Source organism: Balaenoptera borealis (assembly GCF_965194805.1).
Source record: "Balaenoptera borealis genome assembly, chromosome: 8".
Taxonomy (NCBI): Eukaryota; Metazoa; Chordata; class Mammalia; order Artiodactyla; family Balaenopteridae; genus Balaenoptera; species Balaenoptera borealis.
The window spans coordinates 119,882,322-120,022,083 of NC_138865.1; the positions used below are offsets into that span (position 1 = coordinate 119,882,322).

Below are 139,762 nucleotides of genomic sequence, written 5' to 3' on the forward strand. Positions count from 1 at the left end.
GAAAGCAACCTAAATGTCCATCGACAGAGGCATAGATAAAGAAGATGTGGTACATATATACAGTGGAATATTACTCAACCATAAGAAGGAATGAGATAATGCCATTTGCAGCAACATGGATGGACATAGAGATTATCATACTAAGTGAAGTAAGTCAGACAATTATACCACTCATATATGGAACATAATTTTTTAAAAAGACACAAATTAACTTAATTACAAAGCAGAAACAGACTTACAGATATCGAAAACAAATTTATGGTTACCAAAGGGGAAACATGGGGGTGGGGGGCGTGTATAAATCAGGAGCTTGGGATGACCATACACACACCACTATATATAAGACAGATAACCAACAAGGACCTGCTGTACAGCACAGGGAACTCTACTCAATATTCTGTGATAACCTGTAAGAGAAAAGAATCTAAAAAAGAATGAATATATATATATATGTACAACTGAATCATTTGCTATACACCTGAAACTAACACAACATTGTAAATCAACTTTACTCAAATAAAATTAAAATTTTAAAAAGGCAAAAAACATGAGATTGAAGTTGGTAGATGCTAATATGTAAAGCATGAGTTTAGGGCAAAGGTCAGCAAACTAAAGCCCACTGTCTCCTTCTGTAAATAAAATCTTCTTACAACACACACACTCACAAAAGAAATCACTTCTTTTGCTCATCCGTAAGAAGCAACTCCGCCTCTGTTACAGTTTTATCATGAGGTTGCAGCAATTCAGTCACATCTTCAGGCTCCACTTCTCATTCTAGTTCTCCTGCTGTTTCCACCACATCTGCAGTGACTTCCTCCACTAAGGTCTTGAACCCCTCAAAGTCATCCATGAAGGCTGGAATCGACTTCTTCCAAACTCTTGTTAATGTTGATATTATGACCTCTTCCCATGCACCACGAATGTTCTTAACTATATCTAGAAGGGTGAATCCTTTCCAGAATATTTTCAGTTAACTTTGCCCAGATCCATCAGAGGAATCAGTATTTATGGCAGCAGTGGCCTTACAAAACGTATTTCTTCAATAATAAGACTTGAGAAATTCCTCCTTGATCCGTGGGCTGCAGAATGGATGTCGTGTTAGCAGGCCTGGAAACATCACTGATCTCACTGCCCATCTCCATCAGAGCTCTTGGGTGACCAGGTGCATCGTCAATGAGCAGGAATATTTTGAAGGGAATCTTTTTTTCTGAGCAGTAGGTCTCAACAGTGGGCTTGAAATATTCAGTGAACCATGTAGTAAACGGATGTGCTGTCATCAGGCCTTGTTGTTCCATTTACAGAGCACAGGCAGAGTAGACTTAGCATAATTCTTATACGCCCTTGGACTCCGGGAATGGTAAATGAGCACTGACTTCAACTTAAAGTCGCCAGCTGCATTAGCCCCTAATGAGAGAGTCAGCCTGTCCTTTGAAGCCAGGCATTGACTTCTCCTCTCTGGCTATGAAAGTCCTGGATGGTGTCTTCTTCCAATAGAAGGCGGTTTCAGCTACATTGAAAATCTGTTGCGTAGTGTAGCACCTTCATGAATGATCTCAGCTAGATCTTCTGGATAACTTGCTGTAGCTTCTCCATCAGCACTTACTGCTTCACCTGGCACTTCGACGTTACGAGACGGCTTCTTTCCTTAAACCTCTTCAGCCAACGTCTGTCAGCTTCAAAATTTTCTTCTGCAGCTTCCTCGCCTCTCTCAGCCTTCATAGAATTGAAGAGAGTTAGGACCTTGCTCTGGATGAGACTTTGGCTTAAGGGAACGTTGGGCTGGTCTGATCTTCTATCCAGGCCACTCGAACTTCCTCCATACCAGCAATAAGGCTGTTTTGCTTTCCTATCATTCGTGTCTTCACTGGAGCAACACTTTTAATTTCCTTCAAGGACTTTCCTTTGTCTTCACACCTTGGCAAACTGTTTAGTACAAGAGGCCCAGCTTTAGGCCTATCTCAGCTCTTGACATGCCCTCCTCACCAAGCTTTCTCATTTCTAGCTTTTGATTTAAAGTGAGAGACGTGCAATTCTTCCTTTCTCTTGAACGCTTGGAGGTCATGGTAGGGTTATTAATTGGCCTAATTTCAATACTGTTGTGTGTCAGGGCAAAGGAAGGCCCTAGGAGGGGGAGAGAGAGACAGGGAACAGCCGGTCGGTGGGCCAGCCAGAACACACCCATTGATCAATTCAGTTCACCGTCTTATGGGGGGCCGTTCATGGCCCCCCAAACAATTACGATAGTAACCCCGAAGGTCACAGATCACCATAATGGATATAATATTAATGAAAAAGTTTGAAATACGGTGAAAATTCCCCAGATGTGACACAGAGACACAAAATGAGCAAATGTTGTTGGAAAAAAGGCACCAACAGACTTGCTTGACTCAGGGTCGCCACAGACCTTCAGTTTGTAAAAAACACAATATCTGCAAAGTGCAATAAAGTGAAGCGCAATAAACCAAGGTTTGCCTGTGTTTGTGTCCATAGTTTACTTCAATTTTCTTTGTTTTTTTCCCTAATGTCCTCCTCTGTCCCAGGACCCCACCCAGCATTTAGTTGTCACGTCTCCTAGGGCTCCTCTGGGCTGGCATGTTTTCTCAGACTTTCCGTATTTTTGATGACCTTGACAATTTTGAGGAGATTGCTCAGGGATTTTGTAGAATGTTTTCAGCTGGGGTTTGTCTGGTGTTTTTCTTGTGGTTGGACTTGGTGGTGGGTTTGGGAGGAAGACCCCAGAGGGGAGGTGCCCGCCTCATGCCATCATACCAGGGGTGCAGGCCATCCCCAGGGCTCATCACTGCTGGTGTTGACCTTGATCACTGGCTGAGGTCGTGTTTGCCAGGGTCCGCCCCATCCCCACCTCCATGAAGTTCCTCTTTTTCTCCCTCCCTGTAGAGCCCTCTTTATAAGGAGGTCACTGGGCACAGCCCACGCTCAAGGATGGTGGGTCGGGCTCCACCCCCTGGAGGGCGAGCATCCACATAAATCCTTTGGAATTCTCCTGCAGGGAGATTTGTCTCTTGTCCACCATTTGTCTATTTATTCGATCATGTATTTATATGAGTACTGGCTCACGGATATTCATGTTATCCTTTGGGCCATCATCCAATCCAACTTTGTTTATTCTGTCCCAGCTCCAGTTGTTACAGCTTCAGCCATTGGGAACTGTGCCAGTCACATCCTGTGTCCCCCTGATGACCCCATGGTCGTGCTTCTGTGGTTCCTGTGGGTTTTTTTTACTTTTACTTTCTAGCACGACAAGATGCTCCGGGCTTATCCCGGCCATTTCCTGCCCCAGCCCTAGAATCAGCCATCTCCCGCAGAAGCCCTGGTCCTTGCATTGGAGAATGGTGTTAGAAACCAAGATCTGGGCGCTGGGGTGCTCGGGGCTGCTGGGAGCTATTTGTCACTTCCAGTCTCTCTCAGCTGATGGAGCAAGGAAACTGTGTGTATCCTACGCTGGGCTGTGTTTACACATAATTATAGGTATTCTCCATGCAGTCGTCTGTAGGAAGCCAAACCTGGGTGCGTACCGCATCTCCAGCTCTGAGCCACTGCCACGCGGATCATTCAAGCACCTCCCCTGCTGGCCTGTCCCTCCCACTCCAGCAGCCACACGCCAGGCCCCCCCACACCCACCCCACGGCACGGTTCAGTTCCAGTGTAGACGTACAGCAACATCAGATATCAGAGCTGTCAGCCCGCAGCCCCGGAAACAGCTTTATCAACTTAAGCGCGGCCTCACACAGTGCGTTTCATCTCTAATTTTACAAACCCCACTCGTCTCCAAAGCCGCTGTCTCAGTGGCTGTTCCCTCCACCCTTTCAGTGAGGTTGATTCAGGAAGGTTGTTCTGCCGCCGTCTGCACGCCGTCCTGGGATTCTCCCAAGCTCCTAAGTAATTTTCTTTATTTGCATACAATAAGGCTCCCTGTTTGTTCAGTAAAATCCTGTGGGTTTGGACAAGTTTGCAGTGTCATGTACCCACCAGTAGTCTCATACAGAATGGTTTCACTGCCCTAAAAATCCTGCATCTCACCTACTCGCTCCCCACTGGAACCCCTGGCAACCACTGATCTGTTTACCATCTCTATTGTGACGCCTTTTACAGAGCGTTGCATAAATGGAATCATGTAGTATATAGCCTTTTCTCTTTCTTAGGTTTTTTCACTTAGCAATACGGATTTATAATTCCTCCCTGTCTTTTCGTGGCTTGACAGCTCATTTCTTTTTTATTGTTAAGAGTGTTCCCTCTGTCTGGATGGACCTCAATCTGCTTGTCCATTCACCTACTGAAGGACATCTTGGTCGCTTCCAGTTTTCGGCAATGATGAATAAAGCTGCTGTAAACGTTTGTGTGCCAGTTTGGGGGTAGACATATGTTTTCAAATCAGTTGTGTAAACACAGGGCTGCAGTCACCGGATGATGTCAAGCTTTGTAAGAAACTGCCAAACTGCCTTCCAAAGCAGCCCTCCCCAGCCCTCTGGAGAGGAGGTGAAGTGCTGGGGGGACCCTTCCCTGACGCCCCTGCCGTGGTCAGCCTCTCCCCTTTCTGAGCTCTCAAATGGCCTTGGGCACCTAAAGAGTTTGGGCCCACCGCCCAGCCCCTACCCCACCTCCCTGAGGTCTCGGCAGCAGACGGAAAGGGAGGTCCACAGGCATCTCTGCCGGGCTGCTCCACCCCAGCACCTGGGGCCCCACCTGCTCCACTGGGCAACCTGGGCTCCGAGCAGGCGGCAGGGCGGGCTCACAATTGCTCCTCTCCTGGCAGGAGCGCCGCCTAGAAGCCGGGGCCCGGGGTTCCACTGCTCAAGCTGAACCCGGGCGGTCACCTCCTCTCCTGGCCTCAGTTTCTTACCTGAGCAATGGGGCTGCTCATCTTTGGTAAGATCATTACTCTGCTCTGAGCCTTCACAGCACGTGCTCACTACCGTTCTCACCCATCCATAGAAGGGAGACTGAGGCCCAGGAGGGAAATGTTTTGTCCACCCGTCTCCAGCCGGTGTTGGACCCCGGGCCTGGCCTCCTGAGTCTCATGCCTCCCCGGCTGGCCCCGGCTGGGCACTGGCAGCTGCTGGTGTGAGAAGGGCAGGAGGACGGAGGCCCGACTTTGGTGGCTACCCAGAGACCTGTCCCTCCCCAGCCAGAGCAGGCCTCTCAAAGCTACATCGGGACCAGCCCCCGGGGGGCAGGGCGGTCAGGAAAGCCTCTGTCAAGCGCGTTGATCCTGGGCCCCTCTGGGCTGTGGGTCTGGACTCACTAGATGCCCCTGACTGACCTCTGCCTTGTGAAGACGGGAACCAACCACAGCCCCACAGGCGGAAGCAGCCTTTTCCAGCCCCGCTGGGTGCTGAGCGCCTAGCTGCACAGGCTTTGGGTCGTAGTGTCCGCGGCACTCCTGCCAGGTTAGCGCAGGGCCCCAGGTGTCCAGGCAGGGAGGGCCTGGGGGTCAGGCTCGGGGACAGCTGGGCCAGGTCGTCCAGCAGGGGGGCGGGATAGGGATGTCCAGGCGCTCCTGGATTCAGACCCAGGGGCCCTAGTGGGGTAGAAAGCTCCTCAGGGTGGGGCTTGGGCCTGATGAGTGTCATCCGTGAATGACTGCACGAAGTCCCCTCCCCGGGATTCCCAAATGCCCAGGGCTTGGCCGCCCATCCGGGCAGCTCTGACCTGCTCTTGGATTTTCACCTTCAAGGACACGATGGTGCTGACCTTCCTGGTCCGCCGGCCTGGAACCGGGCCCACAGCCCTGGCCTCCTCCAGACGTGGCCGCAGGCCACAGCTCCGAGGGCTCCAGCCCCCGCCAGGTCTGCGCCTCTGTGCAACAGTCCCTTCGCACGGAAGTGAAACAGGAAGTGGCGACTTCGGAGCATTTTCTGGATGACCAAGGTCTTGCACACCTCATCACAACGGCTCTGGGAGGTGGAGACGCCTGTCCTCGTGGTGCGGACGCGGAAACTGAGGCCCAGAGACGGCAGGACCCGCCCCACCTCCCGGCCCAGGCTGAGCGCACAGTAGGCCCCTGCTGCCCAGCCCACCCCGGGCATCCATACTAAGCACCCGTGCCGCCCTCCCTTCTCCCACCCCAACCTTCTGATTTAATCAGCTTGGGGGAGGCGGCCTGGGCATCAGGATTCCGTGAGGCTCCTGGTGATTCTATGTGTAGGGCATCGGGACCCACTGCAGCGCGGGCTGCAGGGATGGGAGGGACAAGGGACCGGAGGGACCAGGGTGGGCTTTGCCCCGGCACTTCCAGCAGGGGGCAGTGCCGCCTCGCACCTGGGGCAGCTTGGCCCCGAAGCTTCTGTTCTGAGGCACCCAGCGCACCCTTCTACAGGGGTCCCTCGTAACAGGGGCGGAGGGCTGGGCTGGGCCCCGTCAGAACTCAGAACTCCTCCCAGGGGCTCTGTCTGCATCAGGGAGGCCGCCCCGGGGCTGCAGCCCCCTCCCAGCCTCCTGTGGGTTGTCCGGGGATCCATGTAGAAGGCTTCTGCGGCTGGGCGGGGTCGGGGGGATGAAATGGCCAGTGCACTCTGACACTGAGTCCTCGAGGTCACCGGCAGTCGGGACGCCTCCCCTAGGGACAGGACAGATGCGAAGTCCACAGGCAGCCGGCTGGCCGTCCCCCTCGTGGACCCAGGCACACTGGCACGTACTAGGGCAGCAGCCTCTCCTTGTCCTGGCTGGGGAGCCCCCGCGTTTGGGGGCAGATGGGACTGTGTGGGTAGCAGGGGCTGAGGACTGAAACCGTGACAAGTCCCCTCTCCCTAACCCTCCACATTCCGGTCACTTCCTGCCTGAGGTCTCAACTCCCCTGACCACCTCTGCAGGGTTCTCGTCACTCTGGGTACGGCAGCCCTCGGGCCCAGCGATGACACCTACTCTTCTTCTGTCCTCTGTATCCTCTGCTGGGCATCGGGGCCTCACTGGGGGGCTCACCCCATCTTCCCAGGATGTCCCCCCCATTTCCCACACATGCCCTTTCTCCAATCACACTGCCTGCTTGCTGATGGCAGGGCCAGCCCTTTCCTGTCACTGGGCTCCGGCACCCAGCCCAGAACCTGTTATCCAGGGGTGCTCAGCACGGTTCTGTCCCAAAACCCCCCACCCAAACCTCACCTCTCAGGTTACAACCCCCAAGCCCTGCTGACACATCCTGTCACCACCTGATCCTGCTGGTGATAAACTTATCAGGCCCAGCATCTCTGGTCCAGGGGGACCGCCCTGGGCAGGAGTCACCATGGCAACTGGAGGCAGCAGAGAGGCCAGAAGCCAGGTTGCCAAGCAATGCCCGTAGGCAGCCTGGGTCTCCGCTTGACTGGAGGCTCGCCAGGGGCACAGCTCACCACAAGAAGTCGGGTGTCGGAGCCCTGCCCACCCGGACTCACCCACCTCTCGGCCCCCTCTGCCTACTGGCTCCTTTGCTGCTTCTCCTCAGGGGTAACGTCACCCCAGGTGTGCTCCCTGGAGCCTCTGTCCTGGACAACGTTTGGGGGATGCTGGGCTTGGCTAGGTCATCTCGGTCACTGCCCTGCTCGGCCTGGGAACCCGCGCGGAACCCTCCTCTCCCTGGTCTTCCCGAGACCCCAGTGGCCCCTCCTCGCCCTGCAGCCATCGGAGCCATCCCTCCTCAGGGCCCGCTTACACCTGTGCCCTCGCACCCTGCCCAAGACACCGCTGCAGGATCCACCCGTGGAGGCCGTGCCCAGAGCTGGGCCAGGGTAGCCCGCGGGCCTGGGCATGTGGAAGGCAGGGCAAGGGGCCCTCAGTGGGTGGCAACCCTCCAACTCTCCAGGACCCCCAAGGCTGGCCCACTTTTCAGACCAAGAGGAGGCCCCCACGGCTGGTATTATTTGAGCTTTTATGACAGGAAACCAGAGTGGGCCGGTCCCAGCAAGGCCCGGAGGCCGTGGGAGGCTGTCTCCCTGTGCCCGCCCCTTCCAGGAGGTCCAGGCTGGGCTCTGGTGGGCAAGGCCACGCCCTGACTCTGGGGAGGCCCTCGCAAGCAGCAGCAGACCTGGCAGCGGGTCTTGGCGGCAAGGCCTCAGTGCCCTGTGCTTCCAGCGTCCCGCTGGCACGGCCTGCAGCCCTGGTAGGGACAGGAGCCGCTGAGTTTCTGTGAGGTGGTGTGTGTGCACGTGTGTACGAGCGTTTGTACGTGTGTGAACGCACGTGTCCCCGTGTATACTGTATGTGCACGAGCACATCTAGGGGGGTTACCAGGGGAGCCCCTGCCACTCGGGCCACAGGCCTCGTGGTGAGATTCACGCCCTCCTGCCGGGAGCCACCTTTGCCCTCGGTACCACGTGTCCGGCGCCACCGGGCGGGACTCTGGCCCTCAAGGCTCCCAGCTCCAGGACACCCCGGGGCTCCCTGGAGGGTGCCTGCCGGCTGAAGGTACACAAGAGGGTTCGGGGACCATCGCCAAACTGCAGCCGGGCCCAGCCCAGCCCCCAGACAGCATGGGGACGAGTGGGAGGACAAGGGGTGTCGCTACCTGCTCACGAATGGGGCAGTTCGATGACATCACTCATTCTGTGGCTGTGTGTGAATCTCCCGCCCGTTCAAGCCAGTGTGGACGCCGGGGCTGGGCTCAGCCCACACCTGGCCCCTCGGACGCTGAGGGCAGCCCTCTCGGGAGGCCTCTGGACGGGGCCCAGACACAGAGGCAGGCTCCCGGGAGCTCTGTGATCCGGAGGGGGCCCAGGGCGCAGTCTCACCACCCTGGACAGGCCACCACCGCCGTCCGGGGTGCAGTTGGGACGCCTGGTGTGGACCCGGCCCAGGTCAGGGCGAGGCCGGCAGGCCCTCCCGCTCCAGGGCGGCCGGAAGCCCCCGGCGTGGGTGACTTCCAGACCGACAGGAAAACCCCACCAGCACAAAGGCAAACTGAATGGGGATGTATTTTTAAACACTCATGTTTTGTTTGTTTCTCCTCTCACGTTTGGCTTTGAGTTTCTCTTTTCCACAATTCTAACACCATTGTTCGTGAATCCCCGGCACCTGCGGCCGCGAAGTTTTCGAGAACAATCACGTGGGGAAGTAATTTCACAGTCAGAGTCTCGGGAAGGCCAGCTGGCAACAGGGACAGAACAGAGCAAGGCTTAAAAATTACTCGAAAGGGGAAGAAAACCCTTGAAAGTTTCAGGCCCACCTTCCTGCCCCAGAAAGAAAACATCTACGTGCCGCGGTTTCGTCTGAAGCCCGTGCCCCGTCCCGAGAGCTCCCTCCTCCGCTCCGCCTTGTGTCCCAACGTTGACTCAGAAAGCTTTCACCTCAATCTCTAGAAGCAGAAACAAAACAAGTCCCCCCTCCCCGCCACATCCTCCAAGTATACATGAGGGATAAAATTACATTTGTACAAAAATAGATTTTTTTCTACCTTTCCCGATGCTTTAGACATCTCTTTTCTCTGTATGTGTGTGTCATCCTCTCTAAGTGTGAGCTACGCATCCCGGCTAAGGCATTCTAAGGACTGGGAACGGCTAAACCTGTTTGCACCAAAGCATCTTAAAATAGATGCATCTCCTTGCCACGAGATAATTCATTCGAACCCGGATTTCACCAAAGGAGGGATCCTTACGTACTTGCTTACATGAAGCAAATCTGTAGGAAAATGGGGGGTGGGGGGGGGAGGAAAGTCTTGATTAAAAATAAACAGAGAACGCTGGGAACTGGTACACGTGTGTGGATGGCGAGCAGGTCTGTGCACACAGGGTCTCTGTACAGCATGTACATTGTACGCCACACACCTGCATGGGCAGGGACCGAATTCCGTGATGGGGACAACATCAGCTGATTACCCACTAGCTGCACGTTCCGGCCGGGCCCCCCCAGGGGCCCCCACGGAGGAGGAAGCTCGGCATGGCCTCCAGCACTGGCCACCGGCCTGCCAGCCTGAATCCTTCCGGAACACCGAGAGTGTGGCGCCATCTTCCCCCCCAGGGGACGAGAGGGCCAGGGGCTGACCCGGGAGCCATCTGGGCGGACCTTCCCAGGCAGGCCAGCTTCCAAGGAGACGCCTGACGGGGGACGAGTCGGAGTCTGGCTCTGCCAACACCTTCCAAACCCGGGGCGCGGTCGTCTTCACTCCTCGGCCTCGGGAGCCCCATCTGATGTCCAAGCAGGGAGGGGACGTGCCGGAAGCGCCCAGCAGGCGGGGACGGGCACCGGAATGGCTACTGAGCTGATGTTAGTGCTATCTTTAGAAAATTAAAGATTGTCCCACCAAAATAATAATAATAATAATAATAATTACAAAAAATCACCTTAGTTGAACCAGATTGGTAATACTACTGAAGGTCTGGTTAAATAAAAATCCTACCTCTCTACTGAGTAATGTGCCGTTTCCCCACCATCATCTTTCAAACAAACAGCACTGCATGACAACATCGATGACAGCGGACCGAGGAGAAGACGAAAGGGCAGCCCCAAGAGCCCAAGACGCTGCCGTGCCGGCGGGGCCGCGGAAGGCTGAGCGGCGAGGGGCCAGGGGATTTCTGGCTTTGGGAGGGGGCGGCCTGGGGACCTCAGTGCCTTACGAGCAGCCAGCCCACGAGGCCGACCCCCCAGCAAAGCGCCCATCCTGGGTTCTCCCCACTGGAGCCACCACGTTCCCGAGGGGTCCAGGGGAGCGGGAGGGGGCTGGGTGCGGACAGGGTGCATCTGGCTGCAGAAGGCACCAGGGTGGTGGGCCGGGGGGCGGTCTACGTTCCCAGGGGGAGGGGCTCCCAGAGGGAGGCCCCTGAGGGTGCCGGCGTCCCTCTGCCTGACACAAGCACGCCCCCAAAGACTGCCAAGACTTTCAGGGAGAGTCTGGGAAGAGGGACAACTAGGTAGGCGTGGGCTCGCCCCGTCTCTGCCTCAGATGGTGGACGGGGCTGGGGGTGCCTGTGTGGCAGGGGACTCCTCGCCTGCGCCACCAAGTTAAGGGCGGGGTGGGGTGCCAGAGAAAGGACGTGTTTGTGGAAGCTTCCACACCCTCTGCCCAGGTGCCTCACACTGAGCTCGGGCCAGACTCCGGAGGGCAAAGAATGGACTCCCTCCTCCCTAGAGGCCTGGAGGCCAGCCTCTCCCCTTCCAGCCCCAGGGGCACCCTTGCAGCACCTGGGGGAACAGACCTGGGGGGAGGGCACCCACAGCCCCCACGCCCACCCCCGCTCTGGGGCCTCTCTGGTGGGGAGCGGCGGGAAGAAGACAGGCAGCGCAGAGCATGCCCCTGATGGGCTGAGAAGACAGGACTCCTCCCTAACGCCTACCCCCGGCCCCGGCCCGGCTCAGGCCCCCACGACTGACAAATGCTGGGTTCAGGGAGTACGAGGCGTGAAAATGGAAAGTACTCGGACCAAAGAGACGGCATTACAGTGCAAAAGAGGCCAGTTCAACCTGAGAGACCCCACCCCCGCCCCTGCCCCAGGGGCAGAGGGCCTGCCTGCCTGGGCTGGGTGAAAGGTTCAGGGGCCGGTGCAGGGCTGGGTGGGGTGCCCTCAACCAGAGCAGGTGTTGATGGAGCTCCCACAAAGGGCTCCATCAGCCGGCCAAGACAACAGCCGGGCTGGCTGTCCCCGAGGGGCACCCAGCCCCGGCCCAAGGGTGCTGGCACTCAACGGTTCCTGACCCCAAGAGTCCTCTGGACAGAACAGCCAGCAAAGGGGCCTCTCTACCCAGAGCGCTCCAGAATGGACCATCTGCCCCCTCCCCCGAGCCATGTGCCCACAAGTCCCTCCTTCAACGTGCACAGCTGCCCGAGAACCCTCTGGGGAAAGTGACTCTCCTCTCCTCCCGTCCCTGTGGGCCTCCTTGGTGGTGACCTCTGCCCTTGAGAGGTCAGCAGAGCCCAGGTCGGCATGGCCCCCCCCCCAGTGCTTCCAGGAGGGCCAGAGACCAGGCTAGCCCTCCAGGACTGGGGAGTGGGGTCAGCCTTGGCCCTCTGCACAGACTGGAAGATTTGTGTGGGGGGGGGGGTGTTGGTTACCCAGGGCTGGACAGGACCATGTGGGAGAAGAAGCTGAAACCAGGACAATGCAAAGAGAGAAATGAGGAGGGGTGGGGTGGGGTGGGGTGGGCAGGTGACTCCAGCCCCTGCAGCCTTGAGGTGGCCCCCAAACCCTGCACAGAGGTCAGCTTCTGTTCTGACTGGCTCAGGGACAAAGTTGAAAGTCATCTTTGGAAACGGGTTGCTCACCCTTCATTCTGAGGGGAGACAAGGCTGCTTGCCCCAGAGCCCCTCCCGTCCTCCCAGGGGGCACGTGGGGTCTTTTGCAATGAAATGCCAACCCCCCCCCCCCCGCACCTGTCCCCTCCTCCCGATTGTGGGTGAGGCCGGGCTGGCAGGTTGCCAGCACACACAGGAGGCAGAGGGATCCCTGCAAACAGAGGACCTCGCACGGGATATTTCCAAACCCAGCGACAACAGAACAGTGACGGAACAAAGCCACCCTCTGACCGCTGTAGCTCCGGGGGCGGGGGCCTGAGACCCCGTGAGCCGCCCGGGCTCCCCCGGCGCTCACACCAGTTCCTGCCACTCCGGCTGCCACCCCAGCATGGCCACTGCCCGGTCCAGTCGAGTAGTACTGAAAATAACGAGGGTGGCAGCACATCTCAGGCTTAGCAGTGACAGGCCGCGCCCCCAAGTCCAAACAGCCAGGCAGAGGAGGGGCGGGACAGGCTCGGCTGAGAAGAGCAGCTGGCAGCCGGGCGGGGCGGCCGGACCAGCGGGTGCGAAGGACGGGCCACGGGCCTAAGTCATTTGGTGCGGGGCTTCCAGCATCTCCATGAGGAAGGTGTCGATGGGCGTGTCCCCGATGAGTTTGAAGAAGAAGAGGTGTTCCAGGCACTTGAGGCCGATGGAGCGCAGGGCCGGCAGACGAAGCAGCAGCTTGGCAAACCTGCGGGACAGGAGCCGCGTGAGGGGCGGGCGGGCCCTCCCACCCTCCGTCCTGGCGCCCGGCGGCCCCCTGGGGAAGGGACCAGGCTCACTGCCCCATCCCCGAGGCCGCCCCGGCAGGAGACCTGCCTGAGCTGGGCCTTGGACGGGGAGGGGGGTCTCTCAGGCCGAGCACACAGAGCAGGTCAGGGCCCGGAGGCAGAAGACCCCGAACGGAGACCCCCAGGGTGGAGATCCAGGATGAAGGTCCAGTGGCGAGACAGTGGCCAGGCTGGGGCAGGCTGAACAGGGCTTCGTGGGGAAGTTACAACACGTGGGCTTTCTCCAGTGCAAGAGGGAGCCACAGCAGGATTTTAAGCAGGAAGAAGGGTTACGAGAAGAGATCTGAGTACCAGCAATGCCTCTGGCTGCAGGGGCGCCAAAGGTGAAGCTGCTCCCGAGCTGGGAGCAGGTCTGAGCGCCAACAAGCCCTTCTCAGCAAGGACCAGCCTCCAGGGGGCCCCACGCCAGCGCCCACCTTCCCCAGGAAGAGCTCGGCCAGAGGCACCTGATGCCCAGACAGGGCGAGTGGGAGGGAAGGAGGCTCCTCGGGCCGTGCCCACCCCCTGGGGAGTTTCTGGGGAGGACGCTGGGTGGGGGAGGAACAGGGGAAGACTTTGGGAGCCTCTTGGAAAAGGGACGCCAGGCTTAGTGGCCCCGCTGCCAAGGACAGTTGCTGGGGGGTGGGGTGGGGGGGGGACGGGGCCACATGCCCCTCCAGGGACATCCACATCTGCCCCCCACGCTGTCCCCATCCCACTGCTGCCTGGTCTCTCCACATGACCCTCCAGGGGCCCCAGAGCCTCATTAATTATTAACAGTGTCTGTATTTCAGGGGGAAAAGCCCCGTGCTTGGCTGCAACACTACCCGCGTTTTAAAGGCAGAAACGCAGCTTAGAGGCTGGAACAGGGCCAGAGAACGAGCTGTTTTCTGCTGAGCTGGCGAGATGGGCTAGGGCGGGAAGCCAGGAAAAACAGGCGGGCCTGCCACCCCTCCTCTCATCCTCCTCCTCCTCCGGGAAGTTTCACTCTAAACCAAACCAGATGAGGCTGAGCAAGACAGTTAACCCTGTGTGGCCCGTGTGTGCCAGTTGGCGGGGCGGCCAGCGGGAGAGGGAGGGGGTAGAATCAGGACAACAGATTTGGAAAGCCATGAAGCCACTGATGCTTCCCCCCTCTCCTGGACACCCACGGCGCGCCCGGCACTGTGGACCCAGAAAGGAGACAATTCCAGCCCTTCCGGGGCCCACAGTCGGCCAGGAGAGACGGGCAGGTCTGCAGACCACGGCCATCTACTCTGCATATGCTTATAAACCACCTACTATGTGCTGGCGTCCTTCCCTGCTAGGGGTGAGCACGCCAGGCCCCTGCCTCTAGCGGTTCCCTTTGGCAGGCGGAGGAAAGCACTGACTTTGTTTACGTGCTTTACAGCGACAAGCACCTACTGTGTGCCGGCGCTGGGCCCATCTTTTTGGTGGGGCTACAAGAAAGCGTGAGAGCGTGCCCGCTGAGGCCGGGAGAGCACCTCAATCCCCCACTGCCCTGGATGAAGGCAGGGTGTCGCCTTCTAATTCACAAGAGTGTCTGAAGGGCTGGTGAGGGGGTCCTGCCCCGGGCAGGGGGTCTGCAAAGAGACCCCGAGGTCCGTCCAGGCAGAGGCTGGGCCGAGGCTCACCTTCCTGGCTGCTCGGGGTACTTGTGTTTGCAGTACGCCTCCAGGGACGCGTAGACCTTCTCGCGAAGCGCCTCCACCTCGGCCGGGTTTGAGAGCCCCTTGGAGTCTGTGAGGGAGCAGGGGCCGCAGGTAAGAGCCCCGCCCAGGGAAGCTGCCCCAGGGACCCAGAGCCCCCACTCAGACGAGGCTGCCCTGCGCTCGAGCCCTGGCCCTGCTGCTTGCTGGCCACTTGACCTTGGGCCAGTCCCCTGACCTCCTGCCATTCAGCGGCCCCATCTGTAAAGTGGGATGGGCCTGCCCCCGGGCGGCTCCTGGTTACCATGGCAACCGGGTTGACTCCAGAGGCCTCTGCTGCATTGGGTCTCAGCCCCTTCGAGCCAGATGAAGGCTCCAAACCCTCTTCTACCTGAAACAGTCAGACCCACGCTATGGGGGGCCCTGAAGCCATCCTGAGCCCTGGGACCCTGGCGGCAGGAGCCCAGTCTGGAAGGCTCTGCCTGTGGACGGAGATACCCGACACCAGGGTCACCAAAACCCCCAGGGCCCAGGGGTAAGGCTGAGGAGCACGGGCGGCCCTGGCTCATCTTGGTGAGCTGTCACAGGCCTCTCTGAGGCACTGAGAGCCCCCCGGCCGGGCAAAGCTCTGCTAATAAGCCCCCTGTGCTTCCTCATCTCCTGAGGTTACCCAGCAAGCTGACATTGGACGAGCCTCTCTCTCTCTCCCCACTGCCCCCGGACAGCAGCCATCACTGGGCATCTGGATTTGGGCTCACACAGCCCTGAGGCCGGCCCCAGCCAGGCATGGTCCGTCCTAGTGGCTCGGGGGGCAGAGGCTAGAGCCTCCCTGCTGCTGGTCTGAAGCTGACACAGCCCCTGCGGGCTCAGCCGTGGAACAGGACTGCTGTCCGTTGGCCTCTGAGTCCCAGACCAGGGGGTCCCACACCGGCCCTGCCCTAGCTGTCTGATGTCCCAGTAGGAGCACTGTGGCCCAGCGTGAATGCCATGGTGGCCTGGGGTCCTGGGCACCTTGGGAACATGCCAGGCTCCTCTGCAACTGGGCTCCCCCAGGCCCTGGGGCTCTGCCAGCTCTAGACATCTCCCTTCTGTCCCCAGCAACCCCACGCCTGGGCCCCAACAGGTGAACCAGCGCCAGGAGCCAAGCCGTGCACGACTTCAACGGGGATCCCGCCAGGCAGGGCCGAGACACGTGGCTCAGCCTCCCATGCTGGCAGGGTCACGGGCTCGAGCACAAACCTGGGCAACACACGTCCCTGGCAACGGGCTGTCCCCATGAGCGGACTCCATCTCCACCCCAGCCCGGCCCTCAGCACTGGAGCTGATGGAGGGCCAGGAGTCAGGGCCCGTGACCCCTAGGGCCGTCCCATCCTCCCACCGCCTGGTCAGCTCCCTGCACCTCCCCCTAGAAGCCCTCAGCAGCCCCCAACCTGCCCCCGGTGTCCCCGTCCACCCCCAAAACATCCGGGCTCCAGAACTTCGGCAGCAGAAGCGCGCGAAGAGGCCGTCTCCTCTGGAGCCCAGGATGCCGGTGCGAGTGGGGCCTCGCTTTGGACACAGCGCCCAAAGGCCCGGCCAGAGGCCTCACCAAACCACAGAGGATGAGCTCGGCTGCGCAGGCCTCGTCCGACCTTCACAAGGGCCTTGGGAAGAAGGTGGCATGGCTGTGCCCCCAGCGTAAGAGAGACACCGAGGCTCGGGGAAGGGGCAGGTCGCCGACGCCGCAGCGCCAGTGAGCGGTGGGGCGGGGGTGAGAGCCCGGGGCCTTTAGTCCCCCCGGTGGGCTGACGCCCGGGCCTGACAGCAGGTGAAGCGGTGGGAAGGCCGTACCGGGGTTGAAGAGGACGATGGCGCGCAGGCAGCCCAGCTCCGTCTTGTCCATCTGCATGTCCCGCATCTTGGACACCAGCTCCGTCAGCACCCTGCGGGGGAAGCAGGCAAATGCCGACGTCCAAGTCAGACCCTGCCCCTCACAGGGCCTGCCAGAAAAACCCAAAGGACTCGGGAAGCCCGGTGTGGGCCTGGAGGGCAGCTGAGAAGAGCCAGGAGACCGGGGGAGGGAGCTGCCCAGACAGGGCGGGACAGTCCCCACACCCAGCCTGTCCCATCCCGCCCCGGGGGCTCCACGCCTCTTGCTCAAGAAGGTCTGCGAATGGGATTTTATCCTGGGGGGCCAGAGACTAAAGAGGAACCTCGTGACAGCCGGGGCGAGCCAGGGCCCCGCACGTCCGGGGCAAAGCCCACTGCCACACGCCCCCACGGGGCTGCAGACCAGACACGGCGGCCTGAGGCCGAGGCCTGAGCGACGCATTCCTGCCGCTCTCGAGTCCGCCCGCGGGAAGGCATTTCCCCAGCTCCTGGCTTCCTGGCTCCTTCCTCGCAGCCGGAGCAGGCTCCGTTCCACTTCCCGTCACCAGCCACTTATTACATTCCCATCACCGTCACCTCTCTAGCAGCTGGGACCACAGAACTGTCAGCTGGGTGCGTGAGTGGGGCTGCACTTCTAAACATCCCCCCAGAGGGACGTGCTCTCCAAAGAAGCCGTCTGCGGGCAATAAACCCCGCACTCCGCAGCCCCTTTTGGTGGCACTTCCGTACGTGAGCTTTGTGTTAAAGGCCCTGAAACGTCCTGGGGCAAAGACACATCCCTACAGTGTCTAAACCAGTGCTTGCCCACAGTACGTGGTGCCCCTCTTTTCTACCTGAGCTGTCCCACGGGGCAGCACGACTCCCACATTTATCCCCGGGGGGCTACAGTAGGTGCTTCTGTTGCTCCCCTCTGACTTCAAGGCTCCTGCTCTCGGGGGCTCGCCTGGGACCCCTCCCCCCACCATCCCCACCCCCCAACCCCTGCCCACCGCCCAGCACTGGCCCCCTGGCTGCGTGCCGAGAAGAGGCAGAGGGGCAGAGAGCGGTGTGTCCACGGGGGACACGCCAGAAGCAGCGCTGAGATGCAGCCGGGCTCCCAGGGACAGGGTGCGCGCGGGCTCACAGGGGCTGCGATGCTTTGGTCTCGGCTCGGAAGAGTCTCGGCCGCGTCCGACAGGACAGCACCACGGCACGGTATCTACGGCACAGTCTACCTTTGCATTAAAAATAGGGCAGCTTTCCTTCCCATGGGCAGGACTTTAAAACATATTTGGAGAAAAGCAAACCAAAAACGTCAGCTGCGGCTGTCGGGTATCCCCGGAGGGATTTTAATCTTAGTCCTTGCACTTCTCTGCATCTCCGCAAGTATAACCTTCGTGCACAGGACAAAGGCCAAGCAGGGCACGGCCGTGCGCTGGGCCCCCACCTGTCAAAGATGGCGCCCACCCCCGCGCTGTGGGCGCTATTGCGGTGGACGTGCAGCCCGGTGGCCAGGAGGATGCCGTCCTTCACGGCTATGGAGCGGTGGGAGAAGGAGGCGATGAGCAGCTCGTTCCAGCCTGTGGCGGGGAGAGCACACGGTCACTGCTGGCTCCAGACCCCCGGGCCGCCCTGCCCCCGACCCCCGCTGGGCCCCCCAGAGGCAGCGCTCACCCTCCCAAGCCACGGTTCCCAAAGTGGGCTCCATGAACCCCGAGCCCATGACCATTCCACAGAAGGGAAGTTCCCAAGCACTGACGTTTGGGAAATGCCTCTACAGTGCGTGCAATAAAGGCCCTGAGAAGTCCCGCACAGAGCATGTCCTGTGGCGTAGTTTAACCCAGGCTCCCAAACTAGGGTGCCAGGGAAGTCTCTCTCTGCAAGTGCCAGACACTTGTGCCACGGAGCACAAGGGAGCTCCCAGGACCCTCTCCGGGCGGCCCCGGAGCAGCTGCCGCCAGTCTGGCCCCCACGGCCAACTCCCAGAGACTGACATTTTGCGGATGCCACAAAACAGTAAATTACTGAGCTGAAACAAGGTGTGTTTAGAGCCAAAGGCCGACTCGCCGCTCTCTCTACGTGAGGCCCTGGCGCACACAGAGTAGGTGCAAGGGCTACAGAAAGGAATGGAAACGATTCTGTGAGCAAGTGTTTCGATGACCCTATAAACTGAACAGCGTGAATCATCCCACAAGACCGTCACTAGTGACCGTCACAGCCTCCACTCCCGAGCGCCCTGAAGGTTCTGGGCTGGTAGCTGACAGCATCACAAGGATCATCCCATTTAATCCTGATTCAACCCTACAAAGCAAGCACTGGCCCCACTTTACACAGAGGAAAACTGAGGCCCAGGGAGAGGAAGGGGCTGCCTGGTCAGTGAATCAGAATCCCCTCCAACCCCTGGTCCCAGACTTTCCCAACCCTGCGGGTCTGACGGCTCTGGGTGTTGGGTTTTGTGCCCCAGAGGGAAAACTCCTCTAGGCACGGGCTCTCCCCGCCCCCAGGTTCAGCAGGGAGGGACACCCCGCTGGCCAAACACCAGGGCCGAGGACCAGAGCTCTGCGAGGGGCAGGATCAGCCCCCCAGCGCCTGCCCTACCCTGCCACTCTGCGACCACTCTGCGTCTCTCCCTCCCGTCCCCCACTGAGGCCCGCCCAGCCCCTTCCTACCTCTGACCCGGCTGCCACCTGCCCTCCTGCCCCAAGAGTGGGCCCGGCAGGCGCTGGGCTGGCCCGATGCTCCTGCGGCTCCCAGCACAGGCCCGGAGCACGCAGTCAGCAGGTGCACGCCGCGGGGCCCAGCGCGCACGTATGGACCCGTGGGGCGAGGCTCCCGCCCAGCACCTCCCAGCTGGCCCGTCCCTACTGCCTCTCTGGCACGAGCTTTGCGCCAAGGACCCCAGTGTCCCAGCAGAAACCGGCTTCCACGCGGCACGGCCGTCGTGCCCACTTTCCAGATGAGAGAACGGCCTGGAAGGCGGGCAGCTGCCTCGTCGGGACTCCAAAGCTGCCGCTCCCATCCCCCCACCCCCGCCCCCGGGTCCCAGGATCTCCCTCACAACCTGTTCGGCCGTGGGGTGTGTGCTGAGCACCGAGCGAGCTTTATTTTGCACCAGCTTCGCGCATCGCAAGCCCAGCCTGGGAAAGGGGCTGCGGCCTCAGTGGGGGGAGAAGGCAGAACACACAGACCCCCAAGGGCAGCCCTTGCTGGACATGCTCACCCCTCCCTCTCCACAGGTCCCCTAGATGGCCCTTCACCCCTCTGAGGGCCACTAGGAGAGACCCCACACTGAATCCCTCCTCATGAGGGAGGGGAGGAAAACCCAGGCTGGGGGGGGCAGTGCTGGAGCAGGAGCCCCGGCCCGTGCCCCTTCCCCTGCGGCCTCACACAGCAGGAGGAAGGCCGCGTCCCACCCACGGGGCTCCAAAGCCCCCGCCCCTCTCCTGTCCGCGCCTGCCCAGCCCCCGCCAGGCCCGCCACTCACCTGCCCGCAGCAGGATGACCTGGTCGTCCAGGGGCAGCTCGGAGAAGTGCGGGATCCGCTTGGCCCACTCCACCAGGGTGAAGAGCTGCTTGTCGGCCGCTTGGCAGATGTTGGTGACAGGGTCATTGGGCTGGAGGAAGGGGCACCACAGTGAGCACCGAGCAGAGAACGCGGCCCCAGACCAGGCCCCGCCGCACGCCTTACCCGGCGGTGGCGGCTGAACAACGCCCCCGGTGACACCCACGTCCTATACCCCAGAACCTGCTAATGTGCCACCCTACCCGACAAAGGGAACTCTGCAGACGTGGCCGAGTTAAGGGTTTTGAGATGGGAGGTTACCCTGGAAGAAGTGAAGTGGGTGGACCCAGTGCCATCACGAGGGTCCCTACTGGAGGGGGGAGGAGGTCAGAGCGGAGAGAAGGAGTGAGGACGGAGGCCGAGATGGAGGAGGGATGCCGGCCCCGAAGCCGGAGGAAGGGCCGGGAGCCGAGGAATGCAGGCACCTCCAGAGCAGGGACGGGCCAGGCAGCAGCTTCTCCCCGAGAAGGGCCAGCCCTGCCGATGCCCTGACTTGGCCCAGGGACACTGAGCTCAGACTTCTGACCTCAAGAAGCGTAAGATACTAAAATCTGTGCTGTCTCAGGCACTTGGTTTGTGGTCCCTTGTCCTAGCAGCCACAGGAAGGTCACCATGCTACGACCTACTCAGTCCCCACCGCAGCCCTGGGGGCTGGGGCCGGGTGACCCCGTGTCACAGACCAGACTCGCGGGTGGGTGCCAGCCCCTCTGGTGTTGCTTCTTCCTACCAGACTCGGAGGTGGCACACAGAGAGACGGGGTACATCAGAGGCCCTTCCAGAAAGTTCTAGCCAGAAGGGGACGCCCCGGTCATTCTCAGAGACGAGGAAACCTGGGCGGCCTCAGCGGCACCCTGCTGCTCCCGGCTCCAGCCTGTGGGGCTCGGGTGGAGAACCCTCTGGGCCCAGGGGGCGGGGACCGAGGCCCGTGCACGGGATGTGGAAACCCCTCATTCCAGAAACCACGACGGCCAGGCAGCCCCACGGGGGAGGCCCCCTCGGAAGAGCTTCCCCTGACAGAAACCATCCGCCCTCCGGTGACGCAGCCTAAACAACCCGGCCCCGTGAAGGGCCTGCTGAGGGCTCTCGTGGGAGGCCCGGTGACAAACTGGCACCGAGGCCACCAGGGTGGACAGAGCCAGGCGTGCAGAAAGGGGACCTGGGACCTCGGGGAGAGACGGCAGCCGGGGAGCGTGGCCAGTTGGTCTGCGGACCTCAGGGGGAAGGGGTAGACAGGCAGCAGCCCCTGGACGCCCCCGTTGTCACCCGCGGGTGACAGCCCGCAGCCCGTAGGGCCAGCCCCCAGCCTACACGGCGTCCCCTCCTCCACCTGCTCCCCAACAAACCTCCCAGGAGCGTCAACCGGAAGTCCACACACTCGCTGGGCCCCGGACACCATGTGCCCAGGACACCCTGCGGGCAGCGCCCACCCCATCCCGTCTGATGGACAGCGGCAGCCATGGGCAGAGCCTGGCCCACAAGGGGTCCCGGCTCACACGAGCGAAACACCCAGCAGCTAGCGTGCCAGAGGCCAGGGCCAGGTTCTCGCCGGAGCCACCGCGGCCAGGCTCCACTCCCCGGGGACCGTACCCCTTGCCCTTCCATGCCGCAGGGCAGCCCCTCGAGGTGAGAGCACAAGCCTGATGGTGGGGGGGCATGGGGGAGCCATGCAGGGGGAAGCAGGGGGCGTGGGGAAGACCCGAGGAGAGCCCCAGGGGTCGGGCCTTCTCCCTGGCCACTGGCCAACGGCCCCCTCCGCGCCCTCAAGGGGCCCAAAGCAGGCCCGGGGCACAGGCTGTCACCCTGAGCCACTCCCCAGGCAGGCCGGGGCCTTGTAGGTGAGCACGAAGTCACGCCTAGAGCTGGGGGCAAAGTTTGCCTGCACAGTAGGTGCAGGACTAGGCCTAGGGGGCTCCCCTGGGGGAGGGGTCTCCAGCTCTGCCCTGCTCCGTCCCGCAGGGTGGTCTCCAGCAATTACTTAACTTCTCCGAGACTGGATTCCCACTCAGAGACAAAACAGGCCTCATTCAACGGCAGTTTCTGGAGTTCCAGCCCGTGACTAAGAGGGAGAGACCTTCCCTGTCCTAGGAGGTGACAGCGGGATGCCCAGGCAGAGGCCCGAGGCTGCCCCAGGGCAGAGAGGTGTCGCTGGCGTCGACGGAAGGGGCCTAACGAGCCATCCCCAGAGCGGGACCCAGGCCAACCCAGCGCAAGCTGCAGCACGAGGGCAGACCCTCTGCCCGGCCGGCCCGCCTGCCTGTCCCCTAGACCCCCCTCCACCTACTCTGAATTCGTGGAGAGCGAAGATGGCAGATTTGTTTTCTTCCAAATAACATCCTTACTTGACAAAATTAAAAGCTGGCAGGCCTTGGTTGATCCCCTGACTTTTCTTTCAGGGTTTCGACTCAGTCGTGAAGCCCTCGCAGCCGCCCCACCCCGCACTGGGACTGGAGAGGGGGCGTAGGGTCGGGCCGGACCACAGACCAGACGGACTGCTGAGGATCACAGCCGAGGGGAGTCATTCTACAACGAGAGGCGGCACGCCCAGGAGAGGGCCCGCCTTCCCTGGCACGCAACCCAAGTGGGTGTCTCAGAGGGGCCGTGGTCCTGGGGCATCACAGATGGCGGGGCAGCAGGGCGGCCTGCGACCCCCCACAGATGAGACGGGACCCTCACACTCGGGAGATGGGGGTGGGGGCCACATGAGAGCACCTACGGGCAGGGCAGGGTCCTGTGGAACAGCCTGATGGCAAGGATGGAGAATTAACCCACCACACATGCTGCGGTGTGGCCCCCATGTGCTAGGGGCCGCGAAGAGTAACGTCAGGGGCTCTGAGCCCACAGAACAGGGGCACCAGGGGAGTCAAGAGGGAAAGGGGCTCCGCGAGGAAGTGACACCTCTCTGAGACTGAAGCCTGAGGAGGAGCAGAGGGAGTGGCACATGCAAAGGCCCTGGGGTTGGGGTAGGGAGCTGGACAGGTGTGTCCGGTGCCATCTGGGCCACTGTGAGCCAGGGACAGAATGGAGGGAGCAAGGCCAGGGTGACCTCAGGGCAGGCCACAGGGCTGTGCTCCCACCCTGACCGCACACGGGAGACACAGATGAAGTCTGGACCTAACGCTGCCCGCAAACCTGGGGCAGACACAGAACCCCGGAAACCCGGCTGGACGACGGGCCAGAGACAACACGAAGCTTGAAGGTTACCATGAAGTCCTGGGCTTTGAGCCGAACAACCAAAAACTCACCCACCCGACTGGGGACATTACAGAGGGGGTCTCCCTCCCAGGAGCCCGCCCGGGGCCGCGGTCCCCAGAGCAGGGCGGGTGTGCACTCACCGAGCTGGGGTTCGGCCCCACGTTTGCCTCCACGTACGTCTCGGTCTTGGGTTCGACGGCCAGCTCGGCCTCCAGGATCTTCTCCACTGGCATGTCCTCGCTGGCGCTGCTCGTGGACTCCACCTCGTTCTCAGCCCGGTCTCTGCCCCGCTGCCGTTCCTCCTGCACAGCTGAGGCACGGGGAGGCTGCTTGTCAGCCCGCAGCCCCCGCGGCAGCCCCTCCGCCGCCAGGGCCCGAGCGGCGCGCCCACAAGCTGGCCGGGGCCGGGGAGAAGGACGCTGCTCAGAGCCGGCCAGACTGCGGCCCCCTCCTCTGCCCCAAGCCTGGCCTCCCGGAGGCTGTGCGCTCTGAGAACAGAACACGCCGCCTCTCATTCATTCATTCGCCTATGGGTCACACCAGGACCCGCCCAGGGCCAGGGCAGATGGGCCCCAGCTCTCAGGAAGCTGACGGTTCAACAGGGATCCCAGCGTGGAGTGAGAAGGGCTTTGATGGGCTATGGACTGAGGCAAAGCCAGGAAGGCTTCCCGGATAAAGTGACAATGAAATTGAAGGAACAGGAAAAACAGGGAGAGCAATTCAGGCAGGAGGGGTAGCATGCGTCAAGGCCTAGAACCAGAGCAGAGATGTTACTGATGAAAGGGCCTCTCGTGTCAGCTGGAGAGCAGAACAAGGGGTGCGACTGTGGGGGGCGTGGCCGAGAACAGGGTCCAGTGTGCCCAGGAAAAGGATGGGGTGAGAGGCAGATCTCTGATGGTCCCTTTCTGCTGCGGGGAGGAGAGGGGCTGGGGGAGAGCACAAACTGGGTCAAACCCAGGCTTGAGACGGGACAGCCCGGGCCGGCCGGGCGGGTGCGGGGGTCCAGCACGAGGGTAGAGACTGAGCAGATGCTGCAGTCGGGGGGCAGCCTAGTTTCTGGGAACCCAGGGAGAGAAGCTGATGGGAGGAGGCAGAGAGGGAACGGTTCATTCCAACACGTCCCCGCGGAGACCCACGTGGGAGGAAGGCCGAGGGGACCAGGCACCCCACGGCTGGGCGTTCACAGACCCTCGACTTCACAGCCCATGCAGCTCAAGCCGCCCTTTCCCAAGAGGGGCCGAGACCTCCCTGAGGTCACCCAGCAGGCCCAAGGCGACACTGAACCAGAGCCAGGCTATGGACCCCACCCAGAGCCCCGCAAAGACCCAAGAAGGCTCCCGGGGGCTTCTGCAGCGCCCTCTGCTGACCCTCACACCCCCCCTTCCTCTGCTGGGGACACCAAGGGCCCTGGACCCGGGAAAAGGAGGCCTGGGCGGGGTGGGAGAGGCTGCCCACACAGCACCAGCACGGGGGAGCCCCTGGGCGTATTGGGCCTGTGCCTCCCCAGGGACGCACCAGATGCCACTAAGCGAGGGCCGCAGCACCAGGACGGGGCCCACCACCGCCGCCGGCCGCCCTCCCTTGGTCCTGCTCTGCTGAGACAGAGCAGATGTCCAGACGTCCCCCGACACTCCCAGGGCGCCCACGGCCTCCTCAGGGCCAGCTCCTCAGCCCCCACCCCACACAAGGCTTCCTGGGGCCCCCGGAGACCCCAAGGCGAAGCATGAGCTTGTGCGAGGCGACTTCCCGAGGGCTGCAGTGAAACCTCTGTCACACACTCCCATCCCCACCGAGGGGAAGGGCCTGCACGCAGCCCCCAGCATGGAGCCCAGGGCCGGGTGGAGCTGGGCCCGCCTCTTGGGGCGCACCCCGGTCCACAAGGTTCCTAGTAAGAGATGGGAGATCATCCTGACCTGGGGGGGTCCTGAGGGCCAGGCCCGGGCCCCCCACAGTGCCCAGCGGCACGGGCAGCTCCTCCCCGGCCGGAATCCCAGGGCCCTGAGAACTGGACGGGCACAGCACTGGTCCTCCGGGGGTGGAACAGGAGGTGGCCACGAGCCACCACGCAGCCTGGCTCCCAGACTGCTCCTGCCGGGATGGATCCCACGGTCCAGAGCCACACCTGCACAAGTGTGAAGGCCCTCACGGTCTCTGCCGACCCTGCCACTCACAGGCCAGGCCCTGCCGGAGGGAGGGGACAAGCCCCTGCGCACCCTGCTTGGGCCCGGGCCACGTGGCAGCCACTCTGCCTGCGTCCGCCACACTCTGGACCACAGCACCGAGAGGCTCTGGTCAACGGCCCACTCCCCCGACTCCTAGGGGACCTCAGGGTAGGACGTTCAGATAGAAGACGTGACACAGGCAGGAGGCCGAGCCGGCGGCCCTGGGTCAGCTCCAGCCTAGGAGCTGACTCAGGCCGGCTGACTCCTGGCCCACTGCCCAGCCTCCATCCTGCCCTGCAGATGGGGACTCGGCGAGGGGGCCTCAGGCCCTCCCAGGGATGCCCACCGGGATGGCCAGAGGCTGGTGCCCCTCCTCCATCCAGCCCAATCCCACCTGGATTCCCCTCTCCCTATTTCTGACCCATCCCAGAGTTCTGTCCCCAAAGCCACCTGCAAGCCCCCCTCCCCAGTGAGCCTCAGCCCAGCCTGGCACCCACACCCTCACGCTCCTGGGGGACCCTTGCTCTCAGCGCTCCCTTCTCTTTCCTGGTCTGACTGCTGGGACAGGCCTTCCGGAGGCCGGGCGGGTGCGGCCCCTCGGGGGGGCTTCCCACGTGCCATCACCCTTCTGGGCCTCAGTCGGGGCTTACCCTCCCCTGCAGGAAGTCTGGACCGGGCAAAACACAGTGCCCTGTTCCCGCAGACGCCGCTGTCACAGGACTGCCCCCCGCGTACCTCCAGACCCACCCGCCCTGCCCAGCTCCGGGGCCCGAGCTCGGGGCTGCCTCACCCGGGCCCTCTCACCCTTGGTCTCGGGTGGGTCTTGCACATGCAGGGGACCAGCAGGAGGGAGGAGGGGGTCCGTGGCTCTGGTGCCCGCCCTGCCCGGCCACGGTTCCTGCCCGGCCACGGTTCTCAGCGGCCACTTCCTCCTCAGGCCACAGCTCTAGGGGCTCTGCCAGCCCACCTCCGCTCCGTCCTCCAAGCCTGGGGGTGTGAGGGCTCCCCTCTGTTGCTCCCTGGGGGTCCCCCGGGCCCATGCGATTCCTGGAACACCGCCCACAGCTCTGCAACAGTCCACGTGGACCCCTCTCCGACACGTCGGCCCCGCCAACGACCGTTCAGACCCTCTCCGGGCCACGGGGCTCCCTGAGGGCCGGCCCTGCATCCTTCCCGCATCCACAAATGGCTATTTACGGATGGCCCCTGCCAGGGGCTCCGCTCTCCAAGACCCAAACGCTGACTCGAGTGAGAGACTTTCCATCCGTCTGGCGAGACTCGGGACAGGGGGCTGGCCCACGCTTCAGATCCACCAGCTGGGCCCCGGAGCCAGGCGGGAGGCCTGGAGTCAGAGTTTTTGCAAGCCTGGTGCTTCTGGAAAGTCTGACAGCTGGTGGGGCTGGGTGGGGAGCTCAAGCTGGCCGGCCTGGCTCTGGCCTCTTCCAACACAGCGGATGCTGGGGGGAGCAGGGCACCTCCTCATGTCACCGCCTGCTACAGGGGATGGGGTCACAGACCAGAGAAGAGTGGGCCCGGTGGGCGGCAGCCCCACAGGCTGATCTGGACCAGCATCCGGAGTGTTGGGGACCCAGAACCCTGGCAGGCCAGTGTCCCTGAGACCCTGAGGGTGGGGGTCCCCAGGGTCTGTCCTCTGAACAGAACCCTAAATCCTCAGAGCTGGGACACAGCTGAGAGGCACGTTTTAGCAGGTGGGGAAACTGAGGCCCGGAGCACCAAAGGGGTGCGTGCGGCTGAGCTCTCAGGAGAACAGGCAGCTTAAAGCTACAGGCTCTGCAATCAGACGCTGCTCGGCCCCAACTGCTGTGTGGCCCCGGGTGAGTCCCTGGCCTCTCAGTGCCCCAGCTCCCCCAGCCACGGAGTGACAAGGACAGCACCGGCCTCCAGGCTGGATCCACAGGAGGCGCCCTCGGGACGCTCGCGGCTTCGTCCCCGCGCACGGCCCCCATGACACGGCCCCGTTAAGGGGCTCTCCTCCCCTTCCAGACAGGACGGGGTGGCAGGTGGGGGTCCCTCAGCACTTGCCTCCTGCGTGGGGACATCCAGAATTAATTAGCGAGCGCTCTGCGAAGCACTCTGAAGCCGTGAAGGGCCCGGCGCTCTGAGCAACATCGTTACAAATATTATTGTTTTATTTAAACACGGGGGGGGGGGGGGGGGTGCGGGAGGGAGCCTGGGGATTCATGCTCTGCCAGTTCAACCACCTCGTAGACGTAGCTGTGTTTGACTTACGTCCGCTGGCGCCGGGAAGCCTCGGGTGGGAGGCGTCGGCCAAGACAGGGCCTCGTTACCCTCCCAGCCCCGAGCCACGGGCAGAGGGGCCGGCACGGGGAGGGGACGCTGCCGGGAGGGCAGAGGAGGCTGGGCCCCCGCGCCGGGGATCCCCAGGAAAAGCCCCCGGGGCCGACCCTCCCCCAGCAGCCAAGCATGTGCCTGGGAGAGGCACTCAACGCGCAACATAAGCGGGGTCCCAGGCGTCAGGAGACAGCTGGTGCCGGACGTCCAGGGGAACAGCAGCCCACAGCCAGGGTGGGACTCCCTCCCCACAACCTGCACAGCGCCCACCGCCGCCCTCCCGGCTCCTGGGGCCGGGCAGGAAGCCGTGAGGTGGGAGGGGTGTCTGGGCGGGGGTTGGGGGGGGACCACAGGCCTGCCACCTCCTTTGCTTCGGCACCGCCAGCGGCTGGGCCCTTCCTCCATCCCCTGTATGGCCCCCCGGGGCAGGCAGGACGGGATTTCTCCAAGGATTTCTGGCCCGGCTGCCTCTTTCTCAAGGCTGGAGGGGCATGTCCCTGCCAGAGGTCACAGGGCGAGTTATGTCCCTCGAGCTCGGAGGACACGTCCCTCCTTCCCTTAGGGGGCTCAACTCAGGACAAGCGGCCTGCACACAAGAATGATCACGTGCAACATACACAGGCACGCACACGGGTTCATACACATGCACATGCTGCGGCCCCCACTCTCTGACCCCACCACCCGCCAGGCACGGGGCTGGCACCCGCCACGTTCCCCCAACAGGCCCTTCGGGGAGCCTGCCGACACCCCCATGCACCGCGAGGAAACTGAGGCTCGGAGAGGCAAGGCCACGCGCCCCACATAGACAGGGAGGTGCGGGCACCAGCGGGGCCCTCTCCGCAGCCGGATGCGGGGCCATGCCCGCCTGAGCACACGCATCAGGCGCTGCCGTTTCCACACCCCAGTCCCTCGGAGGCAGGGGACGGGGCGCAGGAAGGAAACGGGGAGAGGCCTTCCTCAGAGACGAAGGAGGAAGCAGAGGCAGGCAGCGGGGTGACCCTCCAGCCTGCTGCTGTCAGGTCTCCCCCCTCAGACGGGAGCATCGGCAGGCCCCCGAGCCCTGCAGCTGCACGCTCAGCGGACAGGCCCGGGCTCAGCCCGGGGAGGGCTGGCCCGCGGGGCACCTCCCACCTGGGCCCCATCAACCCCGGAATGCTGCGGAACGAGCCCCCGGGGGCTGCGTGTGTGCGCACGCCCCTGCCGTTGCCCAACACGAGACGCCGTGGGCCTGCCGCGTCCCTCGTTACCAGCACGGGGCGGGGTGCCCACCGGCCCTCCCTGCGGTCGGCCGGTCCAGGGGCCAGCCTCAAGCCTGTGCCCCACCTGTAACAGGGGTGTGATCACAAGCCTCTCCCAGGGGTCGTGTGGCACCGAGGCCAGTCGGCATGGCCACCCGTGTGGGCCTGGCACCTAGGAGGGCTCAGGCCGGCCCTGGGGGCGGACAAGCCACATCCTGCATGCTCCCGGCCAAGGCTGGGGTGGCACTCCGGGGCCCCGTCCCCCTGGGCCCCACACTGCCCCAACTCATGCTGCCACCAGCCCTGCCACTGCCAGGGAACCCTCCTGGCAGGGGTCGCCCCAGGACAGCAGAGAGGAAGGAGGCTGCCTCAGGACCGAGCCCCCTGCAGGGCCGGCACCGAGGCTGCGCCGGGGCCACCGGTCACTCCTCCCGAGAGCGAGGCAGTGGGCCGGGCCCCGCAGGCGATGGGAAGCACGACGGGCGCTGCCACCCACGCCAGGACAGAGCCTCCTCCCGTGGCCCTAGGGCTCGCGGGCCGCATGGTGGTGAGGAGAGTTTTACGTTGTGTTGGGAGCACGAGAGGGCGGTGTAGGAGGGTCTTGACTGCCTGCTTGTGACTTATAAATCCAGCAGGAGGCAAGGGGGGGGGGGTCCTGATGGCATCAGGTATTTATCTAATGGCCCATAAATCAGGTCTCGAGGGCCGCACTGCCTCGGGATCGCGCCCAGCGCTCCAGATTTATGCACCAGACGGAGAGATGGGCGGCGCGGCTCCGGCCCAGGCAAACGGGAGCAGCCCAGCCCCGCCAGGGCGGCCCTGAGACCTCCGCGAGCGCCCCTCCCCCCTGCACCCCGTTTCTCTACCCGGGAGGTGTGGGAACGGCGTCACAGCACCACGGCTGAGAGTGTGTGCGACAAGGACAGGGTCCCCAAAGAGGCTCCGCACACAGCGGGCGCTCCTAACAGCCCCCGGCGAGCACAGGGGTCAGACCCGCTGCCTCCCCAGCCCCGAGCCTGCAGCTCCACTGCGACAGGAGAGGGGTGTCACCCACTCTCCCCCAGGTCTTGGGGGAACAGGCAGCTGGAGTCTGCCCAAGGCTCATAGGTGGACAGGCTGAGGGGGCCTTAGGAGGGGGTCAGCATTTACGGGAAAGTGGCCTGGGGACCCGTGGACGGTCACTCTCTGGGGCCCCACAGGGCGCCACATCCACTGAGTTTCTCGGCCTCGGCATGCGCTGACCCCGCCAGCTGGGCACGGGGTCTGCCAAACACCCTTCCACTCTTCTGGTGTCAGCTGGACATCTGCCCACCCAAGCCTTGCCTTATGTCCATGGCCGGGCCAGGGACCTACTCTGGGCTCCCACAGTCCCCTGGGCTTCCCCCAAAGCAGCACTGATCACACCTGGGGGGCCCCGCCTGGCTGTCTGACGGTCACTTTCAATGGATGGATGCCCACGGCTCGCTGCTATGTGCCCAGCGCCTGGCGTGGTATCAGGCACCGGGGGTGGTAAGCTCAGCAAGCGAGTGATCTCACTCTATACTGTGGTGCCCACAAGGGAGCCCCGAGCCGTGAGCTGCATGTCAGGGCCCCACCTCCCCTCAGCACACTGGCACCTGGCCCTCTGGCCAGGCTCCACATCTGGATGCGGACTGATCTGCTGCCCACCACACGCTTGCCCCCTGCCCAAGTTTCCATCCTTCAGGAACCACGCTGCACTCACCACCTCCAGGAAGCCCACCCTGACTACAAAGGGTGGCCAGAGGAACCAGGGCTGGGACACAGGCCTCCCCCAGCCAGGCACCTGCTTCCTCTGCCCTCTTGCTGCCCTAAAGGAATAAGATCTGCACTGGAAGCCAGAGGTCCAGGTTCCAGCCCGACGTGTGATCTTGGACAAGCCCTGGACCCTTTGGGCTCAGCTTCTCCACCCAGACAAAGAAGGGTGGGCCAAGGTCTCTATGGAACACGTGCCCTGCTCAGGAGGGCCCGGAGCCCAGGCCGGCCCCTCGCTCACGCTGAAGCCCAGGAGGCACCCCGCCCCTCACCAGCGGCTACCACCGAGCCCCCATCACATCACTGCACTGCACAGGCGGCCTCACGGCCTCAAGGAGCAAATCCTGCAGGACCACACGGCCCAGCTGAGGTTTCGGTTTCTCAGCAAGAACAAGTGGGGCTGAAGAGATAAATAAATGAAAGGAGATGAAAACTGCAGTCCCCACGAGAGGACGGTCCTCGGTGGTGAGACGCCAGCCCGAGACCCCGACAGGAGCCGGTGGGAAGGAGGTGGACAAACACAAGCCACGCGTGGACCATGGGAACAGCCGCAGCGGAGAAGGGACCCCACACAGCACCTCCTAAAGCCACGAGGCCTCAGGCACGGGACACTCAAGCAGGGACGCAGACCAAAACTGAGAGAAGTCACCCAGAATGCAGGAGCCAGCAAACCTGCGCTGGGGAGACCGAGGCCCACAGACGGCAAGGGGCTACGAGGAGCCACCCTGGGCTCGGGCCCAGGTCTGGCTGGACAGCTTGACAATTTCAGCGACCTCAGGGGAGCGGCCTTCCGTGCTACACGCCCCCACCCGCCCCTAATAAATGTTGTCACAACCCAAGGCTGAGGGACCTGCAGCCCGAGTCCCTCTACTGGGAGGACCTGGGGCCGCAAGGCACCCCGGCCAGGTCCGTAGGAGGAAGCACAGCCCAGGACGAGCCGGCGTCCAGCAGGCTTGGGAACGTCCTGATGGTCTCCAGAGCTCCCTGCCCCCACCCCTGAATCAGTGCTGCCCCCGCCCCGGGTCTCCTCGACCGTCCCCTACCGAGCAGGGGGAACAAGGCTCCAGGACCCGCATGCACGCTTTCCCGGGCTCGTTCATTCAGCGCCCGCATCTCCCACCTCCAGCCTTGGCTCTCGCCGTGCTTCTGCCTCTGCCTCTCCCGGAGCCCAGGCACCCGGCCGGGCCCACTACGCCCTTGAAGAGGCTCTGATCAATGTCTGTCCCCAACGGGGCTGGGAGCCGCCAGCAGGAAGGACCGAGAGTGTCTCTTCCGTAATCCCAGAGCCTAGCACACAGCGGGTACTCAGGAAAGATCCGGTAAGTGAGCTCACGGCCCCCGGGGACGTGCTGCCAACAGAGCAGCAGCCGCCTCTGGAGGGAGTGAGCACCCCGTCATCAGAGGTATGCAAAGGAGCTCCGCGAAACTGCCAAGTCCAGAGCCACACCCTGCGCTCCGAGAAGGGAGAGGGCCAGCACCACCTACCTTCGCGCTTCATGCCCATGGCCAGGCACTTCTGGTAGCGGCAGTACTGGCACCGGTTCCGCTGCCGCTTGTCAATCAGGCAGTCCTTGTTGTCCCGGCAGGTGTAGGTCAGGTCCTTGCGCACCGTCCGCTTGAAGAAGCCCTTGCAGCCCTCGCAGCTGTACACCCCGTAGTGCTTGCCTGCAGGCGGGGCGGCCGTGAGCATCCTGCGGCCAACTGGCAGGAGGGGCTCGTCCCGCTGGGGTACGGGAGCCAGCCTGCGAGCGCGGCAGGGCTGCGTCCCGGCCCCGCCGAAGACCTGGACCCCGGGGTCCTCGCCGTCTCCGCGTCTGAGCTGGCGGCCCGAGGAGGTCGGCCGTCCTGCCCCCGGGGCTGCCGGGCTCAGGAGTGGGATGCGAGGAGCCCTTCACCCAGGGCACGGCCCAGAGAGGGGCGCAGCCCTGCTGCCCCCATGCCATCGTCACCACTACAGCTGCCTCGTCTCTGGAAGCCTCAAGGCCACCCTGCCGCTTACCATCTCCCGGACGTGGAAACGCTAGAAGGTCCCGGGTGAGCGGCTCGGAGCTCCGGGCAGCCCCTTGCTGGCCGGGAGCCCCGCCGTCCCACTGCGCCCTCCGTGGCTTACCTGAGGAGCGGTCCCCGCAGATAGCACAGATGTGCTTGGTGAAGGACGCCATGTTCCCTGAGGGGTGGGCCGGGACTTTGAGGACACCGTTGAGGCCCAGCGGGGGCTTGATGTCCTCGCTGCTGCTGACGGGGTTCATGGGCGAGTTGAGCTGGGGGAGGGGGGGAGCCGGGGTCAGCCCTGGCAGGCTGCTGCTGGGCCAGGAAGGTGCTGCCACACACCCCCTTCACAGAGAGAGAAACTGAGGCTCAGAGAGGGGCCTTGCCCACCCCAAGCCACGTGGAGCGGCAGGGCCCAGCCCCGCTGAGCGCCGGCGGATGACTGGCACCACTCAGCCAGGCCGGAGGCCTTCCTGCCCTCAGGGCCCAACCCTCCCGCAGGACCCCAGGCTCGAAGGAGGACCCGCAAGGCCCCTGCTCACACCCTCTGCCCCTCGCCCACCTAAATAAGAACTGCCTGCCATTCCTGGGTGCTCGCCCGACAGGACAGCGAGAGCGCTGGGACCCTCTGGTGAGGCAGGCGCTTCGGGGACTCCCAACCCATAGACGGGCACTGAAGCCTGGTCCCAGCAAGGAAGGAGGAGAGCCAGGGTCCACCGGCAGGCCCCATTGCCCCGGCCTCGGCGGGCAGGGTAGGGGTCTTGGATCGTGTGACCCGAGGAGAGAGGGAGGAGACAGCATCCCTTACACACACACACCCCCCGCTCCATCCCTCCCGCCATCCTGACGCTGCTCCAGGAAGAAGCGTGGGAAACTCACCAGTCACCCTGGCAACAGCTGCCGCGGCTGCAGTGACACAGCAGTTTTGGTTCCGCTGCGCCCACCCCAGCTCTCCCATCAGCGCCAAGGGCCCCGAGGTGCTTCCTGCCGCATCCTGCGCACCAGCCGGTCCCCACAGGCGCCAGGACGCCAGCTGGGCGGCCCCCCAGCACCCCGACTTCTGCAAACCCCTGACAAAGGCGGAAGTCGGGTCCTACGATGTCTCTGGAGGGACAGCAGCTGCCACGCTGCCCCCTGGTAGCCCCAGGCTGGACCCCTCCTGCACAAGGGAACCTCACTCACCCCTCCTTCCTTCCCCGTGGCCCCCAGCCTCCTACTCCCAGCCCCCTTTCTCATGGGACGGGAAGAGCTGGGTGCTCAAAGCACAAACCATCCCAAAGGCTGTTTCACACCAGCCCCAGCGCCTGCAGGGACTCTTCCAGCCCTGGACAGGTCTGGATTCTTCTGCTCAGGTGGGCTGTGGTTCTGTCAGGTCACTTATCCCCAAGGGACTCGGGGGGCGGGGGGGGCTGCAAGGAGGCCGGGAGGCCAGCCCCGGCCACCTGGGGCTGTCAAGATGCAGGACGTGGGGCGAGAGGGCGTCCAGAGGACCCCACTGCACCCAAGAACGCGCACCCCACACCTCCGACCACCCCCACAGGATCTGCAGGCTTCAGGAGCAGCTCCCAGATGAGCCTCAACTAAGCAGGGGCACCGACTGTTTGCTAAGGGCCACTGTGCACGGGATTTGCCACGTGGAAAGCCCCTAGTGAGCAGGGAGAGCTGCCCTCCCCTTTCCAGAGTGGACACGGAGGCTCAGGGAGGTCAGGGGACCAGCAGAGAGCCCACGGGTGCTAAGTGGCCGAGCAGGTGTGAGCTCAGGCCCCTGGGAGCCACAAGCGCTGAGGGGCTCCCTGCACACTGCAGAAGGGACAACCGGGGCCCCAGGGGACGGGCCGGCCCAGAGCCGCTCGGCGATCCCATCCACCAGACCATCCACTGAGCATCCAGCCAGGCGCCCGAGGCCTCGAGGAACACGCCCCGCCCAGCCCGCAGAGCTCGCCCACGGTAGTAGGGGGAACGGCCACAGCTTATCGCGGGATTCTGCCTCCTCTATTCCCTGTGTGACTGTAGGGAAATTATCTAATCGCTCTGGGCCTGACGCTCCTCGCGTAAAAACTGGAGAAAACGTGAGTGCCTCCATTCCAGGGCTGCCATTAGGAAAACGGAGCGATTCACGGGCAGCGCCAACAGCAGAGCTCATGAAGCCAGCCTGGGGCGCAGCAGCCTCTGCATTAGCACTCGGGCTTCCGGGGGCCGCCGCCAGGCCAGCTGGGCCGCGGACAATGGAAGGCGGCGTCCCAGGCAGAGGGGGCAGAGGGCCCCCCCCCCAACCCCCGGAGCAGACGTCTGGAGGTGGGGAAACCAAAGGACTGTTGGGAAAAGGGCAGGAAATCCATGCGGCCGCGAGTGGAGGGTCAGCAGCAGGGGCCGAGGGCAGGTCTCGAGGGGCCACTGAGCGCATGGGGGCACCAGGCGCAGGCTGGAGGCGGGCACGAGGCCTCTCGGGCTGTGGGAGCCCGGCCGCGACTCCACGCAGCTCTGGATCCGCTAGGCGGCACCGAGGAGAGGAACTCGGGCGTTTCCTCTTTCCGTGGTTGCCCAAACCATGCCGGGTGGGTAGGGGCCACCTGTCCTCTCTCCCAGGCCCCCACGTGCAGGCCCTCGGGACTGGCGCCTGCCCTAAGGAAACAGGTAGGCCGCAGCACCAGGGAAGCAGCTGCAGGCAGGATGGATGGAGCCGTCAGCCACGGTCAGTGTCATGGCCAAGCTGGCTCCCAGGCCACACGCTGAGGGCATCCCTGCCCTCCCGGGCTCAGGCTTCCTTCCCGTGGGCACAGCAGTCAGCCCAGAGGCTCTGGGGAGCCCTAGGAGACCCTGCACGTGTGTGAAGATGTAGGCTGGTTGTAGCCCCGTCCTCACCCCAGGCCTGGGGCCACCACTTCCCTTCTCTGCCTCAACTGGTGGGTCCTGGCACGGCCGCCATGGCAAGGCTGAGGGGGGACAGGGGTCGCCCTTCTCCCTCCCTAGCCCCAGGCTGGCGGGCCTTGGACTGGTTCACAGCTCCCAGGACAGAGCGCGGGGCGCCTTGTTCTGCCAGGCACACACACCCACCCACCCACCATGGGCTCAAAGGCCCCCCACCTATGGGGGATGGCTCCCCTCCTGCACCCCGTCCCGTGTCCTAGGAGACCCGGGGCACCAACAGCCCCTTCTGGAGGCCGAAGGCTCCGTGGCGTGCCCAGGATGGGGGCCCCGTCCCATTTCCCCTTTCACATCCTTGGCACGCATTTCAGTTCCCGCGGAGCCTACGGGACTTACTGAAATAACCGCCCGGCTCCACCAGGGCCCCCCAGGTCTCCTCCCCGCCCCTCGCTGCCCCTCTCTTCCACGCCTACCGTGCCCTTCCTTCCCAGCCCACGCTGATAAGGCCCATCACCCACGGTCAGAACGGGGTGGCAGGCCCTTGGCCCCGCTTACCTCCGTCCGCCCATCAAGGCAGGGGGCAAACCCTACGCAGCACCCGTGGCCTGCCGGACGCCCCATCACAGAGGCCTCCCAGCCGTGGTGCCCACAGCAAGGACAGGCAGGGACCATGCAGGTCCTGCTCCAGGAAGGCTCGCCAGCTGGTGAGGCCAGGAGACTGAGGTGCCCACACGTGCCAGGCCCTGCGGACGGGCTCCGGGATGTGGTGGGGAATGCGCCCTGGGCCCTGGGCCGATGGAGCCCCCGAACCAGGGGAGAGGCGGGGCAGCTCGGCAACAGTACCTGAGGTCCGGCCTGGTCCTGCCCAGACCCACCCCCCACCCCCACCGTTTCCATTTCCCTGCAGGGCGGGGTCGAGGAGGAGGCCCTCCCTGACAACAGTAGAAGTCAGAAAGCCTCACTGGTTCCGGGCCTATGACTTCGCGGTTGTGGTTTTGAGGCAGGGGGTGGGGGCATGTCCCCCTCGAACTCCACCCACACTTCCATGAATCTGGGGAACCCCAAGTTTCCAAGGCGAACTGCTGAAGCCTAGAAGCTGAACTCAGAGCCCGGAGCAGGGGTGGAGGCAGGGGTCGGGGGGACTGAGGCCTCCCCAGGAACGGTGGCCAGAGGCCGAGCACGGGGCTCAGACCACGGCTAAACGAACTGCGGCCTGACCGACCTACGGAGGAACAGGCGGACAGCTGACCAGAAGGGCAGCCGTGAACGTCTGGGACACACAGGGTTTGCTCCCCACCCTCACCCCCTCCTAAGCCCCACTCCTGCCCTCATCCCCTCACCAGCCTCAAGGGACCTGCGCTCCCTCGTTCACAAGCAACCTGCATTCAACAAGCACCCACCGTGTGCCAGGAACCTGGCTGTGTGCAGAGAACAACAGAGAACAGGATGGACGTGGCCCCAAACCGCCACTCCCCAGCACCGCCCACCCTTGCCCCCGGACAGGCTACCAGTGCCAAGGGGCACCAGGCTCCCCCAAGGTTGGGGGCGCATCACTGCCACCCTCGGGCCCTGCCCCTGCGCAGCCCTCGCTCCAGGCTCCCCACCCAGGCTCCTGCCGTACGCGTGCCCGCGGGGCGTGCAGGGCAAGCACCAGGCCCGGGGGCCAGCAAGGAGCCTCACGGGGCCCTGGGAGCCGGCAGGTGCCGCCTCTGTCCTGGCTCCCAGGGGACAGGGCGCAGGCCCAGCCCTCGTGTGCCCTCCCGCTGAGCAGCGTCGTCAGGGTGTGGCGGCTGCGTGCTCACAGGAGCGCGGCCAGGCCCAGGAAGGCAGCCAAGACCCCCGCGCCAACACCTCCGGCCTTCTGCCTGCTTCTGGAAGGCCAGGTGACATGAGGGGCCACCCGAGGCCCGAGCTCCTCTGCACCCGTCCTCCAGGCACAAAGGGGCTGATGAGGTGGCCCTGGAAGAGCCAGCAAGATGCTCCACCAAGACCAGCTCTGGAGAGGCCCAGCCGATGGAGCGGGGGAGGGCTGTCCTGCCGGCGGCGGGGCTCAATGGGCAGCAGGGAGCCCACAGGACACGCTGACACAACTAGCTGTGCGGCTCTGGGCCGCAGAGCCTGCGCCCGAGTCCCTCTCTGGCCGCTGTCCTGCGACCCCGGGGAAACAGCTCCCAGAGCTTCCCCCACGCGGCCCTGCTCTACGGGGGCCTCCCTCTACGGGGATGACAGCTGGACCCAGACTTGAACAACGCCCAGAGCAAAGGGGGCCCCACCAATGTCCGAAAGGACAGTTTGAGCCCCAGAAAGAGGGAGGACCCCTGGGATTCAGCAGGTCTCCCAAGCGTCCAGTGAGAAATCCACCAGGAAACCACCAGAGCCAGGAGAGGAGAGGAGAAGCAGGGGTCCTGGGCACTCAGGACAGCTCTGCAGGGGTTCAGACAAGAAGCGCCCAGGGGAGGGCGGGCCAGGCCTCGGGGGTCCCCACGGCAAGAAGTGGCCGAGTCAGGCCCGCCAGGTGCCAGCAGCTTCCTGATCTGGACACAACCCCGAAAGCCAGGCTGTTCAGAGGAGCAACTGGGCAAACACGACCACAGAGACCACCAAGCCCGGCAGATGAGCTGAAGCCACGGTGGGACTCAGGCCTGGCACCCCCGAGGAGGCAGCGTCTGTCCGAGCCTGGGGGTCTGGGCAGGGAGCACTGAGACACCCCGTGTGGGGAAGGGTCCGGGCCTGGGCACAAGAAGGGCAGGCCAGGGGACGAAGGGGCTCCAGGGAGGCGGCTTCAGCCTGAGGACCTAGGAGTCTCCACCCTACAGAGCTCCGAGTCCTAGGGGCAGGTCCCCCCCGCACTGGAGGGGGCCTCGCTGGGACAGAGGGCCGGCGAGGAAGCTTGGTTGCTGACCCCCGAGGGCCACGGGCGCAGGAGTCGGCCAGACCTGAGCTCAAACCCAGGCGAAGGCCGCCTCTCGGACACTGTTTCCAGAGATGAAAGGTAGAAGTGACAGCCCCTGCCTCCCAGGGTCCACAGGACTATGCAGGTAAAGCCAGGCCCCGCCCCTCTGGTCCAGGCCCCGCCCCTGCACTTACCTGGGGGCTGCCGGTGCCGAAGCCCAGGGTGGGTGTGGTGGGCACGGACATGGAGTGGGGGCCCATGGGGGAGCTGATGACCGAGAAGGGCGGGCCCATGCCGTTGATGGGGGAGCTCAGGGTGCTGATGGGCGAGTGCAGCTGTCCCGGGGAGCTGAGCGAGGAGCCGATGCAGGGCCCCAGGGAGGGGTGCAGCGAGGGGGCGGCCATGGAGCCGCGCCCCGTGGGGGAGTTGAGGGAAGAGGAGTTCACCTGGGTGGAGAAGTCTGTAAGACAAGAAGCCACAGGAGGCCAGTCAGGAATCCACACCGACCGGCCTGCTACCCCTCAGGCCACAGCGGCCACACCAGGCCGTGGAATGGCAAGGGACCCCCACTGCAATCCTACGGCCCCCCAGCAACACGAGGCCAGGCCAGGCATGCCCAGAGCTCCCCTCCAAGGCACCAGCCCCACCTGGCCCGACTTTAAGGTTCAGGCCGGGCCCAAGGCAGATGCAGGAAAAGCAGACTGACAGCTGCTCTCAGCTGCCTATCTGGGCAGGGAGGCCAGATGGCTGCCCCTGGAACCCTCAGCACCCCAGGCCTGTCCACCTGTGGAATGCCTGGTGGCCAGGAGTTGCCAGCCCCTCTGCCCATCTACTCAGGGGGTCAAGGTGAAAGTCTGGGGATAATAAAAATAACGAAGGCTGACATTTTCGGAACACCTACTAGGTAGCAGAAACAGTGCACGTCCTCAGCGTAGATGAACGCACGGAGTCAGGAGGTACACGGCGGTCCTATTAACCCATTTTACAGATGGGGAATTGAGGCCCTGTGTTCTTACAGCTGCCCACAGCAGGGCGGGCCCAGCACGCAGCCTGGGCCTGCTCAGGTACCCCAGCAGCGGTGGCCAAGACAACAGGCCCCCAGGCCCTTCTACCTCATGGGGCCCCAAAGAGTACAGCTTCCTGTGTGCCCAGGCCTGGTGGCGTGCGGCCCGGGGCAGGGGAGCTTCCAGGCAGGCCTGGTGGAGGGGGCCCAGGTGTGCACCAAACCTGCACACGGGCAACCCACAGAGGCTGCGACGGTGAGAGGCCGGGACCTCCCACACACCAGCCTTTCATGCCAGGGATTTCAAAGCCCCACCAGGCACTAATTGGGTCTCCCCTCCCTACCCTGAGGGCTCAACAAGAAGCTTCCCCAGGAAGGAGGCTCTCAGGGGGTGAATCCACTGCCCTAGGGCCTGAGCAGACCATGGGGAACACAGAGAGGCCCAAACAAGGCAGCATGAGTCAGAGCTGCAGGCCACAGCTAGTCCAGTCTGGCCTCTGGCAGGGTGTCCTGAGCAAGCCATGCCCCCTCGGTGGGCCTCAGCCTTCCCATCTGCAAAATGGTCTCTCAGGCCCTTCCCACCAGGCCTGCAGTGATCACACATGCTTCTGAGAGGTCGAGCGGGCCACCGGTGTGATCGGGCGGCCCCCGTCCACGTACCCCCAGGTCGTGGGACATGCCCTGCTCGCACCACCCAATAGCCGCAGGAGGACTTCGCTTGCCTGAACCTCGGAGCGGCCGTGCCCTGAGCGTTCCCTGAGCGCCAGGCTTGGAGCAGGAAGAAGCCTTGTTTGTGCATCGCCCCCGAGTCCTCTCACCCACTTTGGTCACCGGTGCAAACTGAGTCTCGGGGACAGGCTGCAGGACACCACTACCAACAGTCAGGGCCGGGTAGACCCGACTCCGGCCAGAGCCGAGCTTCCTCCAGGGCCTTGTGAACTTGTCCATGGAGGTACTGGGCGGTGGCCAGCCCGTGGGGTGTGGTGGTCCCCGCAGGAACATGGGAGGCTCTGCCAACCCTGGGGACCCCCTTCTCTGGGAGCACTTACCCATTTCCATCCTGTAGCCCCCTTGCTTGCCCTCTGAGGGAGGAGGGGTACAGGAAGGGGGCCTGGAATTCCCAGCCAGGGAGTGGGGGCCTGCCTGCCACTGCACCAGCAAAAGGGCCTCATCTGATCCGTCTGAAACCGTCACCACTCACAGAACTGGGAATAAACCATTTCACTGAACTTGAAAGTAAGAGCTTAAAATTCCAGAACCAGATGGCGGCACCTATTGGCAGAGATGGGTACTGCAAACCAGCCCTATGAGTCATTAAGCTCCCTGCACCCACAAGGTCTGGCTGCACATCCTTGACCTCACTGAATGCTTGCGACCCTGTCCACCCACCTGTGACAGACAAGGAAACGGGCACAGGGAAGGTGCAAAAGTTACCCAGGCACACGCCCCAAAACCTGCAGCTGCCCCTGGGCCGAGCAGCCACTGTTCTTTCTACCAGGCTCCTGGGACAGCTGGAATGCCCATTTCACCTGGCCCTCGACCACTCCTGCATGAGGAACCCTGAGTCAGCTGGTCCCTGTCCAAGCCCACTCTGCAGGATGCAGGCTAGCGCTGGCCCCTCCCCTTTCCGCAGTCCCGAGAAGCACGCCTCCGACTTCAGGCGGGGAGGGCAAGGAAAGCAAGATGGACATTACAACATCCCTTTTGCAGACACCTCCACCAGACAGCACAGGGGGCAACTGCTGGGGCTCTCGATCGGACAGGGGTCCCAACCCCAGCAGTGCGTCCAGAAGCCTGAGGGCCTGGCCACCCTAGGGGAGCAGCCCACTTCTCTCCCCAGTCTCTGGGAACGAGATGGGGGTCTGGGGCCAAGAGGGAGATAGCACTCCGGGATTCTCACAGCTTCCTCACCTCCACCTGCTGCCCTGAAATCTTGGGGGGACTGGGGGGCTCTGAATTGGAGGAGAGGACGGGGTGGGGGACTTCTCGGGGGCTGCTCTCCTTAAGGGGCAGAGCGCAGCCGGGAGCGCCAGGGGGCCCAGAGGCCGTCGGGGCCTCTGCTGCGGGCCGGCCACACCTGTGGGGTGGGGGGAGCCGGGCTTTCCGTTCACACAGCTGCTGAAGAGGCTCCCCAGGTCCACGCTGGGCCTACGGGGCCTGAGCTGCTTGCTTATTTGTTTGTTTGCTGCTCCCTGGCAGGAAGGGGTGGGAGAGGCAAGAGAAAGCTTTGGCCGGAAGGAAGGAGGGAGGGAAGTGGCTCCTTAGACTGACAATTACCAGGCTGCACCCCAAAGCTTCTGCAGCCCCTCAAGTCTGGGAACCGTGAGGAGGGCAACAATGAGATGCAGGGAAACTGGGCAAGACAGGAGGAGCCGGGTCCAAGGGCGTGGGGGGCCCCCGGGAAAAGGGGGGAGGCCAGGGGAAGGGGCACCAGCCTCCAGCCTCTCTGCGTGTGGCCCGTCTCCCAAATGCAAAGGTCGCGGCCTGGTTGCATTGGGGCCTGGTTGCATTGCAAGGGGCCCAGCCCCCATCCTCTGCACCCCAGGGTCACGTGTACAGCAACTGCTCCAAACCGGGGACAATGAGCCCCTGGGAGGGGCCCCCCGGCCAAGACCCACCTCAGCGACCCCCGCTGCCCCCAGGCCCCCACTCTGGGCCCTTCCTGTTGACACAGGACATCCACAGCAGACACTTTCCCGGAGCCTGGGTGACAATGGGCAGGGGGTATTTTCTGGAGTCTTCTGGAGTCTGGCCAGGAAGGGAACGTTAGGAGGAAAAGGGAAAAATGCCTAAACACCACCCCCCCCACCCTCCGCTCGCAGAGAGGCCCCGCCCTGCCCTCCACGTGCACGCAGGCTCTGCCTTTTCCGGGCCACTATCTGTCCCCACCCACTGATAAAGAGTAGCTGTGATAAGGCGCTATTCTTGAAGTCATACTTTGGACTCGCAGGGGACTTGTCACCAGCGGTCACCACACGCATATCTGATCCTGGGCTGCAGGACACCAGGCTCAGGCCCAGACCCCACCCTGGGAGCTGCTGACACCCAGCTCTCCCCACCCAAGGAGGCGCAAGGGGCCTCGGAGGGAGGGGCAAAACCCAACTGCCGACTCTCTCCCCCGCCAAGAACCCGGGCCTCGCCAGGCCTGAACCCAGCACCTCACACTGCTTACACCCTCCATGCCCCTGGGGACCAGCAGCAATCCGTGAGACTCAGGACTCCGGGGAAGGAGGCCAGGGCCCGGGAGCTCACAGGGACCTCCAAAAAGAGACAGGCCCCCGTCCAGGCAGGGGGACATCCCGGCAGCCCCAACACAGGCAAAGGGACTTCAAAGAGCTGCCAGATTCAGTTCAGGAAGGCTTGCGTGCAAGAGGTGATGGACAGATCTCTCCCTTGGCACAAAAAGCGTTTCAGGCCATAAAACTGACTCTAAAATGCAAATACCTAGAGGCCAGATAGGGAAGCCACGGAGCAGAGATGGAATGCCCTGGAAAGCTCAGTGCCCAGAGCAGGAGAGCAGTAATCCCCTGGGCCCCCAGAGTATATGGGCGTGAAAAGTTACATTTAGTAAAGTTAAAATAAAGAATGGCGCTTCCCTGGTGGCGCAGTGGTTGAGAGTCTGCCTGCCAACGCAGGGGACACGGGTTCGAGCCCTGGTCTGGGAGGATCCCACATGCCGCGGAGCAACTGGGCCCGTGAGCCACAACTACTGAGCCTGCGCGTCTGGAGCCTGTGCTCCGCAACAAGAGAGGCCGCGATAGTGAGAGGCCCGCGCACCGCGACGAAGAGTGGCCCCCGCTTGCCACAACTAGAGAAAGCCCTCGCACAGAAACGAAGACCCAACACAGCCATAAATAATAAATAAATAAATAAATAAAATTTAAAAAAAAAATAATGTTCTCATGGTAACTGACAAGGGCACAGGCTGCTCCTCGAGGTAGTGAGCTCCCCGTCGTAGCTGTATGCAAGCAGAAACTACAGCCACCGCTCAGGAGTGGCCAACCAGGTGGACCCTGAGGTCCCTCTGAGAGAGGGAAGGGACATTCCCCGCCCCCCCCCCCCCGCCAACAGTCCTGAACTGCACGGGCTCCCTCCAGAATGCCCACCAGGACGCTCCTGCCCCCGCCAGCCCCGGAACCCCCCAGCAGGAAGCCGGGGAACCCCCACCAACTCCTTTCTGGTCTCTGCCAGGCAGCCTGGGAAGGCGTGGGAGGTGGCAGGAAATACCAACCCCACTGAGGCTGCCCGGCCGGCGCGGGGGCGAGCGCCTGGACCTCCAGCCCCTCTTCGGGAGCCAGGGAACCCCCGACTCCCGGAAAGGGGAGCTCAGGGCTCCTCCGCGGCCCTTCTGAACCTACAGGGCCGATCAGGGCAGGGTCCGGGCGGGCCACAGACTGGGGTCGAGGGCCCAGCCAAGCAGGAAGCCCAGCGGAGGGCGGGAGGGGAGGGACAGCCAGTCCAACCGAAGGAGCACGGGGAGGAGTCCCGTGGGGCTGGAGAGAGCGGGGACTTCAGAGGGGGCCGTGCAGGACAGCACGGAGGTGGGAGAGGGGGCCAGGAGGGGCGAGGGGCACAAAGGGGCGAGGGGAGCCCCGAGGGCGCCAGCACCCGACCCTGAGAACGCGCACAAGCATCTCCCCCCCACCCCCAAACCGAAACCCCACCACGGGGGGGCTGGCGGGCCCTCAGGAGCTTCCTGGGACGCCCACCTCCAGACCCCACCTTCCGGAAGGACTGCTTCCCCTGCCGCCCAGGGGAGGGAGAAGTGGCAGCCCGGTGGGGGCTGTGGTGGGACCGAGGCGCGTCGGGGTTTGGGGGAAGCTCGGGGTGGTTGGTGCAGGGGAGGGGTGGGGCAGGAGGCGTCCACCGGCTCCACGGGGTGAGGGGCCTTCGGGAACTGGGGCGGCAGGGGGTGGGGGACAGACGTGCCCCGACATGGGTGTGCCAGCCCTGGTGGGGAAACGCCCACCACTCAGGTTCCCCTTCTGTCAAATGGGTACGCCGACAGCAGAGGCTGCTGTGACAACCCACAGGAGTGGACCCCACGAGCCCGCGAAGGGTAGGGTCCCAGCGCAGGCCGTGTGCCTGCGGAGGGTGGACCTATATCACCTCCAACCCCAGGGGGCGTGGCCAGCTCACTGCCTCTGGCCCAGTGTCAGTTTACAGCTCAGGTGGCCTGGCCTGAAATTTCAGCTCCTCTGGGGTCACCCTGCCCTTTCCCCAACGAATGCCCCCAGCCCCAAATCTCAGCCCCCGCTGAGGAGGACACAGGTCAGCTCAGCCCTTACGCGTGATCAGGAGAAACTCCCGCCTGCCTCCGGCCCTCCCCCAAGAGCCTGGGGCCTCAGGACAGGGTCGCACGGGGAGCCCACCGGGCAGGCAGCCTCAGGGGCCCCTACGGAGAGGCCCCCAGCTGGCCAGAAGGGACCCAGGCCCAGCAGTCCGTCAGCCTGCAGGGACCAGAACTCAGGTCCCAGCTCCACACCAGAGCCCAGGGTGGCCAAGACCTGCCCAGACCCCAGAGGAGGGAGGAGGAGGGGGCAGAGTGAACGAAGACATGCATCTCCTTCACCCCGCCCCCCACTGCTCACAGACGCCCACTGGTCACCCGACAGCGGCTCCACCCCCCCCCACCCCCGGCCGCATGGAGAGCACCAGCTGGCCTCTCCCCAAGTACTGCTTCCTGGCACAGCCCTCCGTGACACAGGCGGGGATGCCCGAGGGGAAGGGGTGAGGAGGGGGCAGGCAGAGTGGACGCCGAGGAACAGGCAGGACACTGCTGGGTGAGGGACAGTCACCACGACTCCACCAACCCCAAGGCTGCTCGGGAGCCCAGAGTGACCGGGGGCTGCAGGCCCGGGGGACAGAGGCTCCACCACCATCGTCACCGTCACCATCATCATCACCGTCACCATCACCACCTGAGGGATCCCTTGCCCTGTTCCCTGCACAGACAAAAGGCTGAAGCCCTAAGAGGCGGATGGTGGCACTGAATGGCTTTTGCCACAAGTGACAAAGGGACGATGTTTCGGGGTTCTGATGGCTGTCCTGAGCCAGCCAGGCTGGTGAGGGGCAGGAGGAGGAACGGGCAGTGGCGGCAGCCGCCCTCACCCAGCACACTCGTACAGCCTGGGGGCACCGTGACTGGAGCCCAGCCGCTGTCAGGGAAGTGGGGAGCACAGCCGGGAGGAAAGGGGGGGCCAGGAGGGGCTCCCTGTGACCAGCCAGCCAGAGTGCCTGGGCCTGAAAGGTCCAGGAGAGAGCTGACGAGTAATGGCGCCAACGCACTGGGGCGCTAGGGCCAGGGTCTTGGCAGGAAGCTGCCCCCCACGCCCACCCTCCAGAAGCTCACGGTCCAAGAGGTCTGCAGCCACAGCCCTCACACCAGGCCCAGCTCGACAGTCAACCAACGTGTCTCCACCACTTTCCCCCGATCCCTGCGGTGGGCGCTGCCACCACCCACGGGGCCAGTGGCACTCGGACAGATGTCCAAGGGGGGCACTACCTGGCGGTACCCTAGGCGCTGAGCTGCACGCGTAACCTTGGGGGAGCACAGCTCCAACCGCCACGGTACAGAGGAGGGTTCTGAGTCCCAGAGCCGCGTCCACTACCTAACTCTCCGCAGCTTACAGAAACACGCTCGGGGAGAGGGGCTCGGGGGGCGCAGGGAACACCCTGGCCGGATCCCCGGGAGGTTGGGGCCGGACTCCTCCGGAACCCTGCTCCTCTGGCCCAGCTCCCTGGCCGCGTCGCGCCCCTCTTCGCCAGGCCACGCCGCGTGCGCCTGGTGCGACAGGAAGAAGCCGCTCACAGCTTCAGGGTAACGGGGACCAGGGCCTGCTGCTGGGACACCTCCCTCCTGGCTCCATCTTGCACCCCACACAGATGCCCTGCAGGCTGGCTCAGGAAGTGTCAACTCCCCCCCTTCCCCGCCCCCTTCCCCGTGACTGTAGGGCCTCCTGGACCTCGGGGCACGGCCGGTTTTTCAAGAGAAGCCAGGTGGCCACAGGCAGAGCCAGTCCCTGGCCGTCCTGTCCCCAGAGGCCTTGGGAAGGTCGGGGGTTGGGGGGGTGTTCAGGGTCAGGACTGGCGATGACTGAGCAGTGCCAACGTGACTCGGAGACCCAACCCAGCGCCGGGCTCCCACTCGGGTGCTGTTTCTCCATCCATCCAGCAGGGTGACCACCCCAGGGTGCAGGGCACAGGGCCACCACCTGGGGCCCCCAAACGTGAGGCCGGTCCTTTTAGGAGAACTCCAAGGCATCTGACTTTACGGAGAGGGTCCCCCACTCTCCCCACCCCAGAGACAACAAGGATTCACGTAGCCTCACCGACTGGACCGCCCACCCATCCCAGGGTCCCAGAGGTGAGAAAGGCCGGCCCAGCCGGCACCAAGGAAAGAGTCAGGAGAACACGGTTGACAGGCAGTGCCCAGCTCAGCCCCATCCAGCAACACTCCCTCCAGCTGGTTCCAGAAAGGAGCGCCTCATAGGAGGGCTGCCGGGTGGAGGCAGCACAGGGCCACCCGCCCAGAAAGATGCCAAGGGACAGAGAGAGAGTCCCCAGAGCTGGTTTCCAACCCCGTGGCCGGAGGCCCTCGGCAGGCCAGCCTGCACCCCTGCGGGGCCGTCCCCTCCCCTGGGCATGGCAGGCAGACCACCCCGATCTACCGCCAGACCACTGGGCCATGCCTCCTGCTCAGTGGCCTAACACGGGCTGCCCGGGGGAGAGGCTGGAGGGGGCAGCAGCCGAACCCCCAGGCCTGCTGGAATCCCCAGGGGGGAGGCACAGGCACAGAAACGGGGGGGGGGGACAAGAGGGACGGGGCCACAGAGCAGCTGGGGAGCCAGCTGCAGTGAACCTGCGTGTGATGCCGTTAGCACCGTGGCCTCTGCAAAATGGAGATCCCCAAACCCACGGCCTGCTGGCGGCCCCGTGGCTTGGGAACACCCCCCCCCACCCCCCGCCCTGACCCCGCAGTGAAATCAGAGCCTCCAGAACACAGAGCTAGGGTCTAACAAGCAGCCCCTGTGTGGCTGCCCCGAGCCAACCTTGATCACAGGGGCTCCGAAAAGCCTGGGGACGTGGGGATGGCTCCGTCCCACCTGCAGAGGAGGAAGGGGCTCAGGGAGGGAGGGGCACACCCCAAGCCAGAGCCAGAGCCGGAGCCGGCGGGCGGGGACCAGGACCCGGCTCTCCACCCTGATGCGCCCGACACACTTCACTCTCACACAGAGCCCCCGCAGCCAGCCTGGGTGGCCGGCAGAGCTCCAGGCCGGACCCGGTGCCAGCAGGCACGCCCACCGTGAGGTCGATGGGCACGGGGCGCCGGGAGCACGCTCACCTCTCCGGGGCCAGGCAGGGGCTCCCGGGCGCCGCAGCCTCCCGTCCAGCAGCACCCCCTGAACCGTCCCCAGCACCTCCAGGGCGCCGGCCCAGGTGGCAGGGGGGTGGGGGGCGGAGAGGGGGGAATTCCTGATGAAAGCCCGCCTGCTCCACGGCAGCCTGGGTGGCGAGGGGGCCCCCGAGCCCGTGGGCTGGCTGAGGCAGTTTCTCTTCAACAGGAAAAGAATGATGCTTGTTTCATTTTGAGCCGCGTCGCTCCGGCTGGCTCAGGGGCCCGCGGCCCGGCTCTGTCGTGGAACGCCTGTGCTTTCCACCCCCGCTACAGCTGTTTTTCTAACTTTCTCGCAGCCCCTGCCGGCGTCGGGAACATGTTTGCAGACACTCAGGCCCAAGTTCGCCGGCACCCCGGCCACCTGTGCTGGAGTCGGGGGGCCCCATGCCAGGCGGCCCACCTGTCCCAGTACTGTGGAGAGATCAGGCCCGCCTCCTCTGGGCCCGGCGCGGGCTGGCCTCTCCCGGGGTGTCCCCAATCCTCCCTGGAGTCGGGGGGCCCCGTGCCCGGCGGCCCACCTGTCCCAGTACTGTGGAGCGGTCAGGGAGAGATCAGGCCCGCCTCCTCTGGGCCCGGCGCGGGCTGGCCTCTCCCGGGGTGTCCCCAATCCTCCCTGGAGTCGGGGGGCCCCGTGCCCGGCGGCCCACCTGTCCCAGTACTGTGGAGCGGTCAGGGAGAGATCAGGGCCCGCCTCCTCTGGGCCCGGCGCGGGCTGGCCTCCCCCGGGGCGTCCCCAATCCTCCCACTGCCCTCCGGGCATCGCCACTTCTCGGATGTGGGCACGGATGCTTGGCACCTCCAGCGTGTGGTCGCCCAGGGCCGCGCAACGGGCGGGGCCGGGCCAAGCCGGAGACCCTGGAGGGCAGAGCGCCAGCCCAGCTCCCGAGCGGCTCACGGCAGGCTCTCGGAGACCCCCGCTGCCGCGCGCCGAGAGCCCGGCCCCTCAGCGTCCTGCCCCGATCAGAGGCTAACCCACACCGCGCCGACTCTGCCGGGTCACCAGGCTGGTGCCGTCGTGTGCGGAGGCACAGATGGCAGGGGCTCTGCAGACAGCAGACAGGACCTCACCCGTGAGACAGACCGAGAACGGGACATCCGCCTGCTGGAGCGGGGCTTCCCCATCTCGGCCGCAGCAGGGGCACCTCCCACTTGGACCAGCACCGCAGCCCCGATCCCACCCGCTCCTGCTAAACGCCCCGCCGGCTCTTCCCTGCTCTGGAGAGGCCCCCTCCCTCAAAGGGCAGCCTCCGGGGGCGGCACGGGGGGACCAGCCTCTGAACCCCCTCGGGCCGTGTCCCCACTGTGCGGGTTCAGCTGGGCGCCCACGGGGCTGGCAGGATTGGTTCCCAAGCTGAGATCCGACTCTGCTACCCCTTGGGGACCTGCTGTGTGACAGGGTCTACCCTTCACTCCCCCACCCAGGCCCCCAGCAAGTGCAGGGACAGGAGAGTGGCTTCCACTCTGCACCAGGAAACGGAGGCCCAGGAGGCCCTAGAACCTCCACCCCCGTCCTCACAAAGCACTAAACCACGTCCCCAGATCTCCGACCTTAAGGCCTCATTCCTGACACACCTTGCGGGGGGAGCGGCCAGGAGGCTGAGAACCTTCTCATCCCACAAGAGGCGCTTTTCAGGGGCTGCTGCGGCAGCAGAGGGGACAAGCCAGCTGACCCCGCAGACGCGAGGGCGGACGTGTAACAGGCAGCACCCGTGACCCGTGACCCCCTGCCCTGAGAACCCAGATGGGGCCTCAGCAAGCACCCGTGGCAGCACCCAGCCCACAGGGCCTCCAGGCAGGAGAGGGATGGACAGACTGGCAGTTGGGAAGTCTCCCCCTGGGCCCGGATGACCATGACCTCCGTCCGCACAGCACCGCCCCCCGGGAGTGACCCACCAGCCCCTTCGTACAGACGAGAGCCTCAAGTGGCCAAGCTCAGATCTGGCTGTGGCCAGGACACAGCCACTGGCTCAGCGTGCCCTTGCCATGGCCGTCCCCTGCACTGGTCACTTGGCAGTATGGCCACTGTCCACTCAGTCACCACCAGAACCTTCCATGGCTCCCCATCACAGCCCCCAAACTCCAAAGCCCGCCCCCCACCTTGTTCCGGCCACCTGGGGCCGGGGCCTCTGCCCTTGCACCGCCGCCTCAGTGCCCCTTCCAGGCCCTCTCGGCCTCACCAACAACCACAAGCAACCCCCAGGGGTGGCCGAGGTCAGGGTCAACGCGGGGAGGGAATCATGGGAAAGTATGTTTCCGCTGCCGGCTCCTGCCCTTGGGAATATATCTGCCGACAGCTTCCAGCAACTATGAACCACGTGCGGTTTTGAACGCAGGATGGGGGCTGGGGCTGGGGGCCGCCCATCGCGCGACCAGCCAGGTGACCGACACGCGCTCCCAGCGGCAGGGCCATGTTGAGGGGCCCCAGTGACCAGACCCGTGCCCAGGGGTGCTGGAGCTCGGTGAGGCCCAGCTTGGAGGGATGGGGCAACACCAAGGCCTAGGGGGACACACCAGGGAGGCAGCAGCCTCCAGCTCTCATGGCTGCCGGAGGGAGGGGTATGCCCCTCAGCACCTGACAAGGAGGAGCGGGGACCCAGAGCCATGCCTTCCAAAGCTCCAAACCCACCCCAATTCCCCACACCCGCACGCAGTCCACAGAGCTGCGTCCCTCCTGGGAACATACCGCCCGCTGGACATCTGGGGAGCCCTTAGCACCTGGCCCCGCGAGTGATCAGCTGTCGCCTGCATCGTCAGAGAGAGGACAGTAGAGTACCACCTCCCTCTGTCAGAGGCCTTGAGTGCAACACCCACGCCTACCCAGACCCAGGAGGGCTGCAGATCCAGGCACGGGAAGACCCCAGACACTAAGAAAGCCAAATGCACTCGAAACAGCAACTCCAGAAACCAAAAAACTTCATGCGTTTGGCTCAAGGAGACGTCCTTGCTCAGAGCCGATTGACTCAATGTTACCCACTACGCTAACATGCCTTTTTGGATGATTTCCCAGAGAAGGAACAATTGGAAAAAGCGAAGAGTGGTAGCAAGAGATGCTAGGTGGGAGACAATGGGGAAAAAAAAAAAATCAACCAACTATCCAGCAGCCAGGTAGGTGCACGTTCCACGCAGAGAAACCCAGAAATACCCTGCTCTCATCTCCTGTGTGTGGCCAGAATAATGGTCCCAATCCCCTGCAGGGAGACGGGCAACATGCCGGGCAGGACACTTAGAACGCCCAGCCCAGCCACCGAATGCCCGCGACGACCCCTCGTCATACTCCCACGGGTTGCAACAACCAAAATGCACCCCTTGTACACATACGCAGCTTCCAGCTGAGAACGCTGGAAAAAAGTCAACACGTTCCCCACTCTCTGTAAGAGCACAGAGCCTGGCCTAACAGCCCGGGATGTTTTCTGTATGAACGTAATTTTAGATGATTTTAAATGTTCTGTCACGTCAAGAGACGAACTGACCTGGAAAATTCTCTTTCCTGCACTCAGTTTATAGACAAGGAAACCAAAACCAAGAGCTGAAGAGGCCTGTCCAGGGCCCTGTGTGTGGGGCTGCCCAGGCCTTGCCCTCGAGGTAGAGCTGCCGGAGGGGGGTGAACGCAGACCCCCACTGACGCCTCCAGAACAGGAAGGCAGAGCCCCCGGTCCAAAACACGTGCCACAGAGCTCTTTGCTGCAGGAGGACGGGGCCTGTGAGGAACCTCGGGCTCAGAGACTCAGACCTGGAGTGAGCCTTCGCGGTCACTCAGGGAGGATGGGGGACGCCGAGCCCAGAGACGCCCAGGGCCGGCCCCAGGACACAAGCACACCCTGGGTGCCCGTCCCTGAAATCCTGACCGAGCAGCACGTGGGCAAGGCTTGTAAAGGGCAGGGTAGGGCAGGCAGCCCCCCAGTCAAGACAGCCCAGCGCCCGCGGCTGCAGTGTTCTCTCGTTTTGGGTCCCAACTCCAACACCAAGTGGTTCCCGGAGACCTGCCAGTGCAGCCTCGCCGGGCGTCCACACCTTCCACACGGCGTGAGGGAGGCCAGGTCACGGCCCCCTCCAGGGAGATGCAGGCGAGGCACCCGAGACGTGGGGGGCTGAACATTCACAAATCACAAAAGACCTTTAAAAGGCCTGGAAGAGCGAGGTGGTCCCGGCTCCCGCCCCGGCTGCCGCGTCTTGTTGGAGGCCCTCCCCTGAACCTCCGTGTGGCCCTGGGAAAGTAACTTCACGTCTCTGGCCTCAGCTTCCCCCAGAACCTGGGCACAGAGGAGCACGTCCTCCTAGGGACGTCGGTGAAGGTCAGTGAGTGACCCACACGAGCCCTGGCACGGGGCAAGCATGAAGAAATGGAGCTCCTTGTAACCAAACGAAGGGAAGTGGCCCGTGAGCTGGGCCAGGAGGGGAATCAGGCGTCGGCCCCCCATCAGCACAACAGGGGGAGACTGGGACCCACTGGGATTCCAGGCTCTTGCCTCCCTGCAGGCCTCCTCCCTGACAAACCCCTCGCCACAGGAACCGGAGCCAAGACCCAGGGGCGAGCCGGGTCCAGGGCCATCTGTCCATCCCGGGCCGGCTCCGGGCGGCCCAAGCCCCGTGCGGCCGCATCGCAGGGTGCCTGTGGCTCCCAGAGCAGACGTTTCCCACACCAGCCCCAGGAGGATGGGCCAGGTCCACCGCATCCTCCAACCAGACAAGTCCCCGCCATCCCCAGCCTCAGTTTCCTCATCTGAAAAGGGGGTGAGCCAGACCCCAAGAGGCCCTCCAGGAAGCCTCAAGGCAAGGAGAGGAAAAGAGCCAGCCCCTTTCCCTTCCCCACCCAAAAACCCGTTGGCCCAGACACCCAGGGCAGGCCAGAGCCCAGCAGCCCTGGCCTCAGGCCGGGGGCAAGAATCAGGCCACCAACCAGATAAGCCGAGCACAGCCGGGCACCCCACGTGCGCCGGGCAGCCGTGACTGGCCCTAGAGGGGCGCACACTGCGGAGACACCCAGCACCGGCCCGGCTCTCCCCACCTGTCCCCCGCATCCCCCCGCCCCGGCACGGTCACTACAAGCACCACACTCTACAGGCAAGACACTGGCACCTCCCAGGCCGTACCGCCCCCAGCGCCCCCCAAGCCCAGCCCTCACCTGCCGGCCACCTGAGGTCTCCCGCCTGCCAGGCCAGGCCACCTCCCGAAAGAGAGGCCAGAAGGTGCAGCCTCACGGCCAGGGCGGGCGAGAGGTCCCACCACGGGGGCGGCCCCATCAGCCCCCGGCCCGCCGGCTCAGGGTCCCACGGCCTGTGGCGATGTCGCACGGTGGACGAGGAAGCAGCAGAAGCCGGCGAGGAAGGAGGCCCGGGAGGGCCGGCGTCTCCGCCAGGCAGCTGGGAATCCGCCAGAACAGCTGAGTTCCCCTTTCCCAGGGCCGCCCGGCCCACCACCCTCACCCGGACACCTGTGACCACAGGCGGCTCCCGCTGCCCGAAGCCAAGTGCTTCTTAGAAGAGAACAGGGACCCCAACCTCGTTTCCTCCACCTGAGAGCAGTCTCAGCCTTCAGATGGCGCGGCGCATGGGACCCTCGCCCAGCCAGGGGCCCAGAAGAGGGGGAGGGCAAGGCCCAGACCGGAGTTCAAATCCACTCCTCCGCTGCCAGCTGCCTGGCTGTGGGCAAGTCAGGAGACCTGGCCGAGCCCACTTCCCCAGCTGCAGGCTGGCGTGAAGGCGCGGGGATGGGGCACGACGGCTCCCCGACCTGCTGCCAGCCGGCACACCCAGGCACGCTCGTTCACCCAGGTGTGCGGGCCCGGCGGGGGTGAGGGGGTAGGCTGGAAGAAGCCCAAGCAGCACTCGTGGGGGCCACAGACCCCCGCCCACCCTCAGGTCCCCACCGCGCCTTCCCCCCTGCTCCCCGACAGGTGCGTCCTGTGCCCTGACGCGCCAGCAGCGAGGGTCCTGCGGGAGGAGCGGCGGCGAAGGCGCAGGCCGAGTCCAAGACGGGGGCACCAGGCCGAGCAGGGGAGAGGCGGCGGTGCAGCAGGGCCTTGACAGCCACTCGGAGCCCCCCAGCCCGGGAAGCAGGGCCTGGGCAGGACTAGACGAGCCCCGGGTGGGGGCTCGGCCTCAGAGCGGGTGTGCAGGAAGTACGGAAGGAAGGAAGCCTTCGTGGCCCCCGGCCACCCTCCAGCCACACAACGGGGTCATTCTCCCGGGGCACAGAATGCCTTTTGTAGCCCGTCAGCCAGCAGCCCAGCCCAGGGCCGGCGGTGGAAGTGAGGGCGCGGGGGGCTGTATCACACGGCCTTCAGCCCTGCTGCTCTCTGGCAGGCAAGTGGGGGGTCCTCAGTCCCTGCCCCCCGGAGGCCTAAGGTCCAACCAACACTGTCCACGTCAGGCTGCAGGGACCGAGGCTGCCCGGGCAGCTCTGAGCCGCACACGCTGCCCGCACACTGCCTGCTCCGTGGCAGCTGGCGGCCAGGCCGGCCCTGGACAGGAGGCAGGCGGGGCCCTCACTTGGGCACATGGAAACCCTGCTGCCCACTCCAGGCCTGGCACTGGCCGTGGGGCAGGGTCGGGGCCCAGGCGGCCTGGCTCCTCCGGCAGGACTCCTACCGAAGGGCCAGGGACTCCCGCCCATGCTGACCAGGCTGACGGCCCAGCAGCAGCCCCCCTCCCTGCCCCCCAGGCGTCTCCAGCGCACCCCACCATCATGCACCCATCCGCTCGCACCGCGCTCTCCACCTGAGACCCAGCTTGCTGTGGGACCCGGGCAGGTCCCTTCCCTCCAGGGGGTCCACCACCCACCCCGCCCTGACCATAAAGGTCCACTCTCGCTAGAACCCACTAAAGTTTGGGGTTCAAGGATGAAGAAGGAAACCCCCAGGGGTCACACTGCAAAGTGGCGGGTGCAGGACTCCCAACTCCAGGGAGGGAGATGGCACATCCTTTCCCACGTTATTTGGCTCAGGTTTCTGCCGTGTGCATGTGTGGTTTTCACGGTAATGACACAGCCTCTGCAGAAGCCTGATTTTAGCCAGACCTTGGCCAGACAGTCCCGAGGCTGCTGCCGCCCTCCTCTGTATTGGCCAGGATTCCTCATTCACTCCTCTTCACAGCTCCGGGCTCCCTGCTTGCGTGGTTCAGGGCCCGGGACCACACCTGGCTAAGCTCACCCGATGGACGGGGGCGTGGTGAGGGCCGGCCTGCAGCGAGGATCACAGCCCAGCCCCAGTCACAGAGGCAAGCCACGCCCACTCAGCTGTGGCTGGTGGTCTGCCGTGACCCCCAGCTCCTTCTCAGCTGCCTGAGGGCCTGGCCAGGCAGCCGAGGGCCTGTGCTCCCAGATCAGGGTGGGGAGGTGCCTGTGAGGTCCCCTGGGCCCCAGCCCCACTGACTCAGTTCACTTGCACCCAACAAGCCTCACGACTTGAGCACTACCGCACCAGGGCAGGAAAGGTGCTCAGCCCCACAGGTGGCAGGCGGGGCCCCCTCTCCAGTCAACAGAGACTTAATCCTGCCTCAGCAGCGCCAGTGCTGGGCCCAGGGCACATCCTGGCCAGCAGCTGGCTCCCAGCCCACCACGCCCCCTCAGCCTCAGGACCCCCAACACCACCCCATGCCCGGACGGTGCCACCTCCTGTGCCGCCACGACGTGGCTCATCGCTGGTAGGGAGACCCAACCTCGGCGCCCTCAGAGAGAGTCCAGCTGACCAGGCACTGGGCCTGTCCCACCAGCTGGGTGGCCTCCGGGGTGGCGACGCAATCTGGGCATGTGACCTACCTGTGTGGTGACAACCGGGGGTCCCCTCGCAGGACTGGGTGTTCAGATGCCCCAGCCCCTGCCACCCCGGCCTCCGTGTGCATACACGAGCCACGTCCATGTGGGCCCCGAGGCCCGCAAGTCTGCGCTGCGCGCTGCCAGGTGCCTCCTGCCCCCCGGGGGTCGCACCAGCCAGGCCCTGCCCGGGGCAGGCCCAGCCAAAGGCGCTCAGGCGAGCACCCAGGACGTGCTAGGCACTAAGCAGAACCCCAAGGAGCAGCATGTGCTGCCTCTGGGTGGACAGAAAAGCGGGGACCCCGGGGCGCTGACCCGCAGGGGCTGAACCAGCTCATGCACACACCTCTTCCCCATCAGTGTTCAGCGACATCACGTCAGTGGCTTCAAGGTGGCCATGGCGGGAGTGTCTACCCAACAGAAAGTAGAAAAAAACCACAGATCACGCCCCCCGCCCCCGAGCCACAGGGCTGCCCCTCTCCCAGCCTCAGCTTCCCCCCAGATGTAACAAGGCGGTTGGCATGTGGCCTGAAAGGTCCCTCCCCTCGCCCCCAGCACCTCTCCATCCCAGAGACCTACTGTTCCTTCTAAGCACAGGGGCCCTGGTCCAGACCCCGCTTCTGGGCCTCCTGGCCAGTCCAGCAACACCCAAGATGTTGGCCCAGGGGTCACCCCTGGCAGACGGGCTCTGGGGCAGCCTCCTCTCCCTCCAGCTGTCCTAGACCTGCCTCAGTGACTACCTCCTGGCCCCCAGGAGCCCTCCCGGCCCCGCTGCGGCCCCCCTGCCTTCCCCAGGCCTCACCCTCGCAGTCAAGGCACTGGAGGCCGGAGCCCGGGCCCTAGCCGGCAGCCCCGGAGCCCAGGCGAAAACAAACACACACACACACACACACACACACACACCACCCAACCCTCAGCTTCCTTCCTCCTCAAGGCCGGCACGAGAGAACAGCAAGCAGGGGCCGGGGGGTGGGCGGAGGCACCAGCCCACTCGGCGACGCTGAGCCCCCGGCACTGCCCCCTGGCTCAGCCAGCGGCCCCCTCCCTCTCGCTCGCATCCCGGTGGGGTGGGGAGCGGGGGGGTGCTGGAGGGGCCGCACAGAGACCAAGGGCCACCGCTGAGGCCGGCAGGGGCGACGAGGGCCCCCTGGCGGGCGCACCAGGACTGCTTTTGGCTCCACCTGCAGCCCCCTGCCCCCCACCAGAAGCACTTGATTCTTCCTGTTTCCCTATACCCAGGAGGCGCCCGAAGGGACGCCCAGGAAGTCAGGGGCTAGTCCGCCGTGAAGCCACCCCCCCTCAATGCCTTGAGCAGGGCCCCCACCCCTGCTGCTGACCGTTACCTTGGAAAAACCCTGAATTCACCCAGGGGTCTCTATCGATCACTCCCACCAAGGCCAGCCCCACACCTCCCTCTCTCAGAGGGGCCCTGGGGCCACCACGGCCAATCTGCCCCACAAGGGTCTCGGCGCCCAGCCCAGCGTCCCCGGACGCCTCCAGTTGGTGTGGCCATCAGCCCCTCTCAGCCCCAGCCCTGGCCCTCAGAGCAGCACGGTCATCCCCTCTGGGTCTTCCCGTCAGGGACACCTCCTCCAGGGAGCCCTCCTCACACCTGCTAGACAGAGCAGGAAGGTCTGGACAGAGCCCCAGCCCTGCAGATGCTAGCTCAGGTCCGAGCCCACCGCCCCAGACGGCAGGTCTGCAGACAGGCCGGGTCAACCTGGACACCCGCCCCCAGCCTGGGCTGGTCACCCGCCCCCGCCCCCGCCCCCGCCAGGCATGCTGCCTCTTCAAAGCCTCTGCAACCTCTGCCCTGCTCCAGCCGCCCCACCTCCCCCAGGACCTCAGTGCCCCAGCCCAGCCTGCAGGCCGCTCCTTCCCTACAGCGGTGCCCACACCGGCCCTCAAGGGCAGGAGCCCTCCCACTTTGCAGAAGCAGCACCTGAGGCTCAGAAGGCACACAGTGCCCGGGTCACAGATCCGACAAGAGGCTCCGCGGGGCTCCGACCCGGCTCTGCCTGACGGGCACCACGCCCCACAGCAGGGCCTCCACGCTCCCACTGCCTCTGGGGCTCTGCTGTCTCTGCCACAAGGGGAGAGCGGGGTGCTGACCCTCAGGAGGAGGTGGGGCTGCTGGCGACCCTGGAACCCCTGCAGCTCTAAGCCCCCCGAACCCCAGGACTGGCGGCCCGGAAGCACCACAGAGGCCTGCACTCTGGCCTCCAACCCCCAAGACCCGGGGGGAGGGGTCTGCAGGTGTTCAGCGGGCCTCGGTGGCCAGCGTTATCCCCAGGCAGACAGGAGCGGGACGGCCCAGGCACAGGAGGGCTGGGGTCTGGCCTGGAGGTGCCCTGGGACAGCGGCATCTGCCCCTTCAAACTGAGCCCACTGCCATGCTTGCCCCCTGGACATCTAGGGACATCGACCCACCCGACCCAGGGGCCTGGACTCCGTGCCCAGCTGCCTCCCCACCTCCTCGTCCTCCTCCCCCCCGCCAGCAGGTTCTCTCCCTCCTGGAAGACAGGCACCTGGGCAGCGTCTGCTCCTTGTGAGGCTCTGACCTGGGCTGCAGGCAGGAGCCCCGCCCACCGCTGCACAGCCCCGGGGGGGGAGGCTGGGTCTCAGAGACCCCAACCCCAGATCTGGGCCTTGTCCCAGCTCCTCCAGGAGGCGCAGGCAGCCCCCGGCCCCCAGTCCCCCGGGCCAGGCCAGCAGCGTGCCCTGTCACGCCCGCCCACGGCCGGGCCCGCGCCTCCCCGGCTCCCAGGCTCCGTGTGACTCACAGGGCCGGCACGCCACCTCCGGCCCCTCCACAGGCGGCTGCCCTGAACACACACGCCACACTTGTCCAGACTTGATGCCGGCGGCCGGCAGGATGGGCCTGGGAACCGGGGAGGGGGCCGGCCAGGCACTGGGCCACAAAGGGGCCCCCAGGAGGGGCCCGGGAAGGTCACACTCCTGGGGGTGACCCAGGAACTGTAGCCCCTGCAGGGCTGGAGCCCGATCCCAAAGACCCCACAGGCCCCGGGGAGCGGTGCAGGGAAGGGCCTGGGAGCTGGGGCCCACACCCTCCTCGAGTCACCAGCCCAGAGATCAGCGTGCCCACCGACCAGGGAGGGCGCTAAGCACCCCCAAACCCAGGCCCGGACCTCTGCCCTCCCCCTGTGAGGCTGAGCTTCACCCTAGGGGCCGGGTAGGCCAACGGGCCCTGGCACCCTACGGGCCACAGGCCTCTGGGTCTCGGGCTCTGGCCGGGGCTACACAGGGAAGCCCACCCCAAGGAGGGTCTTGGCCAGAGCTCTGCTGCTGTTCAGGCCGGGCCCGAGGTCTCAGTCGTCAATCAGGAGTGTCGTGTCACCTCCCGGGAACAAGTGGGGCCGAGAAGGGGTGACGGCCAGGAGGCTGAGGGCCTGCCAGCCGTCAGGGGAGCGCGGCAAACGCCTCTAAGAGGGCGGCCACACCGCAGCTACAAGGGCTGGAGCGGGCCTCCGACACAGAAGGGCCACCGCCCACCCACCATCCGGGGTGGGGCCCTCGTCAGGCTCCCCCGTCGTGCCGCCGCGGCCAGAGAGAAAGGGAGGCCCTGGCCCAGGAGCCCCCAGGAGCGCCCCGTGCCGGGCACCCACCTTGAGGCAGTCTGTGCCCCCTTCGGTCCCCAGACATGGACATCGCTCCCTCAGCAGCAGGAAGCAGGAGGCCCACAGGAAGTGGGGACAGACCCCCGGGGGCAGGGTGAACGGCGGCGGGGTCCGAAGGGGAGATAAAGGCAAGGGGCCCAGGAAGAGCACCGCAGGGACAAGCAGGGAGGACAGGGAACAGCAAACAAGTCCGCGCCTGCTGCGCAAGGGGGTGAGCAGGAGGGCCAGTGAGGCGGGAGAGGGCCGGAACGCGGCCCTGGAGCTGTGTCAGCGGGCCAGTGACCGCCAGCGGCTGCGTCTGCTGACTGACTGCTGGACGGACGTCAGCAGGGCCCCCCCACGCCGGAGGGAAGGCGAGGGGCGAGGGGCCCCACCAAGGCAGGAGCCGGCCTCTCTTCCGGGCACAGGATGGAAGCAAGACAATCCGACTCGAGGAAACAAAACAAAGTCACAGCCAAGGATGGCCTAGCTCTGCCCCTGCACTCGGCTCAAGGGGATTCACAAGGCAGCCGGGAGGGGCCGGGAGGGCCACCTGCGGGCAGGACGTCCACGGGATCCTGGAGGCAGATGGACACACGGTCAGGCTGCGGCACCTCTGGGGTCCAGAGCCCTCGGTGTGCGGGGAACCAGCCTCCCTTCCACAAACCCGGCTCCAGGCTGCCCTCCGGAGCGGAGCGGGGCAAGCACGCGGGGGTCGGAGCTCCCCACCTCTGGCTGCAACCGAGCTCTCGACCGACGCTGGTGAACCACGTCTCAGCCAGCCGGGGAGGCAGGGAGAGCTACACCTCACACCTGCCCCCGGGCACTGCCACAGTCTAGACGGGCATCCACTGCCCCCCGGGGGACAGCTCCACGGGGACGGGGACCAGGGAAGCATGCTCGTTTCCCTGCAGGCCACCAGGAACGGGCCACCTCTTCTCCCTGCTCCACCCTCCAGAGACAGGAGTGTGTGGCCCCTCGGGGGGCGAGAGTGAAACTGCTCGGGGGCTAGGACCCCCCCGCACAGGGACCTGCACACAACCATCACACAGCTACGCCCAGGGCGGCCCGGCTCCCGTGCGCGGCCCCAGCTGACGGAGAGCACGCCTCTCTCCCCATGACGACGGCACCCGTCCCAGAACGCGCCCCTGAAGCAGGCCGGGGTGGCCTGGCACCCACGGTCCCCCTCTCCCCCGCCTCTTCCCGGGGCCCGCACCCTCGGCCCCTCCCTGCCTTGCCCAGAAGGCGTGGCGGCTGCCAGCTTCCTGCTGAGCCGCTCCTAATCCCCAAACGCAGTCAGTGTAAAACCTGCTCGGCACCCAGGGCACCACCGTCCGCCGTGCAGCCCCCATCTGGGAGGGCCGGGTGTGGGGAGGACCATGGGCTTCGACCCCCAGGGTGGCCGGGCGCCCACGGCCCCGCCCAGCCCCCGGCCAGCCCTGCCACACACGCACCTTCTCAGCACCTGCCACCTCCCCAACACCCCCTCCCCCACCCGAGGGGACGGGACAGGTTCCCGGGACACAGGTTGGTCCGGACAGCAGGGGTCCGTGACCTACGAAAACACACACACACACACAGAGAGGACTAGAAAAAGGGAGAACTCAGACTCGCGGGTGAACGTGATACACCTCTGGAGGACGGGGGCTCCCCACTCCCCCAAATCCAGTACAGGTTGGCGATGGGGCATGGGGACAGGGGCCGACACCCCACAACCCCCCGCAAGGCACATAACCCCAGGGCCTTCATCCGCTGTCGGGCTCCGCGTGGTTTAACGATAGGATGCGAAGCACCCAACCTGTGCGGAGGGTAACCCAGACACCCCTGGGAACACCGCTGCCCCTGAACATGCTCCCCAGCCGTGGCAGCCCCGGGCCCAGGCTACAGAGGCCAGCGACACATGTGGACGGGTTAACCGGCCACACACACGGTGAACTTGACGGTGAACTTGACAAAGGCAGAGTCCTGCCTCCTGGGATGAAACAAAGAAACGGATGCACCCCCGGGCCAGGGCTGCGTGAAGAGCAGATCCTGACAGCCCGTGCCCGCGAAGTCTGAGAGGAGCAAAGTGACAGAGGTGAGCCAGGGCTGACGGGGGCCAGCGCTCGCTCCGGGTGCCCCTGAGCGCGGGCGATGCGTGCATTTCACTGCGAGCACACTGTACCCCAGAGCTCGGGGCAAGCTCCAAACGGGGCCTGCCCCACGGGGAGCTCGAAGTGGGGACCCTGCCCCGCTCTGGGCCTCAACCCGACGGCCCTGGAGGGAGGGGCCCCGGGCTACCCCCATTCTCACCTGCTCACTGGTCAGGGGGTGACCAGGACAGGCCGTGACCCCTGCACTGGGGAACGGCCCACAGTGACACCGGGAAGGTAGCCAGCTAGCCTATCAACAAACAACCTGACAGATGACCACCAGTGCCAGCGGAGAGCTTTGAGCGGCCACACTGCCTGGGGGCCCAAGGGAACAGGGGCGGGGCTCCCTGGTCCCACAGCTGGGAAGCAGCAAGCCTGGGGTTCTGTCCCCAACCAGGTCCCAGAGGCTACTCAAAACTGGCCGGGTCCCTGCCCCTCACTAGGCCTACCCCTCGGCCAGGGTCCTCCGGGCCGCCACGAGGACCCCACGGTTCAGGTCAGGAACAGCAGCAGGGGGCCTCCCCGGGACGGACAGAGGGAGTGAGGCCAGGACACACAGACCACGCTCAGCTCAGAGACCAGGCCAGCCTGCCCGCCCAGCCAGCCAGCCTCGGGGAGGTGCGTCCATCCTGCACCCACCCGCTTCAGCCCTCCGTGGGCCCAGAAACCCCAGTGCCCTGCCCCCCTCGAATCCCGTAGCCCACCAGGGCCCCGCTGGGTCCTCAGTGCCTAGACCCCTAATGAGTCTCAGGTACAAGGAGCCAGGCGGGTCCCTCCCCCAAGCGGTCTGGCGCCCCAAGGCCCACGGCTAAACGCCAGCCAGGCAGGGACACTGCCAGCGTTCCCTGAATGCCCAGTGCCCGGGAGCCCACACTGAGCACTTCAGAATGTGTAGCTCGTCCAGCCCTTTCAGAAATTCTACAAGCATCGCTGTCTTTTTACAGAAGCAGAAGTGAAGCTCGGAGACACAAAGTTCAATCTGCCCAAGGCCACCCAGCTGGGTCAGTGCAGGGGAGACAGGGGTCCAAAGCTGCCTGGGCACAAGGTGCGGGGCTGAGGGAGGTGAGCAGAGCGGGCCAGCAGGGGGACAGACAGCGGGCGATGGCGGGATCCTCCACCCCGCAGGGGATGGAGACACCGAGACGGGTAGCGCAGACGGGCGTGAGGACACACGCGGGTCAAGGTGTGTGCACACACACATGCCCTGCCGGGGGCCCAGAAGCCCCTGAATCCCCCACCTGGCAATGCCCTCAGGGGAGTCGGCAGTGCTCAAGGGTTGGGGGGCTGTGGCTGGCACAGGACCCTGGGTGCTGGGTCCAGGGTGTCCAAGAAGCGGTTCTCTCCTCCACCGGCCATGGGAGGGCCTAACCCCCCACCAAAGGCCTCCTTTTCCTCCACCAAAAGAAAGGGGGAGTCTCGCTTGCCACCGGAGACCTCAGTTTTATAGACACTGAAAATCTGTATTCCATTTTTATTTAAAGCATAATAAACACCAAGATGGGCCGTTATCTGTCTACACGCGGAGAGAAAAGGCAGCCAGCAGGCTAACCTTGGGTGGGTGGGACTCAATGGCTGGTTTTGACTTTCTTTGGTTTTGGTAACAGCGTTGCAGGGTGCTTGGGTTTTGTTTTCTCTTTTGGTGGGCGGTGTGGGGGAGATAAAGATTGCTTGACAGAATCTCAGCATTTCCCCCATCAGCCACGTGCACAAACTCTCCCCACCAAAAGCGCTCTCCAGGCCAAACGCGGATTTGATTTCCTCCAGAACCCCACCCGCCCCAGAACCCTTCAAAGGTTCCCCCAACGTGGGCTGGAAGGCGCCCCAGGAGGGCTGGGGGTCCCCTGCCCAGCCCCACACCTGCTCGTCGCCCCACCTGTGTTCTCGGCTATAAGATGAGACGGTTGACCAGCATCACTCGGGCCCGAGCTCTAATGCCAACCCATCCGAGTGGTCGCCGGGCTAACCCTGAGATGAACTGGGGTTGACTCTGGGCCAGGGCCTGCCTGAAGCCTCTGCCAGCAGCCTAGGACCAACCTGCCTCAGCATCCCAACCCCAGAGCTCTAGAAAGGGCCGAGGCCCACCAGGAGACCCCTCAGCCTCCCTCCAAGAAGCTCACCCATCTCCCAGACCAGGACTGGGCCAGGTGAGTGGCCAGATGCCACTGTCATTCTGGAGGCAGGAAGGTCTCCTGGACACCCAGGCCAACGAAGGCCATGAGAGCCACCTCCCGCCCTCCTCCTCGCCAGACCTCGGAGCCCCTGGCCCTCCCCAATCTGAGCCTGCCCACTCTCCACCCCCAGGCTTGGGAACCGAGTCATTTCCAGGCACACCAGCTCTCACCTCTAGGCTTGGACATGCTGTTCCCTGGGCCTGAAACTCCCCCTACACCTCTCTTGGCTCACTCCAACCCCGTTTAAACAACACCTCCTCCAGGAAGCCCTCCTGATTCTCCCAGCCAGAGTAGGGGTGTCTTCTACTGCATACCCTCAACAGGGCACTCACCACACCATAGGGTGTCCCCAGCCCACTTGTCTGAGGCTGCCAAGGTCTGGGGGCTCCGAGGGTGGGAGCCACAACTGGTTCACCAGGCATCCCTGGGGCCTGGCCTAGGGCCTGGCACACAGCAGGCACTGAATAAAGACCAAATGGACAGGGGATGAGATGTGGGAAAGGGCCAGTACAGGCTGCAGGATTCACCACAATCCTTAAGAACCAGCTGAGCAAGCACCAAGTTCCAAAGAGGCCCTAAGGTGCGAGGAGGAGGGAGGGAGGTGGCGCTCGTGGCCATTGTTGGCCTGGGCGCCCAGGAGACCTTCCTGCCTCCAGAATGACAGTGGCAAGCACCAAGTTCCAAAGAGGCCCTAAGGTGCTGACAAGCTGTGCAACCCCAAGCAGGCTGAACAACGCCTCTGAGCCTTTATTTCCTCTTCTACAAAGAGATGTCACATAAGAAGAAAGCGGCCAGGAGACAGTGGACGTGAACGAGTGACCACGAGGCTGGCCTGTCATCCATCCCCACAGGTGGTGAACACAGGTGTCCCACAGCCCACAGATCTGGGTTCGAGTCCTGGCTGCACAACTCCCAGCTGGGGGGTGGGGGGGGGGCCCGCGGGCATCTGACCCAACCCCGCTGGGTCTAAGCATCCTTGTCCTCTGAAAGGGGACAGTGCCCTCGGCTTCGGCTCCCTTCACATATCACGGAGCACTCCCTAGTGGGACGCCTACTCCCCCACTGCCCCCCACTGTGCTGGGGACAGGCAGGTAGTCAAGGCCGGGCCCTGCCAGGGACAACCAGTCCAGAGCCAGAGGCCTTTTCCAGGAACCCAAAGGGCCCAGTCAGTCAGTGATGCAGCAGAAGGAAGGGTACTCTACCTTCCTGTCGGAGACTCCACTTGCCTCCCTCCAGCTATAACCTACAGTAGACTCCTACATCCCTGCAAACCAAGCCCTGGGCTCTCTGTGCACAGCTGGGGGATGGGACAGACCTGCATGCATGCCCACCATGAGGACAGTCACCCCAGCCAGAGGCCCAGGGAGGGCAGCAGACTCACGCAGGGGACCCCTGGCACCGGAGGCACTGAGACCAGGGGCCAAGTCCAGCCCCACCTCCTCCTGACCAAGGACCACAGTAAGCAATGTCACCTCTCTGGGTGCCAACATTCTCATCTGGAAAATGGGCTAATAAAGCCTCCGGACAGGGTTGTTTCGGGACATAAATGGTGTAAGCTGAGCACAGTGCCTGGTGCACAGCAGGCGGGCATCAACCACAGTTCCTGGGACACAGTAGGTACTCAGTAACCGAGAGCCGCCTCGGGGGTCACCGCTCTTCCCATTACTGTCACTCCCAGCCCCAGTGAAGGCGCTAAGTGTCACTGGCTGGAACCTGCGTGGTCCTCCCCACCAGACCACTGAAACTTCCACCTTACCAGAGCCTGGGTCTCCCGACGCACCCTCTGTCCACAGGGCCCTGGCTCAGCGGCTGCCTCGCTGTGTGGCCCAAGCCCAGCCCCTCACCCTCTCGGAGCGTCCACTTCCTCATCCATAAGAGGCTAGTCTCCAGGGCCCCTCCCCTGCTGACGGGCGCCGGGCAGACGCCACAGTCAGGGTGAGGCCTGCCACAGGTTCCTAGAACCCCAGGCCCCACCCCGCAGGGGACCTGGCTGGGGTCTGCAGGAGCGCTGTGCTGGGAAGACGGTCCTGAGCCCCTCTTCTCCTCCTCTTAACCCAGAGAGCCAGATTCCAACCCTCAACCCGCTCCACACCCAAGCTGGCAGAGGTCCCTCAGGGATCAGAGAGGTTGCACAGCTCAGAATGGCAGGGCCAGGACCTGCCACTGGGGGTGGACTTTTCCATTACACCACCTCCTCCCAACCTGACCCAGCAGAATCCTAGAGAGCGTGGCCTTCACTGGCCGGCAGCCTAGACGCCAGTTCCCTGCCAACTGCTGTGTGCCCCCAGCAGGTCACTTGGCCTCTCTGAGCCCCAGTTTCCTCTCTAAACACTGAGCATAAGAACACCCACCCCAGGAGGTTACAGGCAGGGCTCCATGAGCCCCGGAAGTCGAGGGCCTGGAGCACAGTGGATGATCAATGAATCTGCAGCCACCACGGTCACTGGCTGCCCACGCACAGGGCAGCCCCAGGCCCACTTCCCACCGTCTCCCCAAGGTGCGCCGTTCAGTAAAGGGCCCACACCCCCAGTCCAGGGCTGTCCATTGGAGGGCACAGGAGCCAGGACCCTTGGCCACCGCCCTCTGCCACCAGGCTGGTATGTGTCCCCCCCCGGCCAGCGGGACATCCTGGCCCGCTTCCTCCTCTCTCCGCCCCTCCCCTCCCTCCTGCCCAGGAGGCAGCATCGGCACAGAATCCGAGGCCTGGGTTCAAATCCTGCCCTCCACGCCAAAGCCACCTGACTTCCGTAAAATGGGCAGGTCACAAGGATTACGTGGGCCCAGGGTAATGCCACCCTGCCCTGATGTCACGACCTCTGCCCCGCCCAGGTGGCGGTAGGGGAGGGGCGGTCTCTCCTCGTTTCCCCGGGGAGAAAACGGGGAACTGGGCACCCCAAGAGGGAGGCCCCGGCCAGGCCTGGCACCCAGGCTCCTGACACGCGGTCCTGTGACAGCTGGCAGGATGTTGGGAAACCCACAGGCACTTATTTCAACACCGCGGCCGCATCAGCGACCAGTTTCGACACACAGCGGCGCCCAGGGAGGGCCGCGGCCCTCTCGTCCGCCTGCCTGGCCCGACCCAGATGCGGCCCTCGTCCTCAGGGGCGCACAGACAGGCTGGGTCGTTTCGAAGGTGCAGAGGCCGGCCCCGGGCCACCACAGGCCACTGCAGGCCTGCTCTGCCCCAAGCCTCCCGTGGCCCTGAGTTGGCCCAGTGCTCAGCGGACCCACCAGGGGCCAAGCTCGGGGAGATCACGTTCTAGAAAGAGAGAGCACCCCGGGGCCACTCCTCACCAGCCCCGGGAGGCACAGCCGAGTCAGGGAAGGTTCAGCCCGGCCCGCCCAGACCTCACGGTCAGCACACGGGTCCAGCCGAGCCCAGGGCCTGCACGCGGCCTGCATCCCTCGGCTGAATTTTAAGCAAAAACAAGAGGGGCCTGGGATGGCAGCTGCCACTCAAGGGCACCCCTGCTCCCCCAAAATGGTCCCGTTGAGCCCCACCCACAGAAAGAAACTGAGGCCCAGTCAGGGCGAGGGACTCGCCCAAGGCCACACCTGGAGGAGCGGGGGCAGCGGGGACCCCGCTCTGGCGCCACACCTGGCGCCCGCACTGGGCCAGGAGGAGGGGAGGGTTTTAGCTGGGGTGGGGGTCTGAGTCTGAGTTGGGACGGAGTCAACCGTGGAGGTAAATCCCTCTCCACGTGCCCTCTGCCATGCGTCCCTGGGAGGGAGCAGGCGTGCCCAGGGTCCCTCCAGCCGCCGACCCCCGGAGCCGGCCCAGGGCCCCCAGCGCCAGCCGCCCTCCCCCACCCCATCTTCAGCCCGGCGGGCTGAGGTTCCCGGCACAGCCGCCTGCCGTTCAGGCCTGACACGGCCTGGCCCCCGGCCCCCGGGAGACATCCAGGACCAGTCAGTGGAGGGGACGCTGCAGTGACCGCCACCTCCCACAGTGACTGCACCCCTCACCCAGCCACCCAGCCTGGCAGCGCCCCCCCCCCTCGGCAGCACCCTCTCTTAGGACGAGGGGCCCTGCCGTGGTCAGAGCTCCACTGAGCACACCACCCACCAGGTCCTGCCGGGGCCAGCCCTTCCCAACCTGCAGACTTGCCACACCTGGGCCTCCACGCGCCCAACACTCCTACCCGGGTGCCCCCTGCCAGTGGCCAGCACAATGCCCAGCTGGCTCTCAGAGGCAGCTCAGGAGTTACCAGGAAGGGCGACGGGGCCACCACACCACGGTCCCTCTGAAACCCCGACAGGCTCGACACGGCTGGTGGCACCCAGAGAGACACACAATTTCAAATGACTGTACACTCTTCACCAGGTGGGGGGGACCAGGTGCCTTCTGCACACCAGGTGCTGTTCTAGACCTGGGCACGCAGCAGAGAACCCACAGGGGGATGGAGTGCGAACCGGCACAGAAATAAGGAAGGTAATTAGGAGGCACCAGGTGGGGTCGCCCGGTCTGGACACAGTGGCAGGGCAAGGCCGGGGGGAGCAGGCCACGAGGGAGGGAGCCCGGTGCTCCCGGCAGCGGGAACCGCCAGCCAGAGGGGTCTCCTGCCGGGGAGACAGCGGTCTGCCAGGGTTCAAACTCAGGCCCGAGGTCATCAAAACTCAGGCTCCCCCAGGGCCCACCATGGATAGACGTCACCCCACATGCCCTCTGAAGCCTCTGGAGAGGCCCCCGACGGGGACAAACAAGTGGCTGCCCTCCCTGTCCCCACACCAGGAGACCAGGGGCCACACCTGGCTGCATCCCAGCATGTCAGGCAGCAGGATCCCCTCCCCAGGTCCCCGGGAGCCCCAGCCCAGCACCCCGCTGGGTCTTCAGACCCAGCAGGGTCTGGACGCCAGAGAGGGAAGAGAAGCGTGTTATCCACGGTGGGACGCAGCGCCTTGAACACCGTGCTCGCCGCACGCGGAGACACGTGTCTATGCACATACATGTGTACGTGCGTGACTGTGCGTAAACAAGAGGTGTAAGGTCTCAGGTTAAATGGGCCTCGTGCTGGGAGGAGGGGGCCTCGCCCCCGGCCCGCACCTCCTTTTCCACCTCTGAACCGCAAGGCTGCAGGAGACAGCAGGGCAGCTGTGCGATGGTGCCCGCCTGGCCGGAGAGGGAAGAGGACTTCCCGAGGTCACTTGGCCGAGAGGGACCCAGCCGCCCCAGGCTAGACCACAGAGCCAGGCCCGTAACTCCCAAACCCGGGCAGCACCCGAGGGGCGAGGAGACGCTGGGCTGGGCTGGGGGTGTGGGGACCTCACAGGGACAGGGCGACAGGACCCCAGAGGCCCTGGTCCCTCACACCCACACACACGCGTGTGCACCGCCCACGGAACGGAGCCCGATTTCACTCAGAAAGACAGCCAGCGCTCCAAACCTTCCGCTGCCCGGCCCCTCACCCTGCAGGGTGCACGTCTACGCCATCCAAGTACCGGGAGGTCCCCGAGGCAGGGGCCGTCTGGCCCCGGGAGGGAAGCCCCAGGCCCTCGGGGCCGAACTCACCAGAGCCCTGGGATGGCCGGAGTGAGAGCTGCTCCCATCTTCCTGGAAGGGGCCTCGCCTCCTCCTGGGAGCCTGGTCACGCCTCTGTCCAGTCCCCGACCGACCGTCTGCTGAGCCGGTGGGGGCACCGGGCACTGGGAGCCCGGACTGGACAGGCCCACATACCGGCGTGTCCTCCTTCACCGGGAGGAGGCCTCTGCAGGGACAGGGGCACCTGGGGACAGGGCCCAGCGAGAGGTCTCAGCTTAAGGCCTCTCCTCCACCTCCACCCCTCACCCCCATATCTTATGCAAGTGACAAGGGGGGAAAGCAGCCTCCGTAACTGAAGGAGTGAGAACCAGGTGAGAAACGGGCTGGCGCTCCCCAGGCTGAGGGCCTGGGCCTCCTCCAACCCCGGACCCCGGGACTCAAGCCGAGGAAACTCCTGCCGCTGCCCCTCAGACGGTGGAAAGAGTCCCAGGAGACGGAGAAGACCCAGGCCTACACCCGCTGCAGCTGAGCTCGGGCAGCCCAGGCCTGGAGCCCAGCGCTCACACTGGCACCTCCACAGGGTGAACGAGCAGGGCTGTTTAATAACAAATTACAAGCCGGCAGGGAGTGTCTTATCAGCGAGGATCTCCGGCAGGGCCGATCCCGTGGACTGATGTCAGGGAGCTCTGGGAACGATTTAGCTTAATTAGCAGTTCCTGCACGATCAGCAAAAAGCGCTGGCTGAGCCAGGGCCCAGGAACCAGCGGGGCTGCCAGAGCCGGGTTCCTGGGTGACGCCAGAACCAGAGGTGCAAACAGGTTGCCGCGAGGCAGCACTGCGGGCGCTAAGGCCGTCTCCGCCCCTCAGTGGGCGCATGGGCTCCCACGGGCCCACTGCACAGCTGGGCAAGTCGAGGCCCGGGAGACTGCACTCCAGGCAAACACAAAGTCCAGGGCACACCTCAAAGGCCAGCCGAGAGAAGCCCACCACGCCCTCCCCGGCAGGCCGACAGCTTGGCGAAAGTTCACGTCCCGTCTATGAGCAGCTAGCTCCTTTACTGCTCTGTGCCCCCCGCCACAGAGGCCCGAGACCACCACCCAGCCACCCCCTCCAAAGGCATGGAGGCAGCGGGCAGGCCTTGGTCCCAGGGCGCTGCATGGCCTCGGGCAAGGGATCCTCCGCTCCGGGCCTCAGTTCCCCATGTGTCCGTGGACGGCGCCTCCCGGCCCTTCAGACCCCAACACTGTTATCTCCAGGTGCAGCTTCTGGAAGCAAGAAGACCAGGCCAGGCTGGCCCGGCTTGGGACGAGGCCCAAGCCCACTGGTGGGGGACGCTTGATCCCCACCCTCCCACGCCAAGCCCTGCTGCGCTGGCCCCAGGCCGGCCTCACGCTGCCCGAGGGTGCTCAGGGCCGGGGCAGCTGGTGCCGGGGAGGGGGCCGCTCCCTCGGCCCTAGGAGCCCGCCGCCGCCGGGCGCTCTGTCACCGACACCAGAGGTAGCGAGTTCCAGAGGGGCCGGGAGAGCACAGAAGCAGCCCTGCCCTGCGCCCTGCTGAGGAAGCTGGAGCCGGCCGGAGATCATGTGGATTCCCGAGCCCGTGCCAAGGCCCTGCGACCCGGAGGGGCGGCGAGCCATGCAGCGGAGAGGAAGGCCCCCCCCCCCCCATGCGTGAGGGGCACGCGCAGGGGACCACCCAGGCAGCGCCAACGCCGGAGAATCGCCCCCAGGACCGCAGTCCCTCCCTGGCCCGCCTCCCCGCCGGGGCCTGGCGTCTCCCAGCCTCAGTCTCCCTGTGCGACCGGGCACAGCACGGCCCCCAAGGCCTGGCCTGAGAGATGCTGACCAAGTGTCAACCCCACCCCCCAGAAAGGAAGGGGTGCAAGAAGCAGGCGCCAGACAAAATCGTACAGTCTTAAGGCTCAGGCCAAGAGAGAGCCATGCTCCCAGAGGTAACTCGCCTGACCCCTGACCCCCGACCCATCACCTCTGGGCTACCCACGGGCTCACACGGAGGGCCCAGCTTCATCAGTGCTGAGCGTCTGTGTGTGCCTCCCCCCCACCAGCCAAGGCCCCCAGCATGGGACCCGTGCCCCAAGTCGGGCCTGACCCAGGCAAGATGAATGAACGGCGGGGTGGGGGGACTTGTGAATGGAGGGGTGAGTTCTGCCCAAAGCACCTTCCCTTCCATCCATGGAGCGTGCCAACCGCCCCTCCCCAAGTCCGCCCAGCTCCTCGGAGCCACCCCACCAGGGCAGCCACCAAGGTCAGATGTAAAACCGGTCCATCCCAGGCCCACCGAGGGACAGCTGGGCCCCAGTGCCCGCACACAGCACAAGCCACTGGGCCCCCAGCACCCCCGGCAAGGAAGAGCAGGGGGCCTGGCCGCACACAGCACCAGGGCCTGCCATCCGCACCAAGGCCAGCGTGAGACCCACAGAGAGGCCAAAAACGCCCAGTCTCACACCGGAACCGGGTGCAGCTGCGTTTCTCAGACACACCTGCCAAACCCCATTCGCAGGGGCAGGGTCGGCCCACACTCCAAGCGCGCCCAGGGCCAGGACCCAGATGCCTCCTTGGTCACCCGCCCAGGCACCGCTGACCCCCGGGGAGACAGCTGGTGGGGCAGGGGGGTTTCGGCCGGGCACCAGCAGGCCAGTGGCTGTGACCCTGAGTCTCCATCTCTTTGTCTTTAAAGCAGGGGTCCCCGAGAGGACCCTGAGAGATGGCACACGGGGTGGGGGGCTTTCCCGAGGCCCATGTGCAGCCAGCCACGATCATCAGCAGCCCCTGGCCGCGCCCCCGCCCCCCCACCACCAGGAGCTGTCAGCTCGCCCACCTCCTCCCTTCCAGCACCCGGACCCTGGCTACGCCGCCCGTCCAAAATCTCACAGCCTTTACCACGAGACACGCCCCCCAGATGCTGCGGGACTGCCCGCCCCCCACGGGGTGACCCTGGACGGGCACAACCCTCTCCAGCCTCAGTTTCCTCATCTGAGAGGGGAGGGGGCGGAAGGGAGAAAGGACCTGGAGATCCTCAGGTAATGTTCAAAAGCCAAGGCCGCAAACCAGGGCCCAGAGGCCACATCCCAGCTCGTGGACCTCCTGCCCTGCCGGGAGACACGGGTTCCCACCTCACGGCTTCTGCACCCTGGTCTGGAAGGTCTGGGCAAGACACCGGGGACCTCGGAAACTCAGCTCAGCTCAAGACTTAGAAAGATCCATGACATCCCGTCGCTGGAAGAACCTAGAAAAGCAGGCTGGAGGAGGAGGGGGGCGGGGAGAAGACCCATCCGGGAGGGGTGCGCCCCAGCAACCACGCCCATAGCACAGACTGCCGTCTTTCGGGGGGGTTGCCATTCTTTTCTCTGGCTGTGAAGTTCTTAGAAAAGGCTCTTCCCCCCTAAACTGCTAAAGCAAGTGGAGGTGACAAAACGTTACCGCCCGAGGTTTCCGCAAAGGGCGCGACTGTGTTTACCCAAAACTCACGCCACCTGCGTCTGCCCAAAAGACGGCGCCCTGCCCCTCCCACGCACCTGCTGGAAGGTGGGCGCTTCCCCCGGCGCGGGGAGGCCCAGCGGCCCCCCAGAACCCGGTGCTTTCACCGTCAGGAAGGGGCAGCGTGGGGCCGTCCTCCGAGGGCCGTGCTCAGGCGAACGCCGGCTGCTGCCGTGCCAGCCGAGCGTGACCGTGCACTTAGTACCTGGCACAGCCCAGGACGCGGGATCCTGGAGGTGTGCTCACCGCGGCCCCTCCACACGACCCTCTCTGCCCACGTGCGCCGTCGGCGCCTGCCTAGAAACGCTGCCAGCAAGTCACAGAAACGGCGGAGACAGGCGCCCCTGCAGGGTGAGGGGCGAGGAGCCCGCCAGCAGGGCCCCACCCCTGGCCCATTCGGGCTGGGCACTTAGATGGGAAACCAGCGAGCCGTGACATCAGCTGATCCTCTAAACGGACCCCTTCCACCTCTCCCCTCCGGCACGGAAGCGGGTGGGCAGACAAGGCCGGTGCCTCCTGGGCCCAGGGGAGGGGACGCCGCCTCTGAGGCCGGCCCTGCTGCCACCAGGCTGTGCAGGGACAGGGAGCAGCGAGGCCCTGTTGCCCACTCACCACTGAGAGTACACCCATCGCAGGACACGAAGACCCCCGAAGGCTCCCCACCGCAGACAGAGCCCTGCAGGAAATGAGCGCCCAGCAGCTCCGGGAGGGGGACCACACCGCCCCGGACCCGTCAAAGGAAGGCGGTGGGAGGAGGGGCGCTGGCTCTGCGGTCATCTCCGTCCTCCTCTGACCAAGGACAGCAAGCGTTCGCCCAGACCGGGGCTGGGAGCTGGGGAGGGATGGGATGGCTGGGACGGTGGGCGCCTCGGGCCCAAGAAGCGTGGTGTGGGAGCCAGGCTCAGGCGGGGCCGGGGGGCGGGGAGGCAGGGCTTCTGGCGGAGGAGAAGACCCCTCCGCAACTCCCGCTTGGAGCCCTGCCAGCCAGGCTTGGCCACCATCAAGGGCGTCCACCCCGGCCAGGAGCTGCCACGAGAGACGAGTGGCTCAACACAGACCCTGAGGCTCACCCCTGGGGACCTCCGGTCTCTCCTGCTCACGTGGCCCCAGGGCCCCCCGCCCCAGGGAGAGAAGGCAACCCATCTCTGGGAGGCGGCTCTGCGACCTCGAATGCCACCATTTATTCGCTCAGTGCACCCGTGGCCGCAAGCGCTGTGCCGGGTGCTGGGTGCACAGTGGGGACACGGCCAGCTCCACTCCCGCCCTCTGGAAGCTCAGCCGGGCAGGGCTGGCGGAGACCCTGGACCAGCCACCAAAACACGCTGCCTGTGGCAGGAGGGAGAGACGTGGGGCTGCGGGAGCGTCCACGGGGACCACAGCGGGCGCGAGGGGTCCGGGAGATGCCCCGGCCCCGCACAGACCCCTGGCCCCCATACACGAGACGATCCGGACCCACGGGGCGGCAGGTCAGGCAAGCAACACGCGGGGCCGGGGCGGGCGATAGCCCAGGGGCGATGGGGACGCTGAGGCACGAGCGGGGACTGCCACGAGCAGCAGGGACAAGCACAGCCACTTTCCGGAGCCACGTCCCCCCTGACCCCCTCAGGCAGTGGGACAACGTCCAGGAGAGGCAGTGCCGGCCAGGGGCGAGCTCAGGGCTGGGAGGGGGCCAGAGCTGGGGCACGTCACCTGCACCTCTGTCACCTCCACCTTCTGGCCACAGCTGTCCCAGCCCCGCCTGGATGGACTCGGGCTGGAAAGAGCGAGAGGGACGGGGTCGGGGAGAGGGGTAGCAGGGGGTGATGCGAGGAGGGACGACGGGGCCCGACGCGCCGTGACAGCTGGGCAGGTCCTGAAACGGGCCGCTGCGCACAGTGGGTCGCAGGCCCAGACGGCGTCAGGGCCAGCGTGGGGACAGCCGCCCTGCCGCGAGGGAGGCCTCGGTTTCCCCGCCTGTGACGTGAGCTCTCCAAGTTTCCTTCTGGCTCTGAGACCAGGTGCCGGGCCCAGAGAAAGCTCCGGAGTTAATCAGTTGATGAACAAATTAGCAGAATGGTCACCGCATTACTCTGATGAATCAGATGCCAGGACGTATGGCAAAGTCAAGTCTGACCCCGAAAGGCCGCTCGCTCCCATCAGATAAAATCCGAGCGGAGCCTGGAGAGGAGGCGGTGCCCGCACCAGCCTCAAAGGGACCAGGGGGCCGAGCCAGGCACCGCGGGGGCTGCCCTGGCGGGAGGCACCTCACAAACCCTGCCAGGCCTCCTGGCTTCCCAGACCCCCCCGGAGGCGGCTCCCAGACCCCAGACCAGAGCAAAGATGGGGCTCAGCTGGGGCTCTCACAGCCCCGGAGGATGGGCCCCGGTCCCAGCCCAGGACCCCTTGGCCCAGCCTGCCCGACAAGCCCCGTTCAGCGCCCGCCCGGCCTGCCCCCGCCTCGGCCCCCCGCATCCACCATCCCCCAGGCGAAGTCCCAGATCTCGGCCCGGCCCGAGGGCAGCCCCACTCCCAGGGACCCCAGGCCTTGGATGGGGCTACTCCCTCCAGGAGGTCCTGGCCAGAACTCCTCCCTGGGTGGTCCTGGATCCCGGGTTGCCCCCGGACAAGTCAGGCCCTGGGACCGAAGCGGGGGCCCCTCTGCTGCCAAAGACCTTTCAACAGGCTTGAAAGCAGCGTCTGGACGAGTGGTGCTGGGCAGGGCGCGGCACCCACGTCGTCCCCACCGCCTGTCCTCCAGACGAGGAAGCGGGCTCAGGGATGCGAGCTCGAACCCGGCACTTCTGCAAGGCCACAGGGCACACCCGGCCTCACTGTCACAGCGCGATCCCGTGACCAGCGGGGGTGGGAGCGGGGAAGGAACAGCTGCTTCCTGCCAGCTCGGCCCTAGCCCCGACCACACGGGAATCTGCAGCCTGTCACCGGCTCAGGCAGCGGCCAGACGCCGACCCCTCACCCCGCGGCCTGGGCAAGGCCCCCGAGAGCAGCGCGCGGCTCCCAGCCCGGGCCCGGGGACCCTGGGACCACCCCCCCACCCCCACCCCCAGCCAGACAGTGAGAGCAGGGGCTTTAGGTAAGAGCCTGGGGGCTCCTGCCACCTCTGCCTCCTGGGGGGTTAAGTGGCCGTGACAAAACCAGCCCGGATCACGGCTGAAGGACCGGATGCGGCACTCAGCACCGCCAGTCCCACCCCAGCTCAACCGCCTTGCCTGGCTCCTCGCCCCCTCTCCAGCCCGGGACCCCAGGAGGCCCCAGACCCTTCTGCCTGCCCTTGGTGGGGCGACAAGGAGCCTCAGTGCGTGAGCCCCTTCCCTTCACAGGCCAGGCCCACCAGAGCCCCCGGGGCTGCCCTGCCCAGATAGACAGATGGCCTGAAGCAGCCCACGAGGGAAGTGGCCAGGAGGTGGGCCGGGGCACCAAGGGCTGTCACAGGACCTCCCAAACCACGGCTGTGTGTTTGGGGAGGGCGGGGGGTGGACACAGGAGGGGCCGCCTGTCACCTGCCCCCGCCAGGGCTCCACCGCGGCTGGTTCCGACCCCAGAGCCACATGTACCTGCCCTCTCCTGGGATTCAGGCCACAAACGATTACTGGGTTTTTTATTACTTATTCAGCAGAGTGAGTGATGGGTCCTTCTTAACCAATCTTCGGGAAAAATCAAGCCCAGGCCCACGGAGAGAGGGTGGGGGGCCAGCCTCCTCCCCTGGGGTCCCACCCTCCCCAGCCCGGCACCCTCCAGACAAAGGCATACACAGTGTCCCCTGAGAGGGCGCAGAGCCCAGAGGAGAATGAGGACGACGATTTATGGAATTCATTTTCCACGGAGCTGGGGGGCTGGGGGCTGGGCGGATGGGCGGATGGGGGGCTGGGAGCTGGCGACGCGCCGCCGGGCAGGAGCGCCAGAGAGCGAAGAGGGATGAGGAGGAAAGGGAGTGAAGCCAGAAGAAAACAGTGCCCGGGGAGGGGCAGCTTGGGGCGGCAGGCACCCCCTGCATGACTAATTAGCTGGCTACTGGCGAATAATGAGCAGAGGTGCCCTCCAAAACACGAGAGGCCCCAGGGCAGCCCCGACAAGGGAGGCCCATCAAAGCCGCCTGGGCCCTGCAGCCTTCCCAGGCTCTGCGTGGCCTCGGGCAACCACCGCCGGGCCTCAGTTTCCCCAGATGTTCACTGAGACTGGTGGCTTTCAAATCCGGTTCTTAGGCACCTTCATTTAGATGGGGCGGGGGACCCCCAGCCCTGGCCCAAAAGGAACACCTCACCCTCCTCGCCTGTCCCTACGGATGGCCTGGGAGACCCACCCCCACCAAGGCCCCCCGCTCTCTGCTGCAGACCCTGTTTCCTCCTGGGCCTCACCCCAAACTTCTCCTGCACCAGGAGGTGCTCAAACGCTCCCTGAACTGAACGGGCCCCTCTGCCTTGGAAAGGGGGAGGTGACACAAGGCTTAATGAAAATCCCCCCCACGTGGGGTGTGAGCCTCGCGGCGATTCCAGCTTGGCCCACAAGGCTCCCCTGCACCCCTTCTTTCCTTCCGCTTTTCTAAGCTCTAGGGGATGCTGGGACACACACCCCCCCCCCCCCCGCTTCCCTCCCTGAGCCCGCAGCAGTGAATTGTGAACTGCGGGGCTCCTGGCCTTCTGCCCTCATGCACAGCATGCTTTCACACACAGGCCAGGCTCAGTCAGACCTGCCGGCATTCCCAAGGCTGCCACCACCGCCTCGCGGAGACCCCAGCCCTGGCCCAGGCCTGCCCCAGAGCAGCTTGTGTCGGGCAGGGCTGAGCGGTCCTGCCCCATCCTGCTGACAACAAGGGCAGGGAGAGGCAGGGGAGGGAGAGCCGGGGGGCAGCGCTGCTCTACTGAAACAGCACCAAACAGAAGCCTGGAAACCCAGATTCCTGGAGAATTCTCTGGAACTGGACCTTGTTAGCTCCCGCATACAACACGTCCAGGGCTCCCACAGGGTCAAGTCCAGACCCGGCACAGGCCCTCTGGGACCAGCCCAGGCAAGAACCCAGAACTCCCGTTTCACCTCTGGGCCTTTGCAAATGCTGTTCCCCCATCCGTTCCCTTATCTAGACCTGCAGGTTGTTGCCTCTTCCAGGAAGCCTTCCCCCAAGCTCCACCCCAGCCCAGGTTGACGGAAGCCCCTTCACCCTGGACTGCAGCTGCCCACATCCTGCCCGTCGCCCCAACTAGACCCTGAGCCCTCGCCTACCTCCTGCCTGGAAGTGGCCTCCTGCCCAGCTCACAGCTCATCAGGCCAGGACACTTACCAGGTGAGGACACCCAGCCTGGGCTGGACAGCACTTGGAGGTCTGGGCTCTGACCTGGGAAAGCAGTTACTGTTGGCTCCTTCCTTGCACGGGGGCAGGGTGGCCAGCAGCAGCCCTCTTAGAAGTGACACACGGCCTCCCACGGGGACCCCTCTGAAGGACACCCCTCTGAAGGACACAACCCTCGGGTGGGCAGGCGACCAGGGTCTGTCCGCGAAAACACACGCAGGGGTCGCACCTCACTCCCACCACGCGTCCCGAAGGATCCCCAGGCCACACACGGCCCGTCCTCCCGCCCGCCTGCCCGTGTTCCCGGGGCACCGTGGTAACTGCAGCCGCCCCCGGCCTCCTCCTCGGCCGTCACTTCTCCCCGCTGCCCTCGGGGCTGCCACAAGCTGCCGCCACGGTCTCATCCTCTGGTAAGCCAGGTCCCAGGCTGCCAGGGCCAAACTGGTCAACTTACGGAGAAACCACGATTTACACCCCCTTTTCTAGGAACGTGGGCTCCGCCCTGAGGGTGGCCCTCCTTATTTCTGAAACAGGTCCGTGTCCTGGGAGGTGCTGACTAACAGAAACCCGACTTCTGCTTGGGTAGAGCATTCCCTCCCTACACGCCGCTCAGGACCGTGTCCACCGCTGCATCCCTGGGCCTCAGGGGGCCTGGCGGGCGTGGGGTCACCAAGGCCTCAGCAGCGCCCGCCCTCCCCTTGACCCAGCCGTCCCGGGCCTGGCACAACTCCTGTGGACAGACACCCTCCTCCAATCCCACCCCCGGGGCCCAGGAGGAAACCGAGGCCGGGAAGGGCCTGACGTCACGCAGCTGCAGGACAGGGGCTGAGGCGAGACCCAGCTCCGTGCAGGCCTCTCCCCGGCCCCGCAGAGCCCGCTTTTCCCCAGGACGGGGCCGGGGGAGCAGGGAGGAGGGTGCAGGCGCGCCCCGCAGCAGCCGACCCTGGCTGGTTTCTCCTCCCGGGGAGCAGGCCCTCCACTGGGGGCCAGATCCAAACCCGTCCAACTGCACCGGACGACCCAGCGCCGGGCGACTATCTGCTCCATCGCATTACGCAACCTGGCCCCCAGCGAGAGATTGCAACAGGCCGCAGGGCCGCAGATAAGCAGGCGGAGTTGCAGGCTGGGGGGACTGGGGGCGGATTTTTGCTTTGCTTTGTGTCTCGTTTCTGCTCCCCAGCCCGGCTCGGGCCCTGAGGCTGCTGGGTGGGGAAGGAGGCAGGTGAGGGGGCCCTGGGAGACACCCTCTATCAGGTTTGGGGCTGAGCAGGCCCCGGGCGAGGGGAGGCCTTTCCCGGCCGTGTGGGCACACGTGCCGCCGGCCGAGCTGTGACCCTCGCCTCAGCAGGACCCTGATGAGAAAGCCCACCCTCCCCGTCTGAAGCCCAGCGGTGTCTGGTCCAAGAGCCACGAACAGGATCACCCCCGTGCGCCCGGCACGCAGGGCCGTCACTTGGGGGCGGGGAGGGCCCCACTCCCCCCAGCCTCCTCTGTGCACAGGGTCCCCTCCCTCATCAGCTGGGCTGGGGGGCGGGCTTGAAGAGGAGCCCGCCGTGGGGACCCTCGCGCCCCGTGGCCCGCCCACCCGCCAGGGATCTTTTCTCACGCCCAGATGGTGAGCCCAGCCCGAGGCCAGGCCCGGGGACCCCAGACCCCGCCGCCACATGCTCCATCCTCCCAGCGTGAGCCAGACCGTTCCCACCCACCCTACAGAGACCCAGCGAGGCAGCGCTTTATTCTCCCCATTTCAGTGATGAAGAAACCAAGGCTCAGAGTGCTTGAGTAATTTGCCCACGGGCCCCCTGCTCCCCAGTGGGGGCCCCCCCAAAAGCCTGACGCTGCGCCGCCCACTCGGGACCAGCCTACCCAGCCCCACAGGGTTGGGGCAGGGAAGCTGGGCGAAGGTGGGTGGGCCTCCCGAGAAGGCCCCCAGCCCGTCCCAGCCCGCCTGGGGTGGCAGGGAAGGAGCAAAGGCCAGCAGGGTTCATGCACCCCCGGTCACCAGGAAAAGGAGGCCTGGCCTGGGAGAGCTCTGGTGGGCCCCGCTCTGGCTCCCCGTGGGGACACACAACCCTGCCTCTCTTGGGAGGCGTCCAGGTCCAGCAGCCATCCCAGACCTCGTCCCCCAAACCCGGCTGTGGTCAAACCCCCCCCCAAGGGCTTATCTGACACCCTCAGGCTGACACCCTTATCTGATACCCTCAGGCTGACACCCTCACAGGCTCTGCTCCCCTGGGACCAGGGAGCCACAAAGCTTTCCAAAAAATGCAGACTCCAGGGCAGGGCAGAGCCAGGGCCCTGGGAGGAATTCCCCGCACAGCTGCAGGTTGCACAACGGGCCAGGTCTCTACCTGCCTCTGCAGTGTTGCAAGGACCCACCGCCCTTCAGGCTGGAGAAGAGAGCGAGGGCAGAGGCCGGTACTTCCCCCACCCTCAGGGGGGGCAGGGTCCGGGCCTCCCAGACCTTGCAGCACTCAGCCCTGGGCACAGAGGACGCTTTGCAAACCTCTCTGCAGGTAGCCGCCATCCCATCCCTCCTCTCGGGCTCTGCTGGCCCCCGAACTCTGGGCCTGTGCCTCTCCCTTCCCACCCCACCCAAGAAGTGAAGCCCAAACAAGCAAAGATTAACCAAAACTGACAAGCAGTGATTCCCAAGGCTGGCTGAGCCATGAGCACCGTTCACCTTCCCAGCCTCCCGAGGGCAGATCAGGAAACTGAGACTGGGGCGGGGTGGGGGGAGGTGCCCGACATCTTCCTGACCCCGGATGAGGGTCCGGCTGGTCTTCATCATCTGCCTTTCAGTTGCTAGGGCTCCCTGCCCCCTACAAGTCAGACTGGCCGCCTGGCCCAGCTGGGGAGCTCAGATGCCCAGTCCACCAGGCACCGCTCACACTGACCCTGGGGACCCACAGCACAGAGCCTGGGACCTGGGCCTGCACTTCCCCAGGGGAGGATGGACTCCGGGGCAGAAAGAGGCAGAGGGGAGCCAGGCACAGGGGAGGGCTCCTGCCTGCAGGGAGGGGGTGGCCCGGCCCCAGCCCCACCCTGAACCCCAAAGGCCAACCTGGGCAGAAGAAAGGATGCACGCCCCTCCCGCAATCACGGGCCCCGGGCACTCCTGGGACAGAGACCCTGCTCACGCAGCTTCCTGAGAGCAGGGGAGCCGGTCTCTGGGGGGGTCCCTCTGGCCCGAACACCCCATAACACTGAGGCAGGCTTCCCAACTACCAGTGGAGACTTCCTAGTGGCCTCAGTCCCTACGTGCCCGTGCCCATCGCCGGCCCTGGAAGGCCCACGGGCACTGGCAGGGAAGTCAGCGTGCAAAGGTCTGCGGGACTGGAGCCACAGATCAGGGACTCAGATAAGCGTCACCTGAGGAGCGTGGAGGGCCCGGGGCCCGGGGCCAGGTCTGACCCAGACCTGAGACCTCCAGCAACAACAGAGCTCCTGAAGATTTAAATCTCCTGGGAACACACACACACACACACACACACACACACACACACACACACACACACACACACACACACACGTGGAGTTACAGGAAGGACACTGGGGAGCACCTGGCTCGGATGATGACCGCACGTCAGTGTCACCCAGGGGCCGCTGAAAAGCCCCAGTGCCCGGGCCCGGCCCCCAAGGCTGCTGATCTAATTGGTCCAGGCCGTGGCCTGGAGCCCGGCAGTTCTGAAGGCTCCCCTGCTTTCAAAGGAGGGCAAGGCAGAGAGGGTGAGGGTGAGGGTTAGGGTTAGGGTTAGGGCAGCCAGGGTGAGAAGCTCCGACCGGCTCAATTTCACAAATCCCTCAGGCCTTCTCACGCCAGCCTGTTCAAGGAGAGAGGATGCAGAGTAACCCGCGGCGGCGGCGGCGGAAAATTCTGGAGGAGTTACGATGACCACGGACACGGCCTCGTCATTCAGCTCCTGGGGACAGAGCCCAATCCCATGAGCTGCGGGCGCCGGCAGACCCAGGATGGCAACGGCGCGGCACGCACCTCTCCTGCCCCTGGTCTCCCTGCTCGCCATCACTGCACCCCTCCGAGGCCCCAGAACTTCTCCCACTGAGCCCCTGGCGGCCACGATCAGTCAGTCAGAGAGGCCTGCGGGCTGGGGCCTGCGGGCTGGGGCCTGCGGGCTGGGGCCTGCGGGCTGGGGCAGACCTGAGTCCCTGCTCCAGGGGCCTGGTGACCTCTGCTCCCCGAGACGGCACCTCTTGCTCACCCAAGCCCATTCCCTGCAGCACCTGTGGAACACCGCCCCGAACTGCAGACACAGCTTTCTAAGGGCACCCTCAGCGTGGCTTGGAGATGTGTTTGGAACCGTCCGTGAGTCTTTCCAACATGATTAGGGAGACGTCAGGCATCCCAGGTCACAGATGGCTCGGCTCGCCAAACGGGTACACCTAGCCCTGGAAACAAACCACCTTCTAAAGGGACCGGAAGGCTTCAGGGAGAAATGGCCCCTTCCCTTCCCGAGGCCTGGGATCACTGCCCAGAGGGCACCTCAGCCCTCCCACCCTGGGAAGGGGTTGGCGGGAGGGCAGACGACCCGCTGGCCTGGAGTAGGAGGGCTGTACCCAGGCCACCACCTTCAGGAGGACCGCAAGGCCCAGCTGGACACGCTGGGGACACACAGGTTCCAAGAAGCTGACAGGGCATCGCTTAGTAGAGTCTGAATTCTTTTGAACACAAGGGAAGGTCTGCTGAAAGAGGGGAATGTCCAGGGCGGCCACGTGAAGGGAGACCAGCCTAACGCCCCTGCGTGTACACACACGGCAGCACGAACACACGCGCACACACGTGCACACTTGCACACAGGCACACACATGCAGCCCAGGCCGCAAGATCCCCCTCCACTTCTGTCCACCAGGCCCAGGCCTCCCACACCCAGGGCTGTCAGAAATTCCACCTTCTGGGGACCTTCGTGAGCACAATTCCAGCAGCCTTTAAATCCGGCTGAGAAAATAAACATGCCCTCTCCCCAGCAGAGCCGGCTCAGGCCAGTGTCTGCCCTCGTCTCCTCGGGCCCCAGAGTCCTGGCTGTGGGCCCACCCCTCCCAGCCACCCCGGTAGCCCCAGCCCCTCCTGCCAGCGCCAAAGGGGGAATCCGTACCCCAACTCGGCAGACACTGGAGGGCCCCGGCCAGTTCACTCACCCTCCCAGCCCGCGCGCCCGGGGCCCAGCCCGATGGCAGGGGGAGAACCCAGGGCACAAACTGCCCTCTGCCTCCCCGGGTGCAACCAGTGCCCACTGCCCTCTGCCTCCCCGGGTGCAACCAGTGCCCACGCTAGGAAGTGGCGGCCCCGTCCCCCAGGAGACAAGGAAGACGGAGGAGACCATGCTGAGACTGCTGCCCTGGGCCAGGGAAGATGAGCAGATGGGGCAGACATGCCCAAGGCGCTCCAGCCCACGCAGCTGCCCCCGACCCCCGGGACACGCAAACGGAGCGGGCACCTCGCTCTCCCAGAGGACTGCGCCCGACGGCGAGCAGGCCCCGCTCTGCGCCCCATACGACGTGCAGGGGATGCCAGGGACCGACGGAGCCACTCCCCGTGCTGGCCCCGCGCTCGGCCCCCGTCAACCCCATGACACCTGCACCCCGACTCTGTTTCGCAGGGGAAACTGCCGCCGAGTCAGGCGGGAGCTGCAGGACGTGGCCGGGGCACGCGGCCCCCAGCGCCCGCCGGCAGCCGGGGATCAGCGCCGGCCCCGCCAAACGAAAACAAGGGAGGCCCAGCAGAGGGTGGCTGGAGGCTGGGTGGTCCAGACACTTAGCCTCGCACGGTCTGCTCTGGGCGCGCGGCCACCTCTGCCCGCTGCTAGGCAGAGGCGAGGTGGGGAGGGGCAGGGCAGTGCTGCCAAGCCCTGGGCCGCCCGTCTGTGGGCCCGGAGTGGGACCCCTGCGCCCTCCCTGGTGCCCGAGACGCACCCGCGGGCCCTGATGCACCCCTGAGGGCCCTGGCGAGCGGCCACCAGGCCTGGCTGGATCCCCCAGCCCAGCCCCGCCGGGGTGTTCAACCGGCCCGTCAGGAGTGGCAGGGTCCATCCACGTCCAGGCTGCCCCACGGCCCGGGAGGCCTGGGGGCGGCTCACCTGCCCCCTGCCTCGCCACGTACCCATCACACAGCTGGGCAGGCCCAAAGCCCACCGCAGCCCTGGGACCAGGCCCTCGATCCCTCGGCCCTCAAGCCCAGAACACTGTCCCCTGGCTGCACCCAAGCCCCTCACACAAGCCCCTCACACATCACACCCTCCTGCGGGGCCATCGGGGGCTCTAACTCCCCACAAATCAGGCCTCCTGACCAACAGGAAGCCAGACCTCAGCCCCCCAGGCTCTCCCCGTCCTGGCACACGTGCACATGTGCACATGGGCACACAGAGACCAGAGTCTGCCACCCCCCACCCCGCCACATACAGACCAGAACGACCCCACCAACACGCCAGCCACACACACCCCGCCCCCAAGAGGCCGGGGCCACAGCCTCTGCACGGCCTCCACAGACCTCCCCGAGGCCCCCGCGCACCCTCTCTCACAAACCCCACTGGGCGCTGTTCACCTCTCATTCCGATGCTTAAAAATTCATTCACGGCTCCAGATTGGCTATTACACCTCGGCTTTAATTAAAGAGGCCCGCAGGACGGCATTTTAAACAGCAGTGTCATTTTCTCATCGACGAGGCTCCATCATCAAAAAAAAATACTCACACGGGCCTGAAACGGAGCCAGCGCCCCGCCTCCACCCTCTCGGAGCAGGGGACGAAGGTTCAGCTTCAATTTTTAATCCGCTGATGAAATATTCACAGGCCAGGGAGGGGATCACGTTTCCCAAGGTGTAGGATCCCTGCCCTCTCCAGGGGCTCCCCGAGCTGGGAGGACGCCGAGTTTGGGGTGATGAGGTCAAGGCGGGGGCTGGACACCTGCCTGCCCCGCGGCCAGCACCCTCTCATCGCCTGGGCTACAGGCTCTTCCCTCCCCTGCGCCCTGCCCTGGGTGCATCACAAACTCCACTGCTGGCGCGGGGGGGGGGGGGTGGCCTCCGGGGGATGACTCCTTGGAGGGGGACACGGGCCCAAGGTCACCAGCAATGTCCCCCCGGGCCTCCTGGTCCCAGCCCTGCCATGTCAGGACCTCCAGTGCCAGGCCAACCTGCTGCAGGAGAACCAGCTCCGTCCCCAGCACTGCCTGTTCCCTAAGCGAAACATCAGAGGCCCAGCGCCTAACGCCAGCATTTCCTCATGATCAGCCATTTACACCTCAAGGCTGCAAACACTGCTCGTGATGGTTAAGTCGGCTGCCCACCCCGTTTTACAGGCGGGGATACTAAAGCGGAGCGGAGAGGCCCTGGCCGCCCTCCCAGGGCGTCTGCCCACCCTCACCGAGGAGCACAGGAACGGCCAGGTGAGAAAGGCATGTGACACTCGGCCCCTGGCGGTGGCAGCGCAGCCCCTGCCCCCTCACAGAGCCACCGCGCACAGTACAGATGAGGACACGGAGCCGGCGAGAGGGGTCCCAGGACCCTCAGCTCCCTGGAACGCGTCCCCACGTGCAGCGGGGTGGGCGAGGACGCCGGCCCACCTCCTTCCCGCCTGCCTCCGAACAGAGGATGAAAACATTCCAGATGAGCAGCCCCCTGGGTGGCAGGGGTGGTGAACGAGGCCGCCATGCCCGGCCGGGCACCGAGAGCAAGGCCCTTCAATGTCCTGCGCAGGCCACGCGGTGAGCACGGCCAGAGGACACATCCGTGGGCCTGGCATCGTCCATCCTGGGCAGTCGGTCGGGTGCCCTCTGTGCCCTCCGCAGGGGAAGACCCTGGACGGAAACTACGGGCCTCTGAGGAGCACGGCCCCTCCACAGGCAGCCCCGGGGAACCCGCAGCCACCGACCCGCCACCCGTGGGCCTCTGCACCACCAGCTGCGAGACCAGGATGGGCAGCCTCCTCTACAGATGCGGGAACTGAGGCTCAGAGGAGCCGGGGGTCTCTAACGCCAGTGGTGTGTTTGGCCCTCCACCCTGCAGTGCCAGCCCCCCGCCAGGGCTCTAGAAGGCCCCTCCCCTCCCCCCTCCCCCTCCCTCCCCCACCCCCGCAGCACTGGGCAGCGTCCACGCATCCTGCCGTGCGAGCCTGACACTGACCAGCTGCCCAGCCGGCCTGGACAGGTCGTTTAATCAAAGCCTGCGATCAGCACAGCCTCTCCTGAGATCACTGGGCAGATGCACCCGCCCAGCCATCTGGCGCAGCCACTCTTCCTGACCCTGGACCCGCGCGTACCCTGGACAGAGGCGTGGGTCCAGGGCCCGGGGAAGGGGGCCCAGCAGTGCAGGAGGGGGACAGTGTTACGGGCAGAACGCTGGTGTGTGCTGTCAGCCAGCCGCCAGCTGTGTCCCTGCCCGACCCCCTGAGCCAGCTGCACTGCCCGCCTCTGAGCAGCCGTCCTGGGTGGGCACGGCCCAGGAGCTCGGCCGTGGGGGATCACATGCAGAGCTGTGATCGTCGGGTTTACACCCTAGATACACACTCAAAGCGAATATGGCCAAATTCTCAGACACGGAGATACAGGCAGCCTTAGAGGGGACCGAAGACCCCAAACAGCCCAGCATGGGGCCTCCAATGTCGCCAGCCCAGCCTGCCCGCGCTCACCTAGACTCTGGTCCCCGTCCCCTAATGCTCCCTGCACATAACGAGCCCCAGGGACGGAGAGGCCACGGGCCCCAGCCCACCCCCTGTGGCCACCACCCCCAGCTGCAGCAGCCCGACACCAAGAGATACACCCTACTCGGTCCCACAGACCCCGAGACATCAAACCTCATGTGGGCATTGGTGCCACCCGCGGCCCCCGGGTCACGTCCCAGCCCACCAGCACACAGCCCACCAGAGGGGGCTGCTTTTCCCTCACCCCCTCCCTGGCCAGGCTCCTCAACCCCGAGACACCAGCCCCCAACTTCAGAGCCCCCCGGGCAGACAGGCCAGTCCCTGTCTGCTCTCTCCTGCCCCATCAGGGATGCCCCCCACTCCCCACTCACCAAGCCCACCAAGCCCTCCACCCAGGCCAGGGAAGGGGGCCCAGCAGTGCCCAAGCAGGCGTCCGGGCACGGCATCACGGGTGGGGGCAGGCGGCAGCCCCAGGCCCGGCCAGCCCCCTCTCCCGGGAGAGCCTCCATGCAGGCCCTCCTGGGCCGGGGCAGCGCCCAGGGGACCCCCATCCCCACCACGAGTCCAGGGGCAGTGCAGGTCCCTGCCCGGCGGCAGCGCGACACCAAACACCCACCGCCTCAGCACAGGCACTCCCTTCACCGCCTGCGACAGAACCGGGTCTCCGACACGCCTGCCCCCTCCCCGGAGCCTCTCTGCCCGCTGGCGCTCCACCGCAGCTCCCACTGATGCTGGGCGGAGCTGGTGTCCGGGGAGCAGCCCTACGGAGGTCCAGGAGCAGGTGCTCCTGGAGGCTGGGGGGCCAGCGTTCCGGCACCACGCTCAGAATTCTACTCTCACTCGGGGGCTGTGAGCCCCCCACCCAGGTCCCAGCTGCCCCCCGCCCCAGCAGCCAGCATCCCTGGGAGGCGTCCTGGTGGGACTGGACACCTGACAGCGGATGGACCCCAGGACAGGGCGAGGGGCTGGATGTGCAGGAGCGGCCCATCTCAGGAAGACAGGTGAGCACCGGGGGCAGGGGGGTGTCCCACAGACAAGACGGGGTCAACAGTCCCCGATATCAGCACGTGGCTCCCCAGCCATGACCGACCCTGACCTGCAGCGGGGCCCTCCCACGACCGCCCTGAGCTCAGAGGGCGCCCTCACTCCCACGGGGACCTCACTGCCGAGCCCCACCCCTCCACAGATGCTGCGCTCCCCGCACCAGCAAAGGCGGCGCTGACTGCTCTGCTGCCTGTTCCCACCCTCGAGCCCCCGCTCGTGCCGACCAAATGCTGCACCGAGAACGTTCCACGCTCTGACCACAGGCCCCAGATTCCCAAGTCTCTCTCCCAAGACCGGGCGTCAGCGTCCCCGGCTCTTCCAATCTCCACGCGGCCCCGGGTGGCCTCACTGACCACCCGGGACTCCGGCCTCCTCCCCCGCCAAGTCCCCCACAAACAGCACCACCTCTCACCAAACCTCACGGGAACCCCAATTCCCAGAGCTCCCAGCCCTGGCCTGCTGGATGTGGCTTCAACTGCAGCCCAGACCCACCCACTCCCCCATCCCCACAGCCGCCACCTCCTCAGGGACTCAGGACCCCACCCCTACCCCTGGGTCTGGTCTCACCAGCGGCCAGGGCTTCCCTCTGCCGTGGGACAGGCCCAGAGCCCCGCTGGAGCCCACGTGGCTCTGCCTCTCCCGGCACTACCCCTGTCCCACCTCACCGCCATCCAACACCAGCCTCTGCGCTGACCTGCCCAGGCCAGGCTCACTCCCACCTCAGGGCCTTTGCACATGCTGCCCCCGCAGCTGGGAAAGCTCTTCCTTCTCGTCGCTGCTTAACTGCCCCTTCTCATCCTACAGCCTCACCTCAAGCGTCACCCCATGTACCCAGGACTCGGCCATCGTCACCGCAGGCCCCGTGCTCCTCTGGACGTGGGGGTGTGGGGGTCAGAGGGGAGCCCGGCTCTGAACAACCTGGCCACGGAAGGCTCCCCCAGGGCCCTGCTGCTCAGTGGATGGCCCGACACTGCGACAGCCACCCCCCGCCCCCCAGCTCCCCTCCATCCGGGCGGAGGGCGCGCTGTCTGCCCCTGGGACGATGGAGGCACCAGGCTCTGCTTGGGGACAAAGGCAGGCTGACCACCCCGAGCCCACGGTTAATCTCGGCCAACACCATGGCGGGGGGCGGGGCGTCCTCCACCCAGTGATTTACATTTTTATTAAATCACACGGAAAAATCAGACACGTTATTACTTCCCTCAGCCTTTAACTCTTTCTCTGCCCTGCACTGCATGCAACCACCCGACGCGGTCTGTCCCAGGGTGACACCCAGGCTCCCACCCCACCTCCACCTGCCTATCGCCTCCCCAGTGCCGGCCCCTGACCCTCCCCACAGCCAGCCGGGGCTCCTCTTCACAGCACAGGGCCCTCCCCCCAGCACAGGACCCTCCCCCCCCAGCACAGGGCCCTCCCCCCCAGCACAGGACCCTCCCCCCAGCACAGGACCCTCCCCCCAGCACAGGGCCATCCCCCCCCAGCACAGGACCCTCCCCCCCAGCACAGGACCCTCCCCCCCAGCACAGGGCACTCCCCCCCAGCACAGGACCCTCCCCCTCCCAGCACAGGGCCCTCTCCCCAGCACAGGACCCTCCCCCCCAGCACAGGGCCCTCCCCCCCCAGCACAGGGCCCTCCCCCCCCAGCACAGGACCCTCCCCCCCAGCACAGGGCACTCCCCCCCCAGCACAGGGCACTCCCCCCCCAGCACAGGACCCTCCCCCCCCAGCACAGGACCCTCCCCCCCAGCACAGGACCCTCCCCCCCCAGCACAGGGCACTCCCCCCCAGCACAGGGCCCTCCCCCCCCAGCACAGGACCCTCCCCCCCCAGCACAGGGCACTCCCCCCCCAGCACAGGGCCCTCCCCCCAGCACAGGACCCTCCCCCCCAGCACAGGGCCCTCCCCCATAGCCAAGGTCCTCTCCCGGGGCCCAGCTCTGGCCAGTGCAGCCAAGGGGCAGCACATTCCCTGCCTCCCCCAGTGGCCTTGAGTAACGCAAAGCACCTCCCCTTGGCCCTGTCTTCCCCCCTATGACACGGGGTCTCGCAGGCCCAGCTATCACCCCACCCTGACACCATCCCAATGCGGGAGGCCCCGACACCTCCCACCACCCCAGGCTCCGCAAGCCTGCGGGGAGGCGGCAGGGGGCGGGGCAGCAACAGTGGGGGCTCGTCCCTGGGCAGCCCAGCCCTGCCCCCAGCCACGTTCTTCCTTCACCCCCTGCGCTGAAGACCTGGGGAGGGGGCACCAGGAGTTGGGCAGGTCCCACAGCCCCTGGGAACCCCAAAGCCCCAGCGCACGTGCCCCCGTCAGGGGACAGACAGGAGCCCCGCCAGCTAATCGCTCGCAGGATGCACAGGGCCTCAGGAGGAAAGAACAGGCTCGGGTGGCCAAGGGTGACAGTGGGGGGAGCCAAGGCCTCAGCAGCCCGGGGGTCCGTGGGGGTGACAACCACGCGAGACCGGAAGGAGCAGCAGTGGCTGCAGGGCGACCCGGGGAAGGGCGTTCCAAGGCAGGAACAGCATGTGCAAAGGCTGTGAGCAGGGGAAGGGCTGGGAACATTCTCGCAACAGGAAGCAGATCGGTACAGCTGGTCCCCCGGGAGCAGGGATGAGAGCCAGGTCCGGGGCTGGGACTTCACCCTGAGGACCACGGCAGCGTGGGAGGGGCTTAAAGACCACAGCGTGATCAGGGTCAAGCGCTTCAGAACGAGTGAGCAAGCACCTCAAGGAGACCCCGTGTGGCCCGACGCCATCGCATCACTCTGGGTGTCACCCCCACGTGCCCCACCCTGACAAGCCGCCGCCCCCTACTCGCAACACGGTCCTTACAGGGCAGGTGGGGGAAAGACACCATCAGACGCACAAGGCACGGGGCCGTGGGTGTGGGGGAGGCCATCCTAAGGGGGGCATCAAGGAGGGCTTCCCGTAGGAAGGGGCGTCTGAGCACAGCCCGCCAAGCAGGTGCAGCAGCACTGCCCCCAACCCACCATGCGGCACGCTCATCTGTGCCAGGAGTTGACCCAGATTTAGTCATGAATGAACCTGGCCGAGAGTCGAGTCTCTAATTACTTTTCACTTCCCCTCGTCATGCATTATGCATTGACAGCGAGCGGGCAGAGTGAGGGGACAGGAGGAAGAGCACACAGCACAATTAATTTCAGCTTCAATTGTTCTCTCCCGCCTCGCCCTCCCCGCTGGCGGGGGAGAGCCTTTCCTAGCTGATGTGTCACAAACACCTTAAGGGGTCAAGCAGGCGACTGCCGGTGGTGGCAGATGCTGGGGGCACCGTAGGGTGGGGGGACCCCAGAGCTGCTCTCAGACGCTGAATGAAGACCCTGCAGGAAGGGCCAGGCGAGGAACACAACAACAGAGCAACAGAGGTGCATCCCCACCAGACCCAAGCCCGTGGCCCTGGCCCCTGCTTGCTGGAGGCCACTGAGGCAGGGACAATGGCTTCTCAACCCCAGGAGCCAAACCCCCTGGCTGGCCATCTCCATTCTGGCCCCGGGGCATGGCTGGAAGGGCCCTGAGCCTACCAGGTGCCCCCACCGCTGACGGCCCAGGGGACACGAAAATCCCATCTCCAGATTTGACCCAAACTTTCAACATCATTCCCAGCAGCCCCATTCCTTGGGCAGAACCTCAGGTTGTGCAAACATCAGCTCTGGGACCCCAGCGGGAGTCGTTACCCCCACCTGACAGGTAAGGAGACCGAGGCCCCTGCCCAAGGCCCTGCCAAGACTGGGCGCTCACCCCCTGGGGCACATCCACTTCCATTTTCCAGGCAAAGAGGAGCCACCAGATGCTCTACCGGGGCGGAGAGCCCTCCTGCTCAAGCAGCCTAAGCGACAGGCCCCGTGCATGCGAGACCCCAACTCTCCACACGGCCCAGACCCTCCATGGCTGTCATCGCTCCCCTGCTCGCCCCAACTCCACATCCACGGTCTGACGATGGGGCCAGCGCTGACGCTGATGAGGCCTTGAAGCCCAGATCCGTCACTCCCTCCAGGGCGACGGGACAGCAGGCACTGTGGCTGTGGGGTGGAGAGGACCTAACCCCGGGGAGCGTCCCGGAGGAGGCCTAGTATATGCAGACACCTGACAGAGCAGGAAGCTGGAGGGTGAAGGGGCAGCGTGGGCAGGACCCGGAGGAGGCAGCAGGCGTGGCTCCTGAGGACAAAGGGACGCAGGGAGGGCAGAGGAGAGCAGGGCCAGGCGGCAGTGAGAACTCCATCCCGCGGGCACTCGGGAGCCACAGAGGGTGGTGCCCAGGGGAAAGGGCAGTCCAGCAGGGCAGGGAGGCAGGCCAGGAGCCACAGCAGCAGTGGGCCCCGGAGCCCCGAGCTGGCTCCAGCCCCAACCCGGTCTCCTGCCGGGAAGGCAGGCAGGAACCCAGGGCTCGACTTCCCACCTTCACAAAAGAAATCTGGGCCATGGGTGCCCCGGGTCGGGGTTTCTGTCGAGAAATCCGGTCTCCCCCACCCTGCAGCTGCTGAGTCAGGAGCCCGGGGCGGGGGCGGGGGAGACCCAAATCACAACCCCTTCCAGCAGCGCAGGCAGGCAGCTGAGCACGCGGGCGCCCAGCTCCCCCTACCCCCGGGCCAGACGGGAGCTGAGAGAGCCGGCTCCCGCGCCCTCCCGGCCCCAGCACCCCGTCCCCGGGAGGTAAGCCACAGCACCCTCACGTGTCAGCACTGGAAGGGACCCGCTTGGGGCCGGGGACAGGACAGGGTGTACTAGTCCACACTTGGCCAGATCCCCTCCTGGGGCCCGGAGCAGGGACCCTCAGAAGGCAGGGACGTCGGGCTCAGGCCTGGGGACTGTTTCAAGGTGGGGTGGCACTGGAGTCAGGCTGCAGGGACAAAGCATCGGAGCAGGGGCAGGGCGGGCCCGCCAGGCAGAGAGAACAGCGTGCGTGAAGGCTCAGAGGTGGGAACGCAGACGGCGCGGCCCAGCAGGGACCTCTCGGGGCTCTGCTCCGCCCGTGGGGCCCCAGAGGGAGACTGCCAGGTCTGGGGGGAGAGCTGACAGGCCTGAGCACCCCACTCTGGTGGGGCCACGAGGGCCGGCAATGGGCCCGTGAGTGTCGCAGGCAGGAGGGCAGAAGGGAAAGAGGGTGCCGGGGACGTCACATCTGCTGACAGAGCCCCCGCCCGCACCCGGCTTTGGGGAGGAAACGCTCTTTCCCACAGTTTCGAAAGATCCTCTTTGCTTGAAGGAAGAAGCAAACCCGGAATCACACCATTCCACGGCTTGGGGCCGTGCTCGCTGGGGCTGGGGGGCTGGGGGGCTGGTCCCCCGAGCCCACCCACCAGAGAGCCACCCACCTGAACGCACTCCCCTGCCCAGGACACTAAGCAGGGAAAGCCGGTGGGGACTGGACAAGGGACTTAACCCCCCAAGTCCGCGTCAAGGCTGCACCTGGCAATGGCTCTCGCTTCCTGGCCCTGGGAGATTCCTGGGCCCCAGAAGGTTCTGGAACCAGCGGTCCCTGAAACCGCCCCTCCCAGGGAAACACTTCCTCCCAGGGGAGAACGCCCGCATCTCCCCCCATGGCCCAGCCCATCACTGGGTGCCGCAGAGCACTGAGGGGCAGCCTCAGGCCCCCCCCCCCCAGCACCAGAGCAAGAAACTCCTCTCCCCAGCCTGCAGATGAGGACACTGAGGGTCAGGGGGGCCCCCAGCCTCTGCTCTTCCCTGCTCCCAGGCGAGAACTAAAGTTCCGGCCCTCCTTAAGTTCACCCTCACGACCACCCTAGAAGTAAGTGTCATCACCCCATTCCACAGATGACAAAGTCCAGGCTCAGAGAATGAGATGCTGCCCCAGGTCACACAGCTGCAAAGGGCTGAGTGGGGACCCGAACCAGGCACATGAGTCCTCCCCCCGCAGCACGCCAGGGCCACCCAGCCCACACGTGGCTTCCCAGGCTCATAGAAGGAACCCCTCACCAGAGCAATGACAAGGCAGCCCCACCAGCCAGATGGCCCTCTGCCCACGCCACCTCCCCAGGGCAGGGCGGGTAGAAATCCCATAATCTCTAGGGCCTCTCCAGGGAGGAAGCGCCCCCCCCACCCCGGCCTGGGCCATGGAATTCGGTTTTCTGTTCTCTAATCAAGAGATTCCCCACAATCCTGGCAGCCACACGTGCACACACGCCAGACACCTCCAGGATCACCCCAGCCACAGCACTCACGCCAGGAGGAGAGGCCACCTCGGCACAGGACAACAGCCACGGCCGAGTCCGGCTGGGCCAGCCAGGGCAGCAAGGGCCAGAAGAGAGGCCGGGCTGGTTCCTCCCTCAGCGCCCTCCACTGGCCCCTCAAGTCAGAATCCCAGACCTACCAGGTACGTCTGGGCACTGCTGGGGCAGCCCATGCCAGCCTGGGAAGCCCACCCAGCACCTACGGGGTGGCAGAGGGTCCCAGGTACCAGTGGGGCTCAGCAGGACAGAGTCCAGGATCAACCAGCTGCTTGGCACCTGCCTTACTGCCAACAGGTGGAGTGGCGGGCACCTCTGGGTGCAGAGGAGGACGGGGCCAGGCCCCGGCCTTCCCACCCAGCTTGTGTCCTTTGTCCATCCCCACTCACCTTGGCAGCCCTTCCTGACCCGCAGAGCCCTGTGTCCTCAGGTGCCAGCGGCACGCTGGGGTCTCACCCAGACTCACTGGTCCATGTTCTGACATGGACACTATGAGTGCTGATGAGATGGACCTGTCTGCGTGGAAAACATCTGTGTCCCGCGTCCCCATCCCGGCGAGCAGCTCCCCAATGTCAGGACCACGTGGGCCTTCTATTCTGACCTCACAGCCCCTCGCCAAGTGCTCAGGCCCGCAGCAGGTCCGGGATAAACCCTGCCCCTTGGCCACGATGGCTCGGCCCGTCTTGCCCAGCCCCTCCCCACTGAAGGCCTGGGGCAGACAGCAAGATGCAGTGTTCCCAGCTCGGGCTCTGGGGCCCCAGCACCTGCGGGGCCTCGGCAGTGGCACCCTGGTTCTCTGCACCTCAAAATACACGGGACAGGCGGCCCCACGCCCACAATCTATGTGGCCTCGAGGATCTGCTGGGCCTCTGAACCCGGGCCTCACCTGCAAAGGGAGAGTGCAGTGGGCTGGGCACAGGCTGGCACCAGGCCACCTGGTGGACCGCAGCCCACCGGCCCTCCACCTGAACCCCAGCCCCACCCAGGCCTGGGAGCCACGGCGGGCCTGATCCCCAAGGTCAGGGCCCCCAACCGCCAAATGCCAACACAGGGCCCAGCCGTGCCCACGCAGGCAGGCGAGGGTCCCTTCACCCCAGGCCGGGTCGTAAGCCCTTGGGGAGACGCCCCCAACCTGGGGTTTCCACGTCCCCCGCAGCCAGCAGCACCCATCACAGGAAGACCTTGCGGGCCAGCCCCTCCAACACCCCCCCACCCCGTCCCGGAGGCGGGCTTGGCCGACCCCTTGGCACAGCTGGTCCCTCAGAGGGTCGGGCCTGGGCCCGCAGTAGATACAGTCTGAATGAGGCCAAGCCCAGCCCTGCCCTCGGGGCACCCTGCCCAGCCAGTCAGAGGCAGAAACACTGAGTATTTATTTACCCTCATGTCCCTGGCCCACCCCACCCAGCAGATACACCCACACTGGTCACCCTTTCTCCTCTGTCGTGAGGTTTCACCCCCAACCTCAACTTCCAGCGGAGAACCAGGGGAGAATGGGAGGAAACTGAGTCATGAGCTAGGGCACAGCCACTGCCACCACCCACTCCCCACGGCTGGTCCCAGGGGATGGAAAGGGGCCACCCTGCAGAACTCTATACCCGGGGAGAGAGTGAGCTCCCCGCCACCGAGGGTGTGCAAGCCACGCTGCTGAACCGGGGTCTTGCACACACACTTGGCTTCCCCAAGGCCCCAGGCCCGAGCCAGGAAGCCGGGTGTAGACTGGAGGGCGTGGGCCCATCTAACCCAGAGTTGCTAAAAAGAGCCAACGGGGAAGTAAAAATAGGAAATAAAAATAAAATTGCTCCAGCCAGCCCCGGTTGTTTGTGTAGGAAACACGGCATCTCCCGGCCCAGCAGGGCGGGCTCAGCTCTGGGCCCCTCCCGGACGAGGAATGTCTCTCCCCACATCCCCCCTCCTCCCAGGACTTCAGCTGTGCACCCTGGGCAGGAAGTGCCTCAGAGAGGGATCCCTGAGAGCCGCGTTCAAATCTCAGCTCTGCCACTCATCAGCTGTGGGACCCTGGGCAGGGAGCTGGGCCCCCTCCCAGGGCTGCAGACCCCCACCCTGCCCTGCCCGAGGCTCCGGCAACACCGGCCCACCACCCCTCTCTGCCAGGGTCCCCTCCGGGACCCTCCCCATCTGCACGCCGCTCTGCCCCGAGGTGGGCAGTCAGGAGATAAGAGCACCAGACTACCGTGAGGACCAGGCCTGGCCCTCACTGGCCTGGCTCAGAGCTCAATTTCCTTATCACACAATTAGAGGAAGTCTTCCTTCTCATCCTTTCCTGCTGGTCCTTTCCAGGGCTGGCGTTAGGCTCATTCTCACTGAAGTGTGCACGACTGACCCTGGCTTCAAGACCGGCTCGTTCTCCCAGGGTGCAGAACCCCACAGAAGAGAAGGCACCCCAGCCAGAGGGCCAGGCTCCGGCTCACACATCCCACCACCTGCCCCGCGCCGCCCCTGGCAGGCAAGGACCCTCCACCACCCGCTTCGTTCAGGGAGGCACTTGCTGGATCAACGCTCATCGACTGGCCAAGTCTGCCGAGGGCGCCCGCCGAAAGGGCACGGGAGAGCTGCAGGCCGTTAGTGATGCAGCCCAAGCCCGGGCCCGGGGCAGTGGGACACGAGCCGCGGGCGAGCGCCCCCACCCACTGTGTCCCTCTTCAGAGGACCCTTGTCACTCCCGTGGCCCCTTCGGCCCCCACCACTGGGTCTGACATTCGTCTAACCCCTCGCCCAGGCCTGGGAACTGGGGTGAGCCCTTGGGGACCGGCTGGGGAGGTCTGGGGGTGACACGGCTGGTCTGATCCAGCACTGCTCGGCCCCAAACCCCCTCCCACGACAGCCCCAGGTCTTTCTGGAACATCTGCTCTCGGCCCTCCCAATCCTCCGGCCCTCAGGGAAAAACCCCAATTCCCGAGGGGTTCACTTGCCCCTCGGCCCCGCTGCTTCTCACAGGCTCGCACACGTGCACCCTGGCTCCAGAACCCGGCCACAGGAGTGACCCTGCCCGAGCTCTGCGCCCCACGTGGTTCTGGTTCCAAGTCCCCAAGGAGAGTCTAGGGAGGATGGGGTCCCTGAGGGCGGGGGGCAGCACATGCCACTCCCAGTCCTGGCCTTGCTGCCCAGCCCCCTCTGGCCCACAGACCCTCTGAGCTGGCCGGAGAGCCCAAGCTGGGGGTCCCACGGGTGAGAGCACAGGACAAAAGAGCAGACCCTGGGTCCTCTGGCCTCCAGGTCCTGGGGGCCAAGCCCGAGGTCAGGGACGCCAGCAGCCCACCCAACACAGGCGCGTGGGCCAGTGGCCACCAAGCACCGAGCGAGGAGTCCAGACAGCCAGGGATACGACGGGAGTGACGACAGTCATTTCAGAAACCAGGGAGGGGGTGCGTGTGTGCGTGTGCGTGTGCGTGTGCGTGTGCGTGCAGGGCCAGCCACCAAGAGGGGCTGAGGGCCAGCAGGGGAGGGAGGTCCGGGGTAGGCCATCTCCAGAGCCCTGGAGGGATTCCCTGAGACCCCCAGGTCCCTACGAGGCCCGTTCACTCCCCCAAGGCCATGATCTGCCTGCCCCCTCCCCTCGCCCAGGGGCCCGGGCAGAGCGCAAGGCCTGGCCTCGATGCAGGACGGACGTGACGGCCGAGGGGGTGGGGGGCCCTGGCCGCCCCTCCGATAACGAGCTCCACAGCTTATCAGCCACGTGCAGGACCAGCGCGGGCTCGGGAGCCTTCCCCTCCCCCCTCCGGGAGCCGGCCATGAGAGCGTCCCCGCTGCCCAACGCGGAGACACAATAACTGTCCACAAGCAGATAAGTCTCAGCAAAGAGGTGCGGGCAGGGCGGCTGCTGCAGCCGGAAGACGCACGTGGGGAGCACGCCTCTCCCGAGACCTGCAGCCAGCAAGGGCACCGGGAGCTGCGACCTTGCCCCGTGGCCCTGGGACTTGGGGTGGGGAGGGTGCCAGCCGGGGTCGGAGGGGCAGCACCTGGATTGGGGGGTGGTCAGCCTAGAACCAGAGGTGCCCGCGGTCCTGCAGCCAGATCGCACCCCGGCAGAGGAGGCCCTCTGAGCACCACGGCGTTTCCTTTTTATAAATCCCATCCCACGCCAGCCACGGGAGCCAGGAATAAGTCGGCAGGGATCCAACGCCCAGTGGCAGCCTGTCCCAGGCCGGCGGCTGTGCCCGCACGCCTGCCCACCCTTCCAGCCTGGGAGGGAGGCCCAGAGAGGCCTTGGACATCTCGGGCTGTGCTGTGCACTCTGCCTGCATCATCTCCCATACTCTCAGGCACCCAGGCTACCATAAGCCCCATCTACACCTGCGGAACTAAGCTGGGACCGCCAGCCAGGCCGTGGGAACCTAAGGCGCGTGCTCCAGACTGCCCAGCTGCCCGGGCCCAGGTGTCAGGCTGCATCCTACACCAAAGTCCTGATTGCCCCCCCAGACCTTCCTCTAGAGTCTTCCTCATTTGGTAAAAGGCGCATCACCCTTCCTGTGCTCAGGCCAAAGGCCCCAGACCACTTCTGCCTCATTACCACTCCCCTGCCCTGCCCTCTGCCCCCCCCCTTCTCACACAGCAGCACAGCCTCCTACCAAGCACAGGCCAGACGCCACCCTCCCTGGCCCGGGACCCTCCAGTGGCTCCACCTCCCGGGGGCAGAGGTTCCATAGGCTTCTCTGCACTCTCTGATTCCATCTCTACCCTTTCCTCTCACTGGCTCGGCTCCAGCCACACAGGCAGATTCAAGGAACAGTGAGTGGGAGGTCTCAGACAGACAACACTAACATGCGGATCTGAGGACGCAGAAACTGACTTCTCCCAGGCAAACTCCTATGCATCCCTCACAACCCAATTCAGACAGCCCAGCCCACTGAACACCAGGGCAAGCTGATAACCCCTTCTCCTGTGCCCGCCCTGCTTCCAGTAGTCCTCCCACCGCCACACTCACACTGTCCCCTCCCCAACAGTGAAAGCAGGCATGACCACACTTGTCAACCACGAGTGATCTACCCTGACACACATTATCAGCCCCACTTTGCAGATAAGAAAACTGAGGCCCAGAGAGGTTTAAAAACTCTGGCACAAGGTGACACAAGTGGTAGTGTGGCGGCAGTCCATCCCAGTCCCTATGACCCCAGGCACCACTCACCATCTTGGGGGCTTAGCCTCACTCAACGCTGCCTCCCCAGGGACCAGCAGGTCCAGGCGTCCGCAGACAGACAGCCAGTCAGACGGACAGAGGGATGAACAGACGGCTGGCAGGCGGGAGCTTTGCTCTGAACCTCTCGGCCAGGCTTTGATTTCTACCCTCTCGCCCCACCAGCCAAGTTTCAACAAGACGTACTCAGCAGCAGAGGAAGGAACCACGTCTCGACACAGGCAGTCATCTGGGTCTGAGGACCCCCCCATGCTGCATCCGGGCACTGAATCCAAGGGACACCCAGGTCCCGTCCAGCAGCAGGTGGCAGCTGCATCTAAAGCACACAGAGCAGAGAGGGTGGGAGGCTCAGCCCTGGACAGGGACACCCAGGGTTGGAACCCTGGCCTCAGGCTCCCCGAGGGCTTCCAGCTGCCAGCTGGGCCCAGGGATCCTCCAGGGCAGGGTCTCTGTCGATGGCGCCAGGCTCTCCCTGCTCCACGCCCAGGAATCAGCACCAGGGTAGACACACAGCAGGACTTCCCTCCCTTGAAAGTTGGGACGGACCCCCAGAAGAAGGGTGATTCAAACAATGATGCCTTTCAAAGTCACTTTGCAATGGGTGGGCTCCCCCCACAACGTTTCTGAAGTGGAGGGGGTGGGGGAGACATTTGCAGAAAGCACTAATTCAGTCAACAAACGCTTTCTGAGGCTGGTGCCGCGCCTGGTGCTATGCGCTCGGCAGCCAACTAGACCTGTGAGCCAAGCCCACTGATGGGCAGGGGCGCTCCGCGGTCTCAGGCCCCGCGGGGAAAGCGCCGCGCCCGACTGGCGGTGTCTGCCAAGGGTCCCGGCGTGGAGCGGCGGCATGTCAGCCCTGTACTTCCCACCTCCGACTCGGCCCAACATCCTTCCTTCCATTTCACAAATGAGGAAACCGAGATAAACAGGGAGGAAGTAACGTGCTCCAAGTCACAAAGTTCATGTGGCAGAGCCGGAAGGTTCAGGCCAGGGGCTCTGAGCGGGCCACCCATCCCCCGTCAGCAGTCTGCAGGGATCAGCCTCTTGGGGGCAGAGCCTGGCGCCCCGACCTTTGCCCAGGGAGACAGAACAGGGAAGGGGGAAGGCCCTGGCTCTCCTCCCTGCTGTCCGCACCCCTCCAGCTGGACCCAGGAAGGTGGCCACCAGCGCTGTCCCGCCCCGCCCCAGGCTGTGGCCCGCCTCGCCACCGTCTGAGCTCAGAGTAGCCTGGCACTCACTGCCCAAGGCTCCCACCTCCTAGCCCTCCTCCTGACCTTGATCCTGGGCAGAAAGTCCAGGCTCAGAGGTGGGGCGGGGGCAGCTCCGCCACCTCCTGTGGACTCTGGCCCCAGTAAGAGCCATTTTTCTCAATCCAGGCAAGGAGGGGGTGAATTGAGGAACCATCAGACAGCCCAGCACTCCTGCAGGAGGCTCCACGAGGTGGAGGCAGGGGCACTTCGGGGATGGACCAAAGGATGTGGGGACACACAGGCGGGTGGGGAAAGGACCCCCAGCAGCTCCACCCAGAGAGGGGCCCAACTCTGGCCACTGCCCCCAGGAGCCGGAGCTCCGAGCTGGGGTAAGAACACAAGGTGGGCCAGCGTGGGCCATGCTCCAGACCAGGACATCCCAGGGCCCGGGAAGCAGAGGGGACATCGGGTCCGCAGAAAACGGCTCGGGGGGCTGCCTGCCGCCAGGCTGGGGGTGGCCAGGTCGCAGCCAGGCCCACTCCCAGTCTTACCTCCCCCCAAGGTTAATCACTCCCAGAGCAGCTGACCACACCCCTCACGCTCACATGGGTCCTCACCAGCACAGACCGGTAACCAGCCAGCAAGGGGCCAGCCAGAGGAGCCTGGCAGCGCAGTCAGATCCTTCTGAAATCCTCCAGGGAGGGCCCTGACCCACTGCCCACCCAACAAACTCTTATTTACCCCGTAAAACCTAACTACAACATCACCTCCTCTTTGAAGCCTCCCTGACTTTCCCAGGCAGTTTACAGGTGGGGCAACTGAGACCCAGAAAGGTAAATTTGCCAGCCCAGGGCCACACGGCCCCCAGCTCAGAGCTGGCACTCATTCATCACACCAGCACGCTTCGAACACGAGAAAGCCAGAGAGCAGGGTGAGCAGTGCTTGATGCGGAGGGAGAGGCTGGAGGGTCACGTGACACTGAGCAGAGGCCCAAGCTCCACACCGGGGCAATGGGGGCCCGCGGAGAATTCCAGGTTGGGGATGTCAGGGCCCAAGGAGAGGAGGGGCCGGCCCGGCCTTGGGTGGTGGCTGGCATGACAGCACCTGCAGCTGCCCTGCCCCCGCTCCGCCCAGCCCCCATCAGTAAGGTTACTCCCCCCCGACACGCTGCTTACCCCCAAACCGTCTCACCATAACACTCCCAGGTGAAAGCCAGAGCTGGACCCGGCAGGACTGACCATACTCCCCACCGCAGCCGACTTCCTAGCTCCCACAGCTCAGCTGCTGTCCCCTCAACGGGGAGGGCACAGAGCCACTTCCTGAGGAGGGGGTCCCCAGCTCTGCCACCCCAACTGCAAGGCCACCAGCTCAGGGGAACAGGGCCGAGGAAGGGAGGAGCAGAGGCCTCTGGCAGCCACAGGGCCCCAGGGAAACCGAGGCCCGTGAGGAGAAGGGACCTGCCCGGGCATGCAGCGAGCTGCTCAGAGAGCCAACTGGACCGTCCACCCCACCCCGGGCTGCAGCCCTGCAGGGGAGGGGCCCTCCTGCCCCCCGGAGGCGGGGGAGGGGTGACCACCAGCCTGCCCAGGTGGGGCAAGACAAGGGGGTTCAGGGGACACCCCAAGAGCTCAACCATACTGGCCTCTCCTGGGAGCAGCAGTGACAGCCTCTGCTGAGGGCACCCCAAAGCCGCTCCAGATGAAGCCAGGTCACGGGGGTACACAGCCAGGGCACCTTGGGCGCATCCTTCAAGCTCCCCGAGACTGAAGCCCTCATCCCCAAAATGTGGACACAACAGCCCCACCCCAGGGCCTGTCCACGTGGAGGGCACTCAGCCCAGGCCACCGCCCTGCCACCGCGGCCCAATGCCGCCCAACGCCTGGCCCGGCCTCTGAGGGCCAAACAGCCAGCAAGGTGGGTTCCCTGGACAGCAGGCCTGCATCTCCTGGAGAGCGGGGGCCGGGCTGGCCCGCCAGCCCCTCGCCAGGGTCCCAGGCGAATCCTCCACGGCTGGGGGGTGAGCTGCCACTGAAGGCGGTCGTGGGTCACCTCCACCCGACTCCTCAACCACGGGCGCTTTCCCGGACGGCTCGGAGCCCACCGTGAGCACTCTCTTGGCTGACCCTCCCGTGTCCCTACGAGGCTGCGTCGTCACCCCGCGTCCGAATGAGAAGCGGCGGAGCTGAACCCAGGTAGCCCGGCACCCAGTCCAGAACTGAGCCCACCACCCCGCACTCCACTCGGCCGGCTCACAGGCGACAGACCGCGCACAGCCTGGCTGGCTCTGGCCGGGAAAAGCACTCAGGCTTCCGGAGGACACGGCCCCGCAGACGGGAGGGAGGGGACCGGGACAGGGACCTCCAGGTAGGGGCTCGGGGCCAGCCGCCCGACGACACCTGCTCCAGAGGGCTGGGCAGAGAGCCTGTGAGCGCAGCGACTCCGGCCACCTGGGCTGTCACCACCTGACCTCTGCCCGGGGCCAGTGCGGACACTTAAGCTAAATTGGTCAATTACGGGATACTTAGATCCCTCCCCGGGGCACCCCAGCCTTCCTCGGTTCTGGGCGGCAGCACCAGGAAGCCAGTTGAATCAGTAACCTCATTACAGCCCAGCGGCCGCACCGGGGCCGGCTTTGAACTCCGCGGGGTTTATCCATGACCACTGCAGGATTTACACACGGCTGGCCCGGGCCCAACTCGCTCTCCCCTCCCTCTCCTCCCCTCCGCGCAGGAGGCTCCAGACTCAGGACGGCCGCGGCCTCTACTGAGACCCATCACCACCGGCCCCGAACCCTGGGCACAGCCAGGGGAACCGAGTCACGGCAAGACACCACTGTTGCTCAGATGAGCCCGTGGAGGCGCAGGGGGGCCGGGGCCAGGCTCTGGGTCACCGGGAAGCAGACCAAGGGCTCCTCTTTGTGTCCCCAGCCCCAACTGACGGTGCTCCCCACACCTGTCTCAGGAACTCAGAGCCAAGGGCCAGCCGTGAACATCTCACGAGGAGGAACCCCAGGGCAACAACTCACACCGAGGCCCTCAGTGGCTCCAGCCCCACGAGGGCCCCCCAACATCCCATTTCCCAGCCCCAAGGACAGTCCCCACCTTGGTCCTCGAGTCCTTGCTCTGACCCCAGGAGGCCCGGTCGCCCTGCCCCGGCACAGACAGCCCGTCCCCCAACTTCGGTGCTCCGGGCCCGACACGTCCTTCCAGGACTGGGCTCAGCCCTCTTGACTTCCAGACTGTTCAATCACCTTTCCCAGAGATCCCAGGCCCCCTAGCTGAAGCCACTAGCGCCCCAGGCCCTGGAACGTCTCGGTTGATGTGATGGGGGGCCCATGGGGTGGAGAGCACGTCCCCAAGGACAGGCCAAGGGCCCACGGGCCAGGAAGGGAGAAGGGGAGAGGAGAAGAGCCAGGGCCGGGCAGGAGTTGGGGGGTGGGGGGCGTCCTCTCCCAGCCCCGTGCTCAGGGAGGTGAAGATCTCCAACCCAGTGGCCCAGCCTGACCCCCCCCCCTCAGGAAGCCACTTGGGGTCCCCGCCCCCAGTGCAGGCCGCTGTGCTGAGAGTCCCAGCCAGAGCCCACTCACAGGGGCACCTACCCTGTCGGGCTCCAAGCCCACCTCGGACCCTTCTCCTCCAGCCCACCCTCTGCACACAGCTGGAGGCCTAATTCCAACCCCAGGGCCCCGGGGCCCCTCCTGGTCACCGTGTCAACCAGCCAGCTCTCACACAACACCGCCTCTCCCAGCTCCGGCCACACGGGCCGCTGGGCCCTGTCTCAGCTGACCCTGCCCCCCGGAGCGCCCCTCCCCCGGACCCGCCGCAGCCCTGCCTCTGCTTCAGAGTCCTCGCCAGAACCGGCTCCGACAGGAAGCCCGGCCGCCCTCCCGCTCACAGCCAGCTCCGCGGGGCAGCAGGACCCGGCCGGCGCCCGGCAGGTGCTCCCCGGGCGCCGTGGGGACTGAAGCCAGCCAGCAGGCCCGAGTCCTTCTAAGGAAAAGCTCATTGAGACTTTATTAGAATCAGCTGGGAAGGCCAGGCGCGTGTGCGCGTCCGTGCACGCGTGTTTGTGCGCGCTCGTGGGAGTGGGTGCGTGAGGGCCCGTGCGCGCGTGTTCACGTGTGTTCGTACGTGCGCGTGTGTTCACAGCTGTGCACCTGTGTGCACGTTGCGCGTGTACGCGTGGAGGCCTGCAGTCACGTGCACGTACATGCGTGTGCGCTGCCGGCGGGGAACGCAGAGATAAGCGAGGCCCTGCCCCGCCCTGGGGACCAGCTGTGGCTGTCCTCGCCCAGCACCTCCACCAGGTCCCTCAGGAATTTGCTGCCAGACAGCTCTGCCCTGGCGGGGACGGGGACCCCAGGCCACGGGGGTCTTGAGGCTGCGCCTCTAGCTGTCACCCAGCCCGTGGTTTTCCAGTCTATCGACCCTGCCCCACCCCCAGCCGGGGACAACCCCGGAGGAGGTTCGGGGTCTCTACTCCCCAGAGGGCCTTCGAGGGGTGAACGGGGACAGAACGGGGACAGACGGGGACAGTGAACGTCAACCTCCACCACGTCTCCCAGAACAAAACGTTCACTCACCTGAGGGCCCGACATGCATAACAGGGCTCGCAGGGAGCCAGGACGGGGCACAGACCCAGGTCCCGCCAGGAGAGTGGCTTCTGAAGATGCCACCTGAGGATCAGGAGGTCGGGGGACAGCGGCGCCCCACCCCAGGGACTGGTCCTGGCCCAGCTGGTGCTCAGGCCCCGCGACTGGGAAACCAAGGTGCTGAGAAAAAGCAGGCAGAACCGTCCAGAGGCGCAGCACGGCACAAAGACTGCGACGGACCTCACATTTCCGTGGGCCCCGCGAGGCTGTCACGAGGTCCTAGAAACCGAGGCCCAGGGACACAGCAGGCGCCCAGTGAACGGAGCCACCATGTCCTCGGATGGACGGCACAGTGCCCCGGACACGTCAGAAGAGATTTAGAGACGTGGGACAGACGTGGGCCAAGGAGGCCCATCTGGCTTCTGGAGACCAAGGAAATGTGTCCCTGAGCGGCCGCCTCGTTCACTTGCTTCACTCACGCAGGGACACGGGTCCCAGGGACGAGAGGACACACAGACGTAGGGACACAGGACAGACAGCACCAGGCACAGCGCAGGCAGGGCCCGGCTGCAGGGCCTAGAGCGAGCGCACGGCTCCAGCCGCGTGAGTGTGCACACACCGGGGCCGCCATGCGCGTGTGTGTCCCCACTCTCCCCTGCGTCGGCCCGGGCCAATTTTATTTAGCTGTTTTCTGCTCCATCAGGCTCATTCGGCTGCTGAGCTAGACGATTGCTTTGTAACTCTAGGGTGCAATTTCTCCGTCTGTGAAGCACTGGGGCACGACTGCTCGGAACATCCCGCACCAGGCTCGGTGGGCGTGCAAGCGAGGCCCTCGCCCCACCACCTCCTGCGGGCCTCGGGGAGGGTGCACAGAGCAGGGACCCAGCAGGGCTGAGGGCGCCCAGACCAGGGGCCACGTCGGTGCTCGCTCAGCGTGGGAGACGGGGCCGGGGGCAGCCCTCCTCTCCAGCGTGGGTCCCGCAGCCTTGACAGCAGCAGCCATGCCTCTGCTCTGTGGTCCTGTTTCAGTCTAACACTCGAGAACCGGGCCCCACGCTGATGCAGGCAGGGGACACCGGGAGGCTCTGGCCACAGGCCTTGCCTTTGAAGAAGGGCCGTCAGGTAGACACGCCCCTGAAGTAAGATGGCCTGCCTTTCCGCCAGCACCGTAGAAAGGCCAACACACGTGTCCATTCTACAGATGGACAGTTAAGGCTCAGAGAGGCCGGCAGGCAGGCCACACACACAGGCAGCAGGGACAGAGGACCCGGTCCCCAGTGGCCTGACCACCAGCCCACAAGAGGACACAGTCCCCCAGGAAGGTGCAGCTCCCAGGGACCCCCCCCACCCCCTCCCCGGGAATGGCCGGGTCATTCGAGAGAGAGCAGGTAGGGGGGGCAAGTGACAAAGGGGCCTGAGGAGGAGAGGAAGGGAGAGTGAAGATGGAACGGCTCCTTGGAAAACGTAAGCAGTGCAGGCAGGGCAGGGGAGGGGGCCGGCCCTCTCCCCGCACCTTCCACAGCATCCAGGAAACAGACCTGCACGGTGCACGTCAGGGCAAAGGTACTGAAGGTGATCCCCAAGTGGACACCAACCTCACCAGCCACCCAGGCTCTCAAGGGCCGGCACCCCTGCCCATCCCTAACCCTGCCTGCAGTCAGTTCCCATAGGAACAGACCAGTCGATGGGACACCTCAAGGCCCTGGCCACCAGAGCCAGCTACCAAAAACAAATTCTGGCAAACTAGGAATGGGTGGAAAAGCGAAGGAGGATCAGGTCTTGTCCTGAGCCAGCTCAGTGGCCTCTGCTCTTGTCCTACGGACAGCAGCTGAGTCGGGCCCAGGGGCCCTCTTCTCCTAGAGGACGGGCCTTACTCGAGACCACCGCCTACCGTGGAAATACACCAACTGTGGAGAGAGCCCGGGCAAGCCAAGAAAATGAAACTCCGGAGGCAGCTTCCACTGGCTCTGGGCAGGCGTTTGGGGCCTTCCCCCCGACCCCACACCACCTCCTGTGCAGCCCAAGTCTGTCCCCCCGTGACTCACCGAGCGGCCCCTCTCCTGATGCCAGAGCCCGTGGTACCCACACCCAGCCCCATTCTGTACCACACAGTAATCCCACCACCAGCCCCCAGGACGGGAGACAAGGACCACCAACCGAAACCCGCCCACAGAGGGGGTGGGGCAGGGGCCGGGGGGAAGGCAGGCAGAGGGCCTCCTGGAGGAGGCCCAGCTCCCCGCAGGCCCGGAAGGACAGGCGCAGCTGGAAGAGCCGGTGGAGCTGGGATCAGGCCCCCAGCAGCTGCCCCGGGGCGAGCAGGGCTGCCCGCTCAACTCCGCCAAACCCCAGCTCAGCGCTGCCCGCCCGCCCTCCGTGGCTCCCCCTGGGGGTCCCCAGCTCGCCCCACCCAGGTGCGGGCAGAGTGGGTCAGGGCGACACGCTGGGCCCAGGCACATCAGACAGGCAACCGACCCCAGGCAAGGATGCAGGCTAGCAAGGCCACAGCCACGGCCACACCCATCTGAGGGCTGTTTTTCTCACCCTGACACTTCCCCCGTCAACAAACAGAGCCCCCTCCAGAGTTTACCAAAACAAACGCCCCAACAGTCAGCAGTGCCCGGGCCAAGACAGGACTGCCTCGCAGGCCGGACTCCAAGCCCAGCCTCCAAGCCCAGCCTCCAGGCCCAGCCTCCAGAGAGTCACATGACCCTGTTATTTCGGGAGGCCCCGGAATGTGCTCTATTTTGGGTCCCGAGGGCTCTGATGTTACCAGATGTCCCTTACCAGGGCTCCAAGCTCTCCCAGGTCTCCAAGAGCTGCCCAGAGGGTGACCAGTGGACCTCCTGCTCTGCTACTGCCCCCCACCCTTCCCCGGGCAAATGGGCTACTAGCAGCCAGGGGTCTGGGGTCTGAGACCCTGGGACACTGCGGACTCAGCATTCCAGTCCCACTGTCCGGCCTGATGCCAGCGCAGGTCTCCCCCCGATGGGCACGGGCACTGGTCCACCCTGGGCAGCAGCAGCAGGGGCAGGAAGCAGGGGCTGCCTTGGGCAAGTTCCTTGGCCTCCAGATCTGTACCTTGGGTTCATCCCCGCCCCGCCACCACTGGGAAGCTCAGCCGCTGGGGAGACTCCCGGGCGGGTGACAGCAAGTACCCAAGCCCACCGAGCCCCAGGCGATGGGTGCTGGAAGGAGCAGGCCCTCTGCCCAAGGCCCTGAAAGTGACCGGACAACCATAAGGGGCAACGCCACCTGCCCAGCAGCTCCAGGTCCGCCCTGGGTCGCCAGCCGCGCCTGGACAAGCCGGGCCTCCTGACACTCACCCCCAACGAGGGATTAGGCCATGTTGACAAAAGGGCTTAGGCAAGTAGCCGCTTAAATGGACCTTCAACTCCACTGGACTTCATAGCTGGTCACAAGCTTAGAAAAAAATAAAGTGTAATCAGAGCCCAGAGCTCTCCACTCAGGCCCGGGGCATGGGCTGCCTGGGAGGCCACAGGCTGAGTCAAGGAGAGGAGCTCCCCCAGCCAGCCTACTTGCAGCAGGGGGGGCGGCGGGGGGGGGAAGGGGGGGAAGGGGGGGGAGGAACACGACACCTACTCAGGTTCCTGGGGCGCGACCTTTCCTCTTGACGGGGACTGCAGCACAGCAACCCTACAGCCTGGGCCCTATGTGTGCTGACTCCCAGGACCCTCCCAGGATGTCAGGGACCAGGACCTGTCCCGCTCCAAGTACCCAGCCATGGCCCTGCCTCATCGCGGGGGCCAGGAGGGGAGCAAAGGCAGAGCTGAGCATTCTTGTTCCAGAGGGATGCTCTGTGTGTGTGTATGTGCACACACGTGTGCAAAGCTTTAACGGGGGACAGGAGAGGCCGTCGGCCTACACGGGGCCCCGCCAGGCCCACGCCAGGCCCGGCAGTGGCAAGTCAAACAACTCAGCTTTCAATCCTGCTCCACACACACGGTCACCACGGGCTGGGGGCTCAAATCCAAAATCCATCACTTTGTAGCCTGTGGCTTCAGTCTCTCTCAACCAGGTTTCTCATCTGCAAAATGGGCATGAGCGCCCACCCTGGGGGCTCTGGGGAGGAAGGAGGGTGCTCAGCCTGGTGCCTGCGGAGGTCTTCGCTGTACAGAGCAGGGAAGGAGTCTTCTTAGGTTTGACAAACTCGGAACCCTGCCCCAGTCACCCTGCCATATGCCCCTCTGTGAGCCGGCGCCGAGGGCTCAGACCCTCGCCCACACATCCCGGGGAGGGGGGCCAGCTCCACGCGGCTCCCCTCCACCTCCCCATCTCACCAAACGTCTCTGCAGCTGTGCTGAGTTCTGGCCGCCAACCCGGTGGCCAAACTGCACCCCGGGCTGCAGGAGGGTGGGCAGGCAGGAGGGGCAATAGACCGCGGGTTTCATTCATAATCAGCTGCTTTAATTTCCATTCAGCACAAATCCTTCACCCAGCCTGACAGCCTAGCTGCCGGCCCCACCACCAAATTAATATCTTTCCCGGGCTCATTTATAAAGTCTCCCCACCCCCTCCCCCCTTCCCGGCCTCTCACTGGCTCCCAAACCCTAGGGAGGACGATGGCTCGGGGCACCTGGCCATGCCCCCTCCTCCTCCTCCTCCGTGGGTCCAGGCCTTGAGCTGGAGAGCAGTCCGGGGCAGGGAAGCCACTGGGTGGGACGGCAGTGGGAGGACAGGAAAACCGGCCCTCCGTGCCTCTAGGGTGTCCACCCCAAGTGCAGGGCCAGCTCCAGAGAACGCCCGGAGAACACTCTGGTGCGCCACAGTGAGGGGCCCCATTTCTGGAATGGGGCCTCCCCAGGTTTGATGTTCCCGGTCTTACGGCCCCTTGGCGACCCTGCCCACCCGCGCCCGGGCTGCTCTGGGGGAGGAGGAGTCCGGAGTGTTCCAGGGCCGGCGGCCTGCTGGACTCGGCAGCCCAGGCGGCGGCGCAGAGGCCGTCCCGATGCCAGGGCGGCCGAAGGCTAGGAGCGCACAAGTTGCGCCGCCCCGCTGGAGATGGGCGCCCGGGCGGGGGTCGCGGGCCGCTGCCAGGAGGGGCCAGGAGCCCCCCCCTTCCAGCCGACCGGCCGCCCCTCCGGCCCCGCCGCCCGCCCGCTGCCCACTCCCGCTCCGCCACCAAGTCGGCGGCCCGGCGCGGGCCGGGGGCCGCCAGCCGCCCTCGCCCCCTCCCCGCCCGGCCGGCCCGGGTAAAAGTTGCCCGGCCCACCCGCTCCCGCCCGGCGCCCCAACTCCGCGCGGGCCGGCGGGGGGCGCGGGGCCGGGCGGGGCTGGCCGGGGCCCCCGCGCGCGCCGTGAACGCGCCCCGCCGCCGCCGCCCCCGCCGCCGCCCGCGATCACTCACCGAGCGGCAGGAAATGTTTGGTGTCCATGTCTGCGGCGACCTCGCGGCGGGAGGCGGGCGAGCGCGGCGGCCCCCGGCGCGGCCGGCCGGGCCCGGGCGGCGGGAGCCGGCGGCGGCGGCGGCGGCGGCGGCGCGCGGAGGCCGCGGCGCGGCGAGTTGTTGCAAAAGTCGCCCAACAATGTAAACTACTTGTGCTGCGCGCCGCCGCCGCGCGCCCGCGCCCGCGCCCCCGCCGCGCGCGCCCGCGCCCCGCTCCGACCGCTGCGGCGCCGGCGGGGGGGCGACGGGGGGCCCGCGACGGGCGCGGACTCGGCGCAGCGCCGCCGCCCGCCCGGCCTGCGCGCCCGCCCAGCCCCGCCCGCCCGGAGCGCACCCCCCGCCGGTCCCCTCGCCCGCCCGGTGCGCACCGCCCCCTCCGCTCCCCCCCCCTCCGCAGCCCGGAGCGCGCCCCCCGCCCCCCGCGCGCCGCCCGCCCAGCCGCGGAGTTGCGAGCTAGCGAGCGAGCGCGGTGCAAACTTGCAAGTTTCCCTCCACCAGGGGTTCCCCGGAGCCGCGCGGGGGCGGCGGGGGAGGGGGCGGGGGCGCAGGGGCGGGGGGGGGCGGGGCGGGAGCAGTATTCCCTCCCCGGCCTGCCCCAAAAAAAACCACCCGGCGGAGCAGGCGGAGAGCCTGGCTGGAGCGCCCGGCACGGCCGGGCCATTGTCTGGGTGGCCACACAAAGCGGCCGGCGGCGCTGTGCGCCGACCCTGGCCGGTACGTGGGGAAACTGAGGCTCCGAGTGGCCGTGAGCCCCGACGCGGGAGCACAGGCTCGGCTCCGTCATCTGGGGAGTGTTTTATTTTTGGAGCCCCCAGTCCGCCCCCGACTTTCACACTCAGGGCAATCGCAGAGATCGAAGGGCACCCCGGCCCCGCCCCCACGGACCGACCGCTGGCCCACCGGGAAGGAGGGGCTCCCGCTTCTGCTGCACTGTGGCCCTGGCTTCTGGGAGCCCTCTTTAAAGGCACCAGGCTGGGGACCAGCTGACCAGAGTTGGGTGCTGATTTAGTGGCCGGTGGCTATTTTTACGCCTTGGACAGTTCTCTGCCCTGGCTTTTAAATTCATGACTTGTTTGTTTAAAAGCGAAAGGAAGGACGCTTGTCCCGACCGCTCGGGCTGCTGGAGTTGGGGCTTCGGTATGAGTTACCTGCGCGGAGCCGAGCCTCCTGAGTAGGCGCAGGCCAGGCGCTGCCGTGCCGTCCCTGTGTCCGGCTGCCCAGCGCTGCGCCGCCCTCCTCACAGCCCCCTGCTAGACCCGTATTCCCAATGGTGACCCAGGCTCGTTGGGGTGGGGGGTGGAGGCAGAGGGGCTTACCAAGGTCACACAGGCTGCACGTGGTGGCCCCCGGGCCAGGGGGCACTGATAGGGAGGTGATGACTGTGGATGGCCGTCACCGCTGCCCAGGGACAACCACAGCCCTTCACAAGAGAGGGGGTCCTACTGCCTGGTGCACCACTGTCACCTGTGTGACCTCAAGCCAGCCTCACCACCCTTCTGGGCTTTAGTTTCCCCTCTGTGGAATGGGGGAGCAACGAGACCACCTCCCACTGGACAGCCAGGAGCTGGATCCCACCAAGGCCATTGAGACCCTTCCAGGAGGGAGGCCCTCGGGTCACTTGGAGCATCCTGAGGTGGGGCGCTGTGGGACAAGTGCTGGTTGGGGAGCCCTTCCTCCCCCAGCACAGGCCACGGCCCAGGCTTGTCCTGTCCCCCGGCCTCTGCTTGATCCGTGCCCCATCCCCTCACGGAGAAAGCCCCGTCTTTGCTGGCTCCTGGGCCGCCGACCCATCTGCCCCTCCCTCCAGCATCAGCCTGTGTAAGTGTGGTCCTCATCTACTGTCATCACAACAAACGCACTCCCCCCTTCCCCCAGCACAGCCACCCGCTTCTACAACTGATTTCCTCCTGCCAGGGCTGGGGGCGGGCAAGCACCCAGGGAAAGGATGAGAAGGAGCAAACACGGGTGCTGACACGTCTGGGGTGCGTGCCGTGTGCCAGCCCCAGTTCTCAGGCCTGTCTCCGTCACCTCTGGCGTGGCCCTAGCCACGTACAGCGTCAGTGGCCCATCTGAACCCCATCCTCCCGGCCTGTCCTCCTGACCCACGTCAGACCTCGCCACTCCTGCCGGAGAAGAGGCCAGATGCCCTCGCCACTCGGGGGCCCCACTGGGCACGAGGAGGAGAGCTCCAACAGCCCATGGGCAGGGGGCACTGCTAGCCCACCCGACTGATGAGGACAGCAAGGCCGGGAGAGGTGACACGACGGAACAGGTCACACTGCAGTGAGGACGAAGGCAGCGTTTGAACCCAAGGCCTGTCCTTGGAACCTCTGGGCCACTGAGGGTGTGAGCCTGCACGGGCCCCCTGCCCCCCCAGTGACCTGCGGTGCAGCTCTGCCTTCCTGTCACATCCCGTGTGGACAGCCCATCCGTGCTCTGCTGGATGAGGACGGGTGGGGGGTGCGTCCACTGTCGTGGATCAGTCGTTCATTCAACAAACATCTCCTGAGCCCTTACCAAGGGGCCAGACCCTGTGCCCAGGGTACTCATGTGGAGGTGTGGTCCCGGATGAACAGGCAAGGGCTGATCCCAGCTCTGCCTCTTACCATCCGTGTGGCCTGGCCAGGTCACTCCCTTCCCTGTGCCTCAGTCTCCTTATCTGTAAAGTGGGCATGGCCACCCCCTCCCGCTGAGTCATGGAGATGACTAAACAAGGTAACGCAGGGAGAGTCTGGGCCCAGGGAGTTTCGTGATAGTTAGTGCCACTACTGTTATCGCTATTATTATAAGACGGTGAATTAGGCCCTTTGGCAGCCCCGGCCCAGGGGGGAAATAAGACACATCCACCCTCCCCCAGCCCCTTCCCCCTTGCCCTGGAAAACTCGAGACTCCCTTTGGAACTGTTGGCACTTGGAGCCAGGGAGACACACACAGGCAAGTTTCCATATGGGTTCCTCACGCCGGGCAAGGCACAAGCACCCAGATTGCCGAGGATGCAAGAGGGGCGTCTGTTCCTAAGAGAGACCTACGAAGGTGTCACGGAGCCCCAGCCTCGCCCAGGGCTCCAGGAGACCGCGTGGACAGTGAAGGGAGCCTGGGGTCCAGAGCCACGCAGACCTGGCTCCAATCCATCCTCAGTGCCTACAGATGCCGAGCTGCTCTCAGCCTCCCCTTCCCATCTGCAGGGGTTCGGGAGTGGCAGGGGGCAGGGGTGTTCCAGGAGTCGGCTGGCTCGGAATGGGGAGGGGAGCCGGCTGCGGAGGGGGGCAAACACCCGGGCTCCTTGATGGAAAATGTGTGTGCTGCTTGTTATTTCTATTTCTCACTCCCCCCTCGAGCTGGGGCGCCTTGGTGCAAATGATCCCACAGGACACCGCCCGGGACAGTGGCTGCCCCATTTGGAGTAGCCAGGTCCGAGCTAACCATGGAAAAAACCACCCCCAGCCTTCCTGCCATGTGCTCCTGCAGCCAAAAATATTTTTATAGTAATATCCATCTATTTACAACCTGGGATCTGAGAGGGTTTTGTTTTTTGTTTGGGGCTTTTTAATCCCCTCCCGAAGGATGCTTTTTAAGGTACTTTGGTTTAGTCCATGCGCCTGTCTCAGCTCAGTCTTGTAAACGGTCTCTGGAATCACTTGGTGAATAATATTTTTAAAGGCCGGTGTCTGCCAGGCTGGGGCCCCCAAGGCTGGCATCTGGGTGGACGGCTCCCAGCAGTTCCTGGGGCACCAAGGGGCACCTCGGCTGCTTCCGGTTTCTTCACCCAAGGGAGGGTCCGTGTGATCCCAAGCTGGCAACCAGCAGGATCTCGCAGGGGGTTGGGGCCTTTGGCCCCCATCGGGCAGGGCAGGGGCTTAGGCACTCCAGCCTGTCCCAAAGTCCCCCAGCCCGGAGGGCACTTTCTCACCATCTCTGTGGCTCCTTTGGGGGCAACAGTCTCTGTCTCTGGTGACAGATGACTCAAGCTAGGAGGTGGGGATGAAGACCACAGAGGCAAGGGCTCACCTGAGTTCACATGGCGAGACAGACGGAGCTGCCCTGAGTCCTGCCCTGTCTCTCCATCGTGTGGGGGAGTGCGGGAAAGCTACGTGTCCATCCTCAGCCTCTAGTCTGTCCTGCTTAGTATGGAGAAGAGAAAGGATTGGCGGGGGAGGGGGGGGCGGAAACGCAGTGGAGGAGAGGACGCCTTCTGTGAAATGTCTGTTCCCATCTACAGGCAGCTGCCAGCCCTGAAGGACAGCCGGCCCCATACACCCAGACCAGAGCAGGCCAGAGAAAGGTTAGGCTCTGTTTCAATGAGATGCACTGAAGGCAGGCAGCTTACCTCCATCGTGTGGGAGCCTCTTTCCAAACCTCTGGAAGCTGAAAGGCAGTTTGGGCAAACCAGTTCATGTGAGACAGGCCTAAGGGGAGAGGGGCTGCTGTGTGGGGAAAGACCGGGATTTCGGGGCAGCTCCAGGCAAGAGCTGGTGGGATCCTTCCAGGGGCCTCCAACAAGATGCTCCCTCCAAACCCCAAGGCCACTTGGAAGGAGTCACAGATGACGGGGGAGGGGGGAAAGGAGGAGCGGAAGGCAGCTCCGGGGGTTAGAGTGTGCCAGGTGGTCCAGAGGGTTCCAAGCCAGCAGAGGAAGACACTGGTGTTTCCTGGGACCTCTTGGTGCCAGGTCTGCCACACACTGCCAGGCACCCTCTCCGCCAACTCCACCCCAGCCCTGCAGACAGATTCCTGCTTCCCCATTTCACAGATGGTGATACTGAGGCAGAGGGGAGCAGTGACTGGCTCCAGGTCATGCAGCGGCTCCAGCACCGAAGTCAACAGATTCACAATAGAGGTTGATGGTCAGACCCGCTTAGGACAACCACCCACCTCAGCCTCTTGCCTTCACAGTGAACTGCCCCACCTCCCTGCTTCTCACTGGTGTGTGGATGGTAAGACCCGAGTCCAGAGAGAAGGGCCAGGCAGCCGACTTGGAAAACTGGGTGCTAGGGTGGGTACCAGGAGGAGGAAGCCTCACCCGACTCACCCACCAGTTCTCACATGGCCCTCTCTGAACCGCAGTCTCTTCTTCTATAAAACGGAAGAAAATAGCCAGCTAATCGTGGAGCCTTTTTTATATGAAATGAGAACATATCAACAGGGACATCAATGTTGACATATCCCAGGAGCTCAGGAGAAGGGCTCAGGCCAAGAGTCCCAGGCTGGGGTGCCGATCCCATCCTGGGCCTGGCTCTGAAGACAGCATGCCCCTCTCCAGACACCACAAGAAGATAATGTGTTTTACCGGGAGCATTCATTATCGACAATTGCTACATAAATCTCTCTCTGTACACATACACGTACATAAGAGGTGGATAAATATGCAGGGCAGAGCCGCTGTGTGCAATCTCACTGATGTAGTCAACTTGCCCCCAGAAAGATAACGGGAAATGATTCATAATATTTATTTGGCAGACATGATATGAACCGTAATAGCCTGTTGGGATTAAAAATATCCGTACGTCTCTGTCATCCACCAATGTGGTTTAAATATTGTGTATGCGGCCACTGCGGCAATAGGGAGATGGGAGCGGATATTGACAGCAGCCGTGAAGAGGAGTCGTTGCGCGTTGAGGAATGAGAAAGTAGCGGAGGAGTTTGCCCCGCGCTCCTTGGGCTTGCGTCGAGAGAAACCTTCCCTGAAAACATGGGTCCGCCACCCCCAGACCGCCCGCCAGCGGGGCAAGGGTTGCCCGGCACACGCTGTTCTGCAGCCCTCGGCCAGCAGCGTCCCAGGAGGGCCTGGCCTGACTCCAGGCTGCAGCTCGGGGTCCGATGAAGCTGCCACCCCCGCAGAGGAGGCCCCAGAAGGCCCAGGCCCCACCCTCGCTGGCCGGAGACCCCTGCCTGATGGGCCCGTCCTCAGCCTCCATCCACCCAGTGTAGAGCAGAGCCCTGGCGCCGCCCCCATCCACCCCCATCAGGTCACTCCCAGCTTAGAAACCCTTTCCTGCTCCCCATCCCCCTCGGGATAAAGTCCAAGCTCCTAAGAAAACCAGCCAGGCCCGCCCTCCCTCCCCTCCCCCCTGCCCCCCACCGAGTCATCTCCCTCCTGCCAGCGCCCAGCCTGCCCACAGGCCGCCCCCATCCCGGGCCAACTGCAGCTCTGACCGTCGTCCACACCGGCCACTCTGCATTCCACTGGAAGGTCCAGCCCCAAAGCGGCCCCTGTGGGCAGGCGGCCGACCGCCCCCGACACACGCCCCCGAGCCTGGCTGGGCCTTCTCTGTGCCCCACGACAGCCCGCACCCTCTCTGTCCCTCCGTGAGGTCCGTTTCCTTGACATTCCCACCGGCCTGCAAGCTGCAAGCTCGCTGAGGCTGGGGACCTGGGGATGGGACCACCGGCTCTCCGTTTCCCTACCCGGCACATCATCGTGGGAGCTCAAACTATTCACGGAGGGAGGGAGGGGAGGACGGAGGGTGCTGTTTTCAGGGGCCAGGCCCCTACCATCACGGCAGTGGCTCCTCCGCAAGCCTGGGGGTGGGCTCTCAGGACCCCTGTTTACATCTCGGTCCTTCTGCACTTAGCAAAACCACCTTTCCCTCCCAGGGCCTCGGTTTACCCATCAGTACAATGAGTCTCCGGCCCCTGGGTCGGGCATGTACCCTGAGCAAGGCTTTGAGGGTTTGCTTTGGGAAGAACCCAAAGACTCAGCGCTGAAAAATCTCCAGAGGGGTTTTTAACCCTCTCCACCATTACCCACACCACGCCCCACCCCACCTGGTCCCGCCCGCCCGCCCCCAAGCCCCAGAGCTCCCTTTGGGGGAGCCCCATCCCCAGGCCGATGATGGCTATTGGCCTTTGTTTCTCCCGCTAACCAGGGTCCCTGCTCCCCAGAGGAGCCGCTTCTGAGCTGTCCTGGAAAAGAGGGTTGCCCAGGACGAGAGCCCAGACCCACCTGCCTGCAGCCAGCCCGGGAAGGGGGACGTCACCCTCACAGGCAGGATGGTCGGGCAGGAAAGGTGAGCCCCAGGCCGGAGCGTCACTGGTGAGCGCATTTCCCCGGCCGCAGGCGCGGCCCTTCATCACCCCCCCGGGGAAGCCCGCTCCTCCTGGGCCCCTGCCGTCCACGTTCCCCGCCTCCTGCTTCCAGGTGGTACTGGCCACGTGTGGGCACCCGCCAGGCGCCTCCACCAATACGTTCCCAGGACAGGGGTTTCTGCTTCGTCGTGGCAACCCGGGGGGCCTCCCGGCCTCACCCTAGAGCCCCGGACCCTGTGTGCAGTGGGCTGCCCTCCCCTTGCCCCCTCTCTGGTCACTCTGTCCTCATCTCCTCCCGGGATGTGAGCATCAGGGCTCCCACCTTCCCCGGGGTGATGGCGACGCAGGATGGGGGACGAAAACCAGGCGGTCAGGGGTCCCACGCATGGCCTGGACAGCTGCCCGGATCCAGTGGCTTCAAGTGGGCACAGCAGCAAGGCCCTTTCCTCCCAGGCCCCAGGGAGGGAGGCAGGGGTGAGACAGGGCGGGGCCACGCCCTGGTCGAGGCCAGCTGGGGCTCCGGAGCCTGCCCACTAGTCCCGCAGCCCTGAGGGGCCAGCCCAACCCCCGAATCAGGAGGGAAGCCCCACTAAGGGGGGGATGACAGGGCTGATCCTGTGGCGCCCAGGGCGGACCAAATGAGATCAAGTCACGAAGCCCCTCCTGGGCCTGGCCTGAGCGAGCAGGGAGGAAACCGCTTGGGTGACTGGGTCATCAAGCCCGGCCGGGCCCAGCCTCCATGGTCACTGTCAGGGTGCATCTCACACCCATCACCCCCCAAGGCACTCCACCCAGAGTCCAGTCGAGCTCACCCAGGCCAGGTCCCAGCATCACCCGGTTTAAGCCTCGTGGCCAGAAATTTCCAGATCATCCTAGCATTTAGATGCGGGTCCCTGATATTGCAGGGCACCGTGCCTCTCGGTGGGGACAGGCCCCTTTCAGCTGAGTCTGCCCACACCGCGCCCACGGCTGGGGAGACGGCCATGACTCGGGCCCTTGGAGCTGAACTGGTTAAGGGCTCCTCCCTTCGAGCAGTGCTCTGCTGCTTTGGCCCCTGGGTCTCAGGTCTTAAGAAGCATACGCTTGGGAAGGCCCAAGGGAACTCCCAGCAGGGCTGGCTGGGAGGGCACAGGGACACCAGCAGAGGTGAGCTCTCGCCTTGCCAGCTGCACGCCTGTCACCCCTGGGCAGGGAGGGTGAGGCCGAGCACCTGGGGAAGCTGCCGTCCCCACACAGCACCACCCTTGCCTGCGTCAGGCCGTCCCGAGGAGCTGGCCGGCCAGGCTGGCCCCGTGAACTCCTGGCACACGGCAGTCCAGCCGCTGGCCCTCTGGGCTCACCAGGTTCAGAGAAACATTAGCTGACCGGGACACTGTCACCCTGATAGCCTGACCGGTGTCACTTCCTAGGGTTCAGACTCAGGGAGGTGCCCTGGTCGGTTCAGCCTGTCTGCTGGCTGTCCTCTCCCCAACCTCAGTTTCGTCCTCTGCAACATAAGCCCGCTGCCCCTCACCCCACTGGTGTGTGATGCCAGAGCTCTGTCCTGGGGATGACCCGGTCGTCAGCCTCACCGGGAGCAGAGCAAGAGCCACGCCCGAATCTAAGCCGGGGCTGCTCTCCATCCTAAGGAAACAGACACTCAGTGGGAGATTCAGTGAGGAAGATGAGGCCCAGCGGGGAAGGTGAGAAGCAGCCTCGACGGTCACCGACGATCGTCTGTCTGTTCAATAATAAGGGATCAGGGACTTCCCTGGCGGTCCAGTGGTTAAGACTCCGCGCTTCCAATGCAGGGGGTGCGGGTTCAATCGGGGAACTAAGATCCCACATGCCGCGCAGCTCAGCCAAAAAAAAAAAAAAAAAAAACAGTAATAAAGGATCAGCTCCAATAGAATACATGCGTGTGCGAAAAACAATATACTGCCAAGTGGGAAAAAAAATTCCAATTATAAACGCATCCACAAAACTCAGGAAAGGAGCCCCTCCTCCTGTTTGTTACTGGTGGGGAGTTCTAGCAACGGAGCCAGGAGCTTTGCACACCCTCCTTTATAATTTTCTTCATTTCTCTGTAATGAGCCTTTATCACATTTAGAATCGGGGGAAGAAAATAGGGTTAACAAAAGCCTGTCTGAATGCATCTGAAACTTGACTCTTGGTGCTGTAGCCAACCCCGGCTCAGCTCAAAGACCCAGCCCACTCCCACCTCCCTATGGACCCCTGTGACAGCCTCATGGACCCTGGAAGCCAGTGGTCTTGTCTCCTCTCCATGCACGACTGCCCCCCCAGCCTCCTCGTTGTGGGGGACTCCCAGCCCCCACCATCCTGCCACCCCATCTCCGGGCAGCCTCTCCTCCATCGGCGTGGAGCCGGAAACACCCGCGTCTACTTTGTACCGATAAGGATACGCTCTCACTCGCTCGCTCAGCTACGAGGCTATTTATCTGATCTGCCCACCTTGTCACCGGGCCAGGTGAGATTAATAATACACTTAATTTCACAAGCACAGAAGGTTTTGTCTAAGTGGGCAAAATATTTGGACCTCAGCATGACAAGTGAGATCATTTCAGTGGTTTTAAAGGCTGACGCAGAAGCCACTTGGCTTTTGTTCCTGGCTGTCTGTTGCCAATACAGCTGAATGGCTGGCTTCATCCAAGACGTTCTGAGCTGCAGGACGGTGCCCTGGACCCTGGCACCCCGCAAATGCCACCGTCCCTCTGCGGTGCCTCCCGGGAGTCAGAGGTCGAGGGTCAAAGGGGAGGGGCCGATGAGGAAGGGAACACCACATGGTCCAGGCCCCCCTCCCTCCATCTCCAGGTGACTCTGTGGTGTGACACACACCGAGGTGGACCAGACACTCACAGACCAGAGAGGGGACAGGACATAAGGCCAAGGAGAAAAAGGAGATGAGGGATCAGAGACAGCCAGAAGGGCCTCTGGGGCCCTCTGACCAGGTGTCAGGGCGTGGCGCTCTGAGGCGCCTGGACATGGGGCCAGGGTCTGGCCAGGGGACATGAGAAGGCAAAGCCTCCTGCTGGGGAGGTCAGCCGGGTGGGTGGGGTGAGGGCAACTATCGGGGGGCAGGGGTGGGGGTCAGGATGCTCAGTGGGGAGCAGTGTCTCTGCCCTTGCAGGTCGGAGTGGCCCAGGTTTGGAAGGGCCTCCATCACCCAGCTAAAGTGCTGTGGAAAGGGGGGAGTGGGACCCCCGGGAGGGTCCGAGCCCAGGGGACCCACCCTCAGGTGACAGTAAGCTAGGTGCTGCGTTCATTGAGGGCTTGCCCTGATGCTTTCATTCGTACGCAGAGACAAACGCCATGATGGGTTCCGTTTTGCAGAGGGAACCAGCTCGAGATGCTGTGACTTGCTTTATATCGTGGCTGGCCTGGGGCACCGCCCAGAACGCGGTCCAGGATGGTCTGCAGCTGGAGCCTGGTTCCGAGAGGGCAAAGCTGGTCAGACCTGGCCGGAGGAGGAGGTTGGGGGCACTCCTGCACGAACCCACCCCCAGCTCAGCCCAGGTCAGCTCAGCTGCGGGGCCCCCACTGCCCTGGGCCCCAAGAAGAGCCTGCGGCCTCGCCCTACCCTGACCACCTTCCAGAGGACTAGCGAGAGAAGCTGTGCCAGGCAGGACTCAGGAAGCCCCCAGACCACTCTGATCCCCGCGAGGCCTTCTTTCCCTCCCCCCAATTTTACACATGGGACTCTGTGGCCCAGAAGAAGGGAGGGGCTCGCCCAAGGCCAGCTCCCAGACCTTCCAACCCTCAGGCGCTTCCAGCAAGCTCTGGAGCTGAGAGGGGCTTGGCCCTCCCTCCGGCTCCCCCCTCCAGCGAGCAGCAGGGATTAGCGCCTCTCCGAGGTCCCTGCCGCCTGCCCTGAGCTCTTCATCATGCCCGCTGCCCCCGGGAGCGGCTTTGTCTGGACGCCACTTGACAGACGGAACTGAGCAAAGGACTAACAGGATTTCTCAGCCCTGTCACTCCTGCCATCGCCCCCTTCAGCCATCTGAAGACGAATTACTGTTGCCTCTCCTCCCTCCGTCAGACCACCAGCCCTGAGCTGCTTCCCATGCGGCTGCGTTCTACAGTCAAGCTCAGAGCTAAGCCAGATTTCAGGCCTCTCTGACCGGGATCCGCAGCCCAAGGAGACTGGACAGACAGACAGCTCTCTTGTGAGCTAGGCAACCCTCTGCCCCGTTGTTGGGGGCCCATGGGGTGGAGGTGCAGAGAGAGCTGGGCCTTCCAAGCGGCCTGCGTTTGGATCCCTGAGTCCGTGGAGCCCAAGTGAGCACCTTGGCTGCCCTGCCCCTGTTTCCCCCCGACTAAAGCAAGGGCCCCAGGACCTTCCAGGAAGGCCCTTGGAAGTGTCAGAGATGCAGCTTGCAGTGGGTCAGGCCCATAGTAGGTACACGATACCTACTAAGTATCACTGCTGTGATTGGACCAATGACGCCTACAAAGAGTGCTAATTAACTGAGCCTCGCGTCTCATTCTAGTGGACCCTCTAACGGACAATGGGTTTGCTGGGTCCCATGAGGAAAGGTGCCCACAACACCGTAACTGCCCCCAGGGGGGTCCAGGGTCTCTGTCTGGAGATGCCAAGGAGTCCTGGGCAGGCGTCTGTGTCGGTGTCTCCAACAAGGCTGCACAGGCCTCGACTGGCCCAGGGTGACGCCCTGCAGGGCCCTGATGGCTTCACCCCTCCCACATGGAACCCACAAGGAGAGACCTCTGGGTCTCAGTCACCCGAATTCTCCAGGGCACTCCAGGGCAGGATGGGAGGACTTGTGGCATGTCCTGTGGGGCCTGGCAGACCTGGGGTCTGGCTGTGTGTCTTGGACAAGTCACTTCTCTGAGCCTCAGTTTCCTCACCTGTAAAATGGGAACCAGCACCAACCCCACCCCCTTAAGGTGGTTGCAGGGCCAAAGAGCGTGGCATAGTGCACGTACAGAGCAAACATTCAGTACATTTGCTTTAAGAAAATAAAATCAAACTTGACTGTGGGAAAAAGAAAAGGAAACTCCCAGAGACTCCCCAAATTATCCTCATGGCTGAGGAAGGAAGCCGGTTCTTTTCCCGTAAGCAGTGCACCCACACTTCCGAGCAACCCCCCCCCACCCCACAACTGACTGGCCTGCCGTCTTTGCTAGGGTCTTTTCAGGAAGAGGTGGCCCTGCTGAAGCAGAGGGTCCAGCCCCACCCCTGGCCAGCACTTCCAGCTGGAACAAGAGGACACGGCACCACTTCCGCACCAAGAGCACACCCAGCCCATCAGGGAAGGTCGCAGCTCTGGGCAGCAGAGACACCTGTGTTGGATTTCCTGCTCCTCCAGAGATTAGCCCTGTGACTGGGAGCCTGGATAAGACCCCAGCATGTCTGAGGCTCCTTTCCATCTGTAAATGGGGCACAGTCTCTGCCGGGGTGGCAGTGAGGAGATGGAAGAAGCATGGTAAGCTGTGCTGTTGTCACGATTATCAGGCTTCAGGCAATGACCCACAGCCTAGACGAGGAGGCAAGACAGATTTCTAAGTTCATAGAAAGACGGATAATGGCAACCATGAGGACCAAGACATTGCCTTTATGCATGAAGAAACCGAGGTCCAGAGAGATGAATGGACGCTGGCACAAGACGGTTTGACCTCGGCCTGGAGCAATGACACAAGAGGAGTGCAAGATGGACAAATGGCCTCAGGCAGAAGCCTGGCAGCGTGGCTTCAGAGAGGAGACGGGTGATGAGGTCTGAGCTGGGTGGGGTGAATAGAGCCCTCGTGAGAATCCAGGTGATCCCCCGCCCTTTCCACAGCAGGCCAAGGAATTCGGTGCTTCAGAGGCCAATTTCTGTCCTCATGCCCAGAAATGGAATCATAGGTGTGACTCCTGGATCCAGCCTGTTCTCTCCAAATATTGGGAATAAAGTTGCAATCTAAAAATGACCCCACGTATCAAAATTTATGGGATGCAGCTAAAGCGGTTCTTAGAGGGAAACTTATAGCTTTAAATAATTATATCAAAAAAGAAGATCTAAGACCAATGACCTAAGTTTTCACCTTAGGCTAATCTAAAAAAAAAAAAGAAGAGCAAACTAAATCCAAAGTAAGTAGAAGGAAGGATATAATAAAGGTAATAACAGAAATTCACGAAATAGAAACAAACCACAGAGAAAATTGACAAAGCCAAAACTGAGTCTTTGAAAATATCAACAAAATTGACAAACCTCTACTTAGAATGATCAAGAAAAAAGAGAGAGCACAAAAATCACCAGTATCAGAATGGAAAGGGAGTTATCACTACAGATCCTATAAATATTAATAAGATAATAAAAGAATTCTATATACAATTTTATACCAAAAAATATGACAATGTAGATGAAATGGACATATTTCTTGGAAAAGACAACTTACCAAAATTGACAGAAGGAATAGAAAATCTGATCAACCCTATAGCTATTAAAGAAATTTAATTTATGAGAAATAATCTCAAAACTCTAGGCCCAGATGGTTTCACTGATGAATTCTAGCAATCATTCAAATCTTATATCAAATATTTAATAAAAATATTTTTCAAAGATTTAATAAAATACCAAAATATTAACAAATTAAATCCAATCCAACAGTATTAAAAAAGGGATAATACCTTGTAAGACAATATCTAATTGAGATAATATTTCAATCCCTGAGACTTATCTCAGAAATGCAATGTTGGTTTAACATTTGAAAAACAATAGGATTCACCATATTAACAGGCTAAAGGAGAAAAATCATATTATTTCAAAAGAAAATATGATTATCTCAAAAGATTCAGAAAAAACATTTGACAAAATTCACTACCCATTCATTACAAAAACTCTCAGTAAACTAGGTATAGTAGGAAACCTCCTCAAACTGATCCAAGGAATCTACAAAAGACCAGCTTATAGTCAACATCATTCTTAACAGTGAAAAACTGCTGTGTTTCACTGACACTGGGAACAAAGATGTTCTCTTGCTACTCCTGTTCAACATTGTACTGGCCATCCTAGACATTGCTATAAGCCAAGATAAAAGAAATAAAAGACACAAATATCAGAAAAGAAGTAAAACTGTCCCTATTTGCGGATGATATGATTATTTATGTAGAAAATTCCAAGGAATGTGCAAAACAACCATGAGAACCAATAAAGGAATTTAGCAAAGTCATAGGATACAAAGTTAATATAAAAAATCCAGGGGCTTCCCTGGTGGCGCAGTGGTTGAGAATCTGCCTGCCAATGCAGGGCACACAGGTTCGAGCCCTGGTCTGGGAAGATCCCACATGCCGCGGAGCGACTAGGCCCGTGAGCCACAATTGCTGAGCCTGCGTGTCTGGAGCCTGTGCTCCTCAACAAGAGAGGCCGCGACAGTGAGAGGCCCGCGCACGGCGATGAAGAGTGGTCCCCGCTCGCCGCAACTGGAGAAAGCCCTCGCACAGAAACGAAGACCCAACACAGCCAAAAATAAATAAATAAATAAATAAATCTATTGTACTCTTACATGTTAGCAGCAAACAACTGGAAAATAAAGTCTTAAAAATTCCACTTACAATAACACACAAAAAATAAAGTGCTTAAGAATAAATCTAACAACATTTGTCCAAGATCTCTATATTGACAAGCACAAAATAGTGCTGAGGGAAAAAGAAATAGAGATCTAAATAAATAGAAGAATGTACCATGTTCATGGATTGTAAGGCTGAATATTAGATAAGATGACAATTTCCCTACAATGATTTGACACAATCCCAATCAAAATTTCATCAAGCTTTCTGATAGAAGTTGACAACTAACCAGAGTCAGTGCACAGGGGCACTGGCACCTCCTCCCCTCCAGCCTGGGGACAGGAGGCAGCCGAGGCAGCCCACTTGCCAGCACCTCCGACTCCTGCTCCCTCCTCCCTCTCTATTCCCCTTTCCCTCAGGGCAGCCTCAGTCAACCAGCCAGTGAATCCCCCAGACACAGGGCCTGGCAGGAGAAAATGCCGGGCTATGGTCAGCATGGGGACCACTGGGAGCTGCCTGGGTGGCATCCTCCAGCCAATCTTGTCCGCCAGGGCTGCCCTGCCCTTGAGCGAACATGCTTGTGGCCGCTGGTGGTGCCCCACCAGGGAGCTCTTGGCTCACACTGTGCTGGGCTCTTTCCAGGCACACAGGGCCTTCCTTCGGTGACTTTTTACAGCTCTGTAAACACCAGCTTCAAAACACACCTGCCTTCCCCCTTGCTGAGAAGTTGGAGCAAAGTTGACTTGCTCTTTGTCTGAAGTGGACCCCATAGCAGGGCAAGGCCCAGGCAGGGGGCTCAGGTCCGTGATGCCAAACCAAGCAGCCACCTGTAGGTGCATGTTCATCCAGGAAGTGGCTGAGAAGCAGAGCCATCCAGCTCCGGTTGACTATTGCTACATTACACGTTGCCCCCAAATTTAGTAGCTCACAGCATCTCTTTTATTATATCTCAAGATTGTGTGGGCCAGGAATCCCATTGGGGTCCAACTGGACAACCCTCCAGCTCCATGTGGCACTGGGTGGGTTCACTTGGTGTTATTCAGCTGACAGCCAGGCTGGTCTGGACGGCTTTACTCTCAAGTCTTGTTTCCTCACTGCGTGACTAGAAGGCTGGGCTCAGCTGGGACTGTCACCCAGATCACCTCCACGTGGCCTCTGCAGCAGGGTGTTCTCAGGGTAGCTGGACTTACGCATAGCTGAGGGCTTCCAGAATGTCCTAAGAGGTCTGGGGGTCAGGGAGGCTGCAAGACTTCATCTGACCTAGCCTTGGAAGTCACATGGCATTATCTCCATGGAGTTCTATTGGTTAAGCAAGCCATAGAGCCAGCCCAGATTCAAGGGAAAAGGGTTTGACTCCACCTCTCTGTGGGGGAGGGATCACTTTTGTAAGGACTCTCTGGTAAGGATGTTTCCTTGGTGGGCTGTACAGTCAGCGCATGAGAAAGGTGTTTTATCATCTCCATCCCAGCAAAATCGTCACCACCAGCATCATCTTCACCATCCTCATGACCACCACCATCGTCATCTTTTTTACCATCATCACCATCACCACCATCACCGCCATCACCACCCTCACCATCATCATCACCATCATCATCACCATCATCATCACCATCACCATCATCATCACTATCATCATCACCACCATCATCACCATCATCATCCTCTTTACTGCACCATCACCATCACCACCATCACCACCCTCACCATCATTATCACCACCATCACCATCACCACCATCATCACCACCATCATCCTCTTTACTGCACCATCACCATCACCACCATCACCACCCTCACCATCTCATCACCATCATCACCATCACCACCATCATCTTCTTCTTTACCATCATCATACCATCATCACCATCAACCTGTACTTGGACCTCTCTGAAGCTAAGGCCGTTAGAATCCCTATGAAACAGATGAAGAAAGCCAGGCACAGAGCACCTTGCCCATGCTGACCCTGATAGACAGAAGTTCCCATGAAGTGTACACTTTTCAAGCACCTAAAGTCATGGAAGAAAAAAAACGGCAGGTCACCAAGATGCAAGTTGGTCTCCACCACACCCTCTCACATGAGCTGCCTTTAAGCACCTGTTCCCCTAGTCTTCCCAGAGCTCTCACTGAGGTTAGCCCACACGTCCTCACCACAGCCCTGTGGGGGGGGGGGGGCTTTATCATCACCAAACTAGAGTCAGGGAGATCAGGGCGCAGAGAGGCCCAGTCTCTTGTTTCCAACATTCTCTCTCTTCTTCTGCAGCTGCCTAAGCTGAGGAATAGGGCGGAAGCGGGCATGCCGGGCAGACATTGGCGGTTCTGTCTACACTAATCAAGTTAATTGGATAATTGCCACTTCATGGTGTTTGGTGTTGACACAACCTTGAACTTGGCTTTTTTACAGAAGGTTTCCTCTCAACCTCTCCAGGAGGCCCCTCTGGCTGTTGAATAGAGCCTCCTACTCTCCAGGCCAGGGACGCTGGGCGTCTCCTTTTCTAGCCGGTGGGGGCGGGGGAGGGACTGGCAGACAAGAAAGGCTAAATGACTGTCCAAGGTCACGAAGTGACCTGTGGACGAGGTGACAAGAGAAGCCCATGCCTGTCCACCGCCTCCGGCTCTGACAACTAAATCACCCCAAAGAGACGTGTGTGATTTCATTTCTATTCCATCTGCAGGAGCAGGAAAAAATCAATGTTTGCTAAATGAAAAGGAAAAAGATCGGCAGGAGGAAAATGTATTTTCAACTTTTAATAGTGTGTTACTGACAACGGCAAGTCCATGGAATACAGCAGGCCCACCTGCTGTGGGGCTTGGCTGTGATGCGGGGACGTGATCTCAGTGGCCAGGTGTCGGGGATGGTGGAGGACAGTGGGAAGGGACACAGACGCCCCCGTCTGCCAAGCCTGGGGTGGCTGGCAGCCTCTGAGTGAGCCCTAGGTGGACGCCCCCCAATGGGCAGAGACGGGGGTCAGCTGGGCAAGTAGGACAAGGACTCCTCTGTAAGGGGGGGGCGGCAATCTGAGAACGATGTGGTCCTCCTGCAGAGCCCAAGCCCTGCTCGGGCCACGAGACTCGACAAAGAAGGGCCAGGAGGACCGGGATGAGGATTCCTCCAGCAGGAAGGACGCCGCCCACTCAGGTCCCCCACGGGCTCTGGAGACCTACACCAGGCACCTAGCAGGGCAACACGGATTGGCGGAGGTCTGCTTTCATTCATTCCTTGATTCTGGTATCTATTTAGAAAGAAGTTGTTGAGTATCTCCTGAGTGGTAGGCACACTGCCCAGTGCTGGGGACACAACAGTGACCAGGGCAGAGACTGGCCCCGTCAAGGGGGTTTCTGGTTTGGTAATTACAGTGATAGAGGATGGGCATTAGGCAAGGGCGGGGGAATGATGGCCAAGGGTGGGGGGGCACCAGGGCTGGGGGCGTAATCCAGCCAGGGGCCTGTGCAAAGGCTCCCAAGGAAGGGATGCAGCATGTCTCAGAGGAAGTGTGTTTCCAGCTGAAGGAGAGGGGCCAGTGAGGCCACGGAATGCACCAGGCTGCCCGGGCCCCGCTACAGGGAGAGGGGGCGGGGGCGAGAGGTGAGCCATGGGCTGGAGAGGTGGTGCCCGGGGCCCGCCTCTGCCCTCTCTAAGCCAGGAATCCTCCGCAGGGGCTCCGACAGACAGCCGTGTCAGGGTGGATCCAGACTCTGCAGAGGGGAAAAGCATGCACAGCTTGCAGGCCTCTTGAAGAAAACAAAGACAAAATTGCAAGTGCAAAATTAGGTCCAGGACCTCAGAGGCAGGCCCTGCAGGTGAGGGATGTAACGGTCAAGCTTCATCAGCCTCCTGGGAACTCCCCTATCCATCTATAGATCTTCATCTCCTCCACGATTTCTCTTAAAAACCTGTTTCCTCTACGTTCCATTTTGTAACCCTGGCGACCATAATCACAGGGCTTTATCTGACCCCAGCTAGCCTCAGGGTGCTCCATCCATCCAGTTGCCTGTCCGTCTCTTGGTTCCTTCATCTTGATTCGGCTCTTGGTGACCTGCGTTTTGTTGTTGTTGTTGTTTTGTGTGTGTGTGTGGGTGTGTGTGTGTGTGTTTTGGCCACACTGTGCAGCTTGCAGGATCCTAGTTCTCTGACCAGGGACTGAACCTGCGTCCTCGGCAGTGAGAGTGCGGTCCTAACCACTGAACTGCCAGGGAATTCCCTCTTCTATGGCTCTAGGTGCGCAATGAGTGTACATTTCCCGGGAACTGGCAGCTCTGCCAGTGTTCCCACCGGCTCCCCAGCCGGATGCCAGCTCAGCTCAGGAAGACTCAGGACCCTGTGATGTGACTTCCTTGCCTTGACCAGATCTTGGTGTCGCCTTGCAGAGCGACAGCATTTACAAGAAGAGCATCTGGAAGGAGTCAGGCCTGGGGAAGACATTCCGACCCAGTCTGAGGGGACAGATAACCAACAGTGAGACAGGCCAGAGCCGGCTGTGACCGCAGCCCCTGGAGCCTCTGCTGGGGTCTTTCCCCACCCATGATGCAGAGAAAAGACATCTGGAAACTGTAGAGTGCAGCGCACATGTGCATATGTGTGAGATGTTGTCACATAATGCAGTCTGCCCCAGATGTGACTTCTGTCTGTACTGGTCCTTTGTGGTGTGAATTTTTAAGTTGTTTCCTTTATAAACAAACAAACAAAAAAGTAACTCATTTGAGAAAGTCTGGAGAATGTAGAAAGCTAAAGGGTAACAGACAAAATAAAAATACCAATAATCCCAGCATGAAGAAGTAATCATTAGTAATACTTTGGTTTTTTCCACCAGTCTTGTTTTCTGTGAATATACACATATACACATTTTTTTAACCTAGAGAGCATACTATATTTACCATTTTGTGCCCTCTTTTTTCTATTCAAATTATATAATGCACATTTTCCTGTCTCATTAACTACTCAAATTATCATTTATAATGGTTACACTGGGGTCCAGCAGACAGATTTAGATTAATTTACTGAACTCTTCCTAGAAGTAAGGACCTCTGATGAATGTCCTTCTCCGTACATCTCTGTGCATCTCGGGTTATTTCCGACTCCCTGCCCATGGGGCAAGGAGTCAGAGGAGTGCTCACTGCCAGGCGTGGCACCTGCTGCCAGATGGCCTTTGGCCCAGCCGTGGCCCTTGGTCCAGCCATGCCCACACAGCCTGGTGATCCCAGGAAGGGACCGGCACCCACTTTTACTCAATTCTTGACAACTTTTTTTGGCGTCCTCTTGGGGTTTGAGTTTACATTTCCTTTATGACCAGGGTATGTGAACACTGCCTCACGTTCTCATTGTCCACAGTACTGGTAGGAACTCAGCTTCCCCTCTTAGAGACAGAATTTCCAAGAAGAGCGGAGGCAGTTTGTCAGCTGTCCTTTGCCCATTTTCCTCTCCAGATGCACATCAGTGGGGGGCCCCTCACTGGTGCGCTCGAGCAAAGTAATTTGAGGAGTGCTTATAAAGGGGAGGATTTGCAAAGATGTGGGAAACTGCAAGAGGCAGGGCCCTACCCGGGCTGGAAACAAGGACTGTCACCGCCCTAGGCTTGAAGGGACAAGGGGGAGGGGGTGGTGACCTGAACCCGGAGGCAGAGAGGGCTTGGGGTGGGGGGCACCTGGCAGGCACTGGTCTCCCGGAGAGAAATCAACACCCTTACCATACTTGCTACCCCGCCTCTGAAACTGGAGGGCAGCAAGCTCTGGATTCCATCCATAAGGGTCAGCCTCTGAGAACACAGAGCCACGGGGAGGTAAGAGAGGGTTCCCCAGGGGCAGAATTTCTCTTTTTTAAAAAATTTAATTTGGGACTTCCCTGGTGGCACAGTGGTTAAGAATCTGCCTGCCAATGCAGGGGACGCAGGTTTGAGCCCTGGCCCAGGAAGATCCCACATGCCACAGAGCAACTAAGTCCGTGCGCCACAACTACTGAGCCTGCACTCTAGAGCCCGCGAGCCACAACTACTGAGCCCACGTGCCACAACTACTGAAGGCCGCACACCTAGAGCCCATGCTCCGCAACAAGAGAAGCCACCGCAAGGAGAAGCCCACACACCACAATGAAGATTAGCCCACGCTCGCCACAACTAGAGAAAGCCCGTGCACAGCAACAAAGATCCAATGCAGACAAAAATTAATTAATTAATTAATTAATTAATACATTTTAATTGTATTTATTTATTTTTTGGCCACACCATGCAGCTTGTGGGATCTTAGTTCCCTGACCAGGGGTCGAACCCGGGACCCCCGTAGTGGAAGGGCAGAGTCCTAACCACTGGACCGCCAGGGAATTCCCAGCATTTCTCATTGATTTGTGGACCCTCTCTGTTATCGTGGCATTGGCCCTCCCTCCAACACCCAGCTTCAATGGCATAATCCGCTTTCGTTTTCACTGTCCGGCATTGGCCGCTGTGCACAGGACAGGACGCACGTGGGATGTTTTCACCATCAGTGCTCAGGTTTGCCAGCCTTCCTGCCTGCTAAAGAGACCGTTTTTAAAGAGGCAGCTTTAAAAATATCACCTCAGCCGAGAGAGGGTCCCAAGGCTTAGTGCAGCAGGAGTAATCACAGTGAATTATCTTCAATTTATCTGGAAGGAGTAAAAACAGCATATCAAAGGGTTGAAGAAGCTGCACACACCAACTCCAGAAAGATTTTGACTTTAAATGTAAACTTCATGAGTTCATGCGTGGTAGGCAGCCTCCAAATCGGCCCTAATGACCCCACCTCCTGGTGTCCACACCCTCGTGTGGTCCCCTCCCATGACGAATAGAGGTGGCCTGTGTAACCAGTAGGACACTGTGGACATGATGGTGTGTGGCTTCTGAGGCCAGGTCCTAAGACATTTGGCTTCCACCTGGCTCTTCCTCAGACCACTGGCTCTGGGGGAAGCCGGCCACCCTGTCCTGAGGATGCTCAAGCAGCCCTGTGGAGAGGTCCATCTGGGAGGAACCGAGGCCTCCTGCCAACAGCCAGCACCAACTTGCCAGTGATATGTGCGAGCCCCTTGGAAGTGGACCTTTCAGTCCCAGTTAAGTCATGTCAGCCCAGTTGACGTCTCGACTGCAACCTCTTGAGAGACTCCAAGCCAGACCAGTCTAGCAAAGCTGCTCCCAAATTCCAGATGCACAGAAACTGTGGGAGATCATAAATGGTTATTACTGTTTTAAACTGCTACGTGTAGCATTATTTCTTATACAGCAATAGATACAAGCACAGTATTTCACTGCAAACCTACAGAAGAGTTTGAAATCAAGGGTTGGAGTCCGAATTCTGGGTCTCCATGTGAACCCGTTGGAAGCACCTAGCAACACAGGGGCTGCTGGAGCAGACCTTAGGCAAGAGAGTTCAAGGCTGAGGGTTTGGAGTTCAGAGTTCCCCATGGAGTCCCTCTCTGAGCCTCAGTCTCCCCGTGTGTAAAATGAAGGAGATGGGCTAAGAAGCCCAGACCTTCTGAGATTCTAAGGTCAGCATGGACAGAGCCCATCCCACTCCTGACACCTGCCTCACTTCCTTGAGCAGAGCCTGGGCTGTACCTGTGCCCTGATTCCAGAAGCACCAGAAACAGGACCCACTCTGCTATTTGTTTGGCCAGAGAGGAGGGCATTGCCCTTGGCCAACCAGAGCTCCCCCGAATGGCTTTGTGTGTGTGTGTGTGTGTGTCGTGTGTATTTTTAAAATTGAGATATATTTCACAAACCGTAAAAGTCAACCTTTTAAAGTGTACAACTCAGTGATTTTTAGTATTTTCACAGGACTGTACAATCATCATCACTAATTCCATAATATTTTCATCACTCTAAAAAGAAACACTGTACCATCTAGCAGTCACTCCCATTACCCCCCAGCCCAACCCCCCAGCCCCTGGCAACCACTTATTTACTGTCTCTGTGGATTTGCCTATTCTGGACATTTCATATAAGTAGGATCATACAACATGTGACCATTTGCATCTGGCCTCTTTCATTTAGCATAAGGTTTCTGAAGTTCATTCACATTGTAGCATGTGTCAGAACTCCCTTTTTATGGCTGAGTAATATTCCATTGTACGGATGAACACGTGGGATGAACACGTGGTTAGCCGATGGACACGTGGGCTGTTTCCATCTCTTGGCTGTTGTGAATAGAGCTACCCCCACCCCCCCAGGAAGCAGAAACCAGCCAAAGAAGCTGACAAACAATTCTCTCGCTACTGGAAACGTCAATCCCTTCATTTACATTTTAAGGTCAATTTGTGAATCAATCTCTGGGAGGGAAACTGTGGCTTTGGATTTCCAAAAGCACTTTCTGTACCTGAGCGAAGTGGGGGCTGGCCTGAGACCTGAGCCCCCAGTTCCAAGCTCCGTTCCCCTGATGCTCTAAGGCTCAGCCTGGGCCTCGGTCTCCCCATGAGGTCAGGAGTCAGGGAGGACCCTCGCCAGGACAAAGCTACTCCTGACTTTGCCACTCAACCCCGACCACTGTGCCCAGAGGCCCAGAGGACCAGTCTCCTCCTCTGTGAAGTGGGGACACTGCCACCCACCTGCTAGGACTGTGGGAGAGGTCAGAGGCCGTGCTGGAGAACACGTGACTGTGAGTGAGGGGGTTTACAGAGAGGAAGTGAGAAGGCGGGCCAATGAGGACAAGCAGGGAGGGAGGAACAAATCACGGCGTGAATAAGCCATCGAACGGGTGACAGAAAGAACAGAGGCTCCTTTGGGGGTGTTGGATGGGGGTCCTTCCAGCCGGGCCAGTTGCTCTCCCACACCAGGGCTGGACACAGGGCTGCATCCCCTGGGCCCACACATGGCCTGGCTGACTGCTGGGCGAGGAGGGAGCAGGGAGCAGATTAGGGCGAGGCTGAGGGCCCAGCCCCTGAGAGGCCAGACTGGGTCCCCCAGGAGACCCCAGGAGCAGAGGGGCTCCAGGGCGGGGATGGACGCCCTGCCTTCAGCCCTCAAGTGTGACACCTCCTCTTGGTGCCCAGTCCTGGCTCCTGGCAGGAGTGCCAGGGCCACAGGGCTGGCGGGTAGGCAGGCCCCCACTCCCAGGGCTCGGGGCCATCCATCTTGGTCTGACCCTATTAAAATACATGATAAAGGAAAGAAAAGGGTGGGCCAGAGGGTGAAGGGGAGGAAAATGATGCTGCGTCAGGCCTTTGTTTGTTCCTCCCCCAGGACCCGGAGCAGAGAAGATAAAAGGGGGCCTGGGGCTTTGTTCTCAGGGGCTGGGGGCAGCCGAGCTCAGTGGGGTGGCTCGGTGGGAAGAAGAGAGGCCAGTGGGACGCACCGCATCTGTCTCGGGCCTGCCCCTCCCGCGCTGGCTTTCGCACCCTCGGACACCACAGCTGCCTCGCACCCAGATGCCTGCCAGCGCCCCGCCCCCCTCCAGACCCGGCTGTTCCAGCTCGGGTCCTGCAGACCTGGGGCAGAGAGGCGGGCTCCAGCTGCACCTGGGGTGCAGGAAAATCATCCTGGGTCTTGCAAAGATGGAGCTTTGGAACTTTCCAGCTCCTGAAGCTGGTTCCCAGCTCCTGCTGGGGGCCCTGAAGAGCCCACAGGGGAAAAGTAAGAAGCCACCCTCGGGTGGGCCCTGCCTCTGAGATGGGACCCTGGGCAGCTGACCCAAGAGTGTGGGCCATGTAGGCGGCCCAGGCCTTCATCCTGGTGCTGGGAAAGGGACAGAGCCACCCAGAAGCAGATGCTTCCTTGATGCCCGTGGGCACTCCCTCCGCCAGGCCCCACTGAGAAGCCAAACCCCACAGCTTCCGTTCCAATCCCCCCTGGGGGCACCTACTGAGAGCCAGGACGGGCGAGGCCTCTTCCCAGGGTGATAGCTTTGATCCTTGACATCACCGGTTATGGGTTCAATTCTATCCCTCCCCCAAAAAGCTATGTTGAAGTCCTAACCCCCAGGATCTCAGAATGAGGCCTGATGTGAAATAGGGTCACTGCAGATGTCATTAGAGTGAGGGCATGCGGGAGCAGGGTGGGCCCCCGTCCACGATGAACGGTGCCCTTAAGAGGAGGGCACGGTGTGGAGACAGAGGCTCGCATGGGAAGGCAGAGGCAGAGATTGGAGGGGTGCAGCTGCGAGCCCAGGAACGCCAAGGCCACCAGAAGTGGGGACAGCCACTCCTGGCAGAGGACATGGGATCCCTTCCTGTTCCAATGCCCTAAGAAAGTGTTTGCACAGCAGGGCGGGGTCCGCGGCTCTTGGGTTTGGGAAAATGATGCCCTGATCCAGTTAAAGAACCCAGGGTGGCTTTGCTGGCCGTGAACGTGGCCGGAACACTGTATCAGGGTCAGAAAGCCCGGAGGCTGGAGGCAAGCGGGCCCCATGATTACGTCTTCTTGTCCCTTCTTGGTGCTCTGGGGACTCACCGTCTCCAGGTCTGAGGCTGAGGGTCTTGAGCACGTCGTGTCCACATGCCGGGCCTCCCAGGCCACACACTGGGAGCGGCACAGCTCGACAGAGGAGAGGGCCGAAGCACACTATTCACGGCCAATAACTCGGCCCGGTCAGCCAGCTGTGCCCAGCCCTCCCTCCCAGGGCACACACGTGGGCCCACAGATCTGCTGCCGCGATGCCAACCTGCACTGACTCACCATGTGAGCTTCTCCAAGCAGAGGCCGGGGCCCCAGCCAGTGACTCCTCCCATATTTATGACGTGCCTCCCCTGGGATGAACAGTCCACAGTGCAGACCTGGCCCTCAAACCCTCACACTCTGGGAGGAGGGATGTGGGGTAACACCTGCTGCGTTCAGGGCTTCAAGAGTTCAGAGCAGGGACCCTAACCGGCCCGAGGAACCAAGGCAGGCTTCTTAGAGGAGGTGTTGGTCAGGCCAGCAGGGAAGGGTGTCCCAGGCACAGGGCACAGAACGTGCAAAGGGCTGGAGAGGACACAGCCCATCGTGAGCATGTCTAGCCAGGGGGTAGAGATGGAGGTTGGTACAGGAGGGGCACGGCCGGCTCCCACAGGGCCTGGTCAGTCACATGGCATGATCAGGGCACTGGGGAGCCACAGAAGGCTTTGGAGGAGAGGAGGAGGGTCGTTGGTGTGAACTTCCGGAAAATGGTCTGGATGCCAGGTGGAGACGTGGGGGCAGGTGTGCAGGCAGGGAGCCCCTCAGGGATGCACATGCCACCCCGGGGGACACCCAGGACCAGGCCGGGGGGTGGGCGTGGTGTGAGGTGGGCTAAAACAGTAAAAACACTTTGCACCTCTGGCTGTGTCTGCTCCACTTGTTTTCTGGAAGGACTCTGCCCCCTCCCCACGCCTGGCAGCAGGCTGGTTCCCAGCTGGTACCTTGCGAGGGGCTGGGATTTCCATCTACACGTTCCCTGCTGGTCTGTGCCATGAGTTCATGTCCTCACAGGCGCCGGGGCCAGGGACCCACCAGGTGTCCACAAAAGCAGGGTGGGTGGAGCCCCCCAAAGGTTCCTCATCAGAGAGTCATATGTGTGGTTGTACGGGGCAGGCAGGGGCACATTTGGTGCATGTTGGGGGGTCAGCACTGGGGAGAAGGGGTGCAGAAAGGGAGAGGGTTTTGTTTCACTGAAGAGAGAAACACAGGCAGATGCATTAAGATGAATGTGATGGCCAATTTTCTGTGTCCGCTTGCCTGGGCCATGGGGGTTCCAGAAATTTGGTCAAACATTATTCTGGCTGTTTCTGTGAAGGCATTTCTGGATGAGGTTAACATCTGAATTCTTGCACTTAGCAAAGCCGATTGCCCTCCTGCAAAGTGGATGGGCCTCATCTAATCAGTTGAAGGCCTGCCTAGAACAAAAAGACAGGCCTTCCCTGAATAAGAGTGGATTCTCCAGTGACTGCCTTCAGACGGTCTGCACCGTTGGCTCTCCCCCTGCCAGCCCACACTGCCGATCTGGACTTGCCATCACTGCAGGAACCAATTCCTTACAATAAATGTTTCTCTCTATCTATACACACCCTCCCGGTTCTGTCTCTCCAGAGGACGCTGATGGATAACACGAGGCTCCCACCCAAGCTGGCTGGGACAGAAGCAGCTCTGCAGACCTGAGTGGTGGCCGGCACCCTCTTCCCATGGCCTTCAGATACTGGCCTCCAGAAGCAAGGGAAGCGGCAGGGTGGGAGGGGGACTCAGCTGGAGGGGGCAGGGCTTAGGCACTGTTGTCAAGACTCCAGCTCCTTCCTGGGAGAACAAAAAGGGGTTTTTGTTCGTTGTTGTTGTTTGTGACCCCAGAACCTCTGGGATCACACTGGTAACCAGCTGAATTTCTGCCATTATCACAAAGACCCGCGAGGTGGCCTGTGCCCTAAATTGGGGAGAGGGGGTGGGACCTGCGCTTTGATCGTGTCTGGAAGAGGCAGCGTGTAGAACACAGACCCAGTAGGATGGTGTTCCGGGCACCATATTGGAAAGGGCGCCAGGCGGGGTCCCCGCTGGCAGTCCCAGGAGAGAGGGATTTGTCCGGTGTCTGATCCCCAGGTCAAGCTGGTCTTTTATTCCTCCTCATCATGAGGGCCCAGGCGGGAGGTGCTTCCCCAGCCCACTTCCCTCCCAGCTGACACTCACTCTTACATCAGGGATGCCTTTCCTGGAAAGAATCACCTCTAAGGTGGGTCAGTTCAGACAGTGAGTGGGAACATCATGCCAGCACCCGACCGGGCACACAGCAGGCTCGGGACCCACGGCCACTTTGTCTCTCACACCCAGGTCCAACCCGCCTGGTCCACGGGGCCTGGGGTTCCAAGGAGAGGTCCCGGGGACAGTTGAGGCTGGCCACCGGGCGAGTCCCCACATCCCCACTGGGGCCAGCAGGGCAGCCACTGTCTTTGTTCTATAAATTGAGCTTCTGTGCAAGATTCATTTGAAGATTCACACCTGCAGCTTAAACCGCTGACTTGGGTACACAGAGGCTCAGGGCGTGGACACGTCCCCTTCCCGGTGATGGTCACTGAGTGAGGGATGGAGCAGGGTCTCCATCTTGCAGGGTCAGGTCCTCAGGGATCAGGTGTCTGTGAAAACTATCCCCAGAGAATCATCCGGAAGCTCCACTTCCAGCCAGGGCTAGGGTTCCAGAGGTTGCCCCGAGCTCGTCAGGAACAGGACAGATCGAATAAACGTCTTTCGGAAGCCTCACCGCCTCTGGGAGACTGGGCGTGTTTGTCAGGCGTCTCTTGTTCGCTCAGCTCGTTTTCACTGTAGTCCCATCTTCCCAGGGCTGGGGAGACAAAGGTGATGAGACAGCGAGTTTACCGTCGGGGGGTGGGGAGGTGGGGAGGAGAGACCGCCCTAGGCTGCCCTTCCCGTCTGGAATGATTTCATTGCTCCTGTGACTTACCCGGGCCTGGAAGGAAGAGGCAGCCAGAGGGTGTGCAGGGAAGCAAACCGCAGCCCTCCTGCCCCGGCCTCCCTGGTCTGGGGGTGGGGGATCGGGGATGGGACACGTGTAACTCCAGCCAGGAGGTGAGACCCCAGGTGGGGGCAGCGTCCACCTGGGCCACAGGTAGTGTCACTGCCTGCGTGAGCCCGACTCTCCCACCGGCTTTCCAGGACAGAGGGTCCGTGGGAAGGGGCTCAGCCCGTCTCTTCCGCTAGCCCCAGTGGCCTCGCTGCATGGAGCAAAGCTGACGTGGAAATCGGGGTGACTCACCAGACCCCACGCCCAAGACGGCCTCAGTCATCCCGCGTGAGTGGCAACCGCGGGCGGTTCCGGGCTGCCCCAAATCGCCACACGCCAGCCAAGGAAAGGCCCAACCGAGACCTGCTGGCAAGTCAGCGGCCCCTCCTCCAAGATGGTCTGGAGTGCAGACTACTCAGCTGGCGGAAATGGACATTCCTTATCTCCCGACACTTACTGTCATTTGTATGTTTCTCCCCAGAAACGGGGATTTGGACATGAAGGTGGTTCGTGGCACCCGAGTTTCCATGTGTGTGTGAACAAACACATCCGTTTCCCCTTTGGACTGGGAGAAGGCCGGGGGGCGGGGGGGCGAGGGTGCCACCTGAGCCAGCAGATCTGACGGAAGCAGCCCCGATGCGGGGCTGAGGCCGGGCTCCTCCCACTAGCGGCCAGCGGCGGTGCCAGATCTGGAGTCTGGTGGCCTCTGCTCCTTCCCATGGCATGGGAGGCCCCCGAGACCTGGCCCCACCCCTCACCACGCCTGCAGGGCCCCCCGTCCCTGCCTTTGCCCACCGTGCCCCCTCCCCTGAGAATGCCCCTTGCTCTGGGTCTCCCCACCATCCTTCCAGACTTAGCCCGAGTATCACCCCCTCCCCAAGAGGTCCCTCCTCCGCCTCCCACCCGGGTCTCCTGTATGGACCCTGACACACATATTCGTAATGATCTCTTCCCACCTGGTTGTGGACAAATGCTGGAAGAATCTCAATGTTATCACAAATTCTCACCCCAATATGAACTAACGGGCTCGACTTCAGCTCAGACGTAAGGAAAAGTACACGTCCACGCACACACAAGCCACCAGCAACCCAGCACCTACTAAGTGCTGCAGGCACCCGGGGCCCGGCACAGAGCAGGGACCACAGCTATGGATGAGAACAGACCTGGGAGTCCTACGGCCACCGGTCACCTCCCTGGTCTGGCTGTGTGACCTCCCCAGGCCTGGCTCAGAGCACGCCCCTCTTGAGTGAGAGTGGACGCGTGACAGAGGTGACAAGGAGCTCTGCCCTCCCTAAAGGGACAAGACTCTCTTGTTGAGATGTGACAGAAGGGGGGTCAGATGATGGTCTAGAGCCTGGAGACAACCTGGACCAGCCCCAGGAGCCCTGGCAGACAGGGGCCAGCAGGGCCAGCGGGGCAGTGTGGGTGGGCTTCCCAGAGGAGCCTGGGGGTCGATGGTGACGCCTGGGATGGGGGCGGCGGCCTGATGAAGATGGGGATCTGGCTCAGGAGAGGACACGGGGAGAAGCAAGCCCGGATCTCAGACACGCTTGTCCACTCACTCATCCCCTCACTCCCTCAGCCTGCAGTGGCTGGGCCCAGAGCGGTGCACTGGGGACCCCAGGCAACAGCACGGACGACACCTACATTAAGTGGGAAAGAGGGAGACAGGGATCCAGGTGGTGACAGGTGCAGATGCTGAAATGCAGGCTGGGGTGGGGTGGTCCAGGAGGGCGCAGGGGGGCCAAGGCTGGACTTCTCAGGGGCCTCAGCAGGAAGGCCCAGACCGTCTGCTGGCCTCAGGCTTGGGCAGCTGGACCCAGCCCTCGCT

The 139,762-nt window shown here is 63.4% G+C and overlaps 1 protein-coding gene across 6 annotated transcripts; it reads right to left on the minus strand.

Annotated features, from left to right (window-relative positions):
- Positions 1-8,902: 8,902 nt before the first annotated feature.
- RXRA (retinoid X receptor alpha) lies at positions 8,903-110,125 on the minus strand. Of its 6 annotated transcripts, none has more exons than XM_082403537.1 (10): positions 109,972-110,125; positions 38,645-38,910; positions 32,814-32,964; positions 32,189-32,368; positions 23,358-23,527; positions 19,948-20,077; positions 17,911-18,043; positions 16,446-16,537; positions 14,601-14,706; positions 8,903-12,887 (listed from the first exon to the last, which is right to left on the minus strand). In XM_082403537.1, the coding sequence occupies exons 1-10, from the start codon at positions 109,997-109,999 to the stop codon at positions 12,740-12,742; spliced, it is 1,404 nt and encodes a 467-aa protein (XP_082259663.1). In that variant the 5' UTR covers positions 110,000-110,125; the 3' UTR covers positions 8,903-12,739. The 6 variants fall into 6 exon arrangements, with proteins under 6 accessions (XP_082259663.1, XP_082259662.1, XP_082259666.1 ...); XM_082403536.1 differs by having other exon boundaries at positions 23,358-23,611; XM_082403540.1 differs by lacking the exon at positions 109,972-110,125 and adding an exon at positions 108,207-108,227 and having other exon boundaries at positions 23,358-23,611.
- Between the last annotated feature and the right edge of the window lie 29,637 nt (positions 110,126-139,762).

What these genes read in the sequence shown, in the direction of transcription:
- RXRA (XM_082403536.1), bottom strand. Translation starts at nt 109,999, where the DNA reads ATGGACACCAAACATTTCCTGCCGCTCG. An exon ending in CTGCGGGGACCGCTCCTCAG is followed by an intron (nt 32,369 to 32,813) that starts GTAAGCCACGGA and finishes CCCCGCCTGCAG; the next exon opens with GCAAGCACTACGGGGTGTAC. An exon ending in CATCGTCCTCTTCAACCCCG is followed by an intron (nt 14,707 to 16,445) that starts GTACGGCCTTCC and finishes GCTCCCTCACAG; the next exon opens with ACTCCAAGGGGCTCTCAAAC.